Raw genomic sequence first — 141,369 nt, 5'->3', positions numbered from 1 at the left:
TTCATTAATGTAAAATCACCAGAAATAAGAATAATTGTGTGTTCTTTACCTTAGAATGAGCATTTTATGTCTATGCCTTTAATGGAATTTCTCCAGTAGCCCAGACAGGACAAACCAAACAGTGGCAGCATGAATTTATTTTTTTCAAAAAAAAAGTTGATTGATGAAAACACGGCTAATATGACTAACATTTACTAACTTTAGCCCACCCAAAGATATTGACTGGTACAGGTCATACCAGACCAAGTAAAGCGGCAGCAGCAAAACCCCTGAGTGTAATGAATTAATGTTGCATATTGTTATTTAGAAATGTAACATTTAATTCGTAGGAATAAGACTATTTTTTTCTTTCAGAATTTCAGAAAAAGTCTCACTTTAATGTGTAAGGTTTGTACTTCAAAAACTTGTTAGGTTGTAAGAAGTATTTGTTTTAAAGGTGTCTGTACAAAGAAACCTTGAAAGGAGATGACATTTGATGGCAGCTGACAGCTTTCCTTTACACACTGTAAAACTTAAAATTAAAATTAAAAAGTAAACTTAAATTGATCATTCAAAACAAATAGGAAATATAGTAAATATAAATTTAGTAAATATTTAACACATGAGGTAACTCATATCATACATATGCCGTATTTCTCCCACGTAATTACCACACATAGACATGGTAAGTATACATCAGAAACAAAGCAATACGAACATGAACATTTGTCTACACTTGCACTCCCTTTTCCCCCTCCACCTCCCCGAGTTTCAGGTTCCTAGAAAGGCAGTTTTCTGCCACCATCAGGGGAACAAGAATCCCCTGAACCCCTCAAAACAAATGAGACAGAAACCCACCGAACCCACCAGCCCGTCTCAGCTCCCTGCACTCCTCTCGTCTGCTCTCCCTGACAGCCCCTGGGAGAAGGTTGCAAGCCCCCCACCACATCAACCACAATGCTCTGACATGTCTCTCTTCATGCACATCAAGGCAAACTCATCTCCATTTTCCGCTGCTCACACCAGGAGTCAAATGAGATCTTTGCAAAAATACAGCCACTTTGAGAAATGTTATGTATGGTTTCAGTTTATATGTGGCCCTCGATGATTTGATTTCAATCTGAGGTCAGATTCAAACCTCTTACTTGACTTTACTTGTCATCATACACGTACACATCATACTTTTTTCATGAGTTAAAAAAACTGCTAATTTAGTGATTGTTGAAGCAAGGGTTTTTTGTTATTGTCTTGTCAACTAATAGTAGCTTTTTATTATGGATTTGTGTGTCTAATGATAGTGAGTCAACTGCAGTCATGTGTCCGTAATTGGGTAGATAAAATTTTCAGGTAGGAATTCCCCCCAAAGGATTGTGTCCATCAGTGTGGTTAATTTTTTTCATTGTTTCATTAGAATAGTGTAACTAGAGAACAACTAATTTATTAAAACCAGTCACACTCAAAGTGTGAATGTAATCATATATTGTAGGATGTTTATTTTTAAACAATCAGGAAACGCCAATGGTTGCCTTGTATGACTTTCAGCATTAGAGTGAAATTGAAAGAAAGGTCATTTAGAATTTATAAGATGTAGAATCCACTGTACTTTTTCTTTGAGAGTAACCAGAGATAAAGCTACATACTGCATTATATCATAATGACCCTGGAGGCTTTGTGGATTGTTAGGCAAAGGTTAGGCAAAGGCAAAGGCAAAGGTTAGGCAAAGGAGTATGTCATCTGCATATAGACTGATTTGTGTACTTTCATTTAAACCAGATATGCTTTCCTGTTGATGGAAAGCCCTGCAAGTGGAATGATATACAGTAACTATATATAAACCATATATACTACACTACTCCATATACACATATCGAGTAGTGTACTACTAGCTACTAAGCTCGTGCAGATGCAGCATAGAACAGAAATACACTCACTGGCATAGGTTAAGGTACATTAAGTTAAGAGCTGAGCTAAACCAGCTTGGACGTAAGGCTGCTCCACTACCAAGCCTACTCTTGTTGAATGTGGGGTCGCATGGGATGGATGAAATGGGACTCAGGAAACTAGACATTAGAAACAAATTACAGACCTGGTTTCACTACAACATCCCAGATTAAGCTGTTGAACGAAACAGCCGGACCGTGTTCTCCACTGACAAAAGGCAAGACGAAGGGGTGGCGGGCTGCCTCAATGATGCTTGGTACTCAAATGTAGTCTAAGTTGTAGTCAATGTTTCCCAGATGTCGAGTTTTTAATGTTAAGATGCTGACTGTATCATCATCACTATCTTGTTGATGCTGTTTACATTCGCCCAGATGCAAAGTCAAAAAACAGAATTATTACTTTCTGGGTAATGCATGTATAAATAACTGTATATAGTATATTATTTTGTTTAATGATATTCTAAATCAAATTTTTTGTATATTTGGTTTATGTATGTGTAGCATGAATGGGCTACAACTTACATTTTATTGTGTTGTAAAATGACAAATAAATTAACTTATTAAGCAAATTGGATTTTGCGATGATTGTATAAATCCATCATTTGGCAACCTGGAAAGGTTTAACCTTTTTAGATTAAATGTAGAAACTTCTTGTAAGACTTTAATGTTTCTGGGTTTTTTTTGTTCCTTTTTTGAGAGGAAACGTTTATAATTCTTAGTGTTAATACAATATCATCTTATGTCATTCCAATCACAAAGTTTGCTTTAAGGCTGCCATCAACTTGATTAGGGATTGAAGCTATTGGTTTGGGTCTGGAAATAGCTTTATAATTGTTTAATAAATGATTATTTTATACATTTTTCAGATAATTTGTAACTTTTGAAGATGGTACACCAAGTTTGTAAATAGTGAAATGAAAGGTATTGAACATATGAACATTTAACAAATCATTTACAAATAAAGTTGTTGTTTTCTATTGGAAGGGTAGATGCTAGTTAATGTGTTGTATGTATGTATAAAGTTAGTTGCAGCTGATGCTACGCTCTGGTAAATGTGTTCAGGGGGCGGATGCTTCATATCTTGTTAGGAAGAAGGAGGAACTTTGCAAGTTGTATTGACAAGCCACATGCAGCACGATGACTCAGTACCAGTTGGTTCTCTTTTCTTTTGACATGTGTTTCCTCTTTTTGTGTAATACTTAAATATTTACAAATATTCATTAGAAAGTTAATTTGCAGTTACACCTTTTTAAGTGTTTTCAGTACATACTAATTATTATTTAATACTTGTCATAAATTACAAATTATATAACAGATAACTACTAAAAACTTCTTGTCATTTATAAATGGCTACAAATTATTTGATAACAGTTAGCTTATTAGAAGAAAAAGCTATAATCTCCCTTGTAATGATTGCTTTAGCTCCCTCCCTTTTCTAATGCCAGTGTTAGCTTCATTGCTATTATGGCATGATCTGATATATCTATCTTGCCCATATAGCCGTGTTTTACTTTTTCTAATCAGAGTTATAAATAATTTAAAAAAAGAATCTAGTCTTGAATATTTATTATTGGCTTTTGAGTGGTACGTATAGTCTTTTTCTTGGGGATGTAACGGTCTCCAAACATCTATAATACTAATTTCTGCTTCTCCCCTCTTAAACAATACTTACAGTAGCCTATGTTTTTTCAGATTGATGTTTTATGCTATGCTGACAGTATAACTTTGGATCTATAATCAAGTTGAAGTCTCCCACAATTATTGTTGTACCCTTTGCTTCTGCTTTCCAAGCTTTCAAATATAAAAATGAAAAAATATGAAAAATATTTTGTGAAACAAGACAGGACAGACTTCACACATTGTATGACAGAAAAACAAAAAACAAATTGTAAAAAAAGCTATTGTAAAGGATTACAGTATTTCTGTGTGAGTGTATATGTAAGTGTTGAGGAGCAACAAGGGGGAGTGTTGTGTTAGCTGAGAAATAGGAAGAGGAGCTTTCCGAGTTGTTATTTTAAATAAAATAATTTAAAGCAGCTTATTTTCAATGTCTTCCTGACAAAAAGGTTAGACAGGTTATATAGTTAAGTGGTTTAAATGAAGTTGGTGAAAAAAGAAAAAAATCTCCCTCTTCTCACAGGTGGAACTATGTGGGATTTCTGGGTACCACATGAGAGCACACACACACACACACACACACACACACACACACACACACACACACACACACACACACACACACACACAGTACAAAAACAGACTCACAGGTATTAAAAAAAGTGCAATGTGCAATTGGCAACTCAGTAGCAAAGGTCCATGTGTTCACATGAGAACGATGAGATATTCAAACTTTCCAAAGGATGCTCAGTTTACAGTCCACCCACATGAACAGTCATTATAGTGGTAAATCCAGTACTGATACTTTGAGCCTATTGGCCCCACAGCAATTAAGGTTTCATCTTGACTTTGGTCTCATCACATGTTTATTCACAGTGGGTCCAAAATCTAAACTGTACAGTCAGCCAAACCTTTGGAGAAGACCGAGATGTTGTCATTTTTTAAAGACTGGTCAAAATAAGGGAAGCAAGCTAGGTAAAACCTCCAAAAATGGACTGAAAAAAGAAGGACATTTTGAAAGTTATTCAATTCAATTTGAAATTATAGTTTTAATTACTTTTTAATTTCAATTAACTTTTGAGGCATTTTTTCCCTCCGATACCTCAAGTCCCACAATCCTCAGCAGCGTTTCAAAATCAAATCAAATCTCTTTGAGTCATGTCATCAGTCAATGGGTGTGAGAAAGAGAAAAGAGGACGTTGCCAGAAACAAAGACACAAGAAAGGCTCTCTACATTCAGCTGCGCAATACAGAGGTAAGATAACCAATTCAGCTAGAATCTCATTGTTATAGTATCAAGGTTATTTTCAATTTATACATTTTTTGACATTTTGTTATGTAACTACAATATGGCAAATTCAAGCTACCCACACACTTCTTCTGTGAAACTTCACGTTGTGATGGATATTATTTTATACATTTAAAAGTTACTAAATACATCATATTAATTATAGATGCAAAATCTCCATGAAGATTTACTGGAAAGAATCTGAAACAAGTTTGTAACTAAAATTTAACTAAAAAAGTAACTAGTCTGCAGCGTAGTTCTCCGGAGTGTCTTTTAGTTTTCCTTTCAGGCTTTCCTCTTGTTTACCTTATGATCAGAAGTTAAAATCAACTCATACCAAAGCAGTTTTAAGAAATGATTTGCCAAATATCTTGTGATAAAATAATACATGTAGCACTTGGTATATACACTTGATCGATTTGTTTAATTTTGGTAATATGGAAATAAGATTCCTAAATCTAAAATCATTCTGCTGTTGTTCTAAATGTCTAAATACGGCAGTTCAAATGGAAGTATAGAAAGTGTACCACAGTGTCAGTTTAGAAGTAGTCCACAACACCTCAGCAGGGTTATCCTTAGTGAAAGCCCTGAAACTTTTGTGCAGGTGGCACGCTGTATTTGTTAAGGAAACCTCAAGCTTTGGCATTGTAACTGAACATTCACCAACAGGTGTGTGACATCTGAGTGTGTGAGGCTCTAAAAGTGACATGAAAGAGACGACTTTTCACACTCCTGCAGGTTTTCTCTGCAGGATTTTTAGCTCCCTTAGTCTCCTTCTGCCATGCCACGGTCGTTCCTTGTCAGGAGCAAAAGGACCCATCTAACTGGCCAATCCAAGGACTCCTTTAGACAACACTTCCAGCCCAAAACAGATGCCAACCAACCTGTGCAGCATGCAGTGGGACAGGAGAGGACGTATCCTGAAGATGATGTGCAGCCTTTGTCCCCCAAGGTAGGGGTCAAAGACTTTCTGGCTGAAGGCTGCCCACCGTGGGATGGGACGGCAGTCCAGTCTCACAGTGCCCCCACAGATGATCCTTGGCCTTCAGGTACCTAACAAATCCTCTATTAGTGAAAAGTTTTATTTTTTGTGACTGTAAAATTGTTATAAGGTAGTAAATGTTGTTTGAATGGCATGTGAAGGTGTTCATTTGACACAAAGGGGAGATGAAGATGACAAGTTATGAAATATTCTGGATTTATTTTGTAAACTCAGCCGAGACTCTAAATTCCCAACCTTTCTCTAAACTCTAAATTAAAGACATTCCCATCATCATCTGTCTTTTTGTATTCTGACAAAAGCCCCTGTGGAGAAAAGAGACACTCCTCTGCTGGTATCACCATGGTTGGTGGACAGAAACCAGGCATCTGAAAGAGAAAGAGAACTGGAGAGACTGGTCTTCATGTTACTCAACCACACATCACACACTGACCTCAAATCTCGCGTCAGCGAGTGTCCACTATGTGAAAAGGTAGGTGGCCCTTACTGTGTGTATTTATCTGCTATTATAATGAAAAGAAGAAGTCAGAGTGACTAACGATAAAAGTAACTGGCAACATGTCAGAGGGTGACACAGCAGAGTGGTGGGTGCAGTCTGTGCTGCTCTACAGGAGTATGACTGACATTGTTCTCGTTGTTGTGGAGATATTTTGCAATAGAAAGTAGATATTAAAAGTAATATCCAAAAAGATAACTGGTCTGCACTGAACTTCACGAAAAGATATCTGCATTTTACTTCTGCCAGTGAAAGCTATGGAGGGAAAATAGTGCATGTAATTGATTCTATTTTCTTTCCATAAAACAGCCAAAATAAGTGATCATTAGCAGTAAATATCTGTCACCAATCACTTAACTAGAGCCTGATTGATATTGGATTTTTTAGATTGATGCTGATATCAATAACCTTTTAATAATATACACAATATATCAGCTAATTTTTTTGATTAATGTTTGATTAGGATACCTTAGAGGTCCAGTGTGTAATATAGTCTCTATTGGCAGAAACTGAATAGAAACTAAATATAATATAGCTATTAGTGCATACTACTACTACTACTACAAATAATAATAATAATGATAAAGTTGTCAATGGTTTCTTTATGGACAAGCTAAGTAGTGGTGTCACTGTTCTTTAAATGACCACAAACATATCCTCAAGCATTTCTAGTTACTTATCAGCTGATATTACACACACAGATATATCTGCAATAGGCTATCGATCAATAGGCCTATACCAATCAGGTTGACCAGGTCTAGCTCTTCATATAGTTTGCCATTTTGGGAAATGTGCTTATTTCACTTTCTGGTACAAAGTTAGATGAGAAGATTGATATTCTCTGCTGCCAGCATGCAGCTGGTTAGCTTAGCTTAGCATAAATACTGGAAGCAGGGGGAAACTGTTAGCATGGCTCTGTCCAATGGCACCAAAATCTGAAAAACAGATGAACGTTGTTTGATTTATTTCAGTTCTACCGGAGGTTACATATGTGTCACACTGTTTCCTGGCTCTAAGTAGCTGCTAGGCAACCAGCGGAGACCTAGAAGTGTTGGTGGGCAGGTTTTCTAACTGTTGGACCGCGTGAGGCTAACTGTTTCCTCCTGTTTTCAGTCTTTATGCTTAGTTAGGCGAACCGTCTGCTTCGTATTTGAAGAACATGGCAGCGGTATCAATCTTCTCATCCCTTTCTTTTTTCACTTTCTCTCAGTCTCTTTCAGAGGTACTAATATCAGGAGGTGACCTGCAGGCTCATGTTCACAACACCCTCTCTGTCCCTTTGATAAGTTCACCCACAGCCACGGACATGCCCCATTTGCCCTTTGGCTTCAGAGCAATAGGCGGCTATGGCAGAGCTAAGGTACAGTACACAGTGAGAATGTTTACATGAGTATATTTTTTTATCGTTTTTTTAGTACAAACACATGACTCATTGTGAGCTCTGAAAGAAACATTGGTTTGTCTTAACTTCTCGGTGTGTGGGCATGTGTTATTCTTATGTTCTGTATGTGTATCCAGGAGCGTAGCTTTGGCTGCAAGGTCTGTGGAAAGGTGTTCAAGCGCTCGTCCACGCTGTCCACACACCTCCTCATCCACTCAGACACGCGGCCCTACCCCTGCCAGTACTGCGGCAAAAGGTTCCACCAGAAGTCAGACATGAAGAAACACACATTCATACACACAGGTGAGTGAGCACTGCAGTGAGTACACTACACTACGCTGTGAAATGCCCAAACTCCTACTCTTAAAGGTTGTATTCTGCCCTCCGGTCTTCCCTCAGGTGAGAAACCACACGTGTGCAAGGTGTGCGGTAAAGGATTCAGCCAAAGCTCCAACCTCATCACCCACAGCCGAAAGCACAGCAGCTACCGGCCGTTCAGCTGCCCCTGCTGTCAGCACAGCTTCCAGCGCAGGGTTGACCTACAGCGCCACCAAGAGACACAGTGTGGATATAGAGACATGTACACTCAAAACTGAGTCCATGACGAAATGGAGTCATGTCAATCAAATGTGTGAAATGGCATTTGTAAATAATGTTCACTCATTCGTATTTGTAAAAGTTATAAAATATGCAGCAAGTAATGACAAAAAAATGGAAGGTAAATAAAATTTGATTGTGTAAAAAAGTGTGTTTTTGAACTAAAAGTTTGTGTTAAGCAAGACTCTAAGAAACATGATTACAGGCCTGTAAAACACGATGAGGCTTCTTTCTGGGAACTCACTCACAATTGATGATTGGGTTATTTTTCCAGGAAGTGCCAGGCAACCGTGTTCTTAGAGTAACGTCATCCAATCACATTGTGTAATTTTCAGGCACAGAAAGCTGTACGAATGTGCTTGTAGTTTGTGTGTGTGTGTGTGTGTGTGTGTGTGTGTGTGTGTGTGTGACGCCTCCATTATTTAATGAAGCAGCCATCCTTAATACACCGCAGCAGGACGAGAGGACAGATGATGATACATTTATCATTAAGGATGTACTTCAACTACTGCAAGAGGTCTATTTTAAAATTACTTTCTAAAGATATACCCATGAATTTTTAGTACCATTTCTACGGCACATCTACAGTAGACGTTACATTAAAATACCCTTTGCTGCACTAATCAATATTGTCACATTAACTATGAATAGAAAACATAACATAACGACAGCAAACTTTACTATTAAAAGAGCAAAAAAACGTAGCTGCAAAACATCTTTGAGCCTTGTAATGAAGGTAACACAGCCTATTAAGTCTAAATTAGCCCATCAACATTATTAATAACCCTACACTAGCATACATTAGCCTCATGTTATACCACGCTACTCTACTACTCTGCAGTGGGATATTTGCATTTCCATTACAGTTATAATGTTGTGTTCCATTCATGTAATTATAGAACTTCTAATTAAAGAAAGGAGTTGATTTTTTGGTTATTTTCATTGCTATTACTAACAAAAGTGACATGTTTCAAACACTAGTTTGTCAGGTTTTTGTTTAAATATCGCTGCATTAGTGGCTTTGAGCGAGAATAGCCTTCTGACAGACATCTTCAAACTCAGGCTTTTGACCACTCGTAAGTCTTTGTCAGCTATGGACCAGTTCAATTTCAATCCACATTTTAGGTAAAAAATTAGTTAAATCCTTTTTTTTAATTATCTGTTAAGGCTATACATATTACAATTGGAGAATTTAAGAATCACTTTAGGCCTACAACAATGATAAATACAAATATTTAAAAATAACAGGGGCTAAATAGCCGCGTGTGGTTTGTTAGGGCAACGATCATCAGGTGGACAGCAACATGACTCAAAATGAATGTTTCTCTTGAAGTTGTAAAAAGGCACATTACACATTAGCCACATCATTATGCCAGTGTTGTGTTCATAGCTTGCTCCACCTTCCCTATATGACACAAATAATTTATTACTTATTTAATTGAATAAGTTAATATATTTTATATTACATTAGTACATCTATAAACACATTAACTTCTGTCGTTTTATTCGTGTTGCATGTGATTTCAGAGTGAAACAGAAAGTCAACATGGCTCTTTCAATACATCTTATTTGCCACAATCACATACGGTAAATGTACAGTAAAATGCAGTTTTGATATCCAGCTGATTGACAGTTACAACACAAACAGTGAAAATGACTCTGTAAAACACTGACTCTTCAAACAGGCACACACTCGCTAACATTTCAATTCATCTTTGACCTTGTGGTCCGTTTCCTAAGGCGATGGTGACACAATTTCTGTTTGAGTCACGCCAACCAAGCTTAGATCCTGTTGAAACCAGATAGAGGTCTCTTCAATCAGGGGCTGCCAGTTTGGAAATTACTTGTGTACAATGGTTTGCAGCATCAAACAAACAACGTTTCACTTTGAATCAAACACCTGATCTTCACAATGATGAGTGAGTGCTACTGTATTCACATGGTGTCAGTCCTGCATGCTGCACGGAGTGATACTCACGCGGAGAGCTGCACGAACACGGCTCTGCAAACACGCACGCACACACACACGCACACACACACACACACACACACACACATACAGGCAGCTGTGCTCGCTCACACACACGCACACACACATGCACAGACACACACACATGTTGCTAGAACCTCTGCTCCAGTTCTCCTCTCTCAGATTTGCAGGGAGGAAATCCTGAGAAAGAGATAAAAGAATAACAATGTTTAGACTTATCTGGGGTATCAGAGTTGACATCAGCAGGTGCTCGTCGAACGCAGATATTTTTTTCTGGAACTGCCGGTGCTTTTAACCACTACAGTTTATTTTAAATACCTTGCTTTGACATTAGGTTTACTCTGTGCCGCCCAGCTGCAGTAACCTGTACAGTTTGACTCTGTAATCTTGTAAAAATGTGTTTAATTGGAACAAAGGGGATTGTGGCAGATGCTCTTCTGAATGACTGGCAATGACAACACTGATAGCAGCCTTGGGTTAGCAATGTATTGTTGGCATTTCATTTTCATAGTTTGTATAGTACTTTGTGCCATTACAAAGGTCTAAACATAGATTAATTGTCAATAATAATATAAGGTATTACTAATATAAGCACCCCAATATAGCTGTCAGCACAGAACATGTGTTATTAAAGTGACATCACTAGAGGACAACCATCAGACGTCACACAACTACCTCTGGAGACACTAAAGGCTTTATACAACTTTTTAATATAGGCTACGTAGTAGTGCTTCCCAAAGACCTGTGAACAGACTTTAATGTGTGAAATTGGCGGAGTCCCCTTTTAAACGACTCCTCAGTAGATCTCACCTCTACACCGAGCTGGAGGACTGATCAGACGGGGAGGTATTCCAGATGTTGTGGACTCTGTGAGCCTGGTCTGTTAAATGACCTCCTTCTCCAAGTGATGCTGAGTGTGCTCCTTCAAAAATACATTCATACAGTCCTTTTATAACTTCTCCACACAACCACAGAGAGAAAATACCACCAAGTACAAAGAACAGTTCATAATGTTTAATGTGGTAACCTGCAGGAGCCTCATTTATCTTATTTTTAAAATGTTGGTTACAGCTTTGATACTAACTGGTGGTTGATGTTTTCACATTGGGAAGACAAAACTTCAGTGAATCAGTCATTTACTGTTGAAACAAAACTTCAAACAGGATGTATCTACATTAGCATCCACCCCCAGAGTGCCAGAGAACAATTGTTTTCTGTGCTTGCAAACTGAAACGTGTGCTGATCCTGACTTTGCTCAATAAATTCAGTCGCAGCTCCACTTAAATGTAAGAAACTGAAGATTTGTAGCTTAGCCTTAAAACAATGACATTTTTTCAAAATTAAACCTAAAATCTTCTGAAACCACAACGTGTCTAATGTGACATTTTTTACGACTTCATGAATATGTAAATAAAAAATGTTCTATGTCAGCAGCTCTTGGAGACACGATAGGCACATTGGTGCTTTAAGCCAAATGCTAACATGCTAATGTTTGGCAAGTAAGTGTAACGTTTAACGTTTGCTAATTAACACAAAGAGATGAGAATGTCATTAGTTTTGCAGGTATTTGGTCATAAATCAAAGTACTGAACACATACATATTCAGCCAAATCCCTTCAAACCCACATTATCCCGTTAACATAGCAAATGCAAAACCCTTTTGTAAACTGACTGCGTGTTGAAATAGTTGTCCTGTGTTACATTAATCAGTGATCAACAGTAGAAAAACAGACATTAATGGATAAGATGATGATGATGAAGCACTTTTAATTTGTCCAGTTCATATGCCGAAGACGTTTTTGGACGATACAGTATTTGGCACCATAACTTTTCAGTGACAGAAGGAAGCTGATCTCATTACCTGTGTAATAGTAGATGCACCACAGCCCCCCCATCAGACTGACACCCATCACAAAGGCAGCAAAGACGATTCCCATCACTGGTCCTGTCTGCACCACAGAGCCTTCAGACAGAGAGGGTTCATGAGGGAGTGTGCTGATGGGTTAAACAGTCTCACGGTGACATTAAAAAAAGACCAAATAAATGCCACTCACTGCTGTGCTCTGGGTCTGGACTCGCCACTGGGGAGGTGCTCAGTCTCTTGGTCCTTTGGCCAGCAGGGGGCCTCAGCAGTTTGGGTGCACTAATAGGCTGGGTGACCACCATGGGCCTGGAGAGGTTTCTGATCTCACACTGAGAGGAGAATATGTTAGTTTATATATATCTGCAATATAATATATAATACTATAATAATATATAGTAATGTCATTATATTGCTGCTATGATACCAGTAAGTGAATATAAGTGTGAGTGTGATTCAATACTCAGTAGACAGGATAAACAATGTATCTATACTCCTCAAACTTTTCATATCGCTAAACTTTGACCTTTTATTAGTTTTTACTATTACTATTAGTAGTATTTCCTATACCTGTTATATAAACCTACAAACAAGATTTCTGGAGGTCTGTCACCTATTAAAGAGTAAACATTTTGCTGTTTGAGTCACTTTAAAGCAGCATGAAGATTATTACCACCCTGTGTGAATTAATGCGAATGTTAAATATATACAGCCAGCAGCCGGGTAGCTTCAGTTATCATAAAGACAGGAAGCAGCCAGCCTCGCTCTGCCCAAAGGTAACAAAATACCATACAAACAACAACAGTTTTGTATTTAGTTAGGTTTTATTTCTATTTGATTTTTGATTTTCAGTTTAGTGTCAGTTAGTTTCCAGAGGGAGTTTGCTTGTTTCAGGTATTTTCTGTTTAAAATGTTTAATTTGAGTTAAGTTTTTATTAGTTTCAATGAATGGTTTAGTTTTTTCCCCTCCAGGGACAAGATTTAAGAAGTTAAGAATAGCTACTCCTTGTTTTAAGTTTCGTTTTAGTTAACTATAACAACCTTGGTACCAACACTGCTGAATTTGTTTTGTACAAATTAAATAAAACAGATTAATTAGTCCGCTTTAGAGTTGCTGGTAGTTGACAGAGCCAGGCTAGCTGTTTCCCCCCATTTTCAGTCTTTATGCAAAGCTAAGCTGAGAGTGGTATCAATATTTACACCTCATGTCCAATTATTTCTTAAATGTTCCACGTTATTGCATTTGACAGGATGCTTTATCCTGCATTAGTTTAATGGTATAAAATGTAACCCCAGTGTACCTGACGTCTAGGTGATCTAGATACAAGTGGAGGGATACGTATGCCGTCCTCACAGTCATTCTTGACAGTCTCCTTCATGGGTTCCCCTCTTGTTGAGTCAGAGACACAAAGGCGGAGGCTGCAGTGGAGGAACTGCATAGGGTCATTATAAACTGGCCGCAGGATGAAACTAAATCTCAAGGGCTGTATCTCCTCCTCTGCTCCCACACTTTCTGGTTTCTCTCCCCTTCTTCTTTCACCTTTGTGTCGGAGTGAGACTCCCCCACCTCTCTCATGAGTTCTTCCTTTTTCCAGTCCCTCCATTTCTTCCTTCTCCTCTTCCAGTTCACCATCACCTTGTGCCTCTTCGTCCTCTTCATCATCTCCATCAAGGGTCAATGAGGGGTTTGAGGAACATCCATCGCTTATGACAGTCCAGAAACTAGACTTTTTTGGGTCCGACAGGGGAGAGACCACACATGAGTTCACCTCCACAACTTCTATGAGGGGCCCTTTGGCTGAGATCTGAATTACAACAGAATGAAACCGCGATGAAGGAGACAAAAGGTAGTTAAATGTTTGATGTATGAACAGGATTTAAAGGAAAGTGATGATGCAAAGTTCATTTGTCTGTTTTTACTCAGTTATGATTATTAGAGCCAAAAATAATAATAAAAAGTCAACAACACCGAAGAACTTTGGTGTTGTTCGTCAAAAAAGGCAAATAATCACAGAAAATACAAAACACACACACACACACACACACACACAGACCTCAACATAGACACGGTGGTCTGCAGTTATGACACAGGGGCCAATCCGTCCCGGCTCGTAGCTTTCGGTGACAAACAGCTTCAAAATAAGAACAGGCCCAGGTCTGCGTCTGGGTATCGGTATGTGGCTCATTCCTGTTTTAAGCCCTGGACCCTTGGGCGCCCAGGGGACCGGCCCTGCCTGAAGAGTGTTTACCTTGACATCATCACTGTCTACAGGGGGGCCGGGGAGGGTGGGGACTGCAGCAAAACAGCTGAACTGAGAGCAGAAACAGGAGATTACAGGATGAAAACACTGAATGAATAAGATTTATGAAGGTAGACACACACACAGCTATCTTACATGTATGCCTAGTGGACTTTTGGATTTCTTCTCTGTGTCATTGAGGGCGAGAATGGTCTCAGGTTTGTCTCTCCATAATAACACCTGGACAAAGACAACAATGAGAGGAAAACAGAACGGTGTACAGTATAATGTGATCCACTATCGTCTCTGTAAGCTCCGTTTTCTACATTGTGAGGCAGCTGGACAAAATCATAAAATATGCCTATATCTCAGCCTTTCAGTAGTTTCTGTGAAGAAAACTAAATTAAAAATAATAAATAAAATGTATTTAAAGTATAAATTATTATTAAAGATATAAACTTGAACACAAGCTATATTCACAGAGCCTTCAGTCTCTGCTAAACAGTCATAACATATATTAGAAAAGTACGCAATTAAAACAACCAAAGAGCAAATTGAACAAAGGTTAGAGAATAAAATAAGGAATTTGTCAAAAAAGAAGCCTTTTAAGTGTGTATGATAGTTCAAAATTAAAAAAATACATAATACAATAAAATGTTCACATGAAATAATTGGCTCAAAATCCATCCACATCCACACATATATTTCAGTGTTTCAACACATATTCCTCTTCCTCTTTGTCACTTTTCACTCTGCATCCTCCTTTCTTTAAATTTCCTGCCTCTGAACTGATTTCTTTCACTTAATTTGCCTCTGTGCAGCCTCCCATTTTTAGGCTTTAACTCAGCGTTGTTCTGGTCATGATGACCTGGGTCACGAGTCTCACTGGGGCCAACTTCCACTTATCACAATTTCAAAGGTCCATTATGCTTTGTGTTTTGTTTTTACCACTGTCTGAATTCATATGTTCTCCTTCTGTGCTCCTAAAGCTTCACTTGTTCTGTTTCTGCTGTTTCTATATTTTGCCTCTGCCTTCTGTTGGTTTATGGAAATTATTTTAACAATAATAACATAATAATAATAATATGGATAATCTTATAAATTCATATGGAGTAAAATAAACGAACTGAATATAAGGTTTAATAGACAACAAAGAATTAAAGGTACAATCATTTTTAATATCTCTAATCCTTCTCTGTCCACTGTAAATCTCACCATGTTTTTGTACTGCACCCCTCTGGGCTGTCCCAGGAGCAGACCCTCAGTCCCACAGGAAATCACTGGGAACGCCAACAGGAAATGGCTCCCATTGGACTGAGCCTGGCACGTCGAGTCACGTAGGGTCACAGCAGCCACAGGGACAGAAAAGCTCTGAAAGAGAGAACTGATGTGAGACAAAGTAACTCTCAAATTCAATAATATTTCTGTCTAACCGGCCCTTTAAATAGGATGTTTATGAGATTTTAAAAAAAAGGGAGGTATTTTGGTTGCAAGTTCCTAATTTGCTGCTGTCTCTGCACCACTGCAAGCGGCTGCTAGGCATTATGGTCTTTATGAAACCACTGGTATAAAGTTGAGGTAGCTGGCTTCTTTCTGTACAATTTGTTTACATCTAACTCTGCGTCTAATACTGAGGTATGAAGACCTGCAGGATGTGTTGGTCCACGGTCACGCTGAGGCGTCCGTCCTCACACTGCACTGTGAAACTCTCTCGGCCTCCTCCTGCTCTGCCTCCGCCGTTCAGCCACTGCCTCAGCCTGTGCTCCTCCGCCCAGGGAGGCCTCACAACCAGAGGATTCATCTCTGCAACCACGTCTGTGGTACAGACAGAGAGGAGACACAGTGACAGCCGTGTGGAGACATTAAATACTCACACTTACTCTTCAATACCTTTCATTCAACATATATGCACCGATGGAAACATTCTGCTTTCATTTCTCATTCTCCAGTTGAAAAAGGGACACAGAAGACCGAGCCAATAATTCTCCTGTACATAAAGGAAATTATAAAATCACTGGGTTGGATTAACAAAATAAAGCTGAAACGTTCAGGTCACTCACACAGTGATGGAAACAAGAGACACACAGGGGTCCTGACCTGTCCCGCCCCCAGCCAGCTGGATCACAAAGCGATTGGCCAGGTCAGCCTCAGTGTATGAGGTCACCCTGGGGTAGCCGCTCTCACTGGCCCATGCAAGCAGGTCCGATATGGTGGACAGGTCAGAGTTCAGTGTACTGGACAGGGTCAGGTCAGGCTCAGGTGGGTAGGGTGGGGATACACTGTTGGAGGACTACAGAGAAAGAGAGAGAACTCAGATACATGCGAATCATTTGTCAGATAAATCCCTATAAAGCCCTAAAGTTAACATTTGGACAACAAAGTGGAGCTGAGGACGGATGAGGAAGGAGGTCTTTCAAGGTAAATGTGTCCAAAATCCTGAGAAGATGTGAAATTAGATTTTGAGAAGTTGGAGGTTTTCCTATTTTCACAGTTTTCTGGAATTAAATAGATTTAGCCATAGAGGCTTGTGAGCTTTTTGACATTGCTGTCTGTGGCAGCAATAGTCCCTGCTGAGGATTTCAATCTTTAAACCAAGTTAGAATAGAAACTTTTTTTGGGGTAACTCATTTCCTTAAAAAGCTGGTGCTTTTTAGCCCAAACAGGATTACATGGAGTTTTTGCTTTTAGGACTATTTTCATCTGCGGACTGATACACATTTGGTGCTCTAGTGAGTATTTATGGCAGGAGGCTGGTGTATGTAGGACTGAGTCAAAATAAACTCCAGTGTGTCCATGGTAATGGAGTAACGTGTGATACAGTGTGGCTCATTGATGTGTTTTTAATTGTTTTTGGATAAAAAAGGAGCTCTAAGGCATAGAGGAAGAAGAGCCAGGCTTTGGCTACACAGACAATACTTATCAATAGGATCAATAAGTTGTTGGTTTGGTCTTTTCACAGGTTTTATTGACAATATGAAACGTATAGAATAACGCCAGCCTCATCCATTCAAGTCAATTTGCTGTATCTTTAAAAACGACTTTGCTGCAGTCAGATTCAATTTCTTAAACCGTGCTGTGGAAAAACAAAAAGTAATGTGCCCCTTACATGAACGGAGATATGACCCCGCACACCGTGAGCAACAATGGCCCAGTTGACTGGCACCGAGCTGCTGAGAATCAGCACAACCTTCTGGGTCTTTGAGTTGGCCACAAGGGGCACAAGAGAGACAATCACTTCCACTTGGAGAGAGCTGAAGAAGACGGAGAGAGAGAAGAGATTGAACTGTACACAGGGGCAGATATAGTTCATGGGGTGGCAGAAATATATGCTGATTTAATCACAAACAATCACATATAGAAGTGTTGAAGAAATCTGAGACACTCAAGAGGATTGCTCTTTCACCTTTAGTAAAACATTGAATACAAATATCTAAAGGTGGAATTAGAAATCAATAATGTGTGTAAAATGTGGCCAAAACAGATCAATAAATTAATTAGTATTTTTTCAATCAATCTAAATGAATGTGTTAAATCTGACTGTACAACAAACATAAATGCTCTTGCCAAGACTTCATGTCCTCACCCACAGAGCCCTGAGCCCGCTGAATGGAGCTTGATCACGTGGACTTCAGGGCTCATCCCACCTGCTTGTGCCTCGGCGCAACCCTGCACTTCCTGTTGCTGCAGGTCAGAGGTCATGTAGCTGTGAGAGAGGAACATGGACTGCAGCTGGCACACAGCAGGCAGAGTTGGGTCTGTAAGATGGAGGCAAAGAAAGAGGTTTTCTTTGATGAGTGCTCCAAACCAGTGCACAGACGTTCAGGTTACAGCAATGTGTATTTGCTTTCTTGTAGAGAGTTAGATTAGAAGATTAAAACCACTCTTACACCTGTCTGTTAAACATACGGCTATAGTCAGCGGTCAGTTAGCTTAGCTTAGCATAAAGACTGGAAACATTAGGAAACAGCTAGCCTGGCTCTAGCTACAAGCAAGCAAAGATATTATCTCTTATTATTTATTTATAATTATTATCATTTCTATAAATATGCAGTAAACATAAGATTGATGCGCTGTAAAGAATATCTACTAAAATGATACAAATCATCTCTTCAACATGAATACATATTAAACTACTACCACATAGCTATATGATGGTTGAATGTGATTTATCATCACTGTGATATCTGGTTTCTTGGTGGCTCACCCTCCCCCAGCGGGACGTAGACTCGATTGCCTTGTGCTGTGTGTGTCAGAGAGGACAGGTTGCCGTGGTGCTTCAGAGCCCAGCGGTACAGTGCACGTGGACGAAAAGGCAGCGAACGCACCGTTTGGATGTGCAAATGCAGGTTGCGGGACTGCACACTCGAGTTGGAGGACACCTAGCACATGTGGAAGAAAATTTTAAGAGAAAGAAAATACTGGAATGTCACATTCATTACACAGCATATCATTTAAATGTGCCCTCACACTCTTCTGCACACTGTGACTGACCTGCACCAGCACTGGGAGGTTGGGGGGCAGTCTCTCAGCCTCCAGCCACCAGGTGAGCGGGAGCTTGGAGCTGAGCAACAGGTGGAAGGCTCTGAGAGGGGAGGGGGTCAGAGATAAAGGCCTCAGCAAAACCGTCACCTGCAGACAGAAGATGATAGAGGTGTCTTATGGTAGTTATACAGCCAGTCATCGGTCGTTATGATGTTCTTTCCATTTTCAGGATGTGTAACAGAAGAGTAGCTACACTTATATGAAGCCCTGAAATTGGAAAAATGTAATAAAATATTATCAGATAGGTCAAAATACGTCAATAAATTATGTTGTTTGTTATAAAATAGAATACAAGAAAAGGAACATAAAGCTTTTTATTAATCTTTGACCTCCAGTTGATGTAACTTTCCTTTCAAATCAATAAATTAAAACTTGAACTTTACATAGTATTTATATTTTACTTACAAAATGTGCACCAGCCTTTTCAGCTAGCTTAAGCTAACTTATGTCATAAAACTACACCAGCCAGTGTTCGTAATGTTAATCATCATTTTACTACACACAGCATAATGCTGCAGCATCTCTGTATAAACTAAAAACTTCACTGCTACAAAATAAAGTATTTTTTCTACTGTGGTCCTCGAGGAAGACATGCACTTATACTGTAGATGAAGATAATATTATGAAGATTGGTGCATGTGAAATTATAGTATTAGCTAGTTAACTTAGTAAGCATTAGCTTTCCAAAATAAGCTAGTGAAACCAACTGAACACCGATCATCTTCCAAGCATATAGGAGAAACTATGGTGGGGTGAACGGTCCTGTCTGGAGCCAGTGTTTGATTTTGCCCTTCTGGGCTACTAAAGAGAAATGGCGGTTAAACATGGCGGACTCAGTAGAAGAGGACCTGCGCCCTCTGTAGGTAAAAATGACTCATTAGTAGGTAACTTAACACAACACTTCTTATATTCAAGTGATTATACACTAAAGAAAACATACCTATGAATATTATATTTCATTTCTGTCAGTAAATAAATGTTACACACTGAACCTTTAATTTATTTGCTCAACTTAACGGTGGTTAAAGGGCAAATATAAAGGTTCTTTTTAAATTCAATATTATTATTATTCATTAATATATGTTTTGCTTTTTGCTACATTTTGTCAGTTTTGGGGTTCCTTACTCTTACACACAGTTTGAGTTACTGACAGCCAGGTGCTTGGAGCAGACAACTTTTGGACACTGTTCACTCTGTTCCTGTAAAGTTTGGGGTGTCGATCTCCTTGAGTTCAATACCTTGTTTTCGGGGCTCTTTGTCACTCTCCCCACTGCAATCACATGAGTTTCCTTGTTCCCGCGTTCTCGAGCAGCACAGCCTGGACCAGCATCAAACCTCTCCAGCAGACCCTGAACAGGGTGCAGCTCCACCACTGGACCCCCCACAGAGCATCGCACCTCCACACTTTGAGCTGAGGAGCAACAGCAGATGCAAGACTATGAAATAAAATATGAAACTCTAACTGCAGTGGGGTGTACACCACTATTCCTGTATGTCAAATAACAAATAACACGAGTTATGAGTGAGCTCAGTCTCAGCCTCACAAGAGCATACTGAGCTTAAATCCCTGCCCGAGGGGGCTGGAACATTTCCCAGAAGAAACTATGCAACAATTTTCAGTTTCGCTCTGACACTTAAAATAAAGACCTTTGACTTGTGGCAGCTTAAACACATAAAATCACATTTGTTAATGTTTTCAAAACACAGATACCATTTTTGTTGGTCTTAAGATAAATGGGTGCAAAGTTCAGGAGTGATGTTCTTACCTGCCGTTCTCCTCCAGAGCAGAAGGAGACAGAAAAGAGAACATCCAACCCCGGACAGTGAAGGCATCATGAACGTTTCACTACTAGATTTACTGTGATGACCCCTATTGAGACATCCTAGTGAACGGAGAGGTGATCATAAGACATACAGTAGATACACGGGCTGGTCTTCAGAGCTCTCTAAATAAGACAAATTAGTAACATTTTAGACAAACTGAACTGAATTATTATAGTATGCATAAAAGCTACTGACAGCTAAGATAATATGAGCAGGAAAGGCAGTAAAAGCTGATCATGAGAAATGATCATTAGAGCTGCAATGATTTGTCAATTTATTGATTTTACAAGCAACAGACTTTGATAATCAAGTAATCAGTAATTTTTCAAGCAAAATTGCCAAACATTGACTAGTTCCAGCTCCTTAAAATATGATTTTCTTTGTCATATATGCTTGTAAACTGAGTATTTTAGGGTTTTGGACTGATGGTCGAATAAAATGAGCACTTCACCTTCAATTGCAGGATATTATTATGGAAACTTTAAAAGATTTTGATATTTAACAGACAATTAATTTACAAATGCTAATCGTCAACAATAATTACAGTAATTGCAACCCTAGCAATCATGTTTTCTTCAACCAACCATCCTGGTTTATATGGAAGCCCAATGACATCAGAGAGTCATGATAAGTAATAAAAATGCTCAGCATAAGTCAACATCTTGACTGATTTTGTGGTAATTATGACATAGTAAGTGAGAATTATTAGATAAAATGTTAACATTTAGATTTTAAAATTATGATATAATAATAAATTACATGAGAGTACAAATTCATGAGATAAATATACATTTTTTTTTAGATATTAAGTCTTGTAAAACACGATGAAAAAATACATTAGTTTTTTTCTCATTTTGTTATAATTGTGACTTACCACCATTATTTCCATTAATATCATGAACTTTATTTCTTCCATAGATGGGCTGGAATTTAAATGCACTTTCTGTTTTTGTTTCTACATCCGATTGTTTTTCCAAAATGCAGCCAACATGAATATCAATCTAAAGTCTGCTGGTCAAAAAGGAAAAAGAGCCTCCTGAGAATGAGGGGGAGTTCAACTTTGAGCAACAAGTAAGTTAAAGAGGAATATATTAAATATCACAGCGACTAATACAACAACTTAATATGGTGCATAAGGTAAGAAAAGATCAGTTTCCAGCCAGTTACATTTCAGTTTCTATTGCAGCAATTAATTATAATTCCAAAAGGATTTCAAAGCCAGCTCATATTATCCGTGTCCAGAGTTAATCTAAAAGTCTAAAGAAAACATTTTGCTGGAGTAAACATGAGAAGCTGAACTCACCTGCGGCGCTGCACGGAGGGACAGGCGGACTGCTGATCCAGCTGTTGCACTGCTGTGTTCACAACTCAACAACACACGCCCCCCTCATTTCCTAAACACACAACCACGCAGTCACACACACCCTCCACATCTCCAACCGCGCAAAAATACTCAACTCTCAGCCGCGTGTCGCGTCGGGCATCTTCATCCAGCTGAGGTGAAGTATTTCTCAGCGCCGAGTGGGAGCGAAGGGGAGAGAAGTTGTAAAGACACAATTAAAGGGGCAATGGGAGGGACTGTGGGATGGTGTGACAGAGTGGAGAGAGGGATGGCGAGGAGAGGAATAAAAGGCTCTGAAAAAACGTCTCCAAGCGTAGATGGCAACAGGAAGGAGGGCTGCAAGGGAGAGAAGGAGGGAAGAGGAGGGGAGGTGGGAGGGATGGAGGAGGAGAAGGGTGGACCTCAGGGGTTTGACTGGCAGGTGAAAAGTTTGGGAGGGGAGTAAACACACATATTGTGCCCTCTCTCTGACCCTCTGGAACATTAATGACATGGATCATATTTTCCATTTTGAGTTCAGATGGGGCATTTTTTAAATTTACTTCAGCATTCATTCATTAGTTCATTCATTAGTTCATTCATTCATTCATTTCCAGAGCAAAACAGCGCTGTGAGAAATTAATAAAAAGGCCAATAAAAGCTACAATATGCTGCAGCCAGATTCAGATTCACTTCCATTGCAGGTCGTCATATACCGATTATGTTTATGTTATATTATGTTTTATCTATTTATATAAAATTCAACCATCATTTAAGTTTTATGAGTTTGGACGGTTGATGTTTTCAAACTGCTGCTGTAAAAAACTATTTTAAACATGTCAGCTTACTTCACTTCAGACTGTGGCTGTGAAAACAGTTTCTGTATATATAAGATTTAGAACAAAAAAAACAAAAAACATGTTAAAGGGCCAGTGTGTAGGATTAAGTGGTGGGAACATGGCGGTACAACCACTGACAGTATATATAATGGACAGAGCTTCCGGGTCTGAAAAGTGAAGCCAACGCATAAGTGTCTTAAAACCTGCATTCTATGTAAAGGCCAGCAGGGGGAGCTCCACTGGATGCAATAACACAGCGATCCCATTCACTCTAATAGAGAATTATTTGGAAATAAAAATAACATATCTGACACTGTCACGATAAATATTAAATATCATACCCTAAACAAAGATACTTTTTTGAGAAATACTTTCTCACCTTAAAAAATGTATTAAACCATACTGGGGCTATTGTGGGGCTGCGGCTTAGAGTTAGAGCGGGTTGTCCACTAGTCCGCAGGCCATCAGTGTGTGTGTGTGTGTGAATGAATTTGTTTCTGTTTCTAATGAGCAGTTGGCACCTTGCATGGCAGCCTCTCCCATCAGTGTATGAATGTGTGTGAATGGGTGAAAGCTAGACTAGAGAGACGATGTCTTTATGTACAGTAGAAATATGATCTTCTCTACAACTTGATTTACTCTGTTTATTAATTACTTCTCTCATCTCTCTCTTTTTTTACTGTCATGTGATTGTAGCTCTAACACTGTATGGTTGATCCAACATATCATCTGAAGTGACCCACATGACAAACACATATTTAGAGTGACGTAAAAGTCACATAAACTTTGATATGACTGCTCACACGTTGCCAAATCTGAATTTAAAAGAAGTGATTCTGTGTGATTTGTGCTGTTCACACTGTCAAATTAAAAAAAAAATTTGGATTTGGGCCACTTGTACCTGCATTGTGAACGCAGCCTTTGTTCCAGTGTGCTCCTTTAAGACTACACATACTTCTTAACAAATGTGGGACGGACTCTACATATGTTTTAATTATTGGCTGCTGGTGTGGAGTTTAAAAAGATGTTGACATTTCCCGGGCAGGAAGCACATAAAGTTATTGAGTTGCATTATGGGAATTGTAGGATTTTTTTTTAAATAGCCAAAACTAGGTCTTATTGAGCTCAAAAGTGCAATACTTAATCCCTGGAGTGCTCCGTTAATGTTTGTTTGTTGTTTGATGTAATGATACAAGTGCATCATATATTCATATTATCATTATTTATTAAAAATTAAGCATCAAACAGTTAGAATTAGCACACATTAACTTTTCTGATACATAAATGTTTAGCAGTGAGTTTTGGTCAGTATTTTATCAGTGAAGTCTCATTGTTTCACTGCTTCATTATTATTATTTTATTAATTTATTTTATTTATCCGATTATGTTTTATTTATCTGATTATTTTAATTTATCTGATTATTTTAAACCTGATTTAATGTAACTTGAGCACTTTTCAACTTTAATTGTTTTTGATACTTTTTTAAAAAATTATCTTTTTTACACACCATGTGTTTTGCACTCTACGTCCTGTTTGTCCATTTTCACTCCCACTAATAATTCCAAGAATGTTTTTAGTGATGACTATTTTGGGACACCATTAATAACAACAGCTGGGACCCGGCCTGGCTCTGCATCAGTCTCCATTTACTGTCCAGCATCTAACAATCTACCCTCTGGTACTCAGAGATGGAAAGTATTTTTTTACCAAAGTGCTGCAAAGCCCAATTTTGTCAGAGCAACAAAATCCATCTGAGCTTTTGAGAGTTTGTAGAACTGATGTGAACACGAGGCTGAGTCCCTGTCCTGGTGTCAGTGTGACCCTTAGACAAAATGTACCTGCTGTTCTGTGCCAAAATATTCAATTAATATATTCAAAGACACTCTGTAAACATCTGCACAATCTGTCATCAGTTGTTTTCCTATGATGGTAATCACAGTCTGCATAATGTCACTGTGTCAGAAGAAGAAAGACCAGTATCTGAAGAACATCTGTCTGCTGTCGACATCTGTCACCATAATCCGCTAATGCACAACATCTAACAGTCTTCCTCTCTGAACACTACAATAACACAATAACATGTCTGCTCAGGTTGGAAGAAAGTTAATTCACTTTTTGCTCCATTGTGCCGGAGCACAGTCATCTTCCTCATCACTGACCTATTATGTATTTCATGACTCTCTCTGCTTTGACCCAGGTGTTGCCTCAAGAAGCTGCTAATGACTGCCGGCATACAATTTAGAGAGAAAAGGAAATTCTGTCCTATCCTATTATAAATCTACAAAATGTTTCCCTGTTTTTTATAGACGTACACACAGACAAAATCATTTTGAAAACATAGAAAACTGGCTGCTGAACACATGCTAGTTGTAAGAATTTCTTTAGTGTAGATACGTACTCACTTTACAGCCATGCTAGCAGCTCTGTGAGGCTATAATAGGCCCCACATTACGTCACACAACTTCCGTTCTGGAGCGAAGCAGGGTATCCTGACTTCCATCTTTGCTTCCGCAATCCCACTGAGCGGTGTTTCCAAAATGGATTTCACACAATCACTCCTCAAGCTCCTAAAATTTCCCAAAATGTTGTTAGCATACTAACATGGCTAATAAGCACTGACCAACAAAGTACAGCTGAGGATGGGAATGTAGTTTTGGATTTTAAGCAGATTAAAGTTTTGCCCTGATGATGGCGCTAGAGGAAAATGCAGCGGATCACCAACTTTACTAGTTCATCCTGAGGGGGAAAACAATGTAGGAACCAAATTTTATGACAATCCATCGAACAGTTGTTGAGATATTTCAGCAGTCTGGATCAAAGTGTAAAGAGGATCTGGAGTTATGGATGTAAAGGAACTCAAAATGGCTTCTTGTTTTCCTCAAAAAGTATTGACAAGGAAAAATCCACTGGCGACAATAAATGATCAATGCATCTATGGTTGGTTCACATCTTTACTGAGTCACAGTTCCAACACATTTCACCAGCAAATGACAGAGAAGGAAACACAGATGGGGAAAAAAACACTAAATCACAAAAAAGAACAAAAAGCTTTTTTGTCATTGAAAAATGATTGTAGTTAAAAATCTGTGTTGTACCGAAAGGCAGTGGAAAGAGAAGACTATGAAATGTCCTATGTGAGAGCTCCCCCTCCCTCCTTCTCTGTTCAAATCCCCCCCTACTCGCATCAACAGGCAGCAGCTCTGATCAAACGTCAGCGGACCCTTTTCTTTCCTCTGGCTCCCCCGTGTGTTAATGTACAGGTGGTGCATTGATTGCAGCTGATGTGGATACATATCATGACTGAGGCAGGGACACTGTACACAGCGAAACACACACATAGCAGCAACAAACAGCAGAGATAAAGGGACAAGAGAGTAGAGAGCAAGTGCAGGAAGAAAAGAGACAAACTGCTTCCTGTCAGAATGAATCACTTTTCACTCCTTTGACTCTCTTCAGTACGATCAGAGATTCTTTTTTTTTTTCCCTCTATGGTCCACTGTTTTACCAGGTAGGACAAACAGCAGCATCCATCATCTCATCTCCCAATTGTTACATAATCTGGATTATTTTACGTTATCATCACACTTCCTCTTCCTCTAAAAGCCACGCAGTGTTACGGATCTGTTGACCTATAGGAGGTCAGCAGGTCCGTGACACTGTAAGTGTGCAACATGCGATCCGATTCCAGTGATCCCCTGTTCTCACACACGCTCGGCCCAGCCAGTCCGTCATCCAATCACAAAACACACAGACAGAGAGGAAGAGGACAGAGTAAGAGTGATCCTCGCCTCTCATCGCCACCAAGTTCTTCTCCCCCAGTACGGGACAGTCAGCCTATACTTCTCAGTCTCCTTTCAGAGTCTGTGGCTGGCAGTGGGCAGCTAATAACCCTGTGACCCCTGACCCTAGCAGAGGTCAGAGACATAGTCAAAATCCTTGAAGTAGTCCTGTTCCTTGCGGGCGAGCGTGCGGCGCTCTCGAGGCGGCGTGAGGGCAGGAGCCTCGGCTGTGAACTCCGTGTCAAAGTTGCTGACGTCTTCTTTTCCTCCGATGGTCGGGATGAACGGCGGCGGGACTTTCCTCTGAAGAAGTGCGTCCCAGTCCATACCCTAAATGACATTCACGTTCAGTTTCACTCTCAGTACGCCCTACAGTAACGCTAAGATTAAAAAAGGAGACACTCACCCTGAAGAAAGGTTGTTTTTTGACATCTTCAGCATCCTTTTCTGAAGAGCCCAGACGTCTTTCAGGATTCCTTCTCAACAACTAGCAACCGAACAAAAACATAAGGAGGATACTCCATCACTCAAGTGACTAAAAATGTATATTCACATGCACTGTAGAGCTTAAATGTTAATATTTCCAACATTACAAGCATACAGAGTGAAATAAAACAGAGTGTAAGTGAGTCAGGAGCAGGAAGTAACAGGAGAGTGTCAGAGTCTAACCCGTCTCATGATGCCGATGGCTTCTGTGGAGAGGAAGCGTGGGTACCGCACTTCATCGTTCACTATGCTGTCGAAAACTTCTTCCTCATCGTCACCTGGGAACGGAGACTGAAAGAAAAAGACACGTTATATAACTCATTCCATCTCTCTCTTGTGACGGAAATTAATATTAAAAAGGTGAAAAACTAGAGATTGTAGTTTTCACTTCAATCTACTCGTGAAATCAGTTCTGAAGTTTTCTGTATATACATATTACAAATAGCAAGTAAATAAAATTCAATAACTATTAGTCCGTCTCTCACCAGTGGTTCTATAAATGCCAGTGTGTCTGTAATTAAGAACATATTTCCCATAAAGCTCATTGCTTCCAGGTTCAAAGAGGATGCTGTCCATCTTCTCTTTTTTTCTTTACTGAATACAATAAACATTTTCCAGATTTTCCGTCTATCAGCTGTTCAGCTGATTTTGTGCCTGATGTTCCTGAATCTCTTACTGAAGATCAATAGTTCAGTTCCTGTCAAAAAGCACCTTTCTCTTTCTGCCTCATTCACTCTCTTGCAGAGAGTTTGATCGATAGATTGATGCTACTTTTATATCTGTCCAGTAAATATAAAGCTCCATCACCTCTAAAACGCACTAATTTAGTTTGTTAAATCCATACAAAAACCAAAAAGACACATGGTTTTCCTGGGACCCGCCCTGGAGATGATCTATTTGTTTACAGTAATCACACTGAGGCCTGACGGCACAGATCAAGACACATTTCAGCATATTTTCTTACCTCACCGACCAACATCTCATAGACGAGCACCCCGAGTCCCCACCAGTCGACTGCTCTGGTGTATGACGTGTCTGTCAGCACCTCCGGGGCCAAAAACTCAGGGGTCCCACAGAATGTGCTGGTCCTGTCCCCATAACCCATACCTCAGTAGGAGAAAAGAAATGTAAAGACAGATAATTATTGACTGTGGGAGTGATGAGAGACATATTGATGCTCTCCAAATAAATTATGTACAGCTAAAAAGTAAATTTCCCTTAAAGGAACTTCTCTTCTGGTTTTGTAGAGAGCCGATATGATGAATAAATAATGGACACTCACCTTCTTTACAGAGCCCAAAGTCTGCTATCTTCACAAAACCTTCTGTGTCGAGCAGCAGGTTGTCCAATTTAAGATCCCTAACAACGAAAAAGGAAGGGGATTTATGCCAAATGCATCTCTATAGTGCAGGTCATGTGTGAAGGGCAAAGATGGACAATCCAAGTACTTACCGATACACAATCTTATTGTCATGAAGGAACTGCAGACCCAAGACCACACAAGCTGAGTAGAACCTGTCAGATAAACAATCGTCAGAAAGACAGAAGATTTTACATTGACGCTTCATACATGAACAGATGCACAGACACAGAGCATGGCACACACATCTTGTCGCCTCTCTTTAACATATACAAGGACACGGCAGAACTCACACAGCACGTGTCTCAGAAAAGACGTCGGCATGTATGTGCATCATGAGGTCTCCTCCTGCAGTGTACTCCATGACAAAACAAACATGTTCTGGCGTCTGGAAACATGCAAACAGGTTGACCAGGAAGGGGTGGTGGGAGCCGTTGACGGTCTCAAAGATCCGCTTCTCACACATCAGACTGGAGACAGGCAGAAGGGAGGGGGGACGGGTGTGAGCATGAGACAGTTATTACTGCACGAGGTGTAATTATGAGGTGAATGAGCTCTGTCATGTAGCTGAGACTTGAGGTTGAGGTTTATAGAGTGCTGTGTTGTAAAATAAATACACTCACCTTTCCACTTCATCCCTCGCAACAATGTCTCCCTTCTTCAGGGCTTTGATGGCGTACAGGCTGCCTGTCTTTTTGTACTCTGACAGCAACACCTGAACAGATTTATATTTTAGTTATTGTCAACCAATCTCATTAAAAGACCAAAACAAGCAATGTCGGTCTCTCAATTCTCCCCACGCTGGTTTAAGGTAAATCTTTAAAAACAGGTCACGTATTAATTAGGGTTGGCCACTAATAGTCGACTTAATTGTAAGTCGATGTAAAGAGACTCATGTCATTAGTCGCGTAGTCACAGAAAAACAAAAACAACATCAAACAGCCTCAGCGGAGCGAAGGCCAACTGATTTACAACGGCTCCAACCAGGACAATGACTCTTGGGGGAAGACATGGCGGGTTCAGGCAGGGACAGGAGAGGAATGAAACGGAGGAAGAGAGGCGAGTTCGTAGCTAATTTGTAGCTTATTTGTAAGTAACTGTTAAGTAGTAAGAAGTTGGAAGTTATTTATTCCGTGTTTTGAACAATGAATCTTGTGTGATGTTACACTGTGTTGAAATAAATGAACTAAATGTTCAGTCTCCTCGCTGGTTGTCATATTCAGAATCCTTAACGCTTTTTCTGTTAACATTTAACAGATATTTGATATTTGATAAATAGTTGGGGCAGCAGGAATTGTGTATGTGGGATTGGGTCAACGTAGCTCTGAAGCACAGAGGAATAAGATGTATCAGACTTTGGATATAAAGAAAATAATTGTTCAAGGATCAATTCATTGCTGATTTCTGTCTTTCATTGGATTTGTTTCTTAATAAGGAAATTATTGAATATGACCATGATGTTTTGGTTTCCTTTTAACCACCAAGCATTGCCACAGTATCAGTTGGTATCATATGATAGAGAAAAGAAGCGTTCACCAATCTGTGATGGTAAAATAATACAAATTCATATAGAAGTAATTTCCAAGGAAGAATAATTCAGTTTTGAGCCACTTGGGATCAGTGCACACCCAGCAATTACCCAGCAAAGACATTAGCGTTTATTTAGAGTCATGTTTCTTCATTCACCAGCTGAATGCGAGTCCATTATTCACTCTCCTTTAAGTTCTTTTTTTTCCCCTCTACACCAACTCCTGAGGGATATATCTGGCTCTTTAGCTGCTAAATGCTCCACTATGTTCACCTGCTGGCATACAGTCGGTTTACTAGAGCTTTTCAATGACAACAGCTGCTGGAGACAAGGTTGATGACAGTGAACCAAAACAGTAACGTTGCATGCCTTGAAAACAAAACAATGAGCTGAAAGGCACTAAAACGGTCTGCCGAGCTGAGGAGAACTGCAGAGTTGGGTAATTATTCTCTGTGGGGTTGTCACTACAACAGTCAATTTACATATAACACATAGTCATTTAATCCACTGTTAATATAAAAAATATTGATTTGTGCAGAATTTTTGGAAGGTCTGTTCATCCTGTGAGAAAACGTGAAGTTTGAGTACCTTTCCAAAGTGGCCTCTGCCGAGCACAGCTATCAGCTTGAAGTCCTGCAGGCAAAGAGGGCCTCTGCTGGGTCTGAGAGAGAGATTATAGGCAGATTATAGGCAGTGCATGCAACATAACATAACATGATGCCATATTTAAATGTAGCTTATATACTCTACAACAGTGGAAAAACACGTAGGACCGTAGGATCCATAATGTGTTTTGCTATTAAAAAGACTAATATGGTTCAGTATATTCTGTGTTTCGGGATCCAGCACAGCCAAGCAGTTCTTATTTGGGGCGACATATGCTGTAATCCACATTACTGATGACTTGGTTATACCCCCAGGTGTTAAAAAAAAAAAAAGAGGTTACAACACAGGACCATATTGAGTGTGGGGGTGTGTATCTGGTGTCACACTGTGATGGCCATATTGCAAAAAGCTATGCTCAGGTGTGTGTGTGTGTGTCTGTGTGTGTGTGTGTGTTTGTGTGTGAGAGAGAAAGAGAGAGAGATGGGTCCCTGTGTTTTTGTGCACCTGCGTAAAGAGTTCTGGGACAGCGATCTGGTTGGCTGCTTGTGAACAGGGACATCCGGTGTGGATGGGGGCTCAATGACTGGCGTCTGTTCCTGTGAAACACCACAGAGAAGAAGAAGCACAAGGGAGGGGAAGAGTGAGAACACCAGTAAAATGAAGACATATAAGAGCACGTAGAGAAAATGACAGAAAACGAGGGACAAATGAGGACAAAATGATTTCTAACATCTGTAACGACCTTCAGTCACAGCAGAAAAAAACAGACAGTTACTGAAGCTCATCATGCCCGGTTGCCAGATCCCCTGCTGGCCGACAACCTCACCCCTCCCCTCTTCCTGTCCTCTCCAGTTCTTCCCCACTGCTAATTAGTTGTCTAAAAAACATCAGAGTAATTAATCCCATAATACTTCAACCCCGTAGAACACACCATCTGCCACAGGCCCTCACTGACTCTCTCTGTGCTCGTCTAATTCTTCAGTGTGGCCAGAATCAAGCACCATACAGCCACAAGGTTCCCAATGGACGTGTATTAATTCAGAATAAAAGAAAGAGATCATGATCAGAATAAAATAAGATATATGGTTAAGCAATTTAATATATTTAATATTATTATTATAATATATATATCACTCAATCAGAATTATTGAAGCTAACTTGTGGGGGTTCCTCAAGGCTCAGTGTTATCCCCATTATTGTTTACTTTGTACATAAATTATATATATGTTATATATCATAACATTTGTTATGAAAGGAATTTGAAACAACTTTAGTATGATGTGGAAAAGGAATTTAAATGTTGAACACACTGTCTCTTAATTAAAGCGAGACTTAAACCCATTATCTAAATTTAGAAATGCAGAAACATACAAAAGTGTATTTTTTGGGAGTGATTATAAGTTTAGCTGGGAATCATATCATAGCATAGATGAAAGCATAGATTTAAAAATGTATCTAAAAAATGAAGAAAGTATATAGAAAAAGGAAAGGACATATAAAACAAATACAAATCCCTGTCTTTCATTATCAATAACCACTGTGTGACTGTGACAAGTGACTACTGTTTAGTTTTTGCACAAAAAGTAAAAATATGTTAGATTGTATGTATCCCAGTTATTGGCAGGCAGTTGTTTGATTTCTAGGTTGTTTTCTACTGTATTGCTTTGTTTGCAGTAACTTTTTTTTTTTTTTTTTTTAAATCTGATTCTTCTCTTATCCCTAATTTAAATTTTGGTTGCACCAGTCTCTAGATGTCTTCCCCTCTCTCTCTAAAGTACTTCCTCTTTTCAGGTCATCTCTCTATTCTTCTACCACATTATCACCATCTGCAGATTGCGTTTCTCACACTGGGACACACACAACTAACACAGATTTGGCCTTGATCAAATTAAAGCTCCCCTCCATCCAATTATGTCTCATTAACACTGTCTTCCTGAGATTCAGTTCTCCATTTCTCTAACTATTTATCCTCTCCTTTCTCTCTCTCCTGTCAGGCCCCTGCTACGCCTGTCTCGGATTTCATGGCAGCACACAGTGCAGCGCCCTATGACTAGAGCACTGTTTCCAACCCAAGGGCTGCAGGTAGGAAATGAGCAAAATAGTAACATGATAGTGTAAAGATGCCCTCTGTCTGATTCCCTTCCTCTTTGGCCTCCATCCTTCTCACTCACCAAGGGAGCGGGTGCGTCCACCACGTCTCTCCTGATTTCAGCTTTTGGAGGAGAGTCGCCTTCCAGATTCAACTTCTCCACTGAGATTTCTCTGCACGCACATAAAATAGAGAAAACACATATGAAACTGTAACTCAGTAAAAACTATAGATGTGTCAAAGGAAATAAAATTCAACCCTATTGCAGGAGTACTTTGCCCAGAAGTTAAGGGTTTAAAAGCTAGAGGCAACTTGATTTGATTGCAGACATTCAGTGCATTTTCAGGTTGCTGCTCAGCTGGTCTACTCTTCATGAGGTTTATGTTCACTGAATTATCCAAAAATGTAATGGCAAAAAAAGGTAGTTTATTTAGGCCAAATTACAGACATTATCCATCAAGTATCGAACTTAAAGCCTTATTTCTCACCAGAAAATGTAGGCTTTAAAATACTTACATGTACTTTAAATATAACAAGTATAAGCATCTTCAAATGTTTTTTTTTTTTTACACCGGTTACATACCCTGTGCTGTGTGCGAGTGTGTTGCTTGTGAAACTGGGTGTGTAGGCAGGTGTGTTGCTTCCACTGGGGATGGCGTTCCTCAGCAGCCGGACCCACGTAGCAATGTCAACATTCATCTGACGAGCACGTAAGAAGGCTTTTCCTGAAATACACAGAGTGGGAATATAAATAAAAAAAATACTACACTGCTACTAAAGTTCATACTGTCTGTATTTAGGAAATGGAAATAAAGAGTATCTATTCATGCTAACTTCAGAACCTAATGGAATAAGGTCCCTGTAGCTTTAATAGCGTGAGACAGCTGAGCTGTTGACCTGGGTTTGTATTTCCTGTTAATGTTTATAATCCCAGTTCCAAAAACAACCAAAAGCCATTAACACTTTATCTGCAGCCAGCACTTCATAATTTCGCTGGCTTTTGACTCCTTTAAACAAGGCAGGCAACACACATAAAGAATGGGTAACCCACTATGCAGAGCCCACAAGGCTGGAAATATCTCAAACAAAACATAAACTAGAGAGAAAACAGTAATGATGATATATTTGTATGGTAGAAATATGCTTTTACCTGACCTCAAAATGAGGAATAACTGATCTACTGTATATTGCACTATAATTGAAACATATAAATAACCCCCTACGAGAGTGTTATACAGGTCAGGGCCTCTGAGCAGGTGCAGTGATCAGAAACTGAGTTTAAACTGTCAGACGTCAGACTAAAAAGAGAGACAGCGGAGCAGGAGGTACAGACTTTAGAGGTGTCCAAAGTAATGAATTTGCTATAATGCAAATTGTGGTTACTGTTGAAAATGTTGAGTAGAGAACGGAGATATGGAGGCGTTTTCCCACGATAGTTTTATAAATGAACTGATACAAGTGGACCTGATGCCTGGTGTGGAGTGATGGCCAGTTGACTACAGAGTACAGGTTACAGTGATGAGTAGTGAAAGGGCCATCTGTGACAAAGCGGATGGCGATATGGTAAATGACATCCAGTCTGTTGAGAGGAGATTTGGAAGCAAACCTGTAGATTATGTCGCCATAAAACAGGATTAGGAGAATTGTCATTTTGACCAAGGTGTGCTTAGCAGAGCGGGTAAACAATGCCTTATTTCGATAGAGGAAACCGATTCTCGCCTGAGCTTTGGAGAGTAGTGTGTTGATGTGTGTTTGAAAGGAGAGAGAACTATTGAGCCAGATTCACCCAGGTATTTGTAGGAGGGGGCAAACTGTCCAAGGAGGTTATATTAAGAGGGCAAGTCAGAAAGGGACAATTCATAAGTAAAACTACGCCGTCTGTGCAAACAGTTGTATAATGTCTGCTGTAGCCCTGAAGGGAGCTCTCCAAGATGTAATAACCCTCACAGTGTCACAGTGATGGCATCTTATGAATCACAGTTGAAAGATAAATTGTATTCAGTGTTTCTGGAGCATGAACACAGTGTGGACTAAAAGCCAGGTTATCTCAGCTCACGTTGCCTCGATTCTGACCATTCTTTCTAATATTAATCTGTGTCTTGTAGGGTCCCCGAGTGTTATGGAAGTACAACACCAAGTCACCGGAGTACCCCTTTAAGGCGATAGTGTATTTATCTCAAATCTACCAACTGATCTGAATTGAATGAGACCAGTAGGAACCCTGAATGACACTCAGGACCTTGGACACAAATTCACCAGTGTATTAAAAACCTCCATTGGCTTTCATTAAAGTCAAATTTCAGATTTTTAGGTTTTTATTCCTTTATGAGTGAAGACATACTCTACACTTGAGTTCAGTGTGCTCTTGAACATACCGTGCTGTTTAGAGAAGACTTTCTTCTGCCTCTGGAGTCTTCTGCCTCTCTCTATTACTGGATTAAAGAAAGTAACCTAAAACAAAAACAGTATGTTAAAACAACAAACTGCAACTTCAGTGAGTGTGTGCCTGAAACTGTCTTTTTGTTGTACCTGTGTATGTTAGTGTGTCTCATACAGGATATAAGGAGCTGTGTACACTAATATTTATAAAATTCTGACTGTCACATGCATATGTTATGTTTATAGTTGATGAATGCAGCTCATATTACCCTGACTGTGTGTGTCTCGGTGTGTGTCTGTTTACTGTTTTTGTGTGCCCTGTACCTCAGCCAGAAGCAGCCCCTGTGGCTCCAGTTCCAGCTTAACTTGGTGTCTTTGGTTGTCCAGGAACTCTTCCAGCTTTAGGTACTTCAGAGCGCACAGGGAGCGGTAATCTCTCCAGTACACTGCAATCTCCATCTCCCTGGACTAATCACACACAAAAACACCAGGGTTGTGACATGAAGGATTTTAGACCTAAAAGGGCGTATTATCTTAAGTTTTTACCTTAAAACTGTAAGAATTTGTCCAGGTTTGTTTCAATTAATAAAAATGTATGAAAATCTAATTTATAATTACCATTTGCAACTTAACCATTATGTAGTTTAAAGTTGTAATACTTAAGATTCAAATCAATGATGTGAATATTCATGGTCGGCAGTTTTTCACATATATTTCCAATACCCGTTACATTTTCTGCTGACTATGACCGTACCGATCCCAAATGCATCTAAAGAGTGTGATATTTCAAATTGTGTAGGGACCAATGAAAAAGCAGCCACTACTCTGCCCTGCTCTTGTGTGAAAAACTACTTTCACCGTGTACAGCATGAAATCAGGTCATAGGGTGTCGACTCTCAGGAGCTCGTACTGTAATCAGCAGCTCATGTGGCAGATGGAGAGAGAGGTTGTAAGACCTTTTACTAGGAAGTGGTGATCAGTGTCTTTTTGCAGCAGAAAACACAGCAACATTTGGGTGTGTGGGGACATAAACCTGTATTACCTTCACTTTAGAGACCAGTGAAATAACACCAGAGTGAAAGTTTAGAATAAATCACATTGTAACAGACTGAAAGTGTGCAGTTTCTTACTCTCTCCAGCTCTACAGTGAAGGTCTGGTCCCAGGCCTGCTCGCCAACTGTTCTCCACCCTGTCTGACCCACCACTGTGTTCTCCAGCTTCAGCACTGCACTCACCTCCGCTGTAAAACACACACACACACACAGAGGCACTGCTTTTTCAAAATACTGACCAGGCTCATCCAGAACTGCATTCTTATTTGATTTCAAATGTGGAAGAAAGGGGAAAAAATTGTTTGATCTGAATTACCCACATGGTTTTTGTTTAGATGATTTAAAGGAAACTGTTAAACAGCATTCATATAACAGATTAGTCCAGACTACATATTATAAACTGTGAACATTACATGAAGTAAAACTAAAAGGCATCTGTTCAAAATAAGAAATTACTTACTGGAGAGCTCCTCGTTCTTGCCAGGGATCTTAAGGCTCATGCTGCTGGTGCTGCGACTGTAGAGGCCACTCAATTTGAATGAAGTACGTCCATCTCCCAGAGAGTGAGAGGGAAGAACCAACGGGGTCCCTTTGCTCCGCCCTGGGACGACCTCCAGCAGCCCTACACAGCCCAGAAGACGCACCTGAAGAGTACCTGGAGGGGAAAAATGTATGTTTCATAAAAATGACATTGATGTATAAATATCAGTGCTTGAAAAACAACAAGAAAAGAAAGAAAGAAAGAAAATGCATGATGCAACTTATTTTTCCTTAAAAAGAAAATGAACTAGAAATTAAATCCAAATATCAAGTTCAACATTTCCACAGTGTTGTTTCTGTGTCTACCTGTGAGTGGTGATGGTTTACTGAGGGTGCTGTATTGGTTATGGACATAGGGGGTGCTGTGGCGAGCGCTAAAAGCAGAGGAAGAGGCCAACACTAGCTCCTCCTTGATGAGGCAAGCCTTGGGATGATCCTCGGGGAGCTCCACCAGCCTCTGCTCTAAAGCGCATCTGAGCAGGTCCAGACGTTGGGACGACTCACTCAGACCACACTGAGCCTGCAGACATCATAAAATAGTGATTAAAAGAGTGTTTTCTTTTTCTTTCTTTGTTTTTTATGTACATAAAAATGTATTGCTCTTGATGGGGAAATTAGGTTGTTGCAGCAAAAACAAATATTTTTTTTTGAATATGATATATGTAAACATGTACGCAGACTTAGACTGTAAAAAAAGAAAAGAAAATTTTGTTCTTACCTACAGATCTAACAAAGAATTGATTGCTTTCATAGTGGTAGTTCGACATTTTAGGAAATATGTGTATTCACTTTCTTGCGAAGTGTCAAAAGCAAAACTAAATAAATACATTAAATGGTGGAGTCACTACAGAAAATGAAATAATATAACGTCAAACTGATTAATGAAAAAAATTAACAAAAATCTGGTAAGTTATAAACAGCCTTTGTGCGATGCTTTTTGGTGTGTATCAAAATTTACAAGCATTTATCAGAGCACAACTGAAACCACACTCAAGTAGTGGATTAAACCAATTGTGTTTAAAACAAAGCCGTCTCCTGTCGGTTCTCTGACCTCAGCCATGGCCTTCTTGTCTTGGACCTTTCCTGCACCCAGCAGTCGCAGAATGTTCTTGGCTCCCTCAGCCATGGCATGCTCCACACGGTAGTGATGCCACAGCTCCTCCACACGCAGCTCCACCCCACACAGGTCGGGCTTACCTGTGACACAGTGTCAGGTTTAGTCAACAACATATGAACAACAGCGTGTGCAGCAACATGCACAGATGATACATGTTGACCACCCTCATAGTAAAATAATTAATTTCAGATTTGCAAATTGTTAGGTGTTCGGCAACATGTCGACATAGTGCCAGATTTGTACAAAATGTATTTTTACTAAGAAGAGAATTTATTGGCTCCATTATGTTCATCAGCAACTTGCTTACTGTCTCTGTCATCTCTTTGGTAAAAAGCAGGTAGTGTGCAGTGAGTTTTTAGAGGTTTTTGTTTTAAAACAGCTGCCTGTTGTGGCTGAAAACAATGCTGATGAGAGCAGCAAGAATAAACCAAAACAGTAAAGTTGTGGGCCACAAAATCCAAACAATGAGCTGAAAGGAACTGAAGAGTCAGGTAATAATTATGTGGGTTCATCGCTACAAGCGACCCCTTTCACATACATGTAGTTGAGTGATCCATTCTTGGTATAAAAATCTAAAATCCTTCCGTTCACTTCACCCTTTTGTCATCTCTGACTCAGTCCTTTCAGTCTCACTCCCTTCCTGGCTCCCCGCATCTGTCCTGCCTCCTCTCTAACCTCTGTTAAATGAGGCATGGCTTTTAGTTGTTGGGCAACATCAAGGGGATGGAGGAACATCAATAAGGCTCTAACCTGAGCGAGTGAGAGGGCTATAATGGACAATGTGAGTGTATGTGTGTGTGTGTGTGTGTGTGTGTGTGTGTTTGACTGGAAGACTGTGCACTGTGAAGTTCTGAAGCAAGAATTGATCCATTACTAGCCGCATCATAAAATATGCAGTGTTTATAAGCTGACAGAGTGATAGGTGGGATGAAAGATGAATTGAACGATAGTGGAGGTAAAAAACAAAAGCATTGATAGATACATTGGTTGTCCTCAGACTGCTCCGTGGCCTGCATGGCCTTTCGAATCTGCATGCGGATGATGTCAATCTTTGTCTTGCTGTCCTGCAGCATCTGCTGAGCTGTCTGGAGAAGCTTCTTGTCCTGTGGAGGGACAGAAAAAACAGGAGGAAATCAGGAAGATGGTAAAGGAACAAATTCTAAATAAATACTACAGAATCTGCAGTGGATAATAAAGTGAATGCAGTGAATAAGAGTTGATGGCTGAGCCAGATAAATACCTTGGTACCTCCATTGGCATAGATTGGAATCATGTTCTCTGCTCCCTGTTTGACCTTTAGCTCAATGTTTAGTTGCCTCTCCAAAGCTGCGATGCGGTGTTGGTTGGCCGACTGCCGATTGACCGACCCCGGAGACTTTGGGGAATCTGGGCAAGAGGAGTGGTTGGATGGTAAGGGGTCAGGTTACAGTTGGTGTAGTTATTAAAACATTATCATTGTCCTCTGGTGGTCTGGACTTTATTTGTTTTACCCCATAAACTAAACTACTCGGCTCACTGCAAAAGCATGCAATAGGTTTTATATCATTTCCTGCCTTAATAATCACTTCAGACAGGTAACCAATCTTTCTAATTTCTTGAGTTAATTTCTACGGTGGTAATTTAGTCACAAAAAGGAAACTCAATCCATGAAGTGTTGAATCAAATATGAAAGACAAACAATGCGGAAGATAACTGAATGATTAAATGATTAAATGAAGTGTAAATAGTGTTTTTTTTTTAGCTTAGCTAGCAGTGTGACAGAGAAATGCTAGTTGATCCATTTGATAAAAGGTAAGGGTCATAGACTTTCTGACTTTTCCTTTAGTGACACCAGCAGGTTGACATTCATGTTTTTTTGTGTCATGCCTCAACAACTACTGTAGTGTATGTATAGCCATTAAATCTGGTGCACATATTGATGTCCTCCTCAGGATACACTATAATAACTTTCCCTCCCATCGTCAGGTCAAACTGTCAATTTGTCCAACACGTTGGTTTATGACCAAATACCATACCCATCAGCCTCAGCTGTACATTGTGTTTGGTGCACAACACGTTAATCTAAGACTGTGACCATTATATTATACCTGCTACACATCAGAATGTTAGCATCGTTACTGTGAGTTTATAAGCATCCTAAAATTAACATTTATCTCAAAGCACAGCTGTGTCAAAAGTACAGCCTCAAGAAGCTGCAAGGACAGTTGTAGACTTTTACTTTTGTTGAAGTTAAAGTTGTTGTAATGTTTGTTGTTTTCCAAAAGGATGAAAACACCATCAATTAAGAGTTTCAAGACTATGTAACTATAGATGCACCGGGATGGATTACTTATCTAAAGCAGGTTTTCAGCCTGCAGGTTTTTCAGTTAACTGAAACCAATGGCTGCCGGTATGGTAGGAAATTAACTTAAAAATGTATGTCATCAGTGATATAAAAAGTGTGTGATGTGTGTAATGAGATAAATTGTGCAAAACAACTGGTATGACCTCTTAAGAGTTAACTACACATGGGAAGCATGTATCTAATGATGATGGTGATGTTATCACTGTTTTGAAGAGGACAACTGGCACATCCCACAGTGGCACAAGAGCTTATAAACCACCTCTCCATGGTAGACACTGTACCTTTGTTGTCATCAGGGCCTTTGACCACAATGTGTGCGTCCAGCTCCTGCAGCTGAGCTTGGAGGGACTCCAGCTTGCGGTTAGAGCTGCGGAGCTGTGAGCCCACCTGCTGGGCATTCCTCTTGTCAGTGGTGACCCTGCGCAGATTTTCCACACCCTCCTTGATCTTCAGCTCCTTGCGGATCTCCCTGCGGATCCTCTCGCGGTGCTCGTCCAGGCGCTGTTGCACGCTGGAGTCTGAGAAGTCAGAGTTTTGGTCCAGACCAAGCTGTTGGAGCACCGACAGCCCGCCTGGATCACTCTGAAGAAGAAGAAGAAGAAGAAGAAGAAAAGGAGGGTGAGATGTTTAAAGAGAAGGCACAAAGGGAAAAGGAAGTAGTGGCAGAATACGAGAAGGAGGAGGTGATGTGTGCAGAAAATGGTACACATTTAAAAAAAAGAAACTATATTTAGCCCACTGTGTATGAGGGGGATTATTCAATTTGAGTTGAAAGAGAGACCGATTCAAAAGGTGACATCTCCAGCTGAGAGCTGCTGAGCTGAGGTTACGACTGCTAACAGTCACCCTGCACAGTTCTGACGATGTGGAGCACTGTGGGATGAAAGGAGGTGAAAGCAGCAACGCTGAGTGAATCCTCAACATGTGAAACCCGCTGAGCTGAGACTGCGAGGCAGCATCAAAGCATAGGCTGCACTTAAGTGCGTAAAGAGCAGAGTGCTCACATCAGCTTTCCTACTGATCGACACTAACCAGGTTACAGTAGATTAGAACAGCATTAATACAGACTAAAATCAATCGTTGTTGTGTCTGCTACTGGATGGGTCACAAGTAAACATATACACAAAGAGTGCATATGTATAAAAATTTAATTTAATCTCTCCACAAGTTGTTGTGATTTCTACTGTAAGAAGATCACCTCTAGTGCAATATCGCTGTGGGTGAGCAGTAATAACAGTCACTTCCAACCCCTACACAGTTAACCAGCTGCAGAGTCAACATTGTTAGCCATTTTTTATGCTGTTAGTCCCATCAGTGATTTCAGCACTCCCTATCTTACTTTGTGATTCTGTACTGTCCGTCTATTTTTATTATATATATATATATATATATATATATATATATATATATATATATATATATATATATATATATATATAGTGTACATGTGTATCCGTGTTTTTATTTATTTATCATCTCATGTTTTTATGTGTTTTTGTGCGAATGTGTATGTGTTTGCAACCTGTTGTGAACCAAATTGCCCCTTGGGGACATTAAAGACATTTCAATTCAATTCAATTCAATTCAATTCAATACATTACTCTGTGCTGTGATTCGAATCGAGTGTTGAGTTAGAGGACTACCCTTCTTTACAGTCTGGTCATTAGCTGTGACTACAACTAGACCCATAAAACAGCTCACACTAGCTAGACGGGTTTTATTCCCTTTTAAATAATTTAAAGAAATATGCTCAATAATTGTATCATTGTTTATATTTTCTTACACAGAAAATGAGAAGACTTTAAATTTTCATCTGTATTAACCATGAATTAATTAGCGAATTAAAACAAAATGTAAAAAATCTGACCCAATATTCACACACAAGCCCAAGATAAAGTTTACTCATGTGACTGCTAACCTAGACATACAGTCTTCATGCACAAGGGGTTGTACACAAGACAGGAGACCCAAAATGCAAACACCTTACAAACCACAGCACCACCAATTGTTTAAAAATACAACCACAAAGTCAGCGCTTCTCTGACACAGTCTTAAATGAACATTTATAAGCTTTACAGAAGGAATATACGGTATGTTGCAGAGCAATTGCATTTAACAGTTCATGCTATTGTGTTAATCCCCTGTATACACACATATTCTTCATTAACCTAATGAACATGGGGTGAAACCCTGGAGATGTCATGCATTCATTTAGTGTTGTAACATTACATCCAATCATATCATACTCACACACACACACACACACGGACACACACACGGACACTGAGGGCTGTCCCCTCCCCTCTGCCAGAGTATAATGACGGGGTGCTCAGGGCCTTTCACTGCACCATGCAGCTAGCCGTCCAGCTTAGCAGATCTGATTACAACTTCTTAGGTCTCTATGTCCATCCAGCTACATGCAGGCTGGGGCTACAGCTCTGCTCTCATTAAAGCCATAATCCATCTGCAACACAATACAGCACAACAGTCAGGCACGGCCTGAGCAGCCAACCACACCACATGGCACAGGCCAAGTGCTTGCAGGATTTTGACTGCTGCTTTAATGCAATGTTATGCCATTGCACCACTCTGAAGCAATGTAATTGAGCATGTTTCACAAACTGGTGATGACGGTCATAGAGACCAAATTGTCCAAGGAGTTTGGTCTGGAAGGACCTAAGCCACTTCATCTTTGTAAAGATGTCAACCGACACAGACACTGACATCACTGACAAGCACACAGACATGAACATGTACACATGCACATGTAATGCACATTTCCTGACTGAGAGGTCACAGCCATTCAAGACAGAAGAGAAAGCAGAGGCAGTAACCAGTAACACACCATGAACGACAGGAAGGGAGAATTTGTACTGTGACGCACTCCTGTTCGACACAATACATCTTAATCCCTGGTGTTTAACAACAAATAATCTCTAGAGCGAGTTGTAAGACAGCTCACAGCAGGGCAAAACAGCAGACAGGAATGAAAACTCACAAGGGATTCGCTTAAAGTCAGGAGATGTTTTTACAGGAAGTGAACAAGGAAGCCAACAGAAAAGAGAAGGGCCATAGTAATGGATGAAAAAAAGAAAAAAGGCGGCCATGTTGGGGCCTGCTCTGGCCACAGTTGCCTACCGAAGACTCTGTGTCATTCTGCTCAGTATGTACTGGGGAATCAAGCGGTTGATCCTCTGGCAGGTCCTCCAGTACGCCCTCACTGGCCATGTTTGGCCTCCGTCTGGCTTCGCTCCCGGCCCCCTCCCTACCCTCTGTCCCCTGCTACACGCACACACTCAGCACTGACAGTAGCGCCAATCAGGCAACACCAAGTGCTATTCCTGCCTCTTCAAAATCCAGGATGTCCTTCCCGCCAGGAATCAAACGCCAGTCTATAACCAGAGCAAGTGAATAAGGTAGAGGAGAGGAAGAGAGAACAGCATAGACCGAGCCCCACCTCGCTGCTTCCTGTTCTGCTCTTTGCCAGATAGAGACTGAGGCGTCATGCACTTTGTACAGACACACACACACATACGAGTGGTTTTGTAAGTGAGAGAGCTCACAGTCACTCTGCTTCCTGCTACCAAGTCTCCAAAGCTGAGGCAGGCTGTTGTGATAGATTGTGGTCAATGTTAAATGGACTATCAGATCATACTTATCTTTGTGTGTGTGTGTGTGTGTGTGTGTGTGTGTGTGTGTGTGGTGTGTGTGAGTACAATATATGCATATATGTGCAGTGTGTGTTTATATATATTTACACACACACACACACACACACACACACACACACACACACACACCCCACACACACACACACACACACACACACACACACACACACACTATCTTCATTTTGAAGCACTAGATGGACTCTACTGAAAGTGAACACCAAGTCACGAATAATAAAAGTCTTGACTTGATTTTGAATGAAATAATGAAGGATTATCTGCTTTTGTAACAAAAAACAAAACATGAAGCATCCAGGCGTTGAGTTCTGTTCTGTCCTCTTGATATAACACTGTGCCATATGGAGACAAACTGCACACAGAGAGGAAGACATGGAAATTCTGCTGTGTGCAAGTCGACTGGAAGCTGAACTGACTTTTTGGAAGCTTGCACAAAATCTAAATTCACAGGAAAAGTGGGACAACAAGCTGAGTCGTCACCTCCGAGACACAAACGAGCAGAGATCACACACAGGCAGCACTGACTGATCACAGACCCTCGGCCTCTTTCTGACTTCTACAGACGGACGAATAACTGTCTTGATTTTTGTCCTCTTCCTGTCAGTGAGAGACACACAGGGTCATGGGTTTATCTGACTCAGACACAAAGCAGCGCGAGGTCACTGACCCTCCGAGCTCTCACTGTGTGGCAGATGGCCCTCTCTGGCTCTCTATCTCTACGCATCGTACCACACGATTACACAAAAGGGTACACGATCATAGACAAAAGGCACCAACCCACGTCTAGTTCTTCTTATTCTGCGACACCACAGAGGAATAGGAAGTAAAATAACATGAAGTTAAGCCAATATATGCAAAACACAGCTGCTCATTATTTTGATAAAAGACACAAACTCTTTTTGTCTCATATCTGTGAGCAGGTAGTAAAATATTTCCTTACCGAGCAGCTGAGGCTCTTGGTGCTTCCTGTGTGATGTGGACTGGTGGCTGCAGAGATAGCAGCCCCCATGCATCCATACTGTCTCACCTTTACAAATATGGCTGAGCTGTCATTAATAACTCCGCTGTAATGAAACTGAAAACCTTAAACTTCAAACCTAAACACGAGCTGTTGTGTCTCGCTCATTGTGTCTGTAAAATAGATATGGTTACTAAAGCTGTGCTGACCACAGTATCAGGAACTAAGAATTGTTTTTTTACATACAGCTCTTAAAGTTACAGTCTCACACTGTTTACCTGGTTGGCATTGACCAGGAACGCTGTAGTTAAGGCCTTAGCATCCACATTTCCCCTCAAGTAGCTTTAAGATCATGATAATCACATTTTTCACACTGTCTAACAGTATCATAAACAGCCTGTAGGGTTGGAACACCCTTCATTGAGTCTACACGTTTACACTGAGTGAAATATTCAAAGCCTCATGTATTTCTGGCCCCTTAAGTCCAATATTCTCTCTGACAATTTGCTCTTTAGCCACCAAAGGCTGCACTATGTTCAATTGCTAATGGCTAACTGTGTCTGTGTGGTGGTTCTGTACTAGGATGGTAGTGTAGTGTGAGGTTTTTTTGTTGTTGTTGCTTAAAACAGCTGCATTCTGTGGTTGAAAATGAGTAAATGTAAAAGTTTTAAAGCTTAGAGAAACTACAGAATCGAGTGATAAAATATTGTCACTCTTTAATTTAAGAATGTATTCCAGGTATTCAAAAGGTCCAGTGTAGTTGCAGATCTACCCTCCCTTTCCAAACGTGAAGGTGAAACTACGGTGGCCTTGACACAAGGAAAAAACACAAGCGCCCCTGTCTAGAGCGAGGGTTTGGTTTGTCCCTTCTGGGCTACTGTAGAAACATGGTGGTTCAAGATGGCAGACTTCAGGGAGGGCGACTCGCAGTGTCTGTAGATAGAAACAGGTTATTCTTTATTGGATAGGACAGCTGATGATAGACAGGAAAGGTGGTCAAGAGAGGGGATGACACGCAGCAAAGGGCAGCAGGTCGGATTCGAATCCTGGGCCGCTGTATCAAGAACTCAGCCTCAGTACATGGGGTACCTACCAGGTGAGCTGACCAGGCGCCCCAAAACAGGTCATTCTAAGGTAACAAAAACACAATTCCTATATTCAGTTGATTATACACTAAAACATAACTATGAATATTATATTTCATTTCTGCCAATAGAGCCTCCTAAATGCTAAAGTGAACACCTTGCGGAAATGTTGGTCCGTCCCGAAAGTAGATTGAAATAAATCAAAGCAAATTAAAATTAAATTACAGCCAGAAAACATTTCACTGTTTTCTGACATTTTATAGGCCAAACTATAAATCGATTAATCAAGAAAATAATTTGTTGCAGCCATAAAGTGCTTACATGAATGTTCTTTACCTTGGCCTACAGTTAATGGCACATTCAGTCATGCTAAAAAACATAACAAGGTGAACATACATAGCTATGGCAGTGTTATTCCCATATTTGTTTGTGTGAAAACAACAATTGAATCTTTACCCCTTTGCGGGTTGCTCCCTCTTTCCTATTTTTCCTAATTTTATATCCGTCATGCATTGTCCTCCGTCACACATTTGGGTTAGCAGACTTCTGCCCGGGGGTACGGGTGGATGACAGAAAGCCATTTGATTAAGTTTTAATGGCCCGTCAGCTCATCTCGGCTCGCCTGTGTCTATAAATAGAGATTAAGTCCTTTTTGTTGGGGTAGAGGCAGTGGGGGAATTCTCCAGCTGCCAGCCCTTACTGTCATTTTATTACACATTCATCCACTTACTCACCGACACTACAAAGCACACACAACAATAATAATGATGATGAGGCTTGGGAGTGGACTTTTAATGTAATTGTTATAGTTTTGTGTTGCCAAAAATAACAATAATTCAATAAATGTACCCTAAGCCCGATATTTCATGGAGGGGAAGTGGGGATTGGAGTTTCCAGGAAGTTACTTGTGATGAAAATATGTTTATTATTAGAAAATGTGGATTAAATAGTGCACAAGGTCATAACGTGAGTTTTAGTGTGGTTGTTGTGACAGTTGGGCAGCGAAAGTTTATTAGGAAAGGGAAATTAAGTGAAATTAATGCTTGTTACTATGTGAAAAGGTGAGGAAAAAGAGGGAGAAAAGAAAAGAGGTCAGATTTAACTTAATAGTAGCCTTCATCACTTTAATAGTGTGTGTGTGTGTGTGTGTGTGTGTGTGTGTGTGTGTGTGTGTGTGTGTGTGAGGCCGTACACTGAAACAGAGAGTGAGACAGGCAGAATTTGGGAGAAACACAACTTTATATTCTCCTCACATCCTGATGTCTGCACACACAGCCTCATTCAGCAGGCAGTGGATGGGATTTGGGTTAAGAGGGGGTGGGGATAAGGGAGGGTTGTTTGGAGGTTGAGGTGGTGGGGTTGGGTGGGGGGTAAACAGTGAATTCCTATAAATCTCACGTCCTAATGCCACTGCGTAGTAGATAAAACAAAGCATGCCAAATGAATAATATAAATGATATACTCAAGCTTGAGCATGAAAACACACACACACACACACACACACACACACACACACACACACACACAAAAGACTAATGTACTGTAACTGGTCGGTAATGAATAAAACAGCACAGTAAGGCAGTGTCAGCTGGATGATGAGTACTAACAGGAGGAAATGTTGCTACTCATTATGTCAACACAGCAGTTGAGAGGGAAGTCTGCATACAACAGACTGCTGAGTTAACTTAAGGACACTGTTACACTCAGTGAGCAGAACAAGATGACTCTTATGTGGGTAAGTAGGGCAGTTTGACTGTAGAGCAGCAGAGTTAAGTATAATGTTGTAGTGTTTTAGACCAAATTCAACAAAAATTCAATTTAATGCTAAATTTAAAAGATCAGATTGCAACTCCCTCACTTCATCTTCCCTTTCCAAGCATGAAGGAGAAACTATGATGGCCGTAAAACAAGTGAAATCTACCTATCTCTCTATCTAAACCCAGTGTTTGGTTTGTTCATTCTGGGCTACTGTAGAAACGTTTCTCCAAAGAGGATGACCAGCAGCGTCATTCTAAGGTAACAAAAACACAATTATTTTAAAACATTGTTATGAATGTTATATTCCTTTTCTGGCAATTTATCCTCCTAAATGTTACACACTAGACTTAATAAACGATAAAATGTGTTAAAAAAATAAATGTGTATTAATTAGTGAGCTTCAGAGGGGCTGGTAGGTGGATTATCTCTAGACAAAGTTTTTTCCCCCTGTTTTCAGTGTTTGTGCTAAGATAAGCAAACCAGTTGCTGGCTGTACCGTCATATTTACTATATCTATAAATCTTTTTAAGAAACTCTAGGCAAGAAAGTTTCTCAAGGGTCATCTCAGATAGGGATTGAGATTACACACGTTTACACACACAGGTCCATTGTCAATGTCTATGTGTGTGAGAGAGTGACAGTGTGGCAGGGAGGGGCTGAGCAAATCAACAATGAAATACGTTGTTACCCATTTTAAATTGTTAAAAGTAAATATAGAAAATGTTGATATTGTGGCGGGCCGCCACAAATAAGTCAAAAGACAAAACAAAAGATCAGATCAGGTCAATAAAACTTAATACAGATACCAATCTGTTAAAAAAAAAGCTTGATCAGCTCTGGTACTGATCATTGAGATCAGATCAGGACATCCCTCTGAAATATTCACCTCAATTCCCCTTTAAGACCATTAAGACCAGACCAGAACACAAATGAAACTAAATCATAAAATTATATTTACAGCCGAATTCCCGGCTGATACTTGGTCTCATATTACAATTTCAACTCTGGCCCTCTATGAACGAGTTAACGGCTTACAGAATGTACCTTGGACTGAGTGTGTGTTGGTTGTTAATCCCCAAAATCCCTCATATTCCAGGGGAAATTCAGTTGCCAAATCTCCTTTTACGGTTTTATAATGCAACATGGCTGTATGTATATATTTGCAGGACTGCCAGAGCTCAACGAAGACATCACGTGCATGAGAGGAGAGGATTCTCCCAGTCTGGGTAAACAGGACAGAGACTGGGCAGAAGGTTAGGAGGGAAAGTTGTGTCTTATGTGTGTTTCAGTGCACATCTGTCTGTGTGCCTGCGTCAGTGTGTGTGTGTTGCTCCACAGCTGGGGAGGAGCAGATCAGCATGAATGGCATCTTTGTGAAAGGGTCGATCTTCTCAAGAGACTTCAGTAAATGCTTATGTGTTTGTGTTCCCGGCTTTGTCCATTGTGAACTCTGCAGCAACAAACAGTCGCTCTGTTCAGGCTCCCGAGGAATAAGGCAGCATAAACCCCCAATAAGAAAAGCTCTATAGTCCACATAGTTAATCTACTTCTTTCATGCATGTAACAGCAGCCTGAGAAAAACGAGACAGGTGAAAAAAACGTAAAACATCTAATAATTACAGTTTTGCAGACTGAGCAAAGACAAAAAGGTTTTTGAATAGTTATGTTCTCAGGCAAGCAGTGAAGCAAGTATATTCAGTATATTTCAAGAGCAGACACTGTCCAGCTGAGAGGTAAAAAAGGTCCTTGGACTTACATCCAACAGACACAGCCCACTTTTCTCTGAATGCTTCAGTGAGCACCACCTGCATATAAAAAAGGCAGCAAACAAATTTGTTGACCTACAACAGTCAACCTGGATAATGGTGCTACTCAGAGGAGAACTAATAAGGCATTTCATGGCTTTACAGTCATAGCTATCATAACCATTGTCATGCTCTGGTTTTTATCTCTCCAGATTGGGGAGGTGGGTGTTAGAAAGAGAAAATACGAATGCGTAAGAACGGGGACCATACAATAAAGAGGAGAGAGTAAAGTATACATAAGAACATGAAATGGGAAGGTCACAATGGATAAAAGGTACACATTATCTTGTAGTGTAGCAATGTAAGTACATGTGACTGGAAACTGAACAAAACAGAACACAAACCCAATCAACTGAGCGGCATGAAGACAGAAACCTGAATGAAGAGGACTGTTTGATGAAGTGATTTTATATTCAGTTGCTACCAGCTACAAGTGAGGCTTGCAAGCCTGCAGCTTGTGCTGTGTGACAGGGCCATGATGTTTGATTTGGGGATTTTCTGAAGCCATCCAGCCATCTCAGGGTCTATATGAACAGAATATCCTACACTTCCTCCTTCCAGTGGCACAAGCCCACAGGCATAGAGTGAGGGTTAGAGATGGCATCTGGCTGAAAGCCATGCTGCTGCTTGACTTTCTCACTTTTTCACTCTATAGGTAAATAAACACTCATACATTAACATGCACACGCGGCTAGAATGGCACCAGGTAAGAGGGGGTCACTCTCCAGCAGAGTGGTTAGAAGAAATATGTACTGCACTCGATGCACTAAAGAAAGATTTTCCAGCGTTGCATCTCACGGCCTTAAATTCTCACAGGAATCCGACAGTTCAAAACATGAATGAGATACATGATCCATTAGCATATCCCCCCGCTCCTTGGGACAAATCCAAACTCAGATGTTGCATAAATCATGCACGGATGTCCATGGGAGATTTTACCAGAAAATCAAACACATGCGTTTAAATCTGTGGTTATTAAGATTTCCTCCCACTGTGCCTATCTGTCTCTTACTCCTGAATCTGGCGGATAACAGATCAACTGACATGCTGCATGGCAGATGCTTTATGCAATATGCAATATGCTCCCAAGTCACCTACAGGGGTCAGGAGGGGACACCGGGAGGGGAAAGAGCCCCGCTATGTAATGGAATGGTTGAGCATGCATGATAGTAATGGACATGCAAAGCAGATTAAAAATGATTATGGCAGAAGGGCTGAGGGGGATAAGAGGTCCATTTTATAATGCAGATGATTATCCCTCTGTACTGATGCCGTTGATTACGATAGCGTGGCACTCATAAACACAGGACAAGCAGAGGAAAAGCACAAAAGCAACACAAATGTTTACAGATGGGTTATTTTAACTACAGTATAATGACTAATGAAAAAAAGACCCAGTTAGTGAACGCAATGCGCGTTAAGGTCACTGTATTCCACAGACAGCACATACCCAGTAGTTTCTAGGATTTCATTTTTCAGTTTTTCATCTGGTTTGTGGACAGATTTAGGTATATAAAGGATAAGGATGGAATTATTTCGTATTTATATTGTCAACAAATCCAGTAAAACAGATCAAAACCAACAACATGAGGCCGCAGGAGTATTCAGTCTGACTTGGTGACTCTCCTACTATACCTAACCTGTCTGTGGCTGAGATATTTAAACTGCAGTGGAATCTGGACCATTACCACATCACCCACTGACCCCCTATTGATTCATTGTAATAACTTTGGTGAACCCTTGAGTTTTTAATTTAGCACCAATCATTAGGTCAAAATTTAGGTAAAAAAAAAAAAATGACATCCCCATCAGCATCAGCTGTGCCTTGAGTTGAGTGCTAATTAGCAAATATTAGCATGCTAACACATGGTTAATTATTATAATTGAACACAAGGTTGCATTGTTGTTCATTGTAGGCACGCTGATATTAGCATTTAGCACTGTGGCTAAGTACAGCCTCACAAAGCCACAAGCGTGGCTATAGACTTACCATCCATCCACACCAAGAACGATAACTCTAACAATAACTAAAATATATTGTTTTAAAAATCTTTCTAACTAAGGATGGTGGAGTTCACAAACATTGTTGGGATCACTTTCTGTGATTGTGGTATACAACATATTATTACGTAATATTAGGCTGCAAATTACACATATAAAAATGCAATTTTATCTCTGACATACTGGGGTCTTAATAATGGCCTCTTTATTTTTTTTCCACCAAAGTATAAATACAATTCTTCAAAAGACGAACCCATAATATCCTTCCCGTTTCCTTTTTTGTTTCTCAGCGCAATGTACAGCACTGACAGGTCATCAATATACATTTATCTGCTGACACAGCTGGAGTGTGCGTCGCATTGGGGCCACTGTTTACAAAACATTATTACTACATCAGTCTGGATGCTCATATCATTATCATTATAGTTAAAGTTATTGTTAATCGTGTGGACAGCCCATGACAGTTTATGGCACAGAGAAATAAACTACATCAGGCTACACAGACAACATTTGTTAGAGGATCAATTCACTATAAGTTTTAGTCTTTTCATGGGATCTGTTGTTATTAAGGAAAATAGAGATGTCTCATCCATTAATAAGAAAGGAAATTTGAACATTTTGAAGCAAAAAGAAAAAGCTACATTTTGTAATGAGCCCAAAATTAGAGTCATGTGAAAGAAGAGGATCAAGAGAGAGTTCATAAAACTGCCACACTGCCCATGACAAATCACATGGCAGCAGCTGCAAACATGACAGCTGGTTTAGCCACACACCTCTTCAGTACCGTTTTTTCTTCTGTCTCCTCTCTGGACTTCCCCCTGTAACTGCTTAATCCTATTCATTAAAGACTATTTATACTCCTCCAGTTACAACTCTCATAATCTCCCGCACATTGTTGACGGTGGGTGAAAAAAGTCAAAGTCACAATGGCATCTGGCTGCTATTTGTGCCTCAGTATCCCACTGTTCCAGCAATTCAGCCTCAGAGACTTTAATAACAACAATGGCTCCAGTTTGGGTTACATTTTGAAGGGTAGGCTTGTTGTTGGGCTACCTATCTGTCTCCCCCTCTCAAGCACGTAATAATAGCTGTTTTTCTTCCCTGTCTGTTTCACTTTTATGGCCTCTGGGCTGACAGAACAGACAGTCCACTGTTGAGGGCGGCATCATGGCCGAGCGCGCCGCTGCTCCCATGAAGCCTCAGGTCTGTGCTCCCCTTAAACCTAACACCACTCCCGCAGCACAACACATAGGCTATCACATGACCCCAGCACGGTGGCGGGAGAACTCATCTCATATGCCTCAGGTGTAACCACAACCCAGCCAACAAAGCCCAGGTTCCTCTCTTTCTTTCTTTCTACTTCAGTTTCTAGTCAAACAGCATGTGTCAACCAATCATTTTTACCTTGTATATAATTTTGCTACATAACATTGAAAAGTTCATCCAGCTGCCAAGTGCTGCCATCTCTATGTAGCTGTCTCCTAAATTGAGGCCTGGTCACTCCATAAAGTGTCACAGCAAAATTAATCTGCAAAATTTGCAAAATGTTTGGTTTTAGAGGCTTATAGTGACTATTCGCGGGGCTAGGTGATGAGCTGGTTAGTGCCAGGAACAACATCTTCCTTTCTCTGTACTGTGCTGATTACTCCCTTTTAGCATTTTGTTTTTGAGATTGTACATCATATTTTTTAATAAAGAATTTGAAAGGTGGGGTAATTGATTCTAGGTAATATAATTCTAATCCAATACACTTTTTTTCTAATTCAGCCAATATCTCCTCACAGTCCACTAACTGTCCACTCGGTGTGCACTGGAAAAAAAATCTTGTGTTTGTACACAGCCATGGCTCTCTTAATGGGAAACAAAGTGGATCGGACCAAACCAGATAACACTGATTGGTTAAACCAGCCGGGATTGTGTGTCAGGTAATGTTAAATTATTTGGCCACATACTTTCTGCTTACTTTCTAGTTTGCCAAGATATGCTGATGTCAGCTATAATAACGGGAGAGTTGTGAGTACAGCTGGTGTGCTGGGAAATGGTCCCGTCCTCACTGCATAGGTAACAATCAGAATCAGAAATATTTTATTGATCGCTGGCGGGAAATTGGGCTCCGTTACAGTTACGTTAGTTACTTTGCTTGCTGTGCCATCGTTTGAACTATATCATGTTATTTGACATGCTATTGGATTGAATCACTTACACCACCTTTAACTGAAGAGGGAGAAAGGACTCTTAGGGATAACAAGCATGCTAACTGTCAGTTAACAAGTTTGTCAGCTTGGCCCGTAATGGTATAAGTTTTCACAGTTTATTAAAAAGATGAATCAGTAACATTGACTCCAGTCCCTTAACTGTCTGCAAACCACTGCTCTTTTGTGGAACAGTTTATGTAAAGTAGAATAAAACTGGATGGTGACACACCGCTAACAGGCTAAGATAGTTTCCTCCAGTCTGAACTCTCCAACTGTCCATTCCCCCGTAGGTCAACACTGTCAGTATGGCTTGCTATTTGGTCAACAAATTTGTTTTGTAAAAGTTCACAAGAGATGAAAAATGTATGCAGATTTAGTTCTATTGGAATAAATGGATTTAGTCAAAACATTTCTAATTTTTAAACTGGGATCAGGCCTTTATTTAGTAACAAAATGTTGATGCTACATTATAGTGTGGGCAATATATCCATATAATATATTGTATATACACCGTATATTATGTAAGCTGAGTGAAAACTTTTTTTTTGACCATCATAATTACATTACTTTCCTCTGGAAACACTGGGCAAACGCCATCTGTTGATGAACATCATGTGATATGATCAAAAGCTCCAGAACTGTTACTTAATGGACCTTGTGGTATAATAATTTAATGGTTTAATAGTTAATTACCTACCCCAGTTTTAACTCAAATGCATGAAAGCATCAATATGCCACAAGATCTCAGCACATTTTCAGTTTATCCCACTTGATTTCATCAGTATTGATCAGCTCTACTTTTATTCCATTCTGCTGATTCAATGCACATCCTATTCTTGTTTGTCCCTTTTATCTCAGAGTGTTCTTTCAGTGACAAACCCAGGCCAAACACCACATTGTAAGCTATTTCACAAGCACTGCTCAACCTCAGTGCCCACTGGCATTACAAAACTCGTTTCTCAGACCAACACATGGGTCCTAAATGGCCTTCCTTTCAGACCTTCCTACCCCTGAGTCATACTGAGAGAAATATCATTTCCAGATAGAATTCACGATATGTTGCTCCCCTAACGTAACACCATTTCTCTAACTTGTCCTTCTTAGCAACACATTCTTCAATCCTGTAATACCACAATCCCTTAAAGCCCTAAAAGACTCACACAACCAGCTTATAAAAAGCCAAAATGTAGCTGAGTACAAGTAACCAGTATAACTAGCAGTTTGTCCTTCACCAGTTTCTCTGTGGTATATTTATTTTTTCATTTATTTTCTTCCTTATCTTGGCTTGTTATCAATGATAACTAATCCTCTGAAAGCCTGGTGGATGGCTGGCATATAGCAGCAACAGCTGGTGTTCAGACTGGTCAGCCCGATGTAAAAGGGCCTGGTGAAGGGTCAGTAGGAACAGACATTAGACTGGCATGGAAACAGGCAGTCATCGATGCTAGCTTAAAGGGATACTTAACATCTTTTGTTCTACGTTGGCATTTTAGATATCAGCCAGCATTCCTCCCTGGCACTAATTGGGACTGCTTGACTGCACCCTAATGAGCGAGGTTAGGGCTAGACGCACCCATCAGGTTTATTGATGAATGCCATTAAGATGTCCCATCAATGCATTGAAGCTGTACTGCAGCAGTTATAAGCTTGTCTACTGGTGTGTCTGGGAGAGAGACAGATTTCTGCAGACACAGTGTAATCCTGGATTCAGCCAGGAGGGACTAGATATTGGGGGGTTGTACATGTGTATGTGAGTCTGTGACTGAGGGCACTAATGCTTCCCTCCTAGGAGGTCAGAGACACAGTGAAGTCCACAGTCTCCTAATCCTATTATCCATAGCAGTGGCAGCTGGAGACACACATTATGGTGAGTGTGATGCAAGACATCACTGTGTATTATAACACATGTGAGACCATCAACAGTCCTTCTATATGCGAGTGTGCTCTTCGGTTCTTCTTCATATGCCATTAAAGGAAATGGACGAAGTTGCCTCCACTCTCTTGGATGATCAATAAAAAAGTAATTTGGTCAGGAACTGAAAGAGTTGCCTTTGCTCCCTACCACTGAGCGATGAAGCAGCAGCTCGCCTAACTTGCAGAACTCTTACAGACAATAACTACAGGAAACCCACAGGAATAAAGAATTCATGAGAGGGCGGCCGCTGAGTGTATGGCTACCTCAAAGAGTATGTTATCTGCTCAGCACAGAGCTCACATCCTTAGCAGGAGACTTGATTTACATTCCTTAAAGTTATCTGAAGGAGGAGGAGGGCCAACATTCATGGAGCAGCAGCGAACAAGATAGAGTGAGTTAGTTAGCCTCCTTCTGTGCATATATGGATAACGTATTTTTAATAGGGGGGGTGGTCCATTTCAGTTGTTTTCCTCGATGAGCACGATAGTCGTGACCTCCAATAGAATAAGTGTCGGCAACGGTACTGACTTGATGAGGCATTCAGGAGAAATAAAGGGAAGAGAGCGATCAAGCAAGCTCAATCACACACCGCTGTGCCTCGGCCCACTCTTGACAGGTTCAGCACATCATCGTTACCAACGTGGCCCCTTGAACTCAATCAGCCGTTGCTCACTGCCTGTCTGCTGGTAACGATGACTGAAACCCTTGTCATCGCCAAAGGAGGAGGCTGAATTTATCAGGCCAGACAGAAACTGCTCAAATGCAGCGCAGGCGCTCTTGGAGGTGTTATAGATCCAGTATTGAGACCATGAACACATTTAAATGTGTCATCCACACAGCAGGGCAGGAGAAATCTACATATACTTGTGCTGTATATGACTCATGAGCTCATGAATATAATGGTGAGCTTAAGAGATAGTGGGCAATAATTATGCATTAAAAGGTGCATCCACCAATTTAACACATTGAGTTAGTTTTCTTGTGGTGAGGAGACCGAAGGCTGGGCAATAGATCTGAAAAATGTATCACAATTAAATGTTTTATTTCAGTCAATATTGATAAATTATTTGTCATTTTTAATAACCTATTTTTTATAAAGACCAGTTGAACCACTTTATTTTAATTAATTATATTTTTACTTTATTCACCTTACTTACACTTTATTTCATCAAGGCACACAGGTTAATAATTTTAATGTTAATGTTTTGTCCCTCTCCATTGTCAACAGATGTAGGTCATGATATGCCCCTTATTAGCTGTCCCAATGCCCACATACACATACAGCTTTCCAAGAAACACTGGAGGCTTCAGGGAAACTACTAAATGTCAAGAAGTAGCCAGTTTTCACTCACAACAAATGATTCAGCAGTGTTAAATAGATTTCTAAAAAAGATGGACTGTGAGTAAGGTGATTTCTGAGGAAAAGGGGAAATACTTGCCAGTGCCTCACTTTCTTTTAATTTAATTTTTGTTTACACTTGTCACAGGAATGACTTGTGTGAAACCAAAGCCACACAGGTAAAGATGTGTAGATAGATACAGGAAATATGAGTGGTTTGTGGTTGTAAATACATGCAGTCACACATCAATCAAAAAGTATATACTAAATACACTAAAATGTCCATTGCGCATGCGCTCTGCAGCAGTTTAACCTTGTGACAGGGGTTGTGGGAGAGATGTGCTGTCTCCTGGCGTGAGCTGAACCGGCACTCAGCCTTTAATTTTTAACGTTTCCCTCCACTGAGTGCTGCACTAGGCTGACACCAGGGTAACTGTAACACAACCCCTCTGAATTAGACCTGAGGCTCTGACAACACAACGCCATCCATGACTCACCCCTGACTGCACCTGAGGGAAACTACTGTGTCAAAATCATTGCATTTAATTTGGGAAAATCTAACCTGTAACAAGACCTGTAGAGGAATCAGTGGTGATTTTACCTGTGAAATAGGGTTTATCCACTTTTCTGTGTGAAATAAAATTGTTATAAAAAAAAGGTCACACTAGTAATGTTTTCTGTCCTGTTGTTTGGTTTCGTCCATTAGCTGTTTGCATATGTTGATCACTGACTGTGAGTCACAGCAGGGACAAAGACATTTGGAAGGGCAGCAGCACTCCTCCTCTTATTTAACTGTAATATTATTCTGCTGTACTTTCCAATTTGTGCAAAAATATAGGCTTTAATGCAGTTTTATCCCATTGCACGAAACACTTTGTTTTCAATGTCAAACAGGGTTCAACTTACTGCAATCTCTCCTGGTATTTTAGCTGTTTTCAGTGTTCATTGGTGGAAAGTAACTACATGCATTTATTCTCTGCATTAAAGAACAATTTTAAGGTAACTTTACCTTGTTTTTTATTAAAAGTATACTATACTTATACTTGCACTTTACAAATGCAGTGAGTTACTTTTCAGATTCATATTTTGCATTAATGTAGCATTTTTGGAACAGGGACTAAAAGTCCGGCTCTCTTGGCGTCTGCAGCTTCCATTTCTCTTTTCAAATCTGTCTTTTACAAATGCCCCAACCTAATACAAGTGAAATACTGAATAGCTGCAATAGCCGTTTAGAGATCCCTCATCAGACATCAGAACAATGAGAGTTTGTACAAGTATTTCCAGGAGAGACCTCCTCCCGCCACTACGGATATCATCAGCTCCAGATGATTCCCATATCAGATCTTTACGTGCACAAGTTTATGGGTTTTTTAGATATGCAAATTAACACAGTAAATAAAGAAAAAGAAAAAGTTGGCAAACTCACTTGTAGCTCGTTGTTATTGGCCATCATGTGCGCACGGACAGCCAATTAGATGGCGACGCCAGGTGACTTCTATTAATGTTTGTCTCACTTTACAGCCGTCAGATCATTGTAGGATTTACAGTTGAAGTCCTCCAGTGGTTAAATACAAACAGTCCAGCATTGGATGTCCTGTAAAATGTAAAATAATAAAAAAAAAAAAAACACTCAATAGTCCCGGTGAAGGCGCAGTTTGATATACCGAGTGACACGAAAAGCAAATGAATAATATGTTAACATCCTGACATTTGGAGGCACGACAGAGGAGCAGGTGAGCTGAGGAGCGAGGAGGAGACCATCACCTCCTGGCAGCAGGATGTCAACTCTTGGACTCTGATCTGCATCACGCAGTGCAGTCTGTCCTGTAGTAGTCTGACTGCTGCTGCTGCTGCAGGCTGTCTTCTCATCCTCAGGGAGGGAAACACTGTGGGGGAAACCCGCCAGGATCACCACCACACTCTGCTCTGCTTATTAAAAGAAACTGAGGCCATCTTCCCCGCGGCGGTGCACTCCTGCTCGGCTCTGCGGAAAGCTGAGAGCCGGCGAGTGATGCTGGGGAGGAGGGAACAAATGTTAAAGTCAGTTTAAGGATAACTAGTGCCACTTCCGGATGCAACCTTCAAAATAAAACTTGCATTGCGTATCAACGTATTACGGAAATGCTAGTTAATAAGTTAAATACGATTCAAATTAAAGAACATCTATGATTACTGTGGTGTGAATTGAAAAGTGGTTGGTTAGTTAGCTAACTTAACTACACGACGGAAAATTGTGAAAACTAACGTTAATACAAGTCAAAGTTAGCAAAGTCACCGACAATAATTTGTTAAATATATGATTTGAAGTCCCCGTCTAACGTACAACTTGTATAAAACACATTTTTACCAACAAAAACAACCTGTAACGCTACAGTATTTTGACATTAACGTACATTACAGACCGCCTGCACTCGGTAACGGCAGTTAGAAGAGTTTGGGGATCACCAATCAACTCTGCAGGGGCCCCGCGAGAGGGCGCTCGTGTCACACAGACGTTGTAGACGTTGACGTACGTTTATATACAGCGTCAACGGTTCAGAGCCCGTGGGAACATTAATGAGGTTATATTACTAACATAACATAATATCAAACCACAATAATGACTAATCATACATGAAATGTGCTTAATGGCGAGTTGGCTCACTTCTATGAGCATCCTGTCTATGTCGGTGCGACTGACCGGGTCGTCCACAGGGTTGGCGGTTCGATCCCCACCTCCCGCTGCTCACATGTCCAAGTGTACCGTTTGTACATCTAAATAGCATAATAATAATAATAATAATAATAATAATAATAATAATAAACAACTCTCTGGATGTTTTAAAATAATTTGTCCAACAACAACAACTGATAAAACCTACCTTTTCTTATTTGGCAAGAGAGATATCTGGGCTTTTATTTTGAAACCAAAACACATGTTTAGGTGCTTTTATTGTGGCCTTCTGTATCCAGCTTTACGCAGCTGGGACTGGACGCAGATCTCTGCGGCAGCCGAGCGCCCTCCTGCTTCCACCTGAGACCTGTTGATCACATTTAATGTCAGTACTGTATACTGGCCTGTTGAGCTAGCAAATGTGTTAGCTTCTCTGCTACTGTATTAGGACCAATTTAGGTATTCACAATTTGTAGCCTGTAGGAGCACATGCATATTTTTGGCCACCTGCATGTTGTTTCTTCTGAAATTAAACTTTATTCTTTATCTTTTTCTCAACATTGTATCTAATAAAACACGTTTCACTATTCAAAGTATACTATTCCAAATGGTTTTTAGCATCTTTTTAGCAAATACATGAAACGTTGCCACATGGCATCAATGATAATAACTTGAGAACACTTAGCACCTTCAGGTGGTTTACCAAAACTATATTTTTAGGAATAAAAACATTGTAACATGTCTTGATTATACTTACATTTACACTTTAAAAAATACAAAAATACAGACAATAGAGGGAGAGAAGTTACTTTGGTCTCCCTATGGCCTTCAGACAACTCAAATGATGCTGTCTTGTTGGATCATGTGACTTTTATAGGGGGTTATGTGTCAAGGTAACAGGACTGTGGACACGACTGACATGTGAATTTTAACTAATGTTTTTAATTTACAATGAAAAACACATTTTATGTCTAAATTGGAAATAGAGTCACACAATAATAAAAACATACAATCTCTGAGTGATTCTAATCCTTATATTTTATGGTGTCGTGTGAGTGGGGACGGGCTAAAATTAAATTTTTTAGGTAGTATTTATTAAGGTTTTACATTAAATTAGAAGTAGAACAAAGTGCAGGACACTTAATATAATGTATTATATTCATGCAACTTTATTCATGTAATGGATGAATCAGGCACCGATTTGATTCGAATATACATAGAGACACTAAAGAGCATGGCCAGATTAGACTCGGGGGTCCCCTGTACACTTAATCAGGTGAACACTTTCTCTCTCTTTCCATTAACTACTGGCCCATTAACCACACTGCTGTCATAACATAAATAACATGTCTAACTCTCACATTTGTTCTCTTCTGCAGTGTCAGATGACGTTCGTCTGCTGTCAGCAAATCAGCACAGAGAGGAAACCCAACCGGCCTGCACCGCACATTACTACATAAGACGGCTGCAGCAACAATATGACCACTGTGTCACTGGATTCTGTCGCAGATGAAAGGAAGAAACGCCCAGAAATATGTGCAGGGAGAACAAAATCACTTTCTCAGTCGCTCTCATGTGTTCATTACACTTTCAATGAAATGGGTAGGAGCTGGCCCTTTAACATCATTAACTAAATCAGTTTAAGTTTGTTTCTTATTCAGATTTTCCTACTGTGGGTTTTATTGACCTCTGACCCCAAATGGTAGATACTACTGGATGCTGTCAAATCTGTCATCTGTCATCTACCATCTTAGGTTTTTACAGTGTCCTTATAAGATACCAGTGAACCATGATGTTTGATCACCTTACATCTAAGACAATCAACACTCACACCTGCTTCACATTTTTTTTCCCTTTCAGTAAGTAACTAGTACTTTCCTGAGAAGTTTAGGATATCAGTACGATTACATCAACTGGTTTACATTATCAAAATCCTACTGAAGTAAATGTAAAGTAAAGTAAAATCATCAAATGATGTTTTATTAAAAGTAAAAGTCGTGGCTCTGCAGAAAAATGGCCCCTGTGACTGACATATTTTTATGTGACATTATTAGATTGTTGCTGATTTATCAATGTGCAAGCAGCATCCTGCTGATCGAGGTGGAGCTCTTTTAAACTACTTTATATACAGTTACTGTACTGTAGGTAGTTTAGTGTACTGGTTTCCAATAGGGGTCGGGTCTCTCCCAAGGGGTCACCAGTTACATCTGAGGGTCATGTGATCAAAAGGTTCCTTTTTGACTTTCCTGTAGTCTTTGCTTTTTTGTGAAATATTGGATAATTTGACCTTTGTGAATGAAGTCACCTGATTGATCGCTCAGCTTAATACAGGGTTTTTCAAAGTGGGGGCCTCAGAAAAAGGTGTAAGTAGTTAGTTGTAAGTGAAAACACCTGTGTGGATGAACTTTGGGTGTGGAGGGTTACTTTCCACCACTGATCACTGTTGTCATTATTGAACAGCTAAAGTACAGAGAAATACAGCAGTAAGTTAGACCGTGTATGGCAATGACACGGACAGAGCTCACTTATTAAGAGCTAAATAATGGCAGTTTGTACTCAGGGATGTAAGTTGGGCTATAAGTAGAAGAGATGTGGATCCTGTTATTGGAGGTATTGGACAGCAAGAGAGCAGAGTGTCACCTTTTCCTTTCTTTTACCTGTAAAAAAACCCCATTAGTCTCTATGTATGACTCTAATCTATTACTACTGTGTCCTTGCTTCTATCTCTTCCTCCGTAAATCAGCCATTCACAAACTGTTTTCATTATTGTTCCCCTTTTGAAATATTTTTTCACCCAAGCATATCCTGACCGGTAAAAAATGTTGGTAGAAAAACTTGCTTATATAAAGAGGTACAATACTGCGCTGCACCACCGGTGTCTGATTTATTAAGTGCTTGATTTAAAAAGTTCATGTAAACCATTTTTGTCATCATGCAATAACACTAAGAGCTGCAATAAACTGCATCTTTTTGACAGTTCACAGCATTGATTCCATTGAAAATAGGAATATGGAATATAAAATGTCATTTGTTGAACCTACATTTACTTTTTTTATTGAACTAATTATTTTAGAAAGTACACCCTGCATTACCCCAAATGTATCTCTAGGGGTACACATGCACCCATTTGAATAACACTGCTTGTAAAGTGGTTTATAACTACAGTTGTGTAAAGTGCAACAGAAATATAATTTATTCACTATTAAGTAGACTGAAAAATGTTTTAGAGGTTGCTCCATTATTTTGCAATGTAACATGGGTATTAAAGGTTCAACACAAGCACTAAACCAAAAGCAGAAACAACTAATTTCTTGCAATTTTATTTTTTTCATATTCTGAACAATAATTCCTCACATTTCATACTAAAACTGATTTGGCCACTGGCACAACAACTGCACAAAAAGTTTCTGAAATACAAAAGATGATGGCGAGCATTCACAAAACAAAACAATTATAAATGTAAACACTTAAATTGTATATTAATTGTATTGTTATGAAAAAAAGTTACACAAGAATATCAATGTAAAGGAACTTGAGGCACTGCAGAATCTATTATTAAAACAACATAGATGCACATATAGGTTCACTCTCATAAAGGCATGCATTATTACTCCGCTCATATATATATATATATATAATGTCATAAGTTGTGATAAAACTCTTAGCTATGATCATATATATATAGCAGCATACAGCAGCAACAACATAACATAATTTCACGAAGCATGCATAGTATGTTGACAGTATAAATTCTTAGAGGATTTAGAAAACTATTCTGTACATGCTGCTTTCAAATGTCATAAATATTAATTTGGGATCCATGTCAGCTCCTCAGAATCATATAAAATTGTGCTTTTTACTGATAGTAGCAGTGCATAAAAGTGTATCAGTTAATACATCTGAATACAAAACACATATATGATGATTTATTGTAAATCAACATCATAGAGACATTACACACTGAACACTGGGGCAGTGTCTCACTCATGCAGCCAACAGGTGGCGGTGTTGCTTTTTATTTCTGTGGTCCCCGACTGACCTCACCTACCTTGTGCAGACACAAAGAGAAAAACAGAGGTGCTTTTTCTCCACACGCCAGACAGTTAAAATATAACAGTTATTCATATGAGATTTCCTGATACGTTGTGATGACAAGATATATTGCATGAATCACAAAACAGGACAACACATACAGAGAATGTGTAGAAAAAAACAGGCTCATGTTATAGTGAACACATAATAGGTATTGAGCGACTGCTACCCCCCACCACCCACCACCCTCCCATCCATCCCCACTGGTTGCCTTGGCAGAGTGGTACATTGTCTCATCTCAGACATCCTCCTTTCTCTCCCACCATGACATCATCGGTAACCTCGGAGACTCCCTGAATACCGGCTGACCCAGGAAATGAGGTTACAACTTCGGAATGTGAGAGGGAAGACAACAACGATACCCCCCCCCGCCCCCCAACCACCACCAGCACCCTCATAGCCTTTCTCTCTCGTCCCTCCTCATCACAGCAGAACAAGGAGGGCCTTCTTCTCTCTCGAGCCCCCTCTTCCTCCATGACTGACGACTCTATTAGGTCCATGAAGACCTGGTTGTCCAGTGAAGTCACAGTAACATTTAACTGGTGGATGTGTGGGGGCGAGGGGGGGAGGGGAATCACAGCATCATCCTCACAATACACTCCTGTCTGACACATGCACACACACATATATATACACACACACACAGACAGTAGGTTGTTCCAAATATATTTTTCACACTTTACCATGAGGATTTGGGGTTCATAAGTCCACAAATATGTAAATCTATTAAAAGTACTGCCACTTACCTGTATAAATACTTTGGCCTACACAATAAATAGAGGACAAAATGAGTGCAATTTGTCATAGCTCAGTCTCTCATTAGAGAGGGTGACCAATATTTGGTCTCAGTATCTGGTTGCGACGCACATAAAATAAACTATACAGTGGAGCGCTGCCCCACTCAACACGTGACAACAGTGCTTGTTAAGTGGTTACACAGTGCATTTCAGAGTAAGATTGTGCCTATGGTGAGGTAACATGCTCTAATGCGAGGTTACAGTATGCGATATGCATGTCTGGGTAACAGGAATCAATGATACAGTGCATCTACAGTGTATTTGTTCTATTAAGAATAAGGATGTTGATCTGAAATCAATTTGATGTCAAGTTTGGACAGTCATATGATGATCTGACATGTGATGGGATTAAAAATGTAATGAGGTGATCCTATCCTTAAAATCCCTGTATGGATTCAGATATGACTGCATTGTGTTATATGTTTTACAGTAATGTCATTTTCTTTCAATATAAATACAAATTTCAGTCTTAGGGTGTACTGAGTCTGCATGATTAAAGGGGGATTTTGGGAAATGAGTTTATTTGCATTAGGTGAGAAGATTGATGCCATGTTCATGTCTGTCCATTAAATATGAAGCTACAGCCTGCAGCCACTTAGCATAGACTGGAAACATGGGTTAACAGCTAGCCTTGCTTTGTCAAAAGGTAACAAAACTAATTAACACTAACTAATTAACACCCCAGGGGAAAAAATATCAAAGGGGCATGGGCAGGACTTTTTTCTTGGTTGGGAGCAGTAACTTCCTGGAGTATCTGCTGGTTGCCTGGCAAACGCTTCATCACTGCTCTTTCCAAAACTGTGAATTGTTATTATGTACACATTGGTTTTGTACGAATTAAACAAACAAGATGTAACATGTCAATTAGTTAGATTTGGTTACATCCGGACTGAGCCAGGCTAACCATTTCCCCCTGCTCCCTGTCTTTGTGCTAAGCTAAACTAACTGGCTACAGCTTCATATTGACCTGAGAGTGGAATCATTCTTCTCCACCCACTCACTCTTACCAAAATGTTGAACTATTCCCTTTGATTTGTTCATCGGTTGAACAACTATCTGATTAGTTGTCTTCAGTGCTGGGTCTCCACCTCCACCACAGTCCAGTCTCCGGGCGGGGAGCTGCCCCTGCTGTCCGGGGAGTAGCTGCTGACAGAGGTGACTGTAGCGGCAGGAGGGCTGAACTGGGGCAGCAGATTGGGCCACATGCTGCTCTCCAAGGGGCTCAAGGTGCCCCCTGTCCCGACAGGGAGCAGTAGGAGAGGAGGGCAGCCTCCGTCTCCAGACAGAACCAAGGTCTGGTTGATGAGCTGCTGGACCATGTCCACCTTCTTGTTCCATTCAAGTTCTTGTGGAGGAACTGGACGCAGCTGCCTCTGGAAATCCTGTGTGACGTTCTGGGAAGATGGCACCCTCTTCCCTACCACTTCTGTGTTCCTGTTGTGCTCTCCACTGGCCTCGTCCTCCTCGTCGCTGGTTTCCATGGCTTCATAGATGGTGCAGAGGCCAGAGGATGGGGAGAGCATGACTCCAGTCGGGCTCCTCCTCAGCTGCTGCTGCTGCTGGATCTGCTTCTGCTGCATGCGGTACTGCTGCTCCAGCTCCAGCTGCCACTGCAGAACCTGCCTGCGGTGTCGGTGCTCCTGCTGCTGCTGTTGAAGCTGCAGCTGCAGGAGCTCCCTGCGCTGCTTCTCCAGCTGCTTCTGCTGTTCCAGCCTCAGCCGCTCCTCCTCCAGCCACTGCCTCTTCTGCCTCTCCTGTTCTTGACGGTGCTGCATCTCCCTCAGCTTCTCTTGGTGCTGCTCCAGCCTTCTTAACTGTTCTCCGCCAGGGCGACTGTCAACAATGGTCTCTATCAAAGGAGGAGGAGATGCGATCTTGCCGAAATGTGCTGCAAGAATCGGATCAATGGGCCTCCTGTTGCCTGGGACCAATGCCAAGTAGTGGCCATTGGCTATGGGAACAGTGGTGGTGTGGTTCTGGTTCCAGTTGTCTTCCTGGGAGTGTGTTTGCAGCTTGTAATCTTCATCCGCTTCATCTGTCTTCTCGTCTCCTGTGAGACAGTCAAGATCACTTGGTGCATCCATTAGAGATGCATGCATCAAACAGAACGGGTTGTACAACAACAGGGACCAGGAAGAAGAGGGTTCAGGAGAGTTTTGACAAGAGGGCGAAAGTGCAACAAAAAAAAGAAAGGGGCTTTCAAAATAAAATGACATCCATGACACAGGAATATTATTGTATATACTGTATCCACAAAGCAGGACACAGTTACTGCATGGTGTTTTCTCCCTGAAGTTGCATTTTCTTTCATATAACCACATTTTCCCTCAATTGCTTTAATAATGTAAACTACAGTACACAGGTACCACACTCATACATGCTGCTTCATCCTCTGAATACGTTGGTCATCATGCAAGACAGCAGTCATATAAACACAGTACAATACAGACAACAGGTAATTAAAGAGACAAATGAAAACATGGGGGATTACACCAACAAAAACATCACAGAAATGGACTATACTGAAGTAATGTATGGTATAAATGTGAATAACAGAATAAATGTACTTGTGCCACAAATATTCATCAAGTCATGAAATGCTAAAGGCAGCTGATGCACCTTGTTTTAGGTGAGCCTATGTAACTGTATATTTTCAAAAGCAAAGCAGTGGTGTCCTAAAACACAAACCTGAAGCAGGACTTGCAGAGTCTCATCAATATATTAACAATTTAGGAAACTATCAAAGGGAATTTACAGGGCTTTGATACAGGGGTCTGGGGTGTTTTTCCATGTCAGGGTTTTGGTGAGGAGGAGCGGGCAGGTCAGAGGAAAAAGGAATGAAAGGGAGAAAAGTGTTTGGTCTTCTTGAGCTTCAACATTCAGATGCATTCAAGTGGGTTGTACAAAAGGGCTGTTCAGTGTATGTGTTGAATGTGTGAGTGGAACATTCAGGAGGATGAAGACAGATCTGTTTCCCCCTGTTTTAATGTTTAAAGCACTTGAGTATAAAAACCGTAATAGGTACAAGGTGCATTTCTGCTGGGTACCCCATGAAGTTTTGACCACTAGCAGTGCTACGGTGCAATGTTTTTACACACTACTATGTTTTTTTTTGCGATTACGTAGGCCGGTAGCCAAAACGCACCAACAAATGTGACATTGCACCAACAAAGAAGAAGAATGCAAGCTAGCAGACATGGCTGTAACAATGAAGGATTCAAAATATTCGGCTTTGTTTTATGAGACATCTTTGTTAGACCTGTGATTTGGTGAAAATCACTGACTGGAAACATCCACAGGATACCTGCCAGGGATGTAGTCTGAATGTGATGTTGGTCAATTAAGTGATGAATCTGAAAATCTCATGAAGGCATAAGCATGCTGGAGAACAGGGCACTGGGACACCGTTTGGGTTACGATTACCTCTTTGTTTCAACCAAAATTCCATTTTAGATACAACACCATTGTACACTGTTGCATCACTTCCTGTTTACCGGTTATTCCCATGGTGAAGAGTAGGAGACACCATGGGAAATTAGTTGTGTAAACACGCAAATACACAGCAACTCGGACACAAGGAGAGCAAGTTCAGGCATGCTGGATTCATAGGGAAAATAAGAAACAGGAACAAAATGCCTTGCAATGATGTTTTAATGGAATTTTGAAAGATAACCTAGTGTGAACCATTCATTTATGAACATGTCTAGTGTAGAATTGTTTCAAATTCAAGGTAGTACACAGTCTTTTTGTTAGTTAAACATGCAATATACTGTTGAAAAAGTAAACCAAACGCCCACTATGAAAACGTTTCAGCAAGTGTAAAGCTCAACTGTGAGAGCGATGTAGGACAATGCAGTGTCTCGTCACAAATAATAGGCTAGTTGTTAGTCTCTTCTGGAACACAAACGATCAGCTAACTGAGGCTTGAAGCTTAGCCACTTAAAACCAAATGCCTGAAACACATACTGTACGTGACTGCACGTTATATACCTTAACAACCTATGTGAAGAGCGTAGAACCTCTTGAAGCACACATTAAAAACTTCACCAGCTGCAATCTAATACTCCCATACCAACCTCGACAAATCTGTAAGGGCATAACAGCCGTGTTAATATCTAGCCTTTATTTTGATAGCTAAAAGTCTTGAAACAAGAACACAAACTTTTAAAAAGGAGCTGCTGACTATCGCTATGGTGCTGTTGAACATGAAGCGCGTGTACACAGGGTAGGGAGGACCAGGTTTCAACAGAAAAAACAAACAAAAAAACAACAAATAAGCAAATACAAAATAAAACAAAAAAAATCATTGACATTTGTTCGGTAAAAACAGTAGGATAAATACACAATGAGTCCATTTCATTCCATCTGTTTTTTTTTTTTCTTCCTTTTTTCGGTTTAAAAGCTCAGTCACATTGGACCAATCAGTCAATACCCCATCAGGGGCTACAGAATATGCAGTGTTACTTAAAAAGAACATTCTACTAGAAAATGGTAGTAGCTATTGTACATAAAGGAGTTTAAGCCATACACTCATAACCATGACCGTAACAGTATGAAAGAGGGAGGCTTCATTTAAAAATTGCTACAGTCATTTTTTTCCTCTCCTTTGTTCATTTTTTTTTAGAATCTTTTCCTACAATCTTGCTCTCCTTTTTTTCTTCTAAGCCATCTAATCCAACTGGAGAGAAAACGAACAACAGGTAAAAGGGGAGGGTTGTGGGGAAAAGGTGCATTCCAGGGGTAATAGGAGGGACTTATACGTTACCTGCCAGAAAACTATCAGTCTTATCACATATGGTAGAGTAGTAGGGTGGCTGGCTGTCGCCGACGTCTCCAGATCCCTGGGCCTCGTTCAGGTCACTGGACTCCAACGGATCAACCTCCTCCAGGTGGTCTGCTGCAATCTTTCCCCCCAGCATGTAGTGGTGCTCATCTAGACTGGGCTGGGTCTCTCCCGGATGGCCCAAAGGCATCAGGTCCACGTGCCTGCCCAACAGGTCCTCTGCCTGGGCCGCAGCAGCTGATGGCAGGGTCAGCTCCTTGATGAGTGAGGGGTCCTTGGCCTCCTCTGGCAGCTGCTCCTCATTCTCCAGGGAGAAGATCCCTGGGCTCTTTCCGCAGCTCTCCGCCATAGAGTGGGCGTTGGAGTTGGATGTGGTGCAGTCGAAGCCGTACGATGCCACAGAGTTGGCTGACTGAGGGGTGGTCCCGCCTCCGTCCTCTTCGCCCTCACCGGCTGCTGTGTCTGCCGCCTCCTCATCCTCCTCGAGAGCGGGCAGACTACAGGTGGGAGTGGGGCTTTCAAATCCAGCACTCTCATCCATCGTCACCGGTGCATCTGGGTCATTTATTTGCATCTCACCCTCTGTGTCGCTGGCCTCGTCTCCTGAGGTGGAAGGGGAAGACGGGGCGGATGCTGGAGCTGTTGGGGGTCCTGTTCCTAGGACCTCGTCGGCAGGGAGTGTCTCAGCCTCCTCCTCTTCTCCATCGCCTTTCTCCAAGTGAATACCCAGGTCCTGCTCCATGTCAGGCTGGACTGAAGCAGGCACTGGGGTCTGTTGTTTGTCAGAATGGGACTCCACCCCAGAGCTGCTGTCATAGTCGCGGAGTTCCTCTGGTGTGCTCGTCTCGCTACTGCTATGGGCAGCCAGAGCTGTGCCGCTCAGAGCGCTGGACATGCCTCCAGCTGGGGCAGCAAGTAAGACGTGAGCCTCCTCAGGGGCTGAGCTCTTCATCTCCTCATTGGCTGACTGATGCTGCTCGGGCTCTTGCTCTGAGTGAGAAGCAAAGGAAGGGGCGCTGCTCTCCATACGTGCATGGGCGGGAGACAGGGTGGGCGTTTCAGATTCCGCTGCCCCGTGGTCAGAAACCGGGCTGGGGGAGGAGACAGACAGCAGCGAGGCTGGTTGAGCCCAGGGATCAGAGAAGGGGTTGGTCTGCCCCCAGGAGGAGGTAGGGGGGACGCAAGGTGGAGGAGCGGAGCGATTGAGGTTGTCTAAACGCTCCTCCTCATTGAAGTCATCTTCATCTGCATTCCCACAGCTCTCTGTCACTCCTTCACTGTGCATCTCTACATCTTCATCCTCCTCTTCCTCATCTTGCTCTTGCTGCTGGAACACTTTGTGATGCTCTTCTACACGCTCCGAACTCAGGTCCATATCATCCACACGCTCATCCTCTTCATCCTCGTCCTCTTCCTCATTGGCCAGGGTTTCCACGTTGGGAGAGCCCATGAGATTACCATCTCCCTCAGAGCCACGGAGGCTTGAGTCGACCAGGGCGTCTGAGCTCTGGGTGCCTTCCAGTATCGCGGTGTGCTGGGTGCTGCTGAGGTCAGACACTCCCTGCTGCCGACTGCTGGTGCAGCTGCTCACATCCTCGGAGTCCATCCCGGACAGCAGGTCATCACCGTGCCACCCTGCAGAACCACCAAAGGCAGAGGACCTGACTTGGAACTCCTCGGAGGGCTGAGACATGCTCATGTCGGTGACCATGGATGAAGGCTGATGGCCTAGTCTCCTCTGTTCCTCGTCTTCATCCTCGTCCTCCTCCTCATCATCCTCATTTATCTCCTCATCAGCCTTTTCCACTGCCTCCTCCTTTTCATGAGGGGACATCAGGTGCCCAGAGGTGAAGTCATCCATCGGCGAGGTACCCAACAAATTAGGTTGTACCATCACACTGAAGGCCTCTGCAGATGGACCTGTGGAGGTTGGCATTAACAGCTTCTCCTTCTCTTCTTCTTCTTCTTCCTCCTCCTCCTCCTCCATTGTCTCCTGTGCATCAAACTGTTCTTTATTCTCCTTTTCCTCTTCTCTCTGGAAGTCCATCATATTGACTAGGCTCTGGGGAGCAAAGTCAGATGGAGCCTGGGGCTGGTTCCTGTCCCAGGGATCAGACTGCATATGCATGTCCAGCAGAGAGGAGGCATTCTGTGGCTCTCTGACAGGAGAAACACAGCCTGGTGGGGAACAAGGAGGAGACATGACAGTAGTTCCCAGGGAAGAAACTGAGTCGTTTGCAGACTCCTCAAATTTAAAAGGGTCCACCTGGGCTGACAGCTGAACACTGGAGGCTGGTTCATGGACTGGTTCAGCTCCTAGATTGGCCTCTGCTGGTGGCAGAGACTGTGGTTCTAGGAGGGGCTCGGGAGACGTTTCTCGTTCAGGTTCTGGTGTTGGTTCTCTCATAGGTTCTGGTGTCGGTTCTCGTACGGGTTCTGGTGTTGGTTCTCGTACGGGTTCTGGTGTTGGTTCTCGTACGGGTTCTGGTGTTAGTTCTTGGACTGCTTCTAACACTGGTGCAGAGACTGGTTCTGGTGTGGGGTCTGAAGTTTTTTCCTGTACTGCTTCAGTCTGGCTGGACATCAGTTTTGGTGCAGCAGATGGCTCCACAGCTGCTCCTGCAGGAAGTTCTGCTTCCCCTGGCACGGCAATGGCAGCTGCTGCAGTAGCGATAGCTGCAGCAGCGGCTACAGCAACAGCTATTTCCTTTGCAGGTTCTGCAACAGTGGCAGCCTTAGGGCCTCGTTTCACAGGAGTTGGGGTACTGCTGCCCACAGTTTTCTTCGGGCTGGAGGTCTTGGTTGTAGCTGGTTTGGAGCCAGGGGGCTTGGTGCGGTTGGGTGTCTTGGTGTCTGCAGCCTTACTAGCAGGGGGCTTTTTGGCGGTGACGTCTGATTTTGAGGCTGATTTGGGGGTCTCTGGTTTTGCTGACTTTGTTGTAGAAGATGGGCGTGTAAAGGGGGGACTCTGCAGGCTTTTTGGATGCTGCAGTGGCTGGTTTGGTAACATCTGGGGGAGGGAAACACAGCACAAGGGTGGTCAAACAATGATATAATTAAACTAAACTACAGCCTATTATAATACACAAAATCCTCCAAAGCTCAGTATTGAATCTTTCTGTAGTTATACGACACTGTATTCAAATAAACAATGTAGAGTTAAAACTAGTTTAACTAGAACTAGTACAAAAACAAAATCCTGATATATGCTTGATTGTGCATCCTTGCTCATTACAATATCTATACATAATTTACCTTTTTTCACAGGGGTCGTGGTTCTGGATGTTTGTGATGCCAGGGGTTTGCCACCAGAGGGGGTAGTGGAGGTTGGTTTGGAGGCAGCAGGCTTGGCAGTGGTGGAGGAGGTTTTAGGGGTAGCAGGTTTGGCTGTAGCTGGGGAGCTCTTGGTTGCACTGGTAGTGGGTGGCCGGGTTGAGCCTGTGGCAGGACGAGATGGTGCTGCCGTGCCAGTTGTAGGCCTGAAGAAACAAGACAATGAAGAGGCTTGATGAATACTGTGCGTAAATACTGAGTCTCTACAGAGGCAGAGAAACAATCCTGGCTAAATGTGCATTTCAAATCAGGAATATCTCTCCACTGGTCGACTCCAGGCTTACTTTCATTTAACATCCCATGAGACAGACATATTTCAGTGAGCTCAATAAGATGGTGATTTGCCATTTTAAAAAATACAATGGAGGGATGAAGATTAATTGAAGGTGACTTGAGTGTTTTAGTTGTCAAGCCACGGCTAGGGGCAAACATCAGGTCTCTGCCAGTCTTATGCAGTAAGTGCCTCAGAATGGTTGTGACAGGGAGCTTTGATGTCTCATTCATTAGTCATTTCTACTGCCAAAGGAAAGAAACAGCACAAACACAAGCAAGACTGCTTTCGATTGAGAGACTGAAAACCAGTACAATAGTATGTACACATAAGGAGAGGATAGACTGTGGGTTCACAAGCAGCCAAGTCCCTGACCTAAATAGCCTTTCACAGATGTGGCATCAGCCCGAATCCAATGAGTACTTGTAAATGTGAGAGAACATTAGACCTGTTCAGAACATCAAAGCTCTTCGTGGTCTTGCACCTGCCTATTTGTCTAACATCCTTGCAATATATGAACCAGGATGGTTCTCCGGGTGAGTTTTTAATTTGTAGTTTTGATGCTCCAAGTTGTTGGAACAGTCTACCAGAGGATCTGATATTTCCACAACTAAACTTAAAACTGGCTTTTGATTAGAATATGTTAATATTAATATTAATAGTGGCTAAGTATTCTGTTGTTTTGAATAGAGTTGTTTCAATAACGAGCATTGGAAATTCCTCCGATACCGCCTACAAAGGGCTATACACAGGTACAAAGGTCTGTACTCCAATCCAATACCACCTAATTGATTAGCCAAAATGGGACCCTGCTACTTCTCAACAGTGTCCCGTTTGCCATTTTTTCCTTTCCTGACCTACTCTGACTCCCACAAAAGGGTTTAAGAAGTAATAAGTAATAAGTAATAATACATATCTACACCGGTACTTGGTATCGGCCGCTACGCTAAGTTCACGTATCAGAATTGGTATTGGGAAGGAAAAAATGGTATTGGAACATTTCTAGTTTTAAATGTTTTTATTCCCCCAACCTGTTTTTTTCTTTTTTTTTTTATATTATGTCATGTGCAGTCTCAGATTAGTTATTTTTATTTTTACTATCTTATCATCAACTTGTTCAGTCATCTATAAAGTATATGGAATTGCACTTACCTGTATTACGGGGCAAACAAATAAACTTTGATTGTTTCATTAAAGACTATGAGGAAACTACATTTACTAAATAATAACTAAATTCTGTCTTTAGTGTATCAGCATCTAAAACAATGGTAACTACAGGCCCAGCTCAGCTCACTCTTCCACAGGGCCATGACAAACTCCCCTCAGGGGCTATGAAGCAGTTTGGGGGTGAGTCACGATGTACTCCAGAGAGGCATCCCAACCCCAGTAAACCCTGTCCTTGATCTCTTGTCCATAGCCACTCCCCACAGGGGAATGACAGTAAGGCAGTATGCATCATAGCCAGCCTGCTCTGGCGGTCTGCCTGGCCCAGAAGATGGCTTCCATGTCACATCTGAGCGAGGTAACCTACATCTAGTAGTCCTGACAGGACTGTGGTGTGCAATCTCCTGGGGCTGCGCTACACTAACTGCTTGTTTCTAAAAAAAGAATTGAGCTAGTACTGGAAGAAAGAGAACAGGGAGGTAGCGGGAGAGTGAAGATGGCTGGGACCCTGTTAATCTTTAATACTGAAAGAACAAAAATAACTTCTCCAAATCCCTCAGCTGGAACCAAGGGCTGAGTTAAAAGCACACTCATTGTGTGAGGGGACTGAAGTAGTGCATGCTATCCACAACCTGGCAAATGTAATGGAATATGGTCTGGTAACAAGAAATAAGATTAAAGCCAGGCAGCAACGGGTGGCAACACAATAGGGGTGTGGTCATGTCGGAAGTTCAAACAAGCTTTTACTGTTGATACACATCATTTAGAATTGGCTTTGGGCTAGTGAAAGGGGTGTTACTGATACTGATATTGTTGAATCATGTCAATGCACTTTTAGTGATATAAAACCCTTCTGGCTATGTAAAACCACAAATAGACTCATGTGTGACGCATTGATTCACTGCTGACCGTGTTTACTGGAAAATCTGAAAGGCTGAAAAATGCTGATGAGGAAATTTGTAAGTGAACATGTTAATGTTCTTGTAGCAAAAAGCCCTCTCATAATTTATGTCATATAGACAGTATAAAAGACACAGAGATCATCAGCTGGCACAGTGCTGACATGTAGTCCAAAGTTGCACCAAAGAAAACAACTTTTTAACAATAAATCAGTGATTTTAATCAATTTAGTCGCAGTGAATAAATTCTCTTCCACTTCTCCTTAAATTGGTAAACGGTTAGTGAGATGTTCAGATTTTAAGCCTAAGATTGTTGAAAGTAGCCAATGAACAAGATGTTAAAAGGTGAAATGAGAATAAGCTCTTGAAAAAGAAATGTTGAGTGGTGCCTGAATTAGAGAGTAAAAGATAAGACAAGATTTACAGGGAAAGGAGAATGGGGAGAATTTAAAGATACAGAAGCTGGCATAAGAGATGAAGGATGCTGAGGGGAGATTTAGAGAGCACTCACAATAATCTGTCTGATAAAAGGAATATGGATAATCCAAAAAGGCAGGACTACTTTATAGGGCACTGGGAAAGAAAGAGGGAGATAGAGATGGTAGGGAGGGAGATAGAGATGGTAGGGAGGGGGGGGAGGCAGATAATATTCATCCGATTACACATTATCTTATATCAATGTCTTCCTCTTGTTTATCAAAGAAGGCAGACGCAGTTGAAAAGCTATTACAGTATTTAAGAGACCGGACCAAAGTAAAGTAAAGTCTGTGTTCTGAGATCAGAAGTTGTTTAACAACACTTGGTCTTGCTGACAATGACTGAATACAGTGATGTATTTATGTTTGAATTATTTCCAGCTTCCATTTATTCTGTAATTAAGCTCACTGTGAGCTGAATGACAGAGAAGACAGTAAGAGTAACTGTAGTCTTTGCATCTACATTTAACTCAATGGGCAGCTTGTGTTCATTGTTCCTCTTTCACCACAGGCCATGCTGAGAGAAACAATGCTATAAATTGGGGTTAAAGCAAATGTTGAACAGACAGCCCAGAAAAGCGCTGGAGCTGAAAAATCAGATGACTCTGGCGGTTAGTTGCTACAGGCGCACTGAGGCAAGTAGCAAGATGCATAAAGTTCACATTTAGCTGCCTGAGGATCATTAATAACATTTTAGCTTTACTGTAACTGCTCCTCAATCATTGGAGCCGAGAAACGAGTGCATGTAAAAACATAGTTGCCTGCTGGTGCTGCTTTGTTATGCTACGATAAGAGACAGGCCGTGATTTAAATAATGAGATGCACCACTAAAGGGGCAAATGAGTAAGCAGGAGATGAGCAAGCATGGAGTCTTCCCTGCAGCACAGGCAATGGTGGGATGATCTCCTTCCTCTCAAGACAGGCAGAAAATTAAAGACGATACTGTGTTAATTAATAACCAAAAATATGGAGGCAGGATCTTCATCCTGGTTGAAGTGGCCTCAGCCAATTGAAGAAGGACACAGTCATGAGACTAAAGGCACTTTGGGAATTCTACTTTTGAATAAACCTGGTAATAGCTCTGGCCTCTGAAAGGGATCATAAATGTTGTTCTACCTTTCCTAATGTATCTTTATGGGATAACAGGAGCCAGCTGGAACTCACTGTGGTAGCCCTAAGCCACAGTGCAGGAAGTGCAGCCTCCTGGGAAAACAGCTAAAACTCCACTAAAACCTGGCTGTGCTGTATGGCTAATTAAGAATCCAGACAGAATAATCACTGTATAGTGACTGTGTTAAAGCTTGTAGAGTCAGAATGTAAACCATATACTATGTGAGATGCTCAGTCTACCTCTGTCTATCATTTCTGGGGAAATGTCTAGGGAACATTCCTAAAACTATAATTAATATTAAAACAGTATATCAGTATTCAGTTTAAAAAATGTGTTTTCAGTACTCTAAACTATAATGTTTGGTAGAATAAAACAAAAAGGAGAAAAAGTCATGGTATCAGAGACAGCTCTATAAACAAAAAATACAAAAATATTAAGGACACAATGATGTCAATGTCACATAGACAGATCATTTATGTACATACAATGAAATAAATTAGTAAATTAGTAATATCAGGAGAGTACAGCAGTTGCCCACTTAACCATATACACCTCCTTCTGGCCCTCTTTCATTCCCTCCCTCCAACTCATTCGTGCCAAATCCATTTGGTAATTGGCTCTGCAGCTGAACCTCTATAAAATCATGACAGCGGAAGACTGCATCACAGAGTCCTCGGCCACACCCGTAGCAGGACGGGTGATTTACAGCCTGCGCAACATGTCGTCTGCTTCATGCTGGAGAACAGAGTCCGGAGCAAGGACCCTGACTACTGCTCACTACACACTCCAGTGCTGGACCATTACATGGGCAGTAATTTGTTAGATCATGAGGAGGGTTGCATTCAACCCACCGCAATAAAAATTTATCATCCCTGAGGGACCATCAATGAGGAAGGCAGCATGACTAATGTGGGAACATTGGTGGGTGAGTGGAGGGCAGTAAAGTGATGGCAAAAAAGGAAAAACCACCTGATCGCCAAACAGTGAGCTTGTCCCATTTCATCCTCTGAGTTTGTACAAAAAGGACCAAATACCCTTGCTCTGTCCTCTAACCTACTATAGGGCAATATCTCCCTCTGTTTCACACAGAGATATCCCCTCTGGTTCTCTGCTTTCTTTTTCCCACCTCTGCCTCCCTCACACACATACACACAAACACATCTTCATGCACACAACTCGCACTCTCTGCATGCACAGCCCTCACACTCTGTATGTATCTCTGGCAGCAGTGATGGGAGCTCAGTGGGGACACATGACTTATTCAGCCATGTAGCTTCCATACTCTACTGCCACCATTTTTCTTTTACTTCACTCTGCTGCATCCTGCAGACAGCAGGGCAGGCAGGATGGAAGAAGCTCAGCGGCACGTGCGCACGTACCACGTGTTCAGCGAGCCAGTGCGTATGCCTCCCTTCCCCCTTTACCTCCACATCACACTGAGTAATATACCGGCAAATGAACACATGCTCTGCATTCTAATTACATGCTGCTCCTACTATGCAGGACATACACAGACTGATGCACCCATATAGCAAATGCACAGCGTGCTATACTGAGCTGATGGGCAGTTAGCATGCTGCATGTCAGTCTCTAATTATCGATGCATAACTGGACACAAACTGTCTTTGCAGCTGCCAGAAGAAGCCAAAAATCGGTCCATGTTCATGCACACAAGCTGACACATAAACTGTTAGCATACATCCCAGCACGCAAACACATGATGTTCAAACAACCCATAATGATTTCTACTTTCTCCATTTGCACACTAATCAGGCTCAAATGTTTCCTTTCACAAACTGCGTGCTGTGGGCAATCAGCTTCAAACAGCAGGTGCCCACACACACACAAACACACACCAACAGCTTCACTCTATTTGTTATACACACTTCACTACGCAGTCATAACCTATGGTGCACAAATAATGGATCACCATTGACTCAGCTTTAACACAGTCATGGAGCCGTTGCAGTTCTTGCACAGGTGAAGTGCACTGTGTGAGTTTCTTAGGTGGTGAAATCCTTATTTATCTGTACTCTCTTTCTTACAACTAAGAGTGTACCACTACAATGTTTTTATATACATGATGAGCTTTCAAATTAAAAAGTCTGTTTTCAAAAAACCAAATGCAGACAAGCTATAATAAAGAGTCACAGACAGCAACAACTAAATAACCTAATTTAATCTGGCTAAAACCTTCCGTTGAATAGGAGCAACAAAACACTCATGAGTGGCCTTAAATTAGATTGATGTCAGATGACTGGAACCTGCTGCAGATGGAATTAAATCAATTGAGCCTGAGAGTAAATTGAGAGACCCACTGTGGGTGTGCGTGCATGTGTGTGTGTGTGTGACAGCAACAGCGGAAGCAGGGTGTGTCCGGTGTGGCGGTTAATGTGTCTGTCGAGCTCCCTACCACTCCGCTGATAGCTAGACTAAGCGAGGTAGCAAAAGGGCAAAATCTAATTAAGTAAAGAAATGTATGGCCCTGACAGAGCATATCACATATACAAATGTTGTACGCACACACACGCACACACACTTAGCAAAGTATGCCTACAAGGGTACGTGATGCTGTCAGAGACGCCCATCAGTAATGGTTATACCTCTCTCGTGGGGATTCTTATGTAGGTCTACTGCAGCTAAATTTTTCTCTGGGCTGCACAGCCAATGTGCGTCACACATTTTACTGACTCACACTGACAACATGAAATACTGCATCTAAAGTGCACTTACATACACACTAATAATCTAATATAAATCTGATCACAATATTAGCCGACTAGTTTTGATAAATTTGCCAATGTTACTTACAAAGCTGACTTTAGTCTTTTTATTTCAAAGCCTGGCTAGTCACTTGATGAGCGCTCTATGAGTAAACACTTGTTATTGAAGCGTGATGTTATACAATTTTTTGGCAGGACTATTTTGAGATGATGTCCAAAGTATTTAAGATTAAAATGTAGTACTGCCCTATGATTGCAATATTTGGTGCCTGTGAGGATCCATTTACTTCCAAACACAGTTTACTGTGGCAGTATATTTTTATATCCAAATAACAAACTTTTTTTTTCTGTGCATATTTTTCTAGGTTTATTCAAAGCTACAGTAGACGCACTTGCAATACCTGTAACTCCAATAATGCCCACAGGGGATGCTGGCTAAAGATCAAAGACAGAAAGAAAGTTCCACAGAGTGATGAACTCAACAGATCATTTACAGGATTTCTTGTATTAATGTGAAACAGTCATGTCAATAAACTTAAATAAACAAAGTGTGCATGTTTTTATAAAATGTATTGTAAAGCAAACAACAACTGTCTTTTGCTGTGTGGTATTTCATATTTAAAGAGGTGGGGATTCACTTTCCACGGAAAACTGGGTGAAAATGATGAAGGTTATGAATGAAATCACTGTGACAGTTCATAATGGACGCACAATGAGCATTCTGTACTGCAGTGGCGATTACCAACGTACCCTTGTGTAATACTTTTTAATGAGATGTTTGCACATCAACCATTGTATAAAGCTGTAATCTGAGCGTAATCTCCACAATCCAACTGCTACCCATGGCATGTGGAGGGGGGGAGGGGACTGAAGGGATCTTCATGTGAAACACCTTACTGTCAGGTGGAAGAACGTGGCTGGCCACCACAAGTGTATGTCCTGTTAATCTATAGGCAATGACTACATAGAAGAAAATCATACTTGTGACTGCATCTTTTGGCTTTTGTGTTATATATGTTTATTCCACACCTCAGACATAGATCCTGTGAAATAGAGCACAGCTAATACTGGATGTCTGAAGCCAATATTCATATTTAATTTATCAGCAGATATTATTTTTTTTCACATAATATAAACAAACATTTTAATGAGCATCCCTTACATTTGGTTTTGACTCATCAGAGATCTGTGGTGGGAAAACTCTGTGATGGAAACACTTGGAAAGAATTACCTCAGTATTTACCCAAGTATTTTTGGCATTTCTGTTATATTATTTCTTGTTATCTATCAGCTGAAATACAGTATAAGCTGACACTGATATATAAGTTAATATCAGTCTAGCTCTACTGTGGAGGAAGTGATGGATTCTGGGGAGCATCCTCAACAGCAGAGCCTTTCCTATCAAATACAACTGTAAACCCACTGGTTGTTTGGAGAAACTGTACAGAATCTTTTGTTGTGCTACTATGTACTAAAGGTCTGGAAAAGACATTTTGGGAAACACACTTATTTGATGTCTTGCCAAGTTGATGATGAGACTGCCAGCATTTCCCCATGTTTCCAGTCTTTATGTTAAGCTAAAAGCTTCATATTTTCCATACAGGTGTGAGAGTGGCATCAATCTTGCTTTTGGCAATAAGCATATTTCCCAAAATGTCAAATTATCCCTTTAAGCATCTTGCTGGGATTGTGTGCAGTATGTGGTATTTCTCCCAGTTTTTATGTGTTATAACAAGTTTGCTACCAAAAGGTCCAATCTGTTTGACGCAAGCGTTTCTGAATGAACAATGTGTCTACACACAGACATACCAACATGGTGACATAACACATCATACCATACACCATGGTGGCATAAAAGTAATGAACAAAGAGGCTATTAACTCAAAGTCTACCAAACAAACAAAGAAAAAGAGGCAGCAGGATAAGCCTCTATTGAAACGGTCAGAATCCCAAAGGCTCTATCTGATCATCATCGCTGTCTCAGACAAAGGTCTCCTTCAGCCTCCTTTCCTGGTCTGTCGCCAAGTCACCTCAGGACCCAACACCATGTACACAGTGTGACTCAGGTGAGGAACACATGTTGACCCGATTGCACACAAACACCATAACGCATACAGAAAAGTGTTCATCTAAAGAAACAAAAAAATTTCGAGCATTCTCTCGTTCTCTGTTAATTCTTCCCACTGCCCCTCCTCCCCTGTCTAAACTGCACTCCTTCCCAAAACTTGTTTTATTAATAATGCTGCTGTATAATGGTTGCTCTGGTAAAACCCTGCGAGGCATTCCTCCAAGGCTTGTTCTGACATTGGCTGGTTGGTGGCCTACTTACACCCGGGCCTTCCAAGCCTCTATGTGGGGGATCATTGTCCCTCATTCCTCCAGGGTGTATTTTCTTAAACAGGGTCTTCTTTGAACCTGTAGCCAAGTGAAGCCTTTTGAACCAACTGCTTCTTACTTGGCACTGAGAAGCTCTATAATGCTGAATTCATTCCATGCAATGCTTCTCTATATGGCAGTTTATTCAGATTTGCTGCTGTTCTGGAGCAAATTTGCTGATTTGTTGCGTTGGGAAGGCTTTTCACCAAACAGAGCCCACTTAGAACATTTTTGCCTGTAGAATGTCTGAGAATAGGATCAATTATAGACAGCTGCCGGTTCTTTCTACAGACACACAGGAAATCTCTTTCAGACACTTGTGTGCTCGTACATGTCCACACACACACACACACACACACACACACACACACACACACACACACACACACACACACACACACACACACACACACACACACACACACACACACACACACACACACACACACACACACACACCCAGCGAGGGTGAGACTTCAATTCTGTACATATGTCACACCTACCTGGTTGTCTTGGAAACAGGGGGCTTGGGTGAGGCAGCCGAGCTAGGCTTGGTGGGAGTTGCAGAGGCAGGCTTGGGAGCTGGAGGAGAAGAGAGAGAAAAAGTTAATAAAATATGTTAAGAACAGTAAGAACAGTACCATAACGTGTACTATAATATTGTGTATATTTACACATATTACAGATATAGGTCAGGCAGATATATCGCTCATACATTATGTAATTTGGATCTAGGGCAAATGCATTTCTAGATTAGCAGCAGTCACTCTGGCATGTGTAATATGTGTTCTGAATCCATCCTATGTGTAATGTAATGTCATCACATTACTATGAATACTCCTCGTTGGAGTTGGAACTGTGAAAACATTTCATGCTAGACTTAGTGTGAATGTATTTTTCCCCCAAACAGCCTCCAATCTCAGTAACACTAGTGTTTCTGCTCTAATCGCAACCTTTCATTTTGTGATGACATTTTCACCAACCTGCAGGCTTTTTAGCAGCAGCTGCGGTGGTGCTGGTTTTGACACCATTAGCAGTTGTGGAAGGTGTCTTCTTGGCTCCTGTTGTAGTTGCGGTCATCGACTTTGTGCCATTGGTGGCAGGGGCAGCCCCTGTGGTTTTCTTCTCACCCACTTTGCTCTTGGCGGCTGGGGCTCCGGCCGGGCCTGTTGGTTTTTTGGTGGGAGCTGTGGTTGGGGTGCTCTTTTTGACCGCAGCAGGTGGGGTTTTCTTAGCCACTCCATTGGTCTGGGGCTTAGACACGCCGTTTGAGATGCGGCTCTGCGATGTGTTAGGTCGTGAGCCAGTCGTGGTCTTGGTTGGACTGGTGGTGCCAGGTTTTGTCTTGGCGGTGGCCTTGTTGGTAGTCTTGGCTTTGGAGTCTCCTGAAGTCTTGTTGCCGGTTTTGGCAGCTGGGGTTTCCTTGGCCTTGTCTGGCTGGGGTGCCGCTGGGCCTGTCTCTCCTACAGGTTGCTGTTGCATCTCCTCCTCAACTGGACTGGCTGCCTGGTTGGGCTCCTGTCCCACGGCTGGTGCTGCCTCATTGACTGGATTGGATTCCATTGCTTCCATTGGCTCCAGCGCTGCTGTGACAACCCCATCCGGCTTCATCTCACTCTGAGTGGTAGTGGTCCGTCTCTGCCGGGCAGGGCTGACTTAAATCTCACAGGATGGCCACAGGTCTACAGGCTTTCTGGAGACAGTGAGTTCTGGTCTGGAGAGAGAAATGATGATATACAGTACATAACAGTTAGTCAACGGCAAGACCAGACATGAGAAGCAGTTTGTTGTCTCTCTTATCAGTAGACAGAGCCCCAGGAATGTGTGTTAGCCCTAGGAGACAGATAAAGCTATGGCTTACAGGCTCCTACATCTTCAGCATCACACACACAGAAATATTTTTATGCAAGCATCCAAATTGATTGCAGGACAGAAATGGAACAATATTGTATAGGAGACTGAACTGCTGCATATACCCAGGAGAAGCCTATCTAGGACAATGTAACACACCGAGAAAGATATAAGCACAAAACAAAGGCAGTCATGCAAAAATACATCACAGCGTCATAAGTCGTGCTGGGAGGGAAACCTCAGGACAGACAATTAGATCAACACATTTTATGATCAGTTGCATTTGTGTACTGTCTCAGAGACCACAGAAGGAGAGTCAGAGGAGGACATGTCTACCGAAGAAACAACACATTCTACAAATAGCCTTCATTAATATCAATGCCAACCGCAGTGCAGTGGCAATTGGTCCCCTCTGTGACACTAAAAAGCTCAGTGACACACTTGGCCACCGTAGCTGCTACGGGTTGGCTTCCCTTTTCCTTGGTACAAAAAGGCATCAGAGCCACTAGTGTGGAAGACTAGTTTTCTGGGATAGTACTCTTAGGGGAGTGCAAAAAGCTTTGGCACACAAATTGCATATACATGCATGTACAGAATATGCCACCTGTAACAATGTTAAGACACGCAACTTTTTAATCTGTACACGGATGAGAAAAGCTAGGAAAGCCTGCTCCACCCTATTAGACTAAAATGGTATAAAAAAAAGAAAGTTAGTGTGAGGTGGGAAAGAAGTGTGGATGTATTTTCTAAGTGGGTCAAGGCATGTACAATAAACCCAAAGATAGGCAGACACTTTCACTCGTGTCACAGTCAGAGACATGAGCAACTGAGGAAGAAGTGGGACATGAAGCATACGAGGCCTGATAAAGGGCAACCATCTGTAATACAAGCTGTCATATATTGTCTGCATCAATATTGGACAACTGTCTGTTATTTTGTTTCCTCGGCTCCTTCCAAATGGACGGACGAGAGGATAGGTTTTTACAAGTTCGAGAGAAGCGGGTGGGGAAACGGGGGCAGGGGGGGTCGGGGGGAAAGTAGCAGGAAACTGACTTGTCAAAGTTTACAAACAGACCGAGGAGCCGGCTGTGCAGGAGGGTAAGTGGTGAGACAAACTCTGAGGCAACACAGAGGCCAGCCCAGAGGAAGAGGCTTGGCTTGTGGAGCATGGGAACAGAAAGAGAAGGTCGGTCTGAGGCAGAAGAGAGACGGGGAAAAAACAAGACGTAATATGAGCTCACTATTGGCTGATGCTTGTTTGGTCCAACTCTAAAATCCAGACATCACTAGTCATCCTACTTTCCACTGACCTAAACTTGTATGCACACACTCACTGTCCCATTTATAGAAGAGGACAGACATAATCTTTATGCCGCTAACTCTCTGGAAACAATTCCTGCAGACTCCTCCTCGTCTTTTTTTCCTTCTTCCGTCATCTTTTACTCATCCTCTAAACTAAATCTCACGTCAAAAAAAGGCCCTCTTTCATTCTCAATTGATCCTCCCTTTCTCCTTAACATTATCCCCTCAATTTCTTTCCTCCCCCCACCACTACCGCTCTCCTTCCATCCCTCTGTTCTCTGTTTGCCTTTGCACAGATGGCCAGAGCAGCTGAGCAGGGCCAGAGGGGGATATAGAGAAACTGAGATTAAAAAAAAAAAAAAAAAAATACCCATGATGTATCCCAAACAACACATAAGAACTGACACACACTGCTAGTGCAACACGACAAAACAACCGAAGAGGCTGAGAGGCAGTCGACGGGTAGCTGCGAGAGGCCCTTCATGCCACACCCTTCGGTCACAAGGGGTTTTTAAATGCCAGTGAGGCTGCAAAATGTGGACAGTTGGCTTGATTATGTCACTAACCACAACCAGTCACAGCTTTTAGGGGAGAGGCTGGTGTGGGTGAGGAAGGGGAGAATAGAAAAGGAGAGTAAAAGAGTCCCAAACTGTTTTCATGTTTGTTTCAGAACAACCTGCGGCTCAGACGGCCTTTCGTTTATCCTCCGCACTTATATTTCACGTAACTTTCAGACGTATGAAGGAACAGAAAATCTTGGAATTGGCCGTTTGTTAAGCCCCACCCCTTAATTACTGTTGCAACGTCTGTGAAGCTTTCCATTCTCGTGTGGCACATAATGTAGAACACAGTAATAATAGTGGCAGATTTATCACAAACATGATTTAGTAACTTCTGGAACGGGTCCTTTATGTCAGACTAACGCAGCATTTTATTACTGGCTGGCGTTAATGGCCAGCTGAAATGACAACTGTTGCTAGCAGATTTCATCTCCTTATGAGATATGACCAGACGATTGCTGTTTTGGGGAGGGGTGTAGCAAACGGTCAACTATTCAGTCTTAGTCTTCCATGCAACTACAGCCCAGAACAGTTCACAGGAAGTTACTCTAAATAATATATGGCGCAGGATGAGTGGGAATCCAACATTCAAGTGCTAGGATTGGCCAGACGAAGGTGAAACTTGTATAAATAACAGACAAGTGTAGCTAGGAAGTAGTGTTGGATTAAATGGGTTAATCAGTTCAGTCGCAGTTAGGTTAGGCTGCTTTGGGAAAATATGGTTTGGGTTAAAATTTACCACGTCACAAAGCCTTCCTGGCAGAAATCTTCTCCCACTTGTGTGACCATGGGCGCCTGGCCAATCCGAGTGCTTGAATGCTACGCAGAGCGTGTGTTGCCATAAAAAAAATACAATACACTTAGTGCCAAATATGCATAGGTCTCTTTATTCTTTACACATCTAACTCCACCCACTTCATATTCCAAGATCTCTAATACAGCCAAGCAGTCAACCAGGAAATAAGATTGGGTCCAATCACCGTTCCCTCCTCTCTTTTTCAGACTCTGGTGTTCTTCCCACAGTAGACTAAAGCATCTGGCCAGGCTGTTCATTTCCACCGCTCCTCTCCAAAGTACCCTACACTGCTGGTGTTTGTGAGAAATAAAGAGTGATAAATCCTGATTGCACGGCACAGCCAGAGCAACATTTCTCTTTCTCCTGCAAGTCTCCAGACAGCTGTGAGATTGCACTTCTCTCTCTCTGGCTCTATTGCTCGCTCAGACGTCCTGCGTCATTAGGACCATCAGTCAGCGGTAAGCATAAACAGGCTAGAAACCAGGAGGACAGGAACATACTTGAGGAACAGAGTTTTTATCTACTCTTCACAGAAACTGGAGGTGGAGGGGATTTAAGACACGTCGAGACACTTTCACTATTTCAGCAGCCGAATAAACAGAAATGATGTTTAAGAATTCACGGCTGGTGTGCTGCCAAACTGAATTTCTCACCCTGGCACTCACCCCTTAACACCCCAGGGACCCTGCACATACATTTCTCATGATTCATATTGCGTCTGCTTTACCAGTTTCCTACTTATTGGTGTATTTTTCCATTTGTAAAGCTTTTGACTGACATGTAATTGTTTTTTGTTTTAAATGTGCTGCAACAACTTTAAATGATCTTGAATTTCATCCTTAATTAATGTGGCACTCCCAATGGAAACATCCATGAAACATCAACCAATTAATCTGTTTTCATTCAACCTAATTAGATTGAAGAGAGTCCTTCTCTTTCAAATCAACTGAGTGAGCTGTTGCTACAAGGGAACACATTTATTACATTATTACCAAGTTGGCCTATTCAGTCAAATGTTTGCTTGAACTGTAAAGCTGTCATGTTTTCTAAGAACTGGCTCTAAAAGTTACATTTGCAAGTGAAATTCCTAAATAATTGTTTTATTCTACTATTTTGCAGAGAAATCCCCCTTTTCCCAACCCCTTGTTCACATCCATACAATTACACACATCTGGACCACAGAGCCGTGTGGCACACCTCTGGTTTTCTCCATCATCGACTGAGCAGCTTCACTAGAGGAACTGGGGAATAAATGTTTTGCTGGTTCATTGGCACCTCAACCGCAGCCGCTGCTGATTGATTTATATTACTCCAGGGGGTTAGGATGGGATTGCATTACCATACGTTATATTACATAATGCTATATTGGGGTTAAATTACCAAGTCCTCTCTTTAATCATAATATTAAAGCTTGACCAAAGGAGACCAATTTAGTCTGAAGTCCATGCCTTTCACCTGTTGTCTACTAATATGATATGAATGAATCAATAAGGAAGAGTATGGCTATGGCATTTAGACCACCTTTTCCTCTGTAAAATTCACCCTGCATCTAATATTTCCATTTTCCTTCAAGAACCGACAGAAAACCCTGGATTGGCTGCAGGAAATCCTCTACATCTTTGGTACCGCCAAGGCTACAAAAGAGACTGTAAAACACAAGCTGGCATTTTCAACCCATAAGGGACAGAATGTAGTCAATGATCTGATACAGAATGGCTTGTAAGTTAGTGCACATTTCCAGCGGCGGATCCCAGACAGATGGCTATGTCAGCTACAGTCGGTCCGTTTCAAAGCATTTAGGAACAGTGGACCATGTGAAATGTTTGGGACATAAAATGGTTTAATCTGGAGAGAATTTCTGGTCAAGCGCCCTCAGACCAGGCAGCCAGTCAGCTGCCCTGACCTCTTGCGGCCTGAGCAAACGCACAAATGCACACAAAGGATCTGCAGGAGAATAGCTACTTCAACAGGCGGCGGTTGTTATCCTCAACATGCAGCAAAAAACAATAGCTGGGGATGAAAAGGAGTCGCAACGAGTGGAGTGAGAGTCTTGCGCTTAAGGTTTGGATGTTTTTTTTTCCACTGTAAAATTCTGAATGTAGTTGACTTTGCAAAAATGTGTTTGTTGGCCTTCACAATGTGTCCAAGTTATGTGGTTGCAGCTTCCAAGCAGCATCCCACTTCAAATTCCCTGCAAGCCTCGATGATGAGCTACACAGTCACTGAGAACAAAGGAAACCCACACAAACCCCAAAGGCAGTGGTCGAAGCACAGGATGAGGAAAGAACACTGAAAGACTCCGTTTCTCCATCTTTACCCTCACACATTGTTTACATTCTCTTTATGGTAATGAGTCAGCTGTGTACATGGTCTAATCATCAGCCTGCTCCATTCTCTTAAATGCACTTTAATAGCTTCAGCCTTAGTTTATTATTAATGTCAATGCTTTTTTGCTTTTAATACAACTTTTAACTACATTCTTGAATGTATCTATCTTGTTATTAATACATTTAAGTATGGTAATTAAAGTGGATGTGTTATTTGTCAATGTACAAGTACAACATGCAGTTCACGTTTTATTACTCAAAGTTTTAACTTAATTAAGTGCCTTTATTATTTTTTATATAATTTTTTAATAGATGTTTTATTGCATTTTCTTTTAGGGCAAATGCTGTATAGTCTGTTGTTGTTGTTGTTGTTCTTGTTGTTGTCGTTATTATTACACTCAATAGGCCTAAAGTAGTAAGCTAATGATGGGCAAGGTGAGATCATCCTCCTAAGCATCATCCCTTCCTAATACCCACACGGGGACTTTAACAAAATGCGTGTGTGCTGACACTAGTGTGTCCCTGACACACAACAGTGTTTGGGTCTATATTGTCAATAACTGGAAGGCATCCAACTCCACTGAGGGATCTAAGCTTTTCTGACTGTCTAGACACAAACATGCTGTTCTTGAATAATCAGGTCATCAGCATATTTTAACAGAAAACTGGTACTTTGACCCCCTTTTTGTATCAAGTACAATCTAAGACTGTGTGTGTGTGTGTGTGTGTGTGTGTGTGTGTGTGCAGGCGGGTGTACATGCACCAAAAACGCCTGTTTACAGAACAGCAGGGGGTTACACTTAAAGAACTGTTCACAGGAAAATACCACATTTCTGCTTTCTGTGTAAAAAAAATAGTGCAAAGGGTAGCTGTGATTCATTATGCAGATTAAAATGAAGAAGATGCAGTGTCGCTTATTGAGCTGAATCTTAAGTTAATGCCAAATCTGCTCTTGGACTGTGGGTGTATGCTTCTACCCACTGTTGGTTAAAAACAAGAGACTCTTCGCCTTCACAACACAAAGGCCTAAATCAAAGTGCCCCCACTCACTCCTTCACTTTAGCCAACCAACCATCCAAGGCCATGTATGAATCGCAGCTCTGCTTTCACAGTACACACACACACACACACACACACACACACACACACACACACACACACACACACACACACACACACACACACACACACACACACACACACACACACACACACACACACACACACACACACACACACACACACACACACACTCTCTCTCTCTGTGAGCCTTCTCCTATCCCCGGGGCCTACTCTAAATAGTAGTCAAAGAGAGGGATTGTGGGGGAAGGAGGCAGAGGCGGTGGGGGTGGGGGTGGTGGAGATGGTAGAAAAGATGCAAAAAGAAAGTGAGCTTTTGTGGCCGACGTAACTCTGCGCTAATGCTGACATGAACTCGCGCAAGCTTAATAGAATTACTCCAGACAAAAGTAATGCCTCCGTAAGAGCACTGAGGGTTTGAGCAAAGACGTCAGCAGCGATGGTGAAGGGAGAGGATGTTAGTGGGTCGGGTCTGGTTTTTGAAGGCATTTTTAACGAGCATTGGGTGGCCTCTGACCCTGTAATTGACATGCTTTCATCTCCACACGCAGCAAACAGAAGATACTGAGCTGCGGTGTTGGCTCTCTGACACCGCTAATAAACTCCCTTTTCTCTGACACAGCCGGGGTAGGATTCACAAAGCACATCTCGCAAGGTACAAACTCACAAATGCTAAAGCAGGAAGATGCTAGCACTGTCTGTGCTTGGAATAGCTGTTCATTTAATTTAAAACCCGTATTAGTCTCAGACAGAAAGACAGCCAAGTGTGCCAACTGGTGATGGGTTATCTCTGCCTCTGCTGACTGACCCAATCCATTTCAATCAATCAAATCATTAAAGAGAAAAGATAAGGTTTTTCTGATAAAACTGATTAACAAAAGCAAATACTGATATTGAATTTCTTTAAAATAGGTCAAAATGTAAATTGTTAATATGATACATACCCATTAATTGGACATCACTCTTGTTCTTATGTACAAACAGCTCTGAGCACGACTCTGCGAGATTTAAGTAGCACTGCTTCAATAATTTACTGCTTTCTTGCTTACGGCACCACTGCACAAGGGCAAGTGAGCCAATCCGAGTGGCCTCAGATTTGACGCAGTTTTACTTGTGACTGTGACCAAAAATAATAACATAAGATGGAATTAAGTAAGTGTGTGTGTGTCACTCCTCCTCTTTTCAAGGGGGGAAATGTCAGATTCAAGACGCCGCATGCTGGCATGGGGCCTGAGACGGTCCATTCAATCTAGTCTGAATCACAGCAGTAGTCTCAGTCAACTCTCTACACAATTTAGAGCTACTTAAACCCATGGTTTACATTGTATAAATGAACCCGTAAAATTGAAAATTGCAGAAAGTTTATTCTTTTCTGGTCAAACATTTGATACTATTTAAGTGCAATTACTACCCTGGATGTGAATCAACAAAATGTATGTATTTCACACAGACCTGACACAATATGCTGCTTTTCTCCATTTTATATGTTTGGTTTTGGACTGTTGGTTGTCACCTAGAAAATTATGGGTGTTTTTCCACACAATTTCAAGACCAAACAATGAATGAATTGATCAAAGAAATGATTGGCAATGGAAATAATCATTAGTTTCCACCTTAACTTCATGGTGCCCTCACAATACAATCATTTAAGAAGATTGCAAAATTAAAAAAAAATAAAATTAAAATTGCATCCAGATTTGGAGCTGGATTGGCTTTGTGGTATAGTTTAAAACTGCAATCTGAAACAAAATGCTATAAGAAAGATGAAACCCTTTTTCTAAGCAAAAAATAATTACAGCTGAGACGAAATGTCAAAAATTGTTTTAGTACAGTAATAATCCACAAAATCTGCAACTATAAGGTGGGGTTAAAACCAGGAAAACATTACTCATAAATGGTGTTGAGAGAGATGGCTAACAGAGGACATAAATGCAAGAACATGAGTGCTACAGGGGATTGGCAGGGACTTCTTTACTTCTTAGAGAGCTGAATCAAACGTAAACATGTGCTCCAAAGACGCCCCACAGCTGAAAGTTTAATTTAGTCTCTGAACACCAGCTACAGACTAACAGCTGCAATATGCTGTTTAAACAGGTAGAGCACAAGTAATGAAGAGGTTTCTATGGTCATTGAGAACTATTATATCCCATCTATATTACGCCTCCTCATTAGCACTCTGTCATTACTGTGAGTTATGTAAGAGCAGTCCAGGATCGCATCAAACTATTTCAAAACTAAATCCACTTCTGCCCACCATCACTACAACCACTGACTCTCTCTATGGTGACACTTAGTGGGATGGTTTCTCTGCGTGTCACCGCCTCTTCGTCAACTCCAACATACATCTGTACGGCGGGGCTGTTGATCTCTGGAGGAAACTGAAGCTTTTAAGAGCCATCCATGAGACGAGAGGCTGATTACTACCAGACACATCCCTGATGCGGATGTGCATGGGAGGAGGAAGAGAAATGATAGTTGTTATGTGTCGGAGTCGGATGAAGGGTCCCGAAGGTACATGACACCCAGTTAAATTCAGCTGGGGGTTACTAGTGCTGCCGCTGCCTTCATCAACTTGATGCTAATCACAGCTCACACATTCTCCAAACACCCCCGACCTGAGGTCAGGAAACCGCCTCTATCCTGCACACAAATAAACTCCAAACAAAGCCTGCTGCTCTCCATGGCATTCCCCACAGTCTGTGGGAGGGCTGAGCGAGCAGGGGAGAGAGGGAGGGGGAGAGTGAGGAAGCAAATAAGAGGGGAAGAGACAACAGAACGTGGGCTTCCACCAAAATGTTGTGCAAAGAGCAAAGGTCAAAAATGTGTGTCTTCTTCCACACTCTGACTGTTGTAACTTTTGCTTTAACTGTTCATTGTTGTAACTTAAAGGGACAATATTGTGCCTTACTTTATTTCTCAAAAAATATATGATATATGATTTAATCTATATTTGTTATCTACAATTGCATATAATTCAATCCAACAAATAAGAAAATATGATGAAATTGGTTATAGGGCTTTTAATGAAGTAAAACCAAAAACAGAATAGCTATATAAACTTATTCTGTACTGTTAATGCTGTTTCTTGTTTCTCGATAGAGTGATTTATGATAATATTGTATTGGTATTGTGCCTATAAAGATCCATGTGCTTTACTACTATATATTTCTTATATAAGTGTAACAAATAGGAATGTAACGATATACTGTGAGATGAAAAACACTCGCTTGCTCTCAATGTACAGTAATAATCGAAAGACAGTCAGATCAATATTTCTATCAACTCAGACCTCTAGGAATAAAACCTACAGTAAAAATGTGGGTGTTGACCTACCTCTTGCACACAGTAGGGTCACAACAAACAAATACATCAGTTTCCCCTTGTCAAGTGAACTCCTCAATGGTGTACAGCAGCGTCATTCCTACCAGTGATTTCCAGTGGGTCTGCCGGGATGCTCAATAAGACAAACTGAGCCAGAACAAAGGACCCTGCTGGGAGGAAGGAACAAGTCTTTTTCTGTCTCCTTGTTTACTTGGCTGCTGGTGTGTGTGAGAAAGAGCAGCAGACTGGGTGACAGACACCTGGATCAGAGAAACATGTGATCAGAAAGGCTGGCACTAATCCTAAAGACTCTTCGAAGCTCCGCACCAAGATTTTACAATGTCCTCGAGTGAAAACTCAACTGAAATGAAGGGATTACCAGACTATATAAACATACCCCGTTGTTAATCACAGGTCTCATTGTAATAAAACACAACAAATCAGCAAAAAGGCGAGTATTAATGCCGCAAATGTTAGAAAATACCAATGCCTGTCACAGTTTAGGGCTGTACATTGTGTGTGTTCACACCACCCCCCTCCTTCCTACAAACACCAAACAAGCTGATGCACACAACACACACATACAAACACTCAAACCCCGTCCTACCCATTGTGCGTCCAGGCTCGGAGAAACTCGGCCCCCTGGGGACAGGCAGATTAACACATGACAGAGCTTGTTAACCCTGGACAAAGAGAGATGCTAATCTTGTACAGTCGACAGTCCTCAAACAGTACACATACACAGCTACGGGGACATAGAGAGAGCGGGCGACAGAGAGAAGGCCAAGAAAGACAAGAACGAACGAGGGAGGCATATGCAGCAGTAACAGAGGCGTCAGTATGTCCCAGAAACAATACTGTGCGGAGGCAGGGCTAGAGGGTCCATCAGCCCCAAAACAATAAGGGCAGAGACAGAGCCCGACTACAAACAAGGCCCCAGCAGCGAGGGCCCTACTACAGCCTGGCTGAGCTCCACAGCCTGCAGGGATGACCAGCGGGGCAGCGCAGACCTCGACTGTGTGGATATTGATCGCACAGGAGGAAGTGGGGAGCCAGGCTAGCAGCTCCACAGATGGGAAGGACAGAGAAAGACAGACAGAGGAAGTGCATTAGTAAGACAGGTTCCTCTGATGCTGTTAGCTCTCTCCCCTGGGAGATAAGAGAGATAGTGGTGACATGGTTTTAGGACAATAAGAAAGGAGGGGGCAACCGCAGTGGGCAAGCAAGAAACAGTGAGACAGTGGGACAGATAGAGAGAGGCCCTGACCGAGCGGCAACAGAGAAACTAAGGCTAATTTGTAACTTGAAGAGCTGCTGGATCATCTCCATAATGGGCCGTCTGCCCACAAACAAGCTCCTCTCTGGGGGTAAATGAGATCAGGCCAGCCCAGGACCAGCTGGTGGCTTGGATCAATGATGCCAGATAGAGCAGATACAGAGAAGGAGGAAGAGGGCAGAACCGAGGCATCTGGACAGGATGGCAGAAACACACCCGAGAGGCTTCGTTGTTCTCTCGAGATTTTACACGGGGACACGGACACAAGGCACACAAAGTACAAGTGGAAAGACTGTGTCCGTAAGAGGATTATGTCCTCCTGTTTGAAGTGGAACAAGGCCGATCCAGATGGAATCTGATCCCTCGCAGGGCGGCAGACAGGTTGGAGGGTTGACCAGATCTCCACCTACTAACTACAGCTTTCTAAGAACAAACCACACAGCTGGCCTCAAAACACAACATCTGCCTACTAGCTGCCAGAAACTTTCACCACATCCACAACAACCATGAAGGCATACATTTAGCACTTCACAGAGAGTTGAGTATGCCTCATTATGACAGCATACAACTACAGTGAGACTGGGCAGAGCCAGATTTCAATGTCACCAGGAGAAATTGATATGACAGAGAAATAAATCGGCCCCTACAGCTGCCTATGGTAAAGGGAGTCTATCATTCTGTCAGCACCAGTGTCTGGCACAAATGCCTATCATTCCACACGTGGCTATGGTGAGGGCATGCCGGGATGCCTCTGACATAATTTTGACTACATCAGCCACTGGGCCAGAGAAGCAAATGTACAGCAAAGTCAATGTAAAGACTGACCCCGTGACACAAATATCTGTGAGCCACAGGTGGTAGAGCAGACCTAACGACTGACAGAGCAACCAAGGTTTTCGGCCCGATTTCTAACATCTCCAAGGCTGCATGACACCAAACAACCAGGCACCGCTAACAAATTGTGCCATGAAAAATTTGGTCTTGAAGCCTAGCAACAGGGCTGTGAACCATGTCCATTATCCATCCTCCCACCAGAGGAATTCAGAGCGTCCAAACACAGCAAATTACTGCAGCTGCTAGCAAATACAGCCTCAAAACCGCACCGCCAGTTGCCAACTGTATGCCCTGACAACTGTGACAACCAAAGCTGCTTGCTATCATGACTGGGAGCACAGACGACAGCAACGTTTACTTCTGCTTTATCTTCACTGATGTCCCTGTGGCAATTTCCTCAAGCCTTAATCGCCCAGAAAACAGAGGAGGAAATTCAGCCGCACATACAGTTTCTGCTGGTGTTTTGATAATCTCTGAACAAGAACCTATTGTGCTGTTGACGCCATGGAGTAAAACAGGGCTAAAGATGATGGTGGTCATTTTTAATGGCGACAAGAAGTGCAAGGGTCACGGGTTCACGCTGAAAAAAGCCTGATGACCAGAGGCACAGGGTTGCCCTTGTCACAACTGAGAAGTTCAGAGATGGGTGGGGGGTGATTTCATTCTGAATAACCCAACGACCCAACACCAGTCCTTAGGCTAAGGGCACACTGACACACAGGTCTATTAAAGGGACAATCATCTCCCCTCTCAGGATGGGTGGCGTGGGTCAAGAGCCTAGCTGGGGGCAAAAGAGGTTATTTGAATTTAAATTGCCCTAAAATACAAGAGTATGAAAGGCATTGTATGTGAGAATATTCTGTGACAATTTTGAGGTATGTTTTTGCACAGGATAACTGCAATAGAGACACATTATTATAGTGACTCTTATTCTTGTCATGAACAATTGCTTATTTTCATTATTTTTCAATCTGTCAACAATTTAAATAGATGAATAAATTAATTGTTTTGTCAAATATTTCTAAAAAGTTAAAGATGTCCATTGTCATTTCCCAGAATCCACAGTGACATACGCAAGTTGCATGTTTCATCTGAACAACCAAAATCCAAAGATATTCAGTTTTCTATCATATTTGACAAAAATAAGCATCAAATACTCACATTTAATAAGCTGGAACCAGTGAATGTAATTGGCAATTTGCTAAAAAATAATTAGTGAAACAATTAATTATCAAAATAGTTGCAGGTTAATTATTTCAGCTGTAGTTAAATCAATACATGACAATAAAATGAAAAACAAATAATGGAAAACACTAATCTTAAGGTACCAGAGCCCAAACCGATGTCTTAATACACAAATCAAAGATAAACAAGCATCCCTTTGCATTTGTGAACATGTAAGCAGATGTTTTAAGATATTAGATATTATAACTTACCACAGAACATCATTAATTACAATTTACTAATTAACTTATTATCAAGCATTATCAAAAGTACAACTATCTGATAGTTTGTCAAGCCACTAGGGGTGGGCGATATGGGCAAAAAATAATATCTCAATATTTTTTGGGATTTTGGCGATAACGATAATCAGTCGATATCCTTTAAAATGTGATTAGAATTGTCTGAGCTGGACTTGTGTCCACCAAACGCGTTTGCAGCGCTGAGAGAGCTCAAAAACTCATTTTCCGAGCGCCCAGCGGTGTTAAAAGTTGAACAGATTTCAACTTGAAGCACTCTGAGCGCTGCGCTAAAAAAAACGTCTCCGCTGACATCTTTTTACCGCTGAAGGCGCTTAGCGCTCTGAACGCTGAAGCACAGAGGACCCACGTCTCGGCACTAAATCATCTGACATACCGGTAGCTTCAGGGACTGGAGGTGTTTGCATTTTCTCTCTACCATCACAACGCGCTGCTAAACTGTTGCAAGGAGGATGCTAGCGAGAGGTCACGTGATCACGTCATGTGATCACGTAGGCCCACTAGTCGTGTGACTGAATCCTGCCATGCTGTAAGGAGCGCTGCTGCACCGTGTATTAATGGATGTGAGGAGTTTCCGCGGGCGTTTCATTGTTTTTGTCGAAGTAATTTAAATACTCGATAATGGAAATTTGCACATCGTCAAAACAACAATGACGATATTATCGCAAACGATATATATCGCCCACCTCTACAAGCCACTTATTGATTCATTTAATCCCAATTTCAGCATTACAAGCAACAGTTTTTAGTGTATGCCCCCTCTGTGTATGGAGTATTGTTTCAGACACTGGCAATGCGCTCTCATTCTTACCGCGATGGGCAGCTTACACGGTGAACACTGCCACCCTCGATTCTGGCTCATCCAACAGAGCGCAGATCCGCTAGTGACAGGAGACAAAGTGATATATCCTATTAAAAATACACTAACAACAACAGAGAAAAGATGTAACTATAGTCCACTCTGCAATAGAAAACATACTGTAACCCATTTTTATATCTATCAGTTTTTTCCATAGTTACAATAATCTGCTTTATTTATTCAAGTATAGTTTCTGAAAAATCCTCCAAACACAAAATGCCTCAGGCTGTAATCCACATCCTCCAACTAATAATCTTTTAAAGACCATCTTAAATAACTTCATAAAAACAGAGTGTGGTTTTTAATGGCAGCTAAATTGAATTTCATATGATTGCATTAGGCCGCCCGTCTATCCTCCATTTCCCTGCCTCATCCACCAACACTGTGAGTCAGCCATTCTCTCATCCATGCACAGGCAGAGGCAGGCGGGGGTGGTGGGGTGGGGTGGGGTGGGGGGTGGGGGGGTGGACTAGCTGATGGCTTAGCCCACCTCTGACTTAAGGGTCCTGGAGTGTCTCCAAGCCCCTGCATGGCTTAAAAGTGGTCATATTAGTCGCCCTGGGATGCCATTTACTCAAGATAACATCAATAGCTCATGGTCGATCGGCACACATTATTGACCCACCCGTGCCCACTGTGGTCACAAAAGATTGATACAATTTCTGTCACTGTCTGCGGTACCTCAGGGGAGGAGAACAGAGTTGCGGGCTAAGGATAAAGATTTCCAATCCTTGCATGTTTGCAGTTTATTAAATGCTCTTGGCCAGACTTTGGGAGTTGGCAGTGTTTTCTCCTCCCCATTGTTCTACAGAGGGGAGTGTAATCTGTCTTGTTGCACTCAGTCACCAGAAAGAGTCAGTGAAGGAGCAGCTACGGGGCCCTAACTCTCACAAACACAATAGCTGATCACTTTTGGGGGTGACATTAATCACCCCTGATTACATGCCAGCTCGAGTCTATGCAAAACCCTTCTCGGAGATATTTCGGCTTTGCACACTCCCTCCAATGTCTGAGGATATTATGGCGTTAACACGCCACAAATGCCCCGAAGTTATTCTGTTTAGTTGACGTGAAAACGGAGTGGGCATCTGCAAAAATGATTAGAGCTTAATTTGCCGGCTTTTTCCCCCCGTCCCTCGCTCCCTGAGGCGACAGAAACATTTCTCAGCACTCGCACACCACTTGGCCCATCACAGAACAATGGGCATCCGCGGTGGAGGATGGAGAAGGTGGCGAGAGAGAGAGAGAGAGAGAGAGAGAGAGAGAGAGAGAGAGAGAAGAGAGAGATAAGGAGAAAACAAGTTTTTAGGGTTGGAAAATGGTAGCAGATAAAATTGTGACACAACGAGGGCACACGGTTCTGTAAATGAACACAAAAAAGAGAGCATGAATTAAAACAATTTATCGGTTTTAGTGTTAAAAGCCTCACAGGTCTGCTGAGCACTTCCAGCTACCATGCAGCCTGCCACCGCCCCATCAACCCCTTCCAACAGGAACCACACTGAACGTGAAACACAAGCGACCCAAAGATGAGGTGACACCCAAACTGAACCTTTTACACGTTTTCAACTGCACATTTAACAGAAATATTCATTCACACAAAGAGCCACCGTAATTTCAGTCCGCGTAAAAAAAAAACAACAAGGAGGAAGCACACGGTGAAATACAACGGAGACTAACGGCTGTAACGGGCGGCCGACGTAACGTTCTTTATAACGAGTTCTTTTCGATGACCGTTAATTAGCCTGGCACTAGTTACAAACTGACGTTAGCATGCTAGCTAAAGCTACAACAATCTCGCCCTTACCAGTCAGTGCAGCGGCGAGGCTAGCGAAAATCCTTCCCAGCTACGCCCTGTGTTGGCCGCAACAAACAAAAAAAACCACCCCCGAGTGAGTCCTCGAGTCGGATTAAAAAAAAAAAAAAAAAGTGAGGAAGAGGATTTAAAACCGGGAAAGAGGGAAGAATATCGCGGGAGAGCGGAGGGGATCGAGCCGAGCCGACAGATGAGAAACTTCTGGGATCTCAGGCGCCGTTTCTCACAAGAGATGCGCGTTCCCCGAAAGGAAGAAAGGAGGAGAATGACGCTTCACTACACACACACTATACACACTATACACACACACACTATACACACACACACTATACACACACACACACACACACACACGATAGTAGACTGGTGAAAGGATGGATGGACAGGCGGAGGAGAGGACAGGGCTGTCGCTGCCTTCAGGTGCTGTCGGAAATGTCGGAACAATGAGATATAAAAGAGTCGTGATCATTTAGAGCAGGTACAACATGACATAAATGAGCCACCATGTACACAGGCAGGCAGGCAGTATATTTTTTTAAAGCAAGTAAAGGATAAACAGCCATGTAATTATTAGTTGACCCACAAAATGGGGCAGTAGTATTTACACATTGTCACTTAACTTCGCCTGCTTGCCTTCAGGCAGTAAGGATCATTATGAAATGAACATTAGCTACAGAAGAGGTGCAGATTTTGCATCAATACTGGCCCAAAGACTATATATCCTTACTCCATCCACTCATTAAAAAATTGAAACATCTTTGTCATGCCTTTTTTCCATCCTTGGAAAAAGAAACACTCGATATATTATGTGTATACCCAATGTTGACTGAAAGGTATGTGCGTATAGCTGCGTATACTCTGACCTACACCACTGCCTACAGGCAAAGTGGAGCCCCAAAAGCCTCAGGTTCTCTGTGCCACTTTTAACAGAGAAGAAACTAGCATTATAGTTAATTAATCAATTAGTCAACCCTCAGAAAAACAAGCAGACACGTTTTTTATTATTATTATGATTATTTGCCATTGGTATAGCTAGATGAAGAGAGTACTACCATTGTCATACTTGGAAGTTAAATCTCAAGCTAAATATGAAGCAAGAGCCCATAGCCTTAGTTAGCTTAGCCTAGCGTAATGACATGAATAAAGCAAAATCCACTTATCAGCATCTGTAAAGCTCACTAATATGCCTTTTCCACGGCAGCCATTTTGACTAGAATTCATTCAGTGTAGAAGAACCTCTCCAGTGAGCTAACATTTATAATATCAGCACCCTGACTTTTATTAGTATCACTGGTAAAGCTTGGGTTTACACAACTAATTCATGTCAAAATGCCTGCTGTATAAAAAAAGGTTTGTTAACATGTCGTATCTCTTTTGTCGAATCTGTACAATAACCAAGTGTAAAAACGACCGTTTAACGTTTGTATGGTGATTTTGTGCTGTATACTATTTCTTAGTTGCCAGCCAACCGCTGCAGGAAGTTACTGGTCCAGCCAAAACACAGACATATAATAAACACTTAACATTTCACAGACCAAACGATTAATGGAGAATATAGACAGCAAACATGGCAGACTTGGCCGACTCCGGAGACGTGGATAAAAACGGCTCAGTCTAAGATAACAAAAACAACAATTCTTATTTTCTGGCGATTATATACAAATGAAAACATATCTATGATTATTATATTCCATTTCTGCCAATAGATCCTCCTAAATGTTACACACTGGACCTTTAAAGCACAATATCCAGTGAAATATTAAGGGAGAGAACAGTTAATCGGGGATCCATAGCAGATTAATTCCAGTCATGCCCACAAGTACTGGCATCCCTAAATGGACTGCAGCAATTATTAAATAATGCTCAGTTACACCTATTTGACCGAAGAATTAGAAATGTCTTTGTATGGAGTCAGGATCCACCTGGCCAGGCTGCTCAGTGTGACAGTGTTTTGAAAAACAAACTAAAAACAAATATCAACTGAGTAGCAACCATTCAAATAGGCAAATACTGCTATAATTTACATAATGCTAATTAGGTCTGCTTAGGGGAAAGAAAATCAACAGAGAGCGGAATGGTTGTTTGGTTTGTAATGTCTGGTGTGGTGGAGATGCCTGGCACCTCCTTACACCACATGAAAAGAAAACATTTGATTATTGAGTATTTTTATTTGGTCACTGCCTTACATTGTACAGATGGCACAGAATAACTCCCCTTACTGTAAATGACACTACGGCTAACAAAGTAAATTTGTTTTTATTTCACAGTTAATAAAACAGTCTTTTACAACTTCCAACCTCAGAAATAGGAGGTTACTATGAGTCCTTGAAGGCAGCATTCACCACGACAGCGCGCCATGCTGAAATTGAAAGGGGTGAATAGCGAATAGCAGGGGGACTCTGCTTTTTCTAAGCACAGCCAATCACCTCCCAGGCTGGGGGATTATTCAAATTAAGGATGATGTCACCTCTTGCAAGTCACCCTACTCTCTTGCCCGAGTTCCTCCCGGTTGTCTGTTGCCCTCCCTCTTAGGCCCCTGCACCCCCTTTTCTCTCCTCTTCAAACCCTTTTCTTCCTTTTTCCATGCCCGACTGCACACACACACACACACACACACACACACACACACACACACACACACACTTTAACGGTGCATTACTGCTGTCCTACATGCATCAAGTTGCCGGCATTGTCTGCCTTCACTGTGACTGTTGCATTGAGAATTTTAAATCTCTCAGCACATTTCAGACCTGTTGATTGTAAAATTGTAGTTAAGATTATTTTAATGGATTCTGCCTGTAACAAATTAATCCCAGACAAGTTAATTCCAAATTAGGATGTACATAATATTGCACATTTTATATCTTTCTTTATCTTAAAATTCACATTTCCTGCAAGCGACAGTCCTTTTAAAGATGGCCATGAGTGGATGCAGCTGAACATGTGCACCTGCCTGCGAGTGCTCATGCTGCAGTGAACAGAGCTGGAATTGGAAGAAAAGAATCGAAAAGGGTGAAGTCACCAGCAAGAAACGAAGACAGCTTGGAGCAGCAGATATAGTGTGCCTTCCTTTTGGTTAAGTTGCGTGTTTTCTCTCAGTCACAATCAGACATCGGAGGGCGTTGTTTCATGGCTTACAAGCTTTTGTTTCTGTGTGCCATGCTGCTCACCAAAACAGGGCTTTTCATCAGAGACAGTCTGGGTGGGCATGCCGCCTGTCTGCCTGTCTGTCTGTCTGCTGCGCTGCTGCTCAGCTCCCGGCAGCCACCCGCCCCTGTCTACATGAGCCAGGCTTTTGTGTACTGCTGTTCTGGATGGGTTTCTTTTCATGTTGAGCCCGTGGTGCACTCTTCTCTTTCCAAGTCTCGGAGAGGGAGATTTGGCCCTAGAGATGCTTGTTTGAGCTCATAGTGGAAATAAATGGCACAAAAGTCTAAACCGTACACTACACGTGTGCCTCACTGCATAAAAAAACATGTTATCTCTTGATCTCACTTTATCTTTCTCTGTCAGATTTCCAGAGCAAGTTTTGTTTGTGTTTCTCTGAAGAGGATCAACCCACTAGCTTGCAGGGTTGCACCTCCCATCACTTATTGCTCAGAGTTATGTTCTGTTCAACAATACCACTTGTCTTGCTGTTGAATCATAACTGAAGGTCAAGTCATACCCACAGAAATATTTGCAACATTAATCCATTTATTCAAATAGTTGCTCAGACTGAATGTTGCTGAAAATGGCTTCCACATACTGTGGCTGTGTGTGGAAATCATTGTGTGAACATGTGATTAAACAGTGTGCATGCAGGTGTGTGTGCAAGCATATGAAAGACATGGAAGGAGACCAGGAAGAGGGTGGGGACTCCGGCGGGGGTTCGATGCCTGCCGGCCTGATACTGATGGACGTATTGGCATGGTCAACCCGGCGCAACAAAGAGAGGAAGGTGTTTTTTTTTTTCACACAGGCAGTAGTGTGCGGCAGCGGAGACAGGAAGGGGCAGGGCTGTGTACCCCGCTGCACAGTTCCCGTGTTATTTATCTCATTGTTTTTTCCCCCCGGCCCACGGTCCAGCTGGGGCAGCCGTAGCACAAAAGGGCTGGCGCTCGGTCAAGCCCCAAAAAAACCTGGCCTCCAGTCAGGGGTCTGCTACCTTTGACAAACTCTTACACAACACATTAGTTGTTTAAACAGATACAGGCTTGCTCTTGTTATGTTTCGTGTACAGTCAGATTGCACAGAGGTCTGTATCTCGTGCTAGTCAGCCAAGCCACACAAGAAAGCAGCCGGCACTGAGAGACACACCCATCACATCAGACACAGTCGCCATCTTTTCATAGAGATATTCACAAATTAAACCCCTTTCAACACAGGTGGCTTCCAAATGCACAAGAGTTATTACCCTGCATAACATGTCACACTCTAATAACACTAATATTATTACCTTACAAATGGGTGTGTGTGTCAGTGAATACCAGGCAGATACAGGTTAGCACAGGCGGGCGCAGCTGCTGCATGGACTCCCTGAAGAGCACAACATGCCAGCACAGCATATCATTAACATGCAAGATGCTACCACACTCACTGACGGGCAACACGTGAAGAAGAACGTTGCATGGACAACAAAGAAGAGCCTGAGTGAACCTCTTTAATGGATTGTTATCATATATCATCTACGTTCTGCAGTGTGTGGGCCAGGCATTGTATGCTATGATGATGAGCTTAATGCAAATGCACACGAAGAACCACAGGATTCAGATTCATGCTGGTTTTTATTCTCTTTAATAAATCATTTAATCAAGGATGCATCTCTGAGTTCCCATGTGAACGTGGCTGCAAGCGTCTGACCTACTGTATGTTTTCTCTGTCCGACTGTTTAATCAGCTTTACCCTGAAACCTGATAATGTTCAGAGGAGGCTGGCCAGTTCCTGTCAGTCTCATTCTAAGTGCTTAGTCTCAGGCCTGGTAGCATCCTTGAGTAAATAATGCATGCAGATACTAAGGATATTGGACAGCCATACCACTTCACCGCACTAAGAGGAGTGAGTGTGCACATAGCTGCCTTGATCTTTGCCTGTCCCGTAGGCTTTCTCATTTTTGTGTCCATTTGCATCTTCAGTGCATTTTCTTTGGCTGACTCTACATCCATTTACCTTGTGTTGAGATGTAGTTTGTGATAATGGCAGACTTGAACATTAAGTACTTTACTTTACTCTCAGCACTTTTTACCTTTAAGGAAGGCAACAAACCACTTATTTCTTCCTTAAAGTACCTATGTTTCAGCCTCCCGTTATTTCTTTATTGCTACTGGATTGTATTGGTTGGTTGGTGGCTGCAGAAAGAGCCTGCTCTCTCCCTCTAGTGGTGTCAGACAGCCACAACACACTTAGGTCTCAGCTTCATGCAATTATAGCTTTGTGTTTTATCTCATTTTTAAAAATATATTTCTATCTTATATATACCTATGTATAGAGTACAATTTGACAGGCCCTATATATTACAACTCATTATAAATGTATATACAGTCAGTAACTCCCACATCCCACGTTTTTCAGTCTTTCTGGCACTACACTATGGAATTGCAGTTATTTCTTAATTCTCATTTTCATATTAAAAGTATTATTAGGTTCATTCTTATATGATTATAGAATGATTTAGCATAAATCAGACTGAAATATTTCTGCAACTATTAGATGGATTGCTATGACATTTTGTACAGACATTGATGGTCCTCAGAGGATGAAGCCTACTGACTTTGGTATCCCTTGACTTTCCTCTAGCGCCACCAGCAGGTCAGAGTGTGACAATGAAATGTCTCAACATGTATTGGCACAAATCTGTACATTTACATTCATTGTGCCCAGATGACATATCTTTGGTCACCCCCTGAATACGATGCTTATCTCAATAACACTGTGACTTGCTATTGTATTGATAATATTGCAGATTATTGAACACTGCATCAGGAAAACTTGACCAACATGGGACAGAAAACATATAAAACACTAATTATCTCAACAATATTGACACACTTTCTTTGAGTCTTTGCAGTTTATTATGCAGACATTTACTTTCATTTAGGCGGCATCTTCACAGAAAAGATTCAATACAAATGAGGTTAAAAACCTGTAAAGTTCCTCCTATACAGACACTGAGAAACTCCATTTTAGCCATTACTTGCTTCTTCTCAGAATGAGGTAAAATAATTAAGACAGCATGCAAAATATAAGGAAACAAATGTAAAGAGCAATAACACTGTTACCATTAAATCAAAGTGGTATTAAATAACCTTCCCATAAGTGTCAGGAGAACACTAACAGATGCATTACATACACAGTGCTTTGCTCCATTGTGCTATATGGCTCCCATGTGACACATTTAAATAAATTGAAACTGTACATACAGTAAGTCTTCATTAAGTGCAAATCAGTAAGTGTAAAAAAACATTCATTAAAGAAAACACATGTGGTTGTGACCGTAAACAATATTGATTAATTTAAGTTAGCATGTCAGTGAGCAATAAAAAAAAGTACCCTTTAATCTTGATACATATTTTGTGCAGTGAACATTCTCTTCCATTAAACAGTGACCTTCAAATGCCTCCACGCAGCATAATGGAATGACATTACCACTTCAGTAAGTTTCTATAGCAATAGTGATATTCCAAATGTAAATTTTTCTTTACAAAGAGTAATTTAAGAAGTGCTGGTTTGTAGAGATCCCCTAGCTTGTTCACAGATAAAAAAAAAAAAAAAAAGAGCCATTTCCCTTTGAAACATGGTTTCAATGTCAGTGCACTGACAGTGTCTGAGTCTGACACGTTATATAAAATACAGACACAACTCTCTAAGCTGCCTACATACTACCTTACAGTACAAAGCCAAAACACAGTAACTACATGTTTAATCAAAATTGACTTAAGACCGGCATCTGACTTTTTGACATCTTACCATAAAAATGATTACATCCTAGAAATGCGTAATTTTCTGTGAGGAAAAAAAACAGGATGGAAAATCCACAAAAACTACAAACAAAGTGATAAAAACCAAACTGCAGGGACAGCTAGTTAAGGCTAGCTGGTGAGATAGCTATAGATAACAGCTATTTACCCACGTTTTCCTGTTTCCTGGAATTGAAAAATTAATTTTGATATTCCCAACATCTTTGGAAACGCTAGCTTGTCCTTTGTTGTTGTTGTTGTTGCTGATGTATTTACCACAGGCCACACTGGTCCTTCAACTTTAGTGATTGCTTGTGGTCCCGGCCCTTTTCACTGCAGCGACAGGTATTGTTAAAATTGTACCAGTGACTTAAAAAAAGCCCTCTCTAGTCTCCTGGATTCAGTTGCACCTCTTTTACCAAAACAAGAAAGTCAAAGAGGTTCTCTTAAGCGAGCCAGCAGGAGATTGAAACCCAAAAGTAAAAAAAAACTGGACCTTTTCTTCTTGTCGTTGAGTTACACACATATTCTGAGTAATTATCTACCTTCCATGCTTTTCAAAAATAAAAGAAAGAGTTGTGTCTCGGCCAAAATAGTTAATGTTTTTGAACTTTTTCAATCTGCTTTCAGGGCTGGTCACTCAAGTTTTAAATGATCCTCCATCTCTGGCTTGGCTCTCCTGTGGTTAAAGTCTGACCTATCTGACAGAACACAGTGTATTTCTTATAACAATACTACAACAACATTTTCTGGTGTGAAATAAGGAGTACCTCAGAGTTCTGTTGTGGGCCCTCTGCTTTTCTTACTTCATATTTCACCTCTTGGCCAAATTTGTCCACTGCTATTGCAGCTTGATACTCAGCTGCCTGTGCATGTCCAAGCAGATGAGTTCGATCCTATCTTCTCTTTTGATCAGGATGTTTAAAAATCACCAAGACTGCTTTTTTTTTTTTACACCCATGCAACATTGCAAAAATTCTGTCTGTTTCGTCAAGATTTAATTATTGCAATGTTTCTTTGTCAAACCTTTTTTGCAGCCTTGCAGGGAGCACTTTAAATCAAAAGTAAAAAGGCTCTGCCTCGCAGTGCATTAGCCTGCGCAGTCACCTGGGTCTTTACGGCAGAAACAGTTCATGCATATTGATGACTAATTGGTTGGCTGCAGGCCTCGTCCTTCCTCATGGAGCCATCATCTCTCTCAGAGGAGAACATGAACCAAGGGGAGGAGTGGAGAATGAAAACAGGAGTGGAGAAACAGCCTTGACTGAAAAGCTAATGTATACATACAGTAGGTAATGATCTTTTTTTTTTAAGCTTGCCTAGCTGTCTCCTGTGTCTTTTCTACCTGATATGATGATTCATACATATTTACATAATCAAGAGGCACAAAATCACCTAGGTAGCCGCGTGGACGATAAAATGATAATAAAACCCTGTACATAGAGGATCATTCAAGTGAAAATTTGAATCTATTATACATAGTGGACCCGGTGTCCAGTCTACAACAACGAATATGTTTCCTGGCATTATGCGTCTTGTCATCAAAGCCCTAACAAACTGACATTTCAGAAAGAGACAATAAATTATTCATACAGTACAAAAGCCGAAGCAGGTAATTGGGCTTGTGACTGTGGAGTGCATTCTACCGTTCCAGCACAAATTTAAATGCAAAATTCAAACACAGGCTACAGAGGACAACGTGGTCCAAGGTCAGTCTGTTCACTCTCGAGGCATTTATCGCCCCTGCTGGGTATCTGGAAAAAGGAGTGCAATTGCAGCCGGCTTTCACTGGAGTGGAAATATCGTGCTTTAAAGAGAGAAAAAAAAATCAAGACTCCCTTACCCTTTCACACAGAGACACACTCACACACTGACACAGCTTACTCCCTGTGTGCATCCTCTTCTTCCTCCCCCTCTTCCACCTCCTCTTCCTCTTCCTCCTCAGTCACAGCAGCAGAGGAAGGAGCATGACGTCCCTTCAGGCCCACGGAACTTGCCAGAGCTGGGCGTATCCATGCACTGTGCAATGAAGGCGTGCAGATCAGTGACACGTAACTGCTCCTGTGTTTGGGCCTGTGGGAAGACAATGTAAAGCTGAAAATATTCGACATGCTCATCTCACCGCCGAATCACAGTCATGTTTCTGTATTGAGTTTGTGTGTGACCATACATGCTCTTGGAGGGAAATTACAAAAGACAGAATTTGATGACGAGCGCTACATGTCACATAAAATGTCGAAGTCAAAGCCCTTGGCCATTGTGTGGATTTGAGTTTGACAAAATGAAACTACATGCATGAATAGCCTGCCTTTGTCCTGGCACTGCTTTTCTAAATCTAATATATTGTAATTGGACTTGACTTCATTTTTGTAAATTAAATCATCTTTTGATATTCTAAAAGGACCCTTGCACTGCTCCTAATGGCACTTGGAGGCTTTTTTTTAAACTCTCCAATGCTTCACCTAAAGCTATTTTTCCATAGGTTGTCATTCTTGTCTTTCTAATGTTCAGAACAAAAGCACTGTTTACTTTTTAACCAGACTTAGAGTCTACTGCCATGCAAGCGGCAAAGCAAAGTGGAGCTTTGAGCTAAATGCTAACATCAGCATTCTAACATGCTTACAATGACAATGCTAACATGCTGATTCTGTATGTATGGAAGTCATTAGTACAGCTGATATTTATTATAAAGCTAAGGATTGGAAAAAAGTAACTGATGAAACCATACCATAATGGAGTCGTAGGCTCCGGTGATGAGTGCGATGAAGAGGGACAGAACCATGTAGATGAAGAGGGAGATAAAGGTGTAAAGGTACACCTGGCTGAAGATCCACACCAGTGTGCCACTTTTCTCCATCTCAGCAAACGTTACAAACATGTCGTCTCCATTGATCAGAGAGAACAGGCACTCTGAGACCGTGGACAGGGAGCGAAACTGTATACACGGAGTGCATAAAAATAACAACAAAACACACATTAGTGAAATCAAGGCACAAGATATTAATGCAGCATTTAAATGAGGCAATGACACTGAGGTGAGAACATTTTTCCACAAGCTAGAAGAACAGTTTGACATTTTGGGAAATACCCTTATTGGTTCCAGGTAGAATTAAGATGCACCTCTAGTGCAAGGTTATATATACATATAAGACTTCTACTTCTGTTTTTGGTTGTTCCTCATGTGGCCCACAGTGCCAATAGAGTTGATAGCTGGAGAGGAGGCTAGATCTCCTGTTTGTTGGTTTTGTGTACAAGCTCTAACTGCCCCAGTTAAGTGTAACTCTCTGTTATAATAAAGGGCCAGGTTGGCAGTAGCAGAGACTGACTCACCAGTCATTTAGACAACTATGGTAATCGACTACCCAGAGTTGCTACCATATGAAGTCTAGCCGGTTGGGTAAGCTTACTTTAAGACTAGAAATGAGGAAACAGCTAGCCAACCTCGTCCAAAAAGAAAGCAAATAAAAGTATTTCTCAAAATGTTCAACTATTCCTTTCAAAGGGGCGCTCCCATCGATTTTACAAGTTAAGTTCAGTTCACAACCACTCAGCCTGTAAAAAACAGATGTATAATGTCTTTGTTGCTGTTTCTAAGATTTAGAAAATAACACTGGTGATGTTATAAGAAAATTTTAACATGGTCTCTACTAGAGACTAAAAGTCAGGATTTCTAGGCCTCTGCTGCTTTAATTTTGACTCATTTTGACTCACAAGAGACACATTAAATGTCTTTTCTGAGTCACCCAACTTTCTGGAAATGGAATAACACAAAGCCACAGTACCCCTTTAATTTGCTGCAAGGCTTTAAACTGCATGGTTCTTTATGAAATTGAACCTTTACAAAAATTTTATAGTGGTGTGTATTTGTTTAATTTTTGCATATTTGAAATATTTTGAAGCTGCTATTTGTAAGATTGCCCTCTTTCTACCAGAACACAGTACACCAACATTGCAAGCAAAAACAATATATCCACACAGTGTTGTCATGATTCATATTTAATAGATGTTAATTTTCTTTTTTCATCAATTATACATAGCTACAAAGATAATATGCTGGAGGGCATTTTATGATAATTAGGCTGTTCTGACATGTACTTGTGGTCTGAATGACTCATGCCAGCTCATTCCTGGTTAGAGACACTGCAGTGTGTGCATACAGTACCTTAGTATGATAGGGCCCGAGCACAATCCAGCCACAGAAGCAATATCCCATATAAATGGCAGCTGCACAGCAGCAGAAGCGGATGACGTTCGGAAAAGCAGCTCTTAGAGTCACAATCAAGATCTGTGAGATAAAGAAAGAGGAAGGGAATGAGCTAAATATATTTATTGAAGAGTAGGGATCCAGACACACAAGACAAAGAGGAAGACATGACCTTTACATGATATTTATTTGTGTGTGTGTGTGTGTGTGTGTGTGTGTTGTGTGTGTGCGCATGTGTCCTTACATTGTATTTCTGAAAGAAGCTGAGGTAGCGGATGACTCCCACCCACACCAGCAGTGTAGAGGTTCCCAGCAGGATCCCGCACATGTCATAGGATGACAAATTCTGCATCACAGCAGTGACGTCATCAATTACCACAAACTGAGAACTGTACGGCAAAGCTGTTTACACTTTAGCTGGAGATGATACTTTTTCCAAGTGTCTTTTTACCTTTGACTCAATCCCAATTTTGATGAAGCTGCCAATGATGGTGAACATGTCGCTGACAATGAGCAGAATATACCAACCGTTGATGAACTCCATTCGGTCTCCCCAACTCACACCGCGGCCGAGTTTGTGTTTGAAAAACTGCACATACTCCTGTTTAGAGAGATGGAACATGATCATATATCACTATAACGCCACATAGCACCTTCATTTCTGTGTATTTAAACCAACAGAATATACTATGCATAGTCTGACTGAATTCAGAAAGGAGAGTACTGTCACCAAGTAAAACAGCATTTTCACAACATAAATACAGAAATGTTTGGTCTGCTGTCTTACGTGCTGCAGTAGGATGCCTCTGAGGATAGAGCGCCCACACAGCACCAGGGACAGCAGACAGACGATCGCCACCAGCACATCCAAGAACTCCCGTGCATAGCTCTCCGCTGACACAAGAGGAGCCAGGTGAGAGGGATCAAAGGCAGGCAGAAAATGACAGATATAACAGTTGATATTAAGAGTCAGATGAATGAGTATCTGTCTATTGCAGCTCATCCGCCACCAGTTACTCACCATGTCCAGACACATTGGGGTCTTTACACTCTTTTATGGAGGCCTGGTTTTGCAAATTGATCTTAACTTTGCCACTGTGCGCCTTGTTATCCATGACGATCTGATAGTAAAAGGAACCAGAGTAAATATACAATCTCTGGGTATGGAAATGTTGACACAACTCCGTCAGTTTATCTCAACTCTTATCTGAATGTTTTGCTCATTTTAACATACAACTTGGAAAAACTGCAAATTCGCAGTTGTGATTAAGTGTGGCTGAATTGAGGACAGATTTCTATCTGTACTGCACTGTGATGCAGCAGATTCATTTAAATAGGAATAATAGAAGAGACAGCTCACAGTGATAGCAAAGGTGTAGCAGTCAGGGATTTCATTGTTTATAATGGTCTGAATGTTGATCGCCTTCAGCTGGAAGTCAACTGTTACATTGATGAGCCTGGAGACACAGATAATTCAATGTGAATAGAAAAAGAACACTTTTTTAAAATTTCTAATGTTAAAAAAAAACAAAACACAATATCATCTGACTTATGAAACTCGAGAGTGAAATTCTTGTAGTCACTGTTTCCTGGAGCAGAACTGTAAGTCGGTGGATTCAGTCCAATGCAATCTGAAAATAAATCAGAAAATAGCCTTAGAGGAACCAAGAAAATCACATGGGGAAGTTTAAAACCATACAAAAGCATCTTTTTCCACATCACGTGAAGTGTAGACTTCAACTACGCTTCCTCAAAGCATCTTAATGCAGACTTGTCCCCTTGGAGATCTTTATTTGTATATTTTTTTTTTTACATTTGTCGTGCATTGCCAAAAGTCTTCTCTGCCAAATCAGCAGGTGTATGCAAATAATTAATTTCCCAAGGCAGAGATATAGTGTGCTGCTACTAAAGTGTATGGAAAAAAAAGCTTTAGTGTTGTGTTTTTTGGTGATAGGAACTATTTCCAGCCTTTGTAAGTAGGGCACAGTTGCAGGGCACCTCTTGACATTATGTGGAGTATGTGGAGCAGCAACACAATGACTCACTGACACAGTCATTTCCTTAAGGGCCAAGAAAACACTGGCACTAAATGAATAATGTTGATTAGCCAGGCACTAATTTACTAAATGCAAGAAAAAAATCTAAAAGATAAAAGGTCATCCTACCAGCAACAATATGGGGATCAATGTCAAAGGTGTCGTTGACGGGGTCGATGGTGCCCTTCCTGTAGTACCTCTGGCAGAGGGAGAGCGCACTTCCGTTTACACCGACGCCCAACACATACGCATACCGCCCCAGTGAGATCTGAGGTAGAGCCATGTACTGAAAGTGGAGAAGTGGAGGCATACTGAAAATACCGAACAACAGTGTCACATCTTCTCTGCAAGGTGAAAAAACCATTAACATGTAAACCACGTGAGACCGAAACTCTTATCAGGACCAAATGCTACCGTTTGAAAGAGTCAGTTCACCCAAATCACAAAATGAAAACATGTCTTTGTTCCTCACCCCTAGTAATATCTAGCCCTGCAAAACTTTTTATCTCACACCAGTACGATGGAGATTAATTTATTTTGTGGTGCTCTCAGCATTGCAAAATTACATTCAAACAAATTGCAACCCACTTCAAGTTCGAGTTTTAATTGGTTATGAAACAGTCTAAATTGAATACTGATGCATTTCTATGACTTACATAAACAAACAAAACCATCAGTGAGAAGATTATATACTTATTCTTCATACCTGCCACTGAGTCAGATTCCCCTTGAAATCAATGAAATGAGGCGGTAGAAACACTACGGCTTTTGTCCACAGGGGCCGCCAGAAAGTTCATGTTGCTGCTTTAACAGAATGACACATCTAGCCTCGGCTGTACTTTGTGTTTTGAGGCTTATTATACCAATAACAATAAAATATGTTTTTCTGTAATTTGGGTGAACCAACCCTTTAAGCATCTCCTGTAGTTGTTATTGGGCTACCTGCTCTATGGCGAAGTAGATGTGGCTGTACAGTTCCTTCTGAGTGTGGACGGCCTGAGGAGCGTTGTCCTGATAACCCTTCAGGAAAAGGTGTTTGAATGCAGCTGTGTTTTCCTCTTTAAATGTCACCACCATCTGGTTGCTCAGTCCAAACAGCACCAACTGAGAGGCAGAGGCAGAGGCAGAGGCAGAGGCAACAAATGAGCTTCAACAGAAAATTGCAGAATAAGAAGTTATGACTTAATTAGCACAGAATAAAAATAAAAATAGGCTAGGATGTAACGCTCAGGACAAGTACCCCCTTAAAGTATAATTTGCAGCTAGCAAAATAAGCATTAACTAAACAATGGCTGGAATCACCAAGAAAAGGCAAATGGACGGCAATTATACAGGAAATGTATGATATGGAGAAATTGACCTTTTCTCTAAGACTTTGTACTGATACATTTTGCATTACATAGGAATATATGGATATTACATAGAAAGAAAGGAAACACTAGATACTTTATAACTTTATGAATGTGGTCTCTCAGTAATATCACATTTATAATTCTTTCCTAATTTCTTTCTGTGATTTATTTGCTCAGTGGTCTGTGTGTATTTGCGAATCATTTTAATTCCCTTTGAGGACTAGATGGATTGGAGGTGATCCTTACTTGATGCCTTGTTGGTGTTATCTTTGTATGCCTCTCTTTATTCCTGGGACTAATAGGAAAGTAACCCTTAGCACAAAGCTAACGACTATGAACACTTGAGCTATACTGTAAACTCTAAAGTCTGTTCAGTCCTTCTGTGCATTTGTGTTCCACTAAAACAAAAATAAAGGTATTAAAAACAAACAGACTGTTCTCAGACACCAGCATCCATCATGTCTTTAAGTAATTTTGTACTTTGCGTCAAATAGTATGAAGCTTTAACCACCTGCACAGTCACAATGATGATTTTGAGCAGCTGCAGGCCCAGTTTAAAAGGCTTGCGGCCCTTGGCGTGATACTTGTCACAAGGGCTCATGAAAAAGTACTTGAGCTTCCTCCTCAGAGCCTCCTCCTCCTCCTCTTCCTCCTGCTTTTGGTTGGGCTCGGAGCCCACCAGAGTGGTGGGACGGGGGCTGCCAGCCCTGAGAAGATCCCGGGACCCATAGCTGGCCACGGAGGAGAGGAGCTTGTCCTTCTCTGGAAAATACAAAGAAAGAAAGAAATGTTTATAGTGACAGGAAAGGCAGGGAGGAAAGAGGGGACGACATGCAGCAAAGGGCCCAGGTCAGATTTGAACCCAACAACAACTGATTGAACACATTTTTTGGTTGGGAGAAAATTAATCTGCAGCTATTTTGATAAATGATTAATCATTTTAAGTCATTTTTTAAGTAAAAATGTCAAACATTTCCAACTTCTCCTCATCTTACATTACAGTAGATTATCTGTGGGCGTTTTGGACTGTTGGCCAGACAAAAGAAAACATGATGACGTCACCCTGGGCTCTAGGGTGGGCAGTTTTTTACTGTTTTGAGATGTTTTATAGACCAAACAGTTCAGAGAAAATAATCTGCCTCCTACATGCTTGTGTTGCAAAATATTTAACGTTTTCAAGCCCGATCTGCAGGCTTGTGGAGTAACAGCTTAGATGTAAATGAGTTATGTCAGGATACACGAAAAACTGTAATTCATTGCAGTTAATGAAATAAATTGTAATCAGAATACATTTAGTAAAAAATAGGATTATTAGCAGGATTACAATTATACCAGTTTTCTTTAAAAAAAAAAAAAAATACAATCAGCAGAGGACACATTTTTAATTTTGCTAAAAATCTTGGTTTCCACTTTATTTTTCGGAGGTTTCTGTCGTCTTATTACACATACATATACACATTATTTATTTTATCTTGTCTTTATTTACAAACTTGTTATTGAGCTACTCCCAAAGTAATCAAGTTACACTACTCTAATATTGTGATACTTGGACTAGGTTACTGACTGTTTAAACAGGTCGACTGTATGGGATTACATTTTTAAAGTAACCCTCCCAACCCTGCCAATCTGAAGACAAACTGAAGTTAAATCAATATAGTGCCCCTTTAAGCTCTGATTCACCTGTACATGGGAATCATTCATTGTCATGAGCCTGAGGATAACCGGTTCAACTGGGACCTGCTTAACAAGTAAAAATAGGATGCAGCAGGCCAGTCTAACATTGATGATCAGTACTGAGCACTTCCTTTAGTCACACCCGATGTAAATCACATCAACGTCGCCTCATAAAAACAAACAGCTGTATGCATGTATACATGTAGAGAAATAAACACACACAGACACACACACAGGTCCACTGTCGCCATGGAGCCAGAGACACACACAGGAATGAATGGTGAACAGACAAACCTGTGGCGCTGTCTTGGATGCAGGTGTAACTTGAAGATGCCATGGAGAAGCTCACACGATCACGCGGGGGCAGATGGGAGACATTATCGGCACAGAGAGCGAGCGGTGACTGGCTTCATGTTGGATTACTTCATCACACATAAGGGATGCTCGGTGTCGCAGTGTATGGATGATGACACATAGGTAAACACATCCCAGCTTCCTGGAAAGCATGTGACTCCATCACGTGACTCACGAGCATGAGCTGTACCGTGAAGCGCCCTTCATCTTCATCCTGTCAAATCTGCAGCCAGTGTTAGACTGTGCCTGGACACCGTTGTTATGGTAATGAGTCAGACTCATGGGTCATTTCGCAAATTTATTTTATTTTGTTTTACAGTTTAATATTTACAGACAAATAAACATTGTCATCAATAATAACCAGCACAATAAACACATTATGAGCAGGGCCGTAGCCAGGATTTTAGATAAACTGGGGGCATGTGTCCCCCAACGCCCCTCTAGTAAAGGAATAGTTCAACATTTTGGGAAGTATCCTTGCTTTGTTGCAAATCTTAATAACCAGATATCAAAGTTTGCCATTGAAAAGATTCTTTTTTCTGTTCGAAGTCCGAGTAGTATTGACCAATCACATTTGAGCCGGCTTTGGTTTCATGCAGGTAAACAGTCTATGAGGAGAGCAAAAGAGGTGAAATGAAATGTCTGAATCCATCGGCTTTAGCTATTTTAAGAACTTCTCCTTATAGATATATATTCAAAATGCGTCTGTCGTCATTCTCGCGTATTCAGTTGCTAATCCGACTGCAGAGGAAGTCTTAGACGAGGAGGCTGACGCTCATGTCTGAACAAAATATGAATTTACAGCCAGCAGCCACTTGACTTAGCTTAGCATAAAGACTGGAGGCGGGAGCAAACTGGACCATAACTCCCAGTAAAACCAGTCACCAGAATTCAGCTTTTGTACAGATAAACAAACAAGCTGCTGGAGGTGGATTTTGTTACCTTCGTATAGAGCCAGGCTAATGGTTTCCCTCTGTTTCCAGTCTTTATGCTAAGCTAAGCTAACTGGCTGCTGGCTGTAGCTTAATAATTACTGTACAGACATGAGAGTTGTATTCTCATCTAACGCGTGGCAAAATTGGAAAATAAGCGTATTTCCCAAAATATTGAAGTATTACTGTTTTTTACAGACAGGACATGAGAGGATGTCATGCAACAAAAACCCCCAGCTGGAATCAAACCGGAAACATTGCAGTTACATGTTAATGCATCACAGGAAGCCGCCACCCTCACATCCTTTTTTTTTTTTTTTTTTTTACAAGAAACCAAAAAGTTCTTTATTTCATTATTCATTTGGATTTTTTAATATTTAATTTATTGAGTCAATATAATTTCTGTAAGTTTCCTTGAAGCCTTCTTCATGCAGCCAAGAAGAAAAGTCTGGGGACGGACAGACGCTGAAGCCTTTATTTATTTATAATGTTCCTGGCTTAAAAAGAACCAAATTTGTCAAAATCTGAGTCAAAAAGTATTTGTGTCAGCTTATGAAACAAAAAATGTAAGTTACGTTTTTAATCATAGAACATAATATACTCCACAGGCACACAAACACAAACACACACAATAAAATAATAGTAGAAATGAAAATAAAAATAGTGAGCATATAACCTCAGTGTCTTCAGTGGTAAATATGGCCCTGAATCTATTTTACAGAGATGAAACATGCAGCTGGAGTTGAACTGGAATGAAACTTTGAGAAATAATCGCATGAGTCTGGACCTTTCTCTGTAAAAATCAAATATTTTGCATTGAGATACTATGACACAAATTTTTATTAACATTATAAAAACCAGATCACCGTGGTAACCGAATGCTTACAGCGCATGAGTCCAATGACCCATTGCCTGTTTTCTGCCTCTTCACTGCTCCCCTAAAGGTTGAAACCTGCACCTCACAATTACTTATTTTTTTTAAATAAATTGTTTAGTCTAAAAAAAAAAGGGAAAAAATTGTGTAAAGGGCCATCACAAGGGCCCACAGTGACATTATCTTTAAAGTTATTTAATTAAATATGTTGACCTGTTGGGCTTAAAAATCAGATAATTACTGATGAAAACAACAAAATAATGTGGAGAACGTTTTATTCAATATGTTAATCTTTAAAGAATGATCTTTAAATTAAAAATGTGAAACTGCAAATCAAAAGTGAACAATTTTGTGTCACTTGATGAGGTGCAACAGGAGTGAGATGATCCACAAAAACATTAAAGATTAAACCAACTAGCTGCACGTTTTTCCTCTCTAGGCGTGGCTCAGTGTGGTGCAGTCATCCATCCATAAAGTCACCCTACAAGGAAATTCAGTCAGGAACAAACACTACAGCCTGGACCTGGATGAGTTATCTTCAACCTGTACTGAATAACATAACCTCGCACTCTCACCAGTCTTCCTTATCTGCCATCCAAAGCCTTGTCCCTGGCTATGACTGACTCGTTAAACTTTATCATTAGTGTGGTGCCTTTGTGCCAGTGGGCAGTGACCTTGGCAGGGAAGCCGCTGTGTGTGAGGATGGCCTCCACGATGCCCGCGGTGAAGGCGGCGCAGTTTAAGCTGCTGTTCTCCTTGGGCACAGAGATGTATGCATTGATGAGTGGCTCCTTTTCTATGATGTAATAAGTCTTGTCATCGTCGTTGGCCTGCTCCAGTTTGTCAGCCTCCTTCCCAAACAGAGACTTCCAGACGTTAACCTAAGGAAAGAAAACTGCTAGAGTTAAAAAGTAAAAGGTTACTCAACACTGAACTCCATCTGTGGTATCTTACCTTGATGAAGAGCAGCATGTTCAGCACTTTGGTCTCCCTCTTCCCGTTCTTCTCTCTCAGCACCAGCACGTCCAGCATGCTGGCTCCCACACTCTGGCCCATGTCTGCGAGGCGTGTCTGCAGCTCAGACACGGAGTACACGCGGCTCTGACAGTACTGGACCATCTCTGAGAACAGGAGGGCAAAAGCGCTCACGCTGACTTCAGTCTTGGGTCGGGTCAGGGGTCGCTCCAAGATGTTGGATTTCCCTCGAGTGAACCGCGTGTCCATTTTCTGTTGGAGAGTGATGATAGTCCACAGCGCAGGTTAGTATCTACTCAATTACTAATTGGTTAGTGTTGTTAGCTAGCAGGAGAGAACTGGAAGCATGTAGAGTTAGTTTTTAAACAAGAGTTTTTCTGCTGTTGAGCATTTATTGATGGAAATTAAAACCTGATCTATAGCACACATGTCTGCACATATACATGTACTGACACAAATATGTGCAAATTCATGTACGTACAACCCCAATTCAAGGAAACCCCAACTATTCCTTTAGCTTCAGAATACAAATAACACCAGTCAGTGGTGACTTAAGCCTCTGGCTCCAGGCGTCACATTCAGGGCTGCACAATTAATGGAAGTATTATTAAAATCACAATATGGCCATGTGCAATAGCCAAATCACAGAAGCTGCAATCTTTTGATAAAGGTAAAATGTGTAAGAAAACAGCATTATAATGAAGTAATGTAGTGCTGCAGAGACGCTCTGGCCTTTAAATCTTGTGCGTCAAACCATCATGATTTTTTTTCAATGAAAATTACATTTTGATGCAAAAATTATTATTCCCACTCATCGTGAATCATATTGAAATCGCATTAAATGTCAAAAATATGATACAATATGATTGTTTATATTATGTACATACAGAAATCAGGCCTGTAATTCTAAGATTATAAAGTCTTTTTGCAGGCTGTCTAAACTACCAGAGAGCTGCAGCCACACAGTGCTGTTTGAGATTAATGGTTTAAAATAGTAAATAAATCCCCAGCTCAATCTCCCAGAACCCCAAGTAGCATCACCTTATTGATTGTCAAACAAAGCTTCAACATAGAAGAATATAAGTGTCAATTAATTTTCCACTCTAATTAATCTACTAATCAGTTCACTGACTAATAGTTTGAGCAACAATTATAATTATTATATTCACTTCCATTCATAAGGGAGTCATTCAGAATAAATAAAGGGCAGCCCACTCCTTCTCGACAGTTCTCCATACATTCAATTAACGGGACATAATGTGTGTAACTGAATATAACACAACAAATACAAACTACACTCAGTTTGAGCCTCTCAGACACACAGCTGATCTCCAGTTAGCTGCTAGCTGTTAGCTGCTAGCTGTTAGCCACAGATGCTAACTGGCACTTCCTGTGAAGACAACTGCACGCGAGCCCCTCCGGCAGTGGAAACACAAACATTATAAAAACACAAACACAATGTTTATAACATGTGGTCTATGATTCCTATAAGCGAGCTGTCTGTCTGTAGATAAACGAACCTTGTTGGAGATAAAGCAGCTACTGTCCTCTTCCTTTTTCTTATTCTTCTTTCTCGTTTGTGTTTTGATTTCTCGCGAGAACTCGTGTTTAGACCGCACAGCGCCACCTGCTGTACCGGAGTGTGCAGCGGATACACACCGAGCTCATTGTAGTCAGTGTTGGTCTAGTCACTCATAAAATGTAATTTATTACTCATTACTCTTTTAAAAAGTAATACTGCCCACAGTGATTAGTTACACTACAGTTATATTACTTTTGTAAGTGAATCCAAGAATGGGGTTGGATTTGTTGTTTCAAATCAGTAGGGGGGTGACAATAAAAATAAGGTTGCATCTAATTATTTGTTGGGGGATGTAACTGTATGTTATTACTGACATTTGTTAGTAATTAGTTACACTACTAGTTGCTGGGGAAAGTAATTTAATTAGTAGTAATGCCTTACTGCCCAACACTGGTTATAGTTAACTAAAACTAAACTAAAAACTAAAACAATATACTTTAGAAATGATTGGATATTGTGTATTCACAAAACTAGCTAAATTAAAAATAAGAATATACAGTATAATGTCTTTAGTTTTAGGCTTTGGCCCAATCTATTAACCCAACATGCATTAGGGGGCATTGGTACATATGTTTACTGAGACCGGGACGTCTACATGACTGATGTGTTTGTATTGTAATACCTGAACTTCAGTCTTGCCCTTGACAAATACCCCCCATATTGTAATAAGAACTAAAAATAATACTGAAATTGATAAAAGCAAAACTTAAACTAAACATCAACAGACTCTGGAAACTAACAGAAACTGAACTGAATTGACAAAATTACAAAATTAAACAAAATTAAAACTCTGATACATATGGACAAGATTTATAAAATATAGACAATATATACAGCATATACAGTTTTCTACATGTACAGTCTTTCTAAGTTTGTTGAATAAAGAAAACCGGGAATTTTCTACTGCTGTGATATGATTTGTTTTGTATTCAAGCTCCATCCATGTTCCTCTAATGACCCACAGTAGTCTCCACACCCACATTTGATCTATTTTATTATATTTCTATTTATTTATTTTGTCTGTTTAAATTGTTGTAGTTCCCATTGATCAGCAGAAAAAAGAAATGTTAATCAGCCGACTGGGTCATTCCTATCCCTTGTCCCTGGCAAAATAAAATAAAATAAAATAAATAAAAATCACCTTAAAATAAATAATAATAATGAATAATGTGCACAAACAAGTGCACTGCACATTCACCAACAAATAATGCCAACATGTAACAGTTTGGCAGTTCCCCAAACTTTTGGCAGCTGAAAAACTTCATGCCCCCTCGACAATTCAGGTCAAACAGAGTCAGGTTGCTGGTATTGTGCACTAAATGGAACAGAACCTTAATTAGTATCACTGGTAACACCTGTGTTTACCCTACTATTTTATATCACAATGGCTGCTGTGAAAAAGTTATATGTTGGGAGAAACTAGTGGAGAACATCAACTGCATGTCTCATGAGTTTCTGTCAAACTTTGCAGAAAACAAAACCCACAATATCTATTGGAAGTAGACCTTCAGCATCTTTATTTTGTATGATTTTTTCCAAATGAATCAAATGTACAGACTATTTTTATTGTGACTTGTCATAAAATTAGGTAACAGTTACTAATGTTATTAATTACACCTGTGTGTGACGAGTCAAAATGTCAGCTCTATTCAACTTTAGTTTCTACTGTAATGTCCTACTTGGTCAAGTGTGCCCCACCCTCAATAACTGTATAAATGTTTATTTTGTATGATTTCATTTTAGTCTCATGAACTCACCTTTTCTCTGCAGGGTGTTATTATTATTACCGATTACCGTAATCACAGATTTATATCTTTGACCTTTGTTCACACCCCAGACCTCTTGCAATGTATTTTCCAGTTCACACATAGACTATATCCACTTCCTGTTCTTGTCATTATGTGGCTGCTGTAAAAACTGATCTGTGACTATTGTTCTCAATAGTTAATGCACGTACTGTAGCACAGAGCTGCATTTTTGTCAGTGTCAGCATGCACATATAAAGCAAAAACTAAAATTAGTTATGAATAAATCCGTGTACAGATGTATTTCTGCCACAGAGCACACACATGATTCATGGCTGTGGGACTTCCTCAGTTTTGCAGCTTGTCTTTTTGTGTTTTCTGAACATTAATGATTGTGCTTATTGCTTCAGAGAGGACTGCCAGTGGTTTGTACAGTGAAGAAGAGTTAGCTACTGATATTATTCCCAGAAGGTTTGTTTCACAAGCACCAGCCACATTAACGACACCAACAAGATGACTGAGATTTATTACAGAACTTGAGAATTTCTTGAGAATGCCCAGCTCAGTCAAATCGACAGTGTGTGTGTGTTGTGTACGGTAAGACCTTGAGCGCTAAGGACAAACGACTCTACGCTGCCCACATCACAGGTGCCAGTTTCCCACATTGCTTCGTGGGCCACACCAACAGATTTAACGCAGGCGTATCTACCTTATGTCCACAAATGTTACATAACCACCCACTTACTTTGCATGTGAACGTCTATAAATTAGAGAGGCAATGAGGTGACAGACACTAGAAGCCTGGAGCTGACGGTATTCACGCCTCAGGATGGATAAAGGCTGCTGGAAACACACCCTTGTGGCTCTTGTGGTGGTCTTGGTCAGCACGTTTGCAGAAGGTAATGACATTTGTTTATATTATCACCAGTTTTGTGAGGTGTTTGGGATGTGATGGCGATACACGTATACAGGTCAATATTATTTGGAGTGGAAGAAACTGTATTGACTTTTTTCAGTTGAGATTCTTTATAATTGTGTATCTACTTGGCAACTTTCACTCTTTCAATGAACACTTTTTATTGTGTTGAGCATAAACAATAGCTAAAATGTTTACTTTTCGTTTATGTATGAGCTCATATAGGCTTATAAATCTTCTGCCGCTATAACGTCAGCCTGTGTGGATCTAATGGTGTAGCAGTAAAATCTGGGCCCATATTTACCCTCTGTGGGCCCACTGTACTTTTAATGCGTTACATCCATTGTCACACCTGTACAAATACCTGAATTAAGGACTCAACACATGCAACTGTAGAGGTTAATTAGAGTATTCAGTAATAAAGTGCTTAAAACACATTTAAGGAATTCTGCACAATCTGAAAAATCATATTTCAGACCTCTTTTTTTTAACATACTGAAATTATGTGAAGCTTCACTATAATAGAACATTATTATTATTATTATTATTATTATTATTATTACTATTATTATTATTGTTATTATCATTATATTATCCAGAGTATACACTGAGACAGGAGTACTGTTTTACTGTATCTCATACTGAAAGACAACCGAATAAGACTTCACTGGAACCATTTTTTATTTGCACAGTGGTGAAATCCAACTGCATACATTCAATTACTGTACTTTAATCTAATACTACATTCTAGAGGGATATTACATTACGGAAATATTATATTTTTTAATTCCCTACATTTATTTGACTTTAGTTACTGGTTACTTTACACATTTGGCAGATAAAACATATGAAAATGTACAATTTGTCAATTAATTGACAGAAAATTAATTGGCAACTATTTTGATAATCATTTACTTTAAAACCACTTTAAAAAGGCAAACAACATGAGAATGCTGGGTCACTATACAGACAAAGACAAACTGGCACAGGAGGGAGAACAGGAACTATATACTACACTGGTGTGGGGGTAATCAGGGACAGGTGCGGGTGATTAGGGCGGGGCTAAAAAATTACAACAGGCCGGAAACACATAAAGGCAGGAAGTGAAGGGATCTGAAAGGAGAGGGAGAGGTAGGTACAAACTCAAACAGGAAATACACATGAACTACAAAATAAGACAAACTATAAAGACTGAACCACGACTTTAAAACTTCATGTACATTTTCCTGAAGTTATTAAACATTTCTGATGCTTCTGGGGTTTATTTGAACAAGTAACGGTTGCAAACACACTAGTAAATACGATCAAAACACTTTATAAGTTCAGTTTGTGTGACGTCGTAAGTACCATGATGGTGGGAGTTGTTTTGGGATACAAACTGAGTTGAAAGGTAAGGTTGTGTAGGACTGAAGAGACAATTATGTGTTTTCTGTGCTTGTCTCCAGCTTCCTTCTCCTGTCACATGGATGACTTCATCAAGGCGGTGAAGCAGGTGGAAGACGGGGACCCTGGGTCAGATCCGGTGGCTGTGTTGAAGAGGCTCCGCAGAGCAGCTGGCCTTAATGATGCATTCATTCAGCACTTCCTTGGTGATGCCAACTCTGGTGGTCCTGAAATAGATGCTGCCCTCTCAGTTTACATTAGAAAGACTGTGCATCACAGGGTGACTGAAGATGCGAAGGAGGAAGGTGTGGTGCTGACTTCTGATGGCACCACTGTTGCCCTCATGCCTGTCCTCTTGGGCATCGAGGCTGGTCTCCTCTCCAAGACTGAGGGGGGTTATCAGGGCCTGCATCAGCTCACTTTGGCCAAAGACCTGGCTCTTTCTTTCAGGCACAGCTCTCCTCTCACCCCGGTTCTGGGACCTGACGGCTGCTGGGACAGTGTAACCTCTCCTCAAGTCTTCACCCTCTTGGACAGCCCCTCTCTGGTCACCACTGCTCAGGTCAACGGAGGCATGGACGGCATTGTTCTAGGGATGGAAGCCAAATCCAGACATCCTCTCAAGCTCAGCAGTCTGCTGACAGAGTACTACTGCCACCAGCTGGACAGGGAAGGACTGGACGTCGCTCCACGCCTCATCAGCCGGCGCCGCAGGGAGAACTTCAGAGGGCTGGTTAGCCGTCCAGTGCTGATCAGACAGGTGTTGAAATCACAAGAGCTGATGCGGAAGTTGGTGGGCCGTCGATTGATGAGGGTGAGGCAACTGAGGCCTATGGTGAAAGAGGGAATGAGAGAGTTTGTCCAGAAGTACATCGGTGAGCACAAGATCAAACCTCAGAGGAAGTGAAAGAATTCTGAAATGATTGTCTTTCAAATTGAGAATAATTGATTGCTGCTTAATTCCACTGACATACACTAACCAGCTCTGTTGCTTCATTGTTAATCTGTTTCAGAGTGCCCACCCATCATACCCCGCTGTATGTGGGGTGCAGAGCCGTACAGAGGAAACCCAACCAACCTTTCTCTTCCTCTCTCCTTCCTGTACATCCACCACACTCACACACCGAGCAAGCCCTGTCTGACCTTCCAGCAGTGCTCTGCAGACATGCGCTCCATGCAGCGCTTCCACCAGGAGGACAGAGGTTGGGACGACATAGGATACAGGTAAGAGCAGTCAGCAGTTAGCTCTTTTACACATATGACATTTTGCACCAAACTTACAGTATCTTGGATTCTCTGTGCTGCCAAAGCTTTGTCGCAGGCTCTGACGGGTACATCTACGAGGGTCGAGGCTGGCACACCCGAGGAGCCCACACCCTTGGACACAACTCCATAGGCTACGGTGTTTCCTTCATCGGAGACTACATGGCGACTCTGCCCTCCCAGCATTCCATGGGGCTGGTGAGAGATAAGCTGGCAACCTGCGCTGTCAGTGGCGGGCGACTGGTGGCCAACTTCACTCTGCAGGGGCACCGACAGGTGGTGAACACTTCCTGTCCTGGAGACGCTTTCTATAATGAGATCAGAGGCTGGAAACACTTTGGGGTATGTACATATGAGCACATGACATATTGACAGGTGTTATAGGGGTATGGAAGACATGGGTGAGCTGATAGGAAACAAAGCTTGAATATCCACAACAGAACTGGTGTAGCCGGCTCCAGGTTGCCTTTAATGCCCCAGATGCATTGACAAAACAGAATAAGGAGGGTTATAAGCACTGAGGCAAGGGTGCAAGACTCTGCAGCCTTTCTTCATCAGGGTGCGGCAACCTTCATTATGTCTTTCAAACCTCCTTTTTGGACATGTTAAGACAGCCACGGCATAACTGATGCTTGTAAAAGGTTTACTGAGAAAAGCTGAAACAGGTTTATAAAATTGATCTTCTGGAACTGATTCAGTCAAAAAACTACGAAAGCCCTGAAAGGGAAGTGACATTAAGGTGAAAAAAATCTTATTTTAAGATAATTTTTTTAAGTTTAAAATATTTTCTTAATCTGTGAAAAAAGGTGGAAAAAATATTTAAACTTTTCTTTCAGGGCTTCCATAAATAACCATGTTCCTCTCAGACTAAGAACTACTGACCATGACATCAGCAGAAGTGATATTAACCGTAGTGACATTTATTATTCATTGCTTGTTATTTTTCAAGAACTTCCAAATGTTATATAATATTATATATAACAGTAAATCTTACAGTATTTTTGGCTTATAGTTATCCTGTACTTCTGTTATCTTCTTTGAGTTGTTAGCTGTTCCACCAAAGACAGATTTCCCCTCTAAACTTCTCAGGTTTCATTAAAAAAAATAACTATTTGAGGCTCAAAGGGGTCAAAATTCCCCCAAAGCAAAGATTAGACCATTAACCATCTTATGACCCCTCATATTTTCTACCTGTATATAAAGCAGTTCCACTTTGAGCTGCTACAACAATAATAAGCCAATTACACCTTGATGTATCAGTATCAACTCACAGTGTAATAATATAATAATATGAGTCATGAGTCACATGTACGTTTACTTTTTGCTGATAATACTGTACTGTTCTATTCCTTAAGTAGGATTTTTAATGCTGGATCTTTACTTGTACTTTTACATTGTTGTATTGGCACTTTTATCTCATCACTGCAGAACTGTTTAATGTATTTTATTTTATATTTAATTTTCTTCCTTTCAGGAGGTCAAGAAATGAAAATGGTCTACTTGACAAGCTGATGAGCATTGGATGAACCAAAGCTGAACACAATAAATATTTGTCTTATTGTTATTTTCTGATTGTTACCATTTTCCTTTGAACGCTGTGACCTGTGTTACAGGAAATGTAATTGTATGATTACACAAGATTATTTTTGATCTTTAATTATCTGCATTTTAGCCTAAGAGGTTATTACTTACATTAATGTTAATAAAACATACAAAGTATATCTGCATCTAAAATAGAATGATTTGTTAGATTAAACTATACAGAAATACATAATAACTCTACATCAACCATCTTTAGAATGTTGCCTAAATGTCAATACATCAGTAGGACTGACTGACATGACATTTATATGAGTGTTATTTTATCAGTAAAGATTAATGTCACTATATAGCAAATGAAAGCAAATATGAAATAATACAACTGATGTTAAACTGTTCCTCACCAAATCAAAACTCTTCACACACATTTTACACTAAAATGTAAGACGAAGAACTTTAGTTCTGGTAGTTTTTTTGTCATTAATTCAATGTTGTAGAACTGTGGTAAATAAAGTTTGTACTGTTACAATGTTATTTCACTGAACTTATTAAATAATAATAATCAGAAATAGTTAGTTATAATAACTTACGTAAAAGGTCAGAATATTTATTCCCTCTGGTAGAAAGTAACAAAGTACTGTAGTTTTAGTCTTTGGCAATTTGGCCCAATTTATTAACACAACACACAACATATGTTTACTGAGACTAGGATGTCTACATGACTGTGAGTCAGTGCGTTTATACCTATTCTGAACTTCAATCTTGCCCTTGACAAATACCCCCATATTATAATAAGTAAAAACTAAAACTAAAACACTAAACTAACACAAAACAACAACAGCCTGCTCCAGGTAACCTTTAATAAGGAGGGTTATAAGCACACAGTCAAGGGTGCAAGACTCTGCAGCCTTTCATCACCAGGGTGCGGCATCCTTCATTAAGTCTTTTAATCCTCCTTCTTGGACATGTCAAGACAGTCACAGCATACCTGACGCTTGTAAGAATACATTGGTATTTGTAGTTGCATTGTTATCCAAATCACAACAACTGGGTTTTGACAAATGAGTTTGAAAGGGAGTAAATATTCAGAAGCAGGTATCTCCATTTTCAAGGTTTACTGAGAAAAAGAAAAACAGGTTTATAAAATCCATCTTTGAGACCTGATTCAGTCAAAAAAAAAACAACGGAAGCTACCAACAGATTTAATGCAGGCGTATCTATCTTATGTCCACAAGTGTTACATAACCACCCACTTACTCTGCATGTAAACGTCTATAAATGAGAGAGGCAATGAGGTGACAGACACTAGAAGCCTGGAGCTGACGGTATTCACGCCTCAGGATGGATAAAGGCTGCTGGAAACACACTCTTGTGGTGGTCTTGGTCAGCACGTATGCAGAAGGTAATGACATTTGTTGATGTTATCACCAGTTTTTTGAGGTGTGTGTGATGTAATGGCGATACATGTATTATACACTGAGACGGCATTACTGTTATATTATATTTCATAATGAAAGACAACCGAATAAGACTTCACTGGAATGATGTTTCATCTGCACAGTGGTAAAATATACCAAATAAGCTAATTAGCAACTAAACATATTCACACCAGAAGCCTAAGGTCAAATATTATAACATATTAAACATATATCACACAATTCTACTTACATGTTTTTGAATGCACACATGCATGGCTTGTGGGTAGCAAACTCTTTACAGTATATTTTCAGCTGCAACTTTCTTGTCTCATCCACTTTCACCGCAAATACTGCTGACCAAACATAACAACCGGCCTCTAAACATTTTCTGGCCATTTAGTGCGTGTTTGCAGGGCTGGAAGGTAGTGTCTAACGAAGTTCCTCCAGAAGTGGTCGGCCAGGACCTGGGTGTGTCTCCAGCGCCGATGGCTTAGCAGTTCAGAGTCCTGGTACACCATCTGAGGTAGCGATGGGTCAGTCCAACCTATCAAGAGCAGGTTCTGTGTTACTGGGTCCAGGTCTGCGACATTACTGGATACATAGCTTAGGGGCTTTGAGTTCAGAATACCTTCTACCTCAATCAGTACCGTGCACAGTACCTCTTCTGTTACAGTCTGCCTTGCTAGTTCCGACTGCAGAGTGGCTGCAAAGCCTTGAATAAGTCACCAATCTTCCTGTCACCTCCTTTGAAATTTGTGCCCTGATCCGATAGAAGCTGCGTTGGTTTTCCCGAGAGTGATATTAATCAACAGAGGGCCATAAGGAATGAATCCTGGTCCAGATTACTCAGAACATCTATGTGGACAGCCCTAGTAGCGAGGCACTTAAATATTATACCCCAACCCTTCTCATTGCGAAGTCCAACTCTTACCATGAAAGGCCCAAACAATCCATGCCTGTAGAGAAGAATGGGGGTTTCAGCAGTCGCAGATGGACAGGGGGTAGGTCTGCCACTATTAGTTGGATTGGTCCAGCAAGTCACTGCGATGTAGTCTTCCTCCAAACCGGATCAATTTCAGCTGGTCATCATATTCAGGGACTAATTGATCAAACAAATGGTAGAGGGGACAGGTTTGTTATCTGAGAGCTGCTGAAGGTCCTCCGTGAAGCAGTCTAGCTGGGCTTGTCTCAGCAGGTCTCATTCAACTTCCCAATAGTCTTATGCAGCAACATCTTCAGAAGCCATATTGTTGAGTTTGTGCTGCACCAGCACTGCCAACTAGGCACCAGTCAGTGCAGCACATAACTCCAGCCATGGCATCGACTGCTGACGCTTGGAAGCCACTCTCAACAGTGATGTGCCACTCATAGATGTTGGGTGCTGCCTCCCTCTGCAGGTCCCTCCATAAGAAATGGAACAGGGGCCTATCGTCTGGCAGCAACCTGACCTGGTGGAAAATACCTTTATTGTCACTGCTGATGGCCACGACATAATCCCTAAATCTCAGGAAACCTAGAAGACTGGAAGTCAGAGTGGGTCCTGGTAGTAGCAGCTCATTCAGGTTATGACCTTAATGTGTGATGGAGCAGTTAAATACAATCCTGTTTTCCCTTTTGTTGCCCACCATGTGGTGAGGGATAAATCAAGGCCGGGCTGACTTACTCAGCTATTCCTCTGCTATCTTATTTATATACCCAGCCTGTTCCAATTTTAAGATCTCTGCCCCAAAGGCTGCTGCTTTTGCTGGGTCTTTCATCAGGCATCTTTCGGAGCTCAACGGGCTTGCCCACACAACGTCTTTGATGGTATGGAGACAGGGCATGTTCTTCACACACAGCAATGGAGTGGCTGGCGCTGCACTCCATCAACCTCCACCATCATTGTTATGGTTTCCAGCAGGGGCATGGCTTCTTGGTCTTACCTCAAATGTGTCACCATCTTTTCACTCCTGTAGGGCAATACGTTCATCTGCCATAACTTCTGCATGATAAAGGAGCTCCTTAGTTGGTGACTGTGTGGCCATATGCAGACACTGCTGTGGTTAGAGATGCTGGCGGATAACTCTGGACGGTCCAGCTCAACCTTGTTTTCAAGGCAGCTTGGTCCTCCAGGGGATCCCAGACTGACTGGCTCAACTTGGGGAAGGTCTCTCAGATGCTTATATTCATGCTGGAGCATCTTGACAGGTTAGGGGTGCTCTGCCAGCCACAGCTGATCTGCAGTTAAGGCTCTCTGGATCTTGAAAGTCTTTTGGGGATGACTGGCATGAGAAATAGAAAAGGAGACAGACATACCATGCATTCTGAGATCCTGGCGCACTGTCCTCAAGGCAAGATGCTTTAGTTCCCCTTGGAAAGGAGCTGCTGCAAAGGAGCTAAAACTAAGCTCTTTTGCGGCAGCTGGAAGGAGCATAGTCTGCTCTGAACCATACCATGTAGGTCTCCATGGCCTGCTTTCAATTACGAAACACAACTTTGGTCAGCTTCAGGAGCACCTGACTGCAGCCTGACTTCCTATCCATGTATAGCACTTCATTGGGTGTACTCACAAAGCAGGAGGTGATTTCTATAGCTGGCTTGGTGATGAGGTCATGGAGAGTCTCCAGATGTCTGAAGTCACATCTCTTGCACCTGGCCTTCAGTCTGCACTGTGTGGCCTAGTGAGAGTGGCCACAACGCCAGCACCGTCTGTTATTCCTGACCCAGGCAGTCCACTGCTCAATAGTAAGCTGGCTGAAAGGAATGCACTGGTTCAGATAGTGCTTGGCATCTGCACAGTATGGGGATGACTTTACCTGATGGACTGGCACAAGTGAATGGGACAGCTGGAACAGCAAAGGCGCTTGACATCTGCTCAGTCCCATGGAGGACTGTAGTCGGCTTCCCAGACTTTGAGTCCTTGGTAGCTTGGACATCAGCCTTGTGACGTGGGATCCACACTGAAGCTCCACCTGGCCTTTGTCTCCTAGCTGGTCAAACATGCCCACTTACTCAGAGGGCAAATCTTTTGAAAGCGTCGTGGCTACAGATGTTAGGCGACTCCATTAGGTCTGTGATGCACCTTAGTGCTAGCTGGTGGGGTTGTCCATAGTGCTCTGTCAACAAGCTGTAGTATCTGTATAGGGCTGGGTAGAGTTTGTATACGAGTCTGCAATGAGAAGTGCTTCTTCGAATTTGAGGTGGTCTACCAGGATCTGATATTCAAACCTTTCAGTGGCATCCTTAGGAAGAAGGTTCTCTAAAGAGGCCTTTAGCATGGCAAACTCACGTGGGTCCCCCTTACTGAAGTCTGGGATGGTGGGTTGAGAGCCCAGAGGAGTGGAAGTCCTCATTTGCTGCTAGGTTAGGTGCAGGTGAGAAAATAAATAAGTTCATCCATGCAGATGAACCAATGGACGGTGTGACCTCTCAGCAGGACCTGAGGACACAGGCTCATCCTTTAGAGGCATGCTGTCAGCCCTGCCACTAGATCTGTGGGTAGTGGGATGATTGAGGTTCCAGGTCATCTTGTTGCACTGGAGGGGGAGGGAGTGGCCAATCACTATCTTCCTCTTCTTCTTTACAGGCTCCAAGCACAGGCACTGATGAATAGTAAGCAATGGCCTGTGGAGCTGGGCATGGTGGGCTGAGGACAACAGCATGCACTGGTGGCTGCCCAAGTGGGCGGTGGAGGGAGGTGGAGGAGGAAGCATAGAACCATTACTTCCTCTCTCTGCTTGCATTAAGCTGCCTTTGCATCTAAATCACAGTGTACTGAAGCCTCTGGTTGTCATCCCTGATCTGCCGCAGTGCTTCGAGTATTGCAGGTGTTGCCTCTGGTGCTAATTGGAGAGACAGTGGAGCAGGGCTGCTTTGGTGCTGGGGCCCTGAATACACGGACTCCCGGGGATACTTTGGACGGGCACCAGTAGCTGGAAACTGATCAAAGGGCCGGGGGATGTAAAGTGTCATATCTGTGACCCTCTTGGAACTGTGGTAGGGCTCCTGCATCCGATGGGCACACTGGGTTGAGAACACAGCAGCTGGTGGAAGTCTCTCAATGGCAGGCAGCGAGATATCCTAACAGGTAGCCCAGACTGGAGGACGTCTATGACGTCTGGGTCGGGTATCGACTGACGGTGTTGCTTCACTTCTATCTTCAATCTCCACAGTGATCACTCACATCCGGCTCAAAGGACCAAATTTGACCAATTACTTAAATAATTTTAAATTTAATTATTATAATTTTGAGGTTTGGACTATTTGGTAGAACAAAACAATCATTGTGTCACTTTGGACATTTTAAAAACCAAACAATCAATCTGGTAATTCATAAAATAATCAGCAGATGAAGCCATAATGAAAATAATCATTAGTTGCAGTCTTATACAAAATTGTTCAAAATGACCTCAACCAACTACAACTGTAAAACCCTGCTTTTACATTAACGCATGAGCAATAATAATCTAATGATCTCATATATAATAGTAACAGGGAACATTTTCTACTTTAAAACTTCATGTACATTTTCCTGATTGAAAGGTTATTAAATATTTGTGATGCTTCTGGGGTTTATTTGCATTAGTAACGATTGCAAACACACTAGTAAATCTGATCAAAACACTTTATAAGTTCAGTTTGTGTGACGTTGTAAGTACCATGATGGTGGGAGTTGTTTTGGGATACAGACTTAGTGGAAAGGTAAGGTTGTGTAGGGCTAAAGAGACAATTATGTGTTTTCTGTTCTCATCTCCAGCTTCCTTCTCCTGTCACATGGATGACTTTATCAAGGCGATGAAGCAGGTGGAAGACGGGGCCCTGGGTCAGAGCCAGTGGCTGTGTTGAAGAGGCTCCGCAGAGCAGCTGGCCTTAATGATGCATTCATTCAGCACTTCCTTGGTGATGCCAACTCTGGCAGTCGTGAAATAGACGCTGCTCTCAGTTTACATTAGAAAGACTGTGCATCACAGGGTGACTGAAGATGCGAAGGAGGAAGGTGTGGTGCTGACTTCTGATGGCACCACTGTTGCCCTCATGCCTGTCCTCCTGGGCATCGAGGCTGGTCTCCTCTCCAAGACTACGGGGCATTATCGGGGCCTGCATCAGCTCACTTTGGCCCAAGACCTGGATATATCTGCTTTCAGATTCTGGGACCTGAAGGCTGCTGGGACAGTGTAACCTCTCAAGTCTTCACCCTATTGGACAGCCCCTCCCCGCTCACCACTGCTCAGGTCAACTGAGGCATGGACAGCGTTGATTTAGGGATGGAGGCCAAATCTAGACGTCCTCTGAAGCTCAGCAGTCTGCTGACAGAGTACTACTGCCACCAGCTGGACAGGGAAGACCGGACGTCGCGTCAGGAGGGCTAGTTCTGTCCTGGACTGCCCTCTAGACCCCATAGAGGAGGTGGGTGGTGAGATGAGGACACCTCTCACCCCCTGCATGAGACTGCGGGGTCCCTGTGCAGCTCCTTCAGCAACAGACTGCTCCACCCTCAGTGCAAGAAGGAGCGCTACTGCAGGTCCTTCATCCCAGCAGCTGTCAGACTTTATAACTCACCAACAATACTAGTCACTTTCTTTTGCTTGACCTACCTGTATAGTCCTCACATACATATATACATAAATCATTTCTTACATGCACTTTAGTCTTAGACCTGTTTATAGCCCATTGAAATCATTTCTGTATAACATATTTTTTGTCCGGTGTAATTAATTATTTATTATTTATTTCTACAATATGCCACTACCTCCCTCTGTAACCTGTGCAATATTATAATTTATTTTAAAACAATCATACTGTATATAGTTTGTAAATACAACCCAAATTCTATTTTTGTCAATAAAATCTAATAAAAATTTTAAAAGGGATTCCGTAAATAACCATATAACCATGATAACAATTATCTCATCACTGCACAACTGTTTAATGTATTCCATTTTATATTTAATTTCCTTCCTTTCAGGAGGTCAAGAAATGAAAGTGATCTACTTGACAAGCGGAGGAGCATTGAACCAAAACCTAACACAATAAATATTTGTCTTATTGTTATTTTCTGATTGTTGCCATTTTCCTTTGAACGCTGTGACCTGTGTATGATTACACAAGATTATTTTTGATCTTTTATTATCTGCATTTTAGCCTAAGAGGTTATTACTTACATTAATGTTAATAAAACATACAAAGTATATCTGCATCTAAAATAGAATGATTTGTTAGATTAAACTATACAGAAATACATAATAACTCTACATCAACCATTTTTAAAATGCTGCCTAAATGTCAATGCAAATGGATGCAAAAGCACATATGAAGTAATACAACTGATGTTAAACTGTTTCTCACCAAATCAAAACTCTTCACACACATTTTACACTAAAATGTAAGAGGAAGAACTTTAGTTCTGGTAGTTTTTTAGTCATTAATTCCATGTTGTAGAACTATGGTAAATAAAGTTTGTACTGTCACAATGTTTTTCCACTGAACTTATTGCTTTCCTCGCATGATGAATAATAATAATCAAAAATAGTTATATAATATATAATATATATATAAAGTTCTAATATATAGTTATAATATACAGTAGTATACTAAAATGGGCCCTTCACTATAACAAGTAGTTTTGTTTGTGATATTTTAAATACACTTAATGATGCTGATAATACTTTTACTGGAGTGACATTTTCATGTGTCTTTATAGCGTGGAAATATTATCTTTACTATATAAAAAGTCTGAATATTTGTTATGTAAGTATATTTCCAAGTACTTTCTACTACTTCATACTTCTACTACTCCACAGTAGTTCAGAGGCAAATATTAGACTTTATCTGATGACTTTAGTAAGTAGTTACATTGCACATTCAGATTACTAATACAAAATATAATGTACAAATAAATTATGGTCTATTATTATTGTTTTTAGGACATTGTATAGAGGCAATTAGAATTAGTTTATATACATATATATGGATAGCATTTTCAATAATATAGAACTTATTCTGCAAAGCGCTAATCCTTTTGTACTTTTACTCAAGTCAAACTTTTGTATTTGAATTCCTAGTAAAGTAAAGGATTTATTTTAGTACTTCTTCCACCACTGGTGAAAGTGACCTTTATGGTACAAACACACAGTCCCATCTACCGCCATTAGAGGGCGCCAGAGGACCAGGTAATAACCAGTATTGAGGCGTTTATTGATTTCCAACATTTAGGAAATTATGTGACACAAACTAATTGACTAACTAAATACAGCTGTGGTTGTCTCATAGCGAGGGATAATCTGTTTTGTGTTTAATAAAAATATGATTTACTATAGTGGAGAATATGTGTGACAACCAGATGCTCCTGAAACTAAATTGGCACAACTGATAATTACTAATACTTAACCAGTTAATAAAATAATGTCTGCCATAAATAAACGATATCACTGTGCCACGTTCACCCAGCTCAGTCTTGTATTTTCTTGGCACAGCAAAGTGTCGTAATGAAGAAAACGCTTCCCAACACAAACCCTCTCACATATCTTGCGTAAAAACGCAAATAAAAGCGAGCCCACTCGAGAAAGTTGAACTTATTCAACTTGACTCTGGTGTTTTACTCGAAACTCTTCTCGTCACCCTCCCCGTCGACGTTACGTACGCTGCCGTGGCGTGCCTGCAAGCCAAATAACATGGAGTCCTCTGTCTGGCATCTTCCAGGGATCCCTGCAAAAACCCAGGGCAGCGATTAAAAGAGCAAGTTTGTCCATGGGAGCCGTCGGAGCCGCTGGCGAGCATCGTCTCGGGGCGTAAAAGCTTCAGCTCCGTCCCGAAACTATGACGAACGGTGCTTGAACAGCCAGCCTTTCCCTGCGATCCGCAAACCAGGCCGATTTCAGTGAGTATTTGCACTATAAAAAAAAAAAAAAAGAAGAAGAAAAAAAAGAAGCTGCAGCTCATAGGCGTTTGGGGTTTTAAAAGGCATTGTGCGCCGATGTTTTGTTGTTATAGTCAGCTGACAGCGACTGGATCGATAGCGGCCACGTCCTCTGAAGCAACAGAGGCCAAACCCGTGGGACACCTTGAGGTACCCGGGCATTTTGCTGCTTTTTAGAGGGGCAGCATAGGAGGACATGGGCCTGAATATAAAGGCCACTTATTTATGTAACCATTTGGGCGCCCTATTTCATTCTTTAAGACCAGACATATTGTGAAAATAGGTCAGACAGTCCGAAAACTGCAGCTGGCAAAAAAAAAAAAAAAAATACTGAGGACAGCCAAAACACGACGGATTCTGCAGATTTGACACTTTCATATTATCTGATAAGCCTCCTGATTCTTCCTCACATAAACATGTTGTATGCAGGTTACTACAGTGAGCAGTAGTTGGTGAAACTTCTAACCCCCTAGAAACTTTTGATTTGTTTGTGTGTGTTCATGTTTCCAGAAGAAGAAGAGACTGCACAATGTAGGCAGGCTGGTCATCAGTGGGACTCCATACTGTTCTCTGGGGGACCATGGAGTCAGAAGGGCGACCCCTCACCCCAGGGACCAGCTATGGGCCCCCACCCTTCAACTCAGCACAAAACCCTGCCACCTTCCTCAACTGCACCTTACAGGTAAAGACATCATCAGCCGTAGCATGCATCGCTCTCTTTCCCATTATCTGACCATGTACATTTCTATCGTCGCCTCCAGTCCTCATGTTCTCCAGATGTGAGGGACGGCCTGATGTCTGCCAAATGCTCTTGGGGCCATGCTGGAGATGAGGGCCCCAAGCAGAGCGAGGGCACTCAGCCCAGTGTGGACCGAGGGAGGAGCGCACAGAGGAGATTCAGGTCCTCAGCCTTTCCTTCCTCCCTAAGCTGGGACTCTGACTCTGAGAAAGAAACACTAGATGGTAACACATGGCTTAATATCTATCGGAAACCTGTTGCACACTTCTCAGCAGTAGCACAGTAGTGATTACACAGCAAAGCTAGAAGTAGCTCTGGATTTAGCTATGTTATATATTTATAATTGTTGTCCTCTTATTGTTTTAAATGTCTGCATGTAGTCTCTCATCTTTCTCTCTCTATGTAAGCGGAGTATGCACTGTATTTATGACTGTGGATTGTAACTGTTAAGCTGTGAAGTGATGTTCCTGTGGTTGTGTGTTTTGTGTGCTGTTATGTGTCAGAGGAGGAGCTACAGCACTTTTCTAACCCTCATGGTCTGGCTGCTCACAGCCCAGGATCTCCTTCTTCTGGACTCAGGTGAGGAGGAGGTACAGGAGGAAGAGTACAGCGAGTTGTTTGGTGGTGAAATCATCTGTAAAAAATACAGACAGAGACATCCAAAGCATCAAAGGCAGATCTTTTGTTTTAGTAAATATAATCAGGGCAGAAGCCAGGATTTCTGAGGTCATGAGTTGTAGTGCACCCTCCCACCAACAGACAAATTATTTGATTTTTTTTACAATATATAATTGATTTATTTAACTAAAGTTTAATTTGAATGTACCAGCTGTTCAAAGTATTTTTTTACAGAGTTACATGAGAAGATTGACCCCACTCTCAGTCTGCACAGTAAATATGAAGCCACAACCAGCAGTAGGTTAGCTTAGCTTAGCATAAACTGGAAACGGCATCAGATGTCATATTGACATATACAAAGTCTACAAATACTACAATCAGCATGTAAAAAAAATACTCACCACGTGTATGTTTTTAATCGTACTCCCTCAAAATCCCCCTAAAACCCACAAAACTTCCAGAAAAAGTAGAAAGGACATGACCTCAGTGTCCTCACTTGTAACTGATCTGTAACTGTGTCTTGTTTCAGGCAGAGATGCTGCTTTCAAATGTCACAAATGACAAATGTTATGTAATGTATTTCCTTTCCAGACTTGATAGTGAAGATGACCAAGAACCTGAAAAAGTGCAGCACTTGCATGGCGAGCCTGACTCACCTGCCCCCGTGGATGAGCACAGCGACAACAATGAGAGCACAAAGACTGAAGAGCCAAACACATCTCAGCTTGGCCCAACAGAATGTAAGTACCATAAGGAAGAAACAATATGTGCCCGCACACTTGATATCTTTCTTTTTATCTTAAGGCGCCGTTCATTCATAATTCCTCTGTTTTCTCTTCGCAGTGGCAGACAGCAAAGTCTGGAATGTATCTGAGGGAGCTGAGCTGTTTCTGGCCAAAGTAAAACCAAAGGAAGGTTGCCAAATGGAGGAGGAGGCGGACAATAGTGAGGGAGAGAAAAGGCCCAAGGGAAAAGAAACGAAGGAGCCTGAGAGAGATGTGTACAGCTTCCCTGGAGACTCAGACCCCGAGAGTCCCCCTCCTGCCCCCTGGGCTCACTGCACATTCATTCAGCGGTGCAGAAAGAAGAGGGTGCTGCTCAGGCCCTTCTCCGGACTTGGCACCTTGAAGCGCACATTGCCTGAGACTGGCAAGCGAGCAAGAGTGAGTCCTCAAAAATCTAAACCTGCTGAGCCTGCACAGCTGAATCGAGGCGCAGGGGTTTATGATTTCGAGGAAGTCAACTTTGGAGAGGGAGCAGTGGAAGAACCGATAAAGTTCAGAGACAGAGGAGGGAAACGAGACAAAGAAAGTGAGGTGGTGCCAGGTAAAGAAATCTTCACCTGTGTGGAATGTAGCATTTACTTTAAGAAGCAGGTCCACCTGCAGGAGCACATAGTCGAGCACTGTCAGAGTGGTGCAGGGGGTGGCAGGCGTTTAGGAAAGGGCGGCCGTTTTCGGTGTATCGAGTGTGGATGGAACCTGCCAAATCGGCTCGCGCTGGCAGACCACCACAGAAGGCACCAGGAATCCCGTTTGAAGATCTTGGAGGAGATTGAGAAACTAAATGAAAATGGGGAGGCAAGGGAGATTCAGAAACTCGACAGTAAGGTTGCGAAGCATATAAGCCCAGACCCAGCTATTATGCAAGACGCAAGCACAGCCTCTATTCCAGGCAAAGAGTCAGACACAGAAATAGTCTCATCTCCACCTCTTTCCCCAGCCCCAGTTTCAACACCAGACGCAGACCCAGCAGTTCTCGACTCAGACTCGACTCCTCCGAATTCAGCTCGCACTCCAGCTCAGGCCCGAGCTGTTTCCACCTACCGCCGCCGCTTTGTCTGCACCAAGTGTAACTTCAGCACAAGAACCTCCCAGGCGCTGGCTAATCACACCAAGACCCACAACAGGAAAAAACCTGCTCTCCAGGCTGACTCTTCATCCCCTGGTTCCCCACCATGTGTGGCATCCTCTTCCCTGGCCTGTGGTCATTGTGCCTTTGTGACCTCAAGTCAGACTGTAATGAGGGAGCACCAGAAACTCGTTCACCCAGGACAGGTCACCATCAGTGGGGCGCAGGCTGATTCAACTGGCCAGCATTCAAGATCTAATGTGGGTGCTCGAATTTCAAAACCCACCCTAGATTCTGACCACCTCTCTGGGTCTGGAACTGGATCCCTGTCTGATGCAACTCAAGGCAAAAGCCAGCAAGAAGTCACTGCCTCTGAGGACAGCACAATAGCAGACAGCGCTGCAGCTCGGCCCACAAGCCAGGTGGTTCTGAAGTGTGTTGGGAACAGGAGATTCAGCAGAAGAGGGAAGACATGGCCTGATCTGGCAAAGTTTCACCCCAGACTGGATGATGACAAACTGTCCGGGAGCGAAGAAGAGGAGCAGGACGGAGATCAGAGCACAGAGCTTGACACAGAGTGTTCCCAACAAGAAGCCAACTCATCTGTTGAAGTGAAACCGCAAACCAGAGCACGATCAAACACAGGTGAGACTCAGCGTTATCATTGATTGCACGTACATGCTCACAAACCAGATGTGAGAACTCTGTTTTTAACATTTGGATATATTTCCCTAGAACCACAGATTTTATGCTACTAGCTCATAGCTTTGTGTTGCAACTGCACAGAAAACCTGATCATACAGGAAAGATAAAAGCTGCACTAATCAATATTTTCAGTATAAACAATGGATCAAATAACTATGTGTAATGTGAAATGTGTCGCTTGTAGTGCCAAAACCAAACAGATTTATCACCCGACTCTGCAGTTCACCTCATCTTAAAGCTAATTATTTAGATTTTTCTGGCCCGCAACTTTACTGCTTTGGTTCACCCTTACCGCTCACATAGTGTTGTTTCTAGGCTTCAGCAGGCAGCTGTTTTCAGTGGAAAAGCTATAAAAACCCACAGTGCCCAGTACCCAACAGCTGACAGTAAAAGGTAGTGACTAGCTGGTGAACATAATGGAGCATTTAGCAGATAAAGAGCCAGATATTTCTCTCAGGAGTTGGTGGAAACTAAAATAGTGCTTAAAGTAGAGTGAATATTGGACAGCACACGACTACAAAGGAATACTAATAACTGCGGGATGTGTAAATAAGCAGCTGTTTGCTAACACTTCCAACCATTAACAACTTTATTATGCCAGTATGCACTCCTTCAGAAATATTCCTTTCATGTATGCAAACTCTTACAGAAAGCTGGTTATGGGTGTGCATTGATCATTTCTGTAGCAGAAGTTTAGCTGTGTTAGCATTTTGAATCCCTGAAAGAGTATTCAAATTAAAGGTCCAGTGTGTAACATTTAGGAGGATCTATTGGCAGAAATGGAATATAATATGAATAGGTATGTTTTCATTAGTGTACAGTCACCTAAATATAGGAATTGTGTTTTCAATAACGTAGAATGAGCAGCCACTTCTAAGAACATGAACTTCAATGTTTCCACAGTAGCCCAGAAGGTACATTTCGCAGCCACCGTAGTTTTTCCTTCGCTCTTGGAAAGGGAGGTTGAATCATGGCCGTAGATGCAACTAAATCCTACACACTGGACCTTTTAATGCAAGAACTTGGGAATAATCAGATTACTCAAATTAAAATTATTAAGTGTTGAGGTTAAACATAAATACTTGATGGCATTAGAGATGGACTTTAAGAGCTGCTCATATAGTAATTTAAGTTGCATACTGTTGCAATTTAAGTAGGATTTGTCTGTTTATTCCACATTGATTTTTTTGTCATTATAGATGACTGTTCAGCGCAGCAGAGCTCTACATTATCGCTCTCTCTGAAGAAGAGTGTGAAGGAC

At 41.4% G+C, this 141,369-nt stretch overlaps 8 protein-coding genes across 14 annotated transcripts in view; 3 read left to right on the top strand and 5 right to left on the bottom strand.

Annotated features, from left to right (window-relative positions):
- The first annotated feature begins 4,631 nt into the window (after positions 1-4,631).
- Positions 4,632-8,446, top strand: LOC127356762 (zinc finger protein Gfi-1b-like). 2 transcript variants are annotated; one of them, XM_051388780.1, is made up of 6 exons: positions 4,632-4,791; positions 5,563-5,873; positions 6,127-6,296; positions 7,531-7,680; positions 7,839-8,004; positions 8,101-8,446. In XM_051388780.1, the coding sequence occupies exons 2-6, from the start codon at positions 5,606-5,608 to the stop codon at positions 8,295-8,297; spliced, it is 951 nt and encodes a 316-aa protein (XP_051244740.1). In that variant the 5' UTR covers positions 4,632-4,791; positions 5,563-5,605; the 3' UTR covers positions 8,298-8,446. The 2 variants fall into 2 exon arrangements, with proteins under 2 accessions (XP_051244740.1, XP_051244741.1); XM_051388781.1 differs by having other exon boundaries at positions 4,648-4,791; positions 5,576-5,873.
- A 1,339-nt stretch (positions 8,447-9,785) lies between these two features.
- On the bottom strand, positions 9,786-22,431 carry engl (endoglin, like). 2 transcript variants are annotated; one of them, XM_051388779.1, is made up of 17 exons: positions 22,059-22,431; positions 20,698-20,877; positions 20,170-20,342; positions 18,881-19,018; positions 18,594-18,768; positions 17,973-18,144; positions 17,496-17,640; positions 16,487-16,679; positions 16,035-16,204; positions 15,605-15,760; positions 14,546-14,629; positions 14,204-14,461; positions 13,451-13,954; positions 12,343-12,481; positions 12,150-12,251; positions 11,099-11,210; positions 9,786-10,468 (listed from the first exon to the last, which is right to left on the bottom strand). In XM_051388779.1, exons 2-16 carry the CDS (start codon positions 20,765-20,767, stop codon positions 11,101-11,103), a joined length of 2,589 nt encoding a protein of 862 aa, XP_051244739.1. In that variant the 5' UTR covers positions 20,768-20,877; positions 22,059-22,431; the 3' UTR covers positions 9,786-10,468; positions 11,099-11,100. The 2 variants fall into 2 exon arrangements, with proteins under 2 accessions (XP_051244739.1, XP_051244738.1); XM_051388778.1 differs by having other exon boundaries at positions 20,698-20,814.
- Positions 22,432-25,853: 3,422 nt separating this feature from the next.
- Positions 25,854-58,936, bottom strand: pkn1b (protein kinase N1b). Of its 4 annotated transcripts, XM_051388175.1 has the most exons (23): positions 58,647-58,936; positions 58,365-58,532; positions 40,478-40,778; positions 39,093-39,238; positions 38,835-38,955; positions 37,787-37,932; positions 37,042-37,255; positions 36,656-36,850; positions 36,274-36,383; positions 35,468-35,611; positions 35,140-35,215; positions 33,348-33,489; positions 32,847-32,937; positions 31,180-31,271; positions 30,658-30,730; positions 29,165-29,256; positions 28,835-29,011; positions 28,634-28,696; positions 28,464-28,540; positions 28,146-28,288; positions 27,365-27,472; positions 27,102-27,182; positions 25,854-27,025 (listed from the first exon to the last, which is right to left on the bottom strand). In XM_051388175.1, exons 2-23 carry the CDS (start codon positions 58,389-58,391, stop codon positions 26,822-26,824), a joined length of 2,823 nt encoding a protein of 940 aa, XP_051244135.1. In that variant the 5' UTR covers positions 58,392-58,532; positions 58,647-58,936; the 3' UTR covers positions 25,854-26,821. The 4 variants fall into 4 exon arrangements, with proteins under 4 accessions (XP_051244135.1, XP_051244134.1, XP_051244133.1 ...); XM_051388174.1 differs by having other exon boundaries at positions 58,365-58,936; XM_051388173.1 differs by lacking the exons at positions 58,365-58,532; positions 58,647-58,936 and adding an exon at positions 44,823-45,017.
- A 9,177-nt stretch (positions 58,937-68,113) lies between these two features.
- On the bottom strand, positions 68,114-99,425 carry prr36b (proline rich 36b). The gene is given in 6 exon segments (XM_051387292.1): positions 68,114-72,207; positions 72,209-72,273; positions 72,519-72,742; positions 82,120-82,198; positions 82,600-83,330; positions 99,111-99,425. Coding segments are annotated over 5 exon segments (3,969 nt in total). The 5' UTR covers positions 83,228-83,330; positions 99,111-99,425; the 3' UTR covers positions 68,114-69,234.
- A 5,721-nt stretch (positions 99,426-105,146) lies between these two features.
- LOC127355959 (mucolipin-1) lies at positions 105,147-115,839 on the bottom strand. The gene is made up of 13 exons (XM_051387308.1): positions 115,615-115,839; positions 114,158-114,408; positions 113,237-113,398; positions 112,424-112,580; positions 111,808-111,889; positions 111,619-111,715; positions 111,280-111,379; positions 111,046-111,152; positions 110,710-110,859; positions 110,503-110,604; positions 110,217-110,339; positions 108,783-108,989; positions 105,147-108,127 (listed from the first exon to the last, which is right to left on the bottom strand). Exons 1-13 carry the CDS (start codon positions 115,655-115,657, stop codon positions 107,996-107,998), a joined length of 1,713 nt encoding a protein of 570 aa, XP_051243268.1. The 5' UTR covers positions 115,658-115,839; the 3' UTR covers positions 105,147-107,995.
- Positions 115,840-115,959: 120 nt separating this feature from the next.
- trappc5 (trafficking protein particle complex subunit 5) lies at positions 115,960-120,090 on the bottom strand. The gene is made up of 3 exons (XM_051387337.1): positions 119,976-120,090; positions 118,435-118,707; positions 115,960-118,361 (listed from the first exon to the last, which is right to left on the bottom strand). Exons 2-3 carry the CDS (start codon positions 118,702-118,704, stop codon positions 118,065-118,067), a joined length of 567 nt encoding a protein of 188 aa, XP_051243297.1. The 5' UTR covers positions 118,705-118,707; positions 119,976-120,090; the 3' UTR covers positions 115,960-118,064.
- A 2,473-nt stretch (positions 120,091-122,563) lies between these two features.
- On the top strand, positions 122,564-126,908 carry pglyrp6 (peptidoglycan recognition protein 6). Its single transcript, XM_051387311.1, has 5 exons — positions 122,564-122,681; positions 124,144-124,956; positions 125,095-125,305; positions 125,392-125,686; positions 126,819-126,908. Exons 1-5 carry the CDS (start codon positions 122,612-122,614, stop codon positions 126,831-126,833), a joined length of 1,404 nt encoding a protein of 467 aa, XP_051243271.1. The 5' UTR covers positions 122,564-122,611; the 3' UTR covers positions 126,834-126,908.
- Positions 126,909-135,912: 9,004 nt separating this feature from the next.
- Positions 135,913-141,369, top strand: part of wizb (WIZ zinc finger b) — a 20,666-nt gene continuing 15,209 nt past the window's right edge. For both annotated transcript variants that reach the window (XM_051387291.1, XM_051387290.1), the window contains exons 1-7: positions 135,913-136,156; positions 136,706-136,877; positions 136,957-137,158; positions 137,438-137,513; positions 138,144-138,292; positions 138,396-140,048; positions 141,308-141,369. The exon at positions 141,308-141,369 is cut by the window's right edge and continues 379 nt beyond it. In XM_051387291.1, coding sequence (XP_051243251.1) covers positions 136,776-136,877; positions 136,957-137,158; positions 137,438-137,513; positions 138,144-138,292; positions 138,396-140,048; positions 141,308-141,369 — 2,244 coding nt within the window. In that variant the 5' untranslated portion in view covers positions 135,913-136,156; positions 136,706-136,775. The remainder of the gene's footprint in view (positions 136,157-136,705; positions 136,878-136,956; positions 137,159-137,437; positions 137,514-138,143; positions 138,293-138,395; positions 140,049-141,307) is intronic.

The sequence above is a fragment of the Dicentrarchus labrax genome, unplaced genomic scaffold, assembly GCF_905237075.1.
Source record: "Dicentrarchus labrax unplaced genomic scaffold, dlabrax2021, whole genome shotgun sequence".
Classification (NCBI taxonomy): Eukaryota; Metazoa; Chordata; class Actinopteri; family Moronidae; genus Dicentrarchus; species Dicentrarchus labrax.
This window is presented reverse-complemented; position numbering and strand designations above follow the sequence as displayed.

Bases quoted from the DNA above. Each gene is read 5' to 3' on its own strand.
- trappc5 (XM_051387337.1), bottom strand. From the start codon at position 118,704: ATGGACACGCGGTTCACTCGAGGGAAATCCAACATCTTGGAGCGACCC. The intron at 118,362-118,434 runs GTAAGATACCAC...TTCTTTCCTTAG, and splicing joins ACATGCTGCTCTTCATCAAG to GTTAACGTCTGGAAGTCTCT.
- engl (XM_051388779.1), bottom strand. From the start codon at position 20,767: ATGATGCCTTCACTGTCCGGGGTTGGATGTTCTCTTTTCTGTCTCCTT. The intron at 20,343-20,697 runs GTAAGAACATCA...GTTGCTCCTCAG, and splicing joins GCTCTGGAGGAGAACGGCAG to CTCAAAGTGTGGAGGTGCGA. The intron at 17,641-17,972 runs GTGAGGACATGA...CGTCTTCTTCAG, and splicing joins GCGGGCTCAGGGCTCTGTGG to CTCTCTCCAAGTGGAAGTGA.
- pkn1b (XM_051388172.1), bottom strand. From the start codon at position 43,424: ATGGCCAGTGAGGGCGTACTGGAGGACCTGCCAGAGGATCAACCGCTT. The intron at 28,541-28,633 runs GTAAGTACTTGG...TTTCGTTGTTAG, and splicing joins GACAATAAGATTGTGTATCG to GGATCTTAAATTGGACAACC. The intron at 28,289-28,463 runs GTGAGTGTCCAT...TCTCCTACTGAG, and splicing joins CTTTGGGCTCTGTAAAGAAG to GTATGGGTTATGGGGACAGG.
- pglyrp6 (XM_051387311.1), top strand. From the start codon at position 122,612: ATGGATAAAGGCTGCTGGAAACACACCCTTGTGGCTCTTGTGGTGGTC. The intron at 122,682-124,143 runs GTAATGACATTT...GCTTGTCTCCAG, and splicing joins GGTCAGCACGTTTGCAGAAG to CTTCCTTCTCCTGTCACATG. The intron at 124,957-125,094 runs GTGAGCACAAGA...AATCTGTTTCAG, and splicing joins GTTTGTCCAGAAGTACATCG to AGTGCCCACCCATCATACCC.
- LOC127355959 (XM_051387308.1), bottom strand. From the start codon at position 115,657: ATGGCATCTTCAAGTTACACCTGCATCCAAGACAGCGCCACAG. The intron at 111,716-111,807 runs GTCAGATGATAT...CTGTGTCTCCAG, and splicing joins TTCACTCTCGAGTTTCATAA to GCTCATCAATGTAACAGTTG. The intron at 110,340-110,502 runs GTAAGGACACAT...TTTATCTCACAG, and splicing joins GCTTCTTTCAGAAATACAAT to ATCTTGATTGTGACTCTAAG.
- LOC127356762 (XM_051388780.1), top strand. From the start codon at position 5,606: ATGCCACGGTCGTTCCTTGTCAGGAGCAAAAGGACCCATCTAACTGGC. The intron at 7,681-7,838 runs GTACAGTACACA...ATGTGTATCCAG, and splicing joins GCGGCTATGGCAGAGCTAAG to GAGCGTAGCTTTGGCTGCAA. The intron at 8,005-8,100 runs GTGAGTGAGCAC...GTCTTCCCTCAG, and splicing joins ACACACATTCATACACACAG to GTGAGAAACCACACGTGTGC.